At 36.5% G+C, this 132,475-nt stretch overlaps 2 protein-coding genes across 2 annotated transcripts; one reads left to right on the plus strand and one right to left on the minus strand.

The window, feature by feature from the left end:
• The first annotated feature begins 29,647 nt into the window (after positions 1-29,647).
• EIF4A-III (eukaryotic initiation factor 4A-III) lies at positions 29,648-34,820 on the plus strand. The gene is made up of 8 exons (XM_039049099.2): positions 29,648-30,362; positions 30,709-30,949; positions 31,065-31,145; positions 31,740-31,847; positions 31,929-32,048; positions 32,810-32,977; positions 34,087-34,173; positions 34,428-34,820. Exons 1-8 carry the CDS (start codon positions 30,049-30,051, stop codon positions 34,539-34,541), a joined length of 1,233 nt encoding a protein of 410 aa, XP_038905027.1. The 5' UTR covers positions 29,648-30,048; the 3' UTR covers positions 34,542-34,820.
• A 953-nt stretch (positions 34,821-35,773) lies between these two features.
• LOC120090135 (MAP3K epsilon protein kinase 1-like) lies at positions 35,774-69,347 on the minus strand. Its single transcript, XM_039047654.2, has 24 exons — positions 68,925-69,347; positions 68,274-68,408; positions 66,813-66,833; positions 66,449-66,522; positions 66,254-66,344; positions 66,080-66,163; positions 57,775-57,876; positions 57,384-57,515; positions 47,968-48,039; positions 46,020-46,123; positions 45,352-45,466; positions 44,859-45,236; positions 44,225-44,557; positions 44,087-44,131; positions 43,701-43,880; positions 43,530-43,613; positions 42,795-42,886; positions 42,628-42,711; positions 41,157-42,016; positions 40,345-40,733; positions 40,105-40,239; positions 36,799-37,205; positions 36,347-36,461; positions 35,774-36,217 (listed from the first exon to the last, which is right to left on the minus strand). The coding sequence occupies exons 1-24, from the start codon at positions 68,982-68,984 to the stop codon at positions 36,041-36,043; spliced, it is 4,269 nt and encodes a 1,422-aa protein (XP_038903582.1). The 5' UTR covers positions 68,985-69,347; the 3' UTR covers positions 35,774-36,040.
• Positions 69,348-132,475: the final 63,128 nt, after the last annotated feature.

The following is a 132,475-nucleotide window of genomic DNA, read 5'->3' on the forward strand; positions in this document are numbered from 1 at the left end:
TTCAGCTGCAATTTCCTTGATTTCTACTCGTAAACCACCACTAAGACTTCCCTATTATCCTCTTGGTGCCTTGGATTGAGTTGTGGGACTCAAAATAAGCTTGGATTAAGGGAAAAATGAGAGAAGGTTTCTGATATTTCACAGTGTGAAGAACACTTCTTCAGCACAAAATCTCTTTAGCAACGATTGTACACCTCTTCTTCCACTCATAATTCAAGCTTTATATCGCATGACTTTCATGCAGCTAACAACCTTGTATGAATCACTGCTCATGCTTGAATAATTGAGCTCAAGAAAAAGGGAATTGTGAGTGAGCTGCTGAAATTTGAAAGTGGAAAAATCCCACTTTTGGAATTTTTCCCATTTTCAAATTTACTTTGTAAATTATTTTTAAAATTGATTTAAAAAAAATTTTAATTTATAAATTGAAATTTTATTTATTTTAGAAAATTAATTCATAATTAATTTTCTAATAAAATTACTAAATTAATTAAATAATTTAATTTTATTAATTTAATATCAAATATCAAATTAATTTGTCACCAATTCCATTACTACGATCTTTATTCATGAATTTAATACTTAAATCATATTTAAATATTAATCGATTCTCCAATTCTATTTAATTCCAATATTAAACGTGTAATTATATCACATATAATTACTAATTTCCTTAATTCTAATTTGAACGTTTTAAATTAACTTATCACGCTACTCTAAAGCTAATCCATTTATGAGCTAGTAGGGGACCTGGTAGACCTACAGATCATGATCTCCAATGATCCAAGATTAATTGGCTAAACTCTTTACACCGAATTAACTCCAATTCGTTAATTACTGGGTCACTCCACTAAAGCCCGTAGTTGCACTCCCCTCACTGTAGATATATCGTGTCCACTCGATATAACCATGATTAGTAAGTTAACCCTTCACAGGTTGTTCGTAATAACGGCTGGGTCAAAAAGCTGTTTTACCCCCAAAATTACCTCTTGTTCCTTAAGTCCCACTGATCCTCTAATGAACAATTGATTTGTGATCCGATCATCAAATTGAGTCCTCTCGGGCTAATGAGAGGGTGGGGCCCCTTTTTCAAGACCTAGAGTCAGTACTTAAGGAAATAACCTCTTTACTATCCCTGAAAGCAAGTAGGAGTGAATTCCACCTTGCACCCTATGTCCCCAGCTATCTACCCGGTTGTACCCCTGAAATGGAAGGCTTATTGAGCTGGCGCTATTGAGCCAACCCTCACCTTTGAAAATCTAAGGATAATCTCGAATAAACAGGAGTTCATAGTTAGCTCAAGATTCAGGTCAAGTTACCTAGGTCAGCGTTGTGAAACAGTCAGTCTTAAATAGAAAACAACGTTATAAGGTAAGAGTGACTTATTTTGTGGTCCGATCTTGTGCAAACTCATTGCATAGGACGCCCTCACTCATCATGTCATCACATATATGAATTAGGATCACTTCGTTTGTAGCATTTTACAACTCTTTGTAACAATTATAGAGTGGGCCACATCCAATAGTGTTACCAGAATAAGGCACCCAACCTTATTCATATACTATAGATCATTTTGACTATTTACTCAAACCTGATCCACTTTTATGTCTCCACATAAATTTTAAATACTCATGTAATAGTCATGGATCTTTTAGTTTATTGGATATATTTCTAAAACTAAATAAGCAATTTATATATTCAATAACAACTTACTGAATTTTCAAAATAAGTTTAATGTTTACAAACCATGAGTTTTAGGACATAAAACCCAACAAACTCCCACTTGGACCAAAACTCTAGTGGTAACATATATATATATGAATATATAATACTTAATTTTTGAGTTTTACGGAGAAACACAATAAACTAGGGCATCGCATACCATGGTTTGCCTTTAGATATCATATACTAATGGGGTTTTCTCCCACTTGCCCTAAGCTATATACCTTGTAGTCCTAGTCTTACTAGAAGATTCTCAAACACTTTAGCCGGGAGAATCACTATAAACACGTTAGTATACAATGGACTTCTTTTTAAATTATATAGGGAATGCATCTTATTTTCACAACTTTTGATTCTCAATAATGGCTAGGAAGTCATACATTCCTCCCACTATATTGAGGTACCCTCAACATCTTTGAGTAAGATGAGTTTGATCTGCTCAAACAACTTTTGTTACAGTATCAGTTAGTTTTGATCAATAACTCTTTATTGATATATGTTTGCTTTTACGAAACATTTTTCAAAATATTTAAGGCAACTAGGTGTTGAAAGTTTTCACTTTATTTCATGTTCTATCAGAATAGCCCTAGAAATCTCAAACTTTCTATATTTCTTACTTTGATCCAATCGAAGTATTCTAGAATTATTTTACCTAAAAAAATTATACACTTTGAACCTTTCAAGTGTTTCTAAACTTATAATTTAGGTTAAATAACTATTTGCCTTTATTGTTTGCTAGTCGTTTTTAAATATCTAAATATTTGCAAATGGATTTTCACTAGGTTGGTTCTAACAGAAGTTGTTTTACAATAGAACAAACATAACTTTTGCTAATGAACATTTCATTTATAACAAAATGTTTATACAATTTGTTCTTTATAACAAGATAAAATAACTTTCATCACAATAACAAAAAGTAGATAAATTTATCTTCTGACAGCAACTGCAACATCTTCTACTAGTCATTTGGAGATATGCTCCTATATTCATAATTTGGAGTAATATCTCACAGCAAGCAATCCTCAAGAACTAGTTTCCCTATTTTGCTTTCTCTGCTCTTTTCTCCACAAAGTATTGTGGGCAGTTTGTCTTCCAATGCCCTTTTTCATTGCAATGGAAATATTTTCCTTTATCTGCAACATTTTCCTTGCCTTTTCTACCAGTAGGTTTCTTTTTTCCTTTCCCTTTGTTCTTCTTTACTGGAATACTTTTATTCTGTGAAGAAGAAGCAATATCAGGCTTCCTTGAGGACGATCCTCTTTTCTCAGCAGTAGTAACATTTACTTCTGGTTCCAGTCCTTTAGCCCTCATCACGGTTTGGTAAGTTTGTGAAGGAAATCCGAAACGAGATTTCCGTGAGCAACGGAAGCAAGACCATTCCAAATTACAATCATGAATCAACAAATCATTTACAGTCAACTTCAAAACAAGCTGTTATATAATGTACAGAGAAATTACAACATGCACATCAAATGTACAGAAGGAAAAACTGTACTAACAACGGCAGAAGTGTCTCCACGCTCCGATGCACACTCTGATCGAACAACAGCAACCACGAACACTCGATCTACATGACCGCAAAACTGCACGAACACTTCGCGCTCGTCCTCAAACGATTTTCTCGGTCACGATCTCCTCCGCAATAGCGAATGGCCTCCAGAAAACCTCGAGGGTGTCGAGTTGAGTCTGACACCTCTAACAAAGCGACCTTGGTATTCTCGGTGTGAGAATCCAGAAGGTGGGATTTGTTCGGACTTGGTGTCAGGCAGACGAGCAGAGGAAACAACGATCGCGTACACGACTGTTTAGATGGTAGTGGGAGAAGTCGGAGACCTATCATATAGGTCGATTCTCAATCGTTTAGATAAAACTATACGATCATCTAGCAAAAGCTAGGCGATCGTTTAGCTCGGTCGATTCTACACGATCGTCTAGCAAAGCTATGCGATCGTTTAGTAAACACTGCAGGATCGTTTACCTAGTCCAGCCGTCATTTAGTAAATCTATATTTACTTGACGACTTCCGTGAGTTTCTTTTCATCGGAGAGAAAACTCAAATTCTTTTCAAACTTTTGTGAAAACTTCTGTAAAAACTCTTTTTCAAAATAGGAAATCGATTTCCTTTTAAACTCACGGTTACCATGATCAATAACCACCCACTACTTTGGTTATTTAAAAGAAAAAGTATTAATTATCTAATAATTAATATTATTATAAACATAAATGATAACCAACTTATCATACTATATTTATAACCTATAATTTTAATATTTCATCTCATGAAACATATAAACCATAGTTCTTTTCCTATTCCATGGTACTTAATGTAAATCTCATTTACATCAATCCTCCACTAGATGTATCTCATACATTATACCGATTATATCACATATAATCAAAATACCTCTTATCAATTTGAAAATTTCAAATCAACACCAAGAACTGATCCTTCAACATGAATCCAAGCTACCAAGGGGACCTCATGGACCTGTAGATCCGAAGCTCCAACGATACGTGAATAACTGACTAAACTCTTTAGTCACAAGATCCACCATCCATTAACTGCCAGGCACTCCACTAAAGACCGAAAGCTGAACTCTCCTCACTACAGATATATTATGTGTCCAACTTAACCAATCAATAGTGCGACAACCCTTCACAGATCGCTCGTAAGTACGGTTGGGCCAATAACCGCTATGCCCTTGTAGTTACATCTATCTCCTTAAGTACCACTGTTCCTTTTAATGAACATAAATCGTAGTCCTACTATGACTGAGTCTTCTCTTCCAAAGAGAAGCTGTGGCCACTATGTTCAAGCCCCGGAATTAGCTCTTAAGGGAGTAATCTCTCTACTTATCCCTGCTTCGGGAAAGAAGTGAATTTCATATTGTGGATTGAGTTCCCAACTCCCAGATCTGACAAGTCCCCAAAAAGGTAGGTATGTTGAGTTGAAAATCTGGCCACTCTCACCCATACTAATCAAAGGACATCCCTCAAAGGCAGAGTTCACAAAACACTCAGGATTGAGGTCGTGTCACCTATGGTCGTTTAGGTGAGATGTAAGTCTCTAGTATCAATGATGTTATATATAGAGTCTAGTCATCTCGTGGTTCAGGTTTTATACAAACTCTTTGTATAGGACACCCCTGCTCCACGTCTCCACATGAATGGTTAGGATCTACCATCTGTAGTAGTTTACAACATTTGTAAAGCTCTACAAAGTGGGTTGTATTCGTAGTGTCACCACGATCAGGTATCCCACCTTAATCCTTATACTACAGACCAATTTAGGTTATCACTTAAGGCATGATCCACTTGTATATCACATATACATGCTTAAGTTCACATAAGATAACCAAGGAGCTTTGTTTATTGGATATGAGTAAATGCTAGAATTAAATAACACTTATTTTATTCATTGAATAATGTGTATCTTACAAAACAACAAGACTCCGGGAGAATTAGGACACCAATCCCAACAGCCTGTAGCTCATTGAGAAGTGTAGTAAAATTATATTCATTTTTTATTCATGAGCGCATTCATGAAGAACTGTAAGAAACTTTTCGGAAGAGATTCAAGAATAAAACCAACTTGACTCTTCTCATCAATGATAGCAACGATTACTTCTGCCACGTTGAAATGGACCGTTATGTCTATGACATGTTCTCTAACAGAGACCACTTCTTTCGTACGATAGTTGTAAACGTATTTGATCGCATCATGCCTCAGGGAGAAGGACAGTTGTTCAAACATCCCATGCAGAGATTCCATAATCTGCCCGGCAGTACTCATGCTCTTATGTTTCTTAGCCAATACATCAGATATGCTGGCAAGAATATAAGCACGGACTTTCTTGTTAGCCTTGATCCATCTGTCGTATGCATCCCGAACATTTTGGTTTGCATTTGAGCTAGGAATAGGAGGACACTCCTCTTTAAAATGAACCGTAGGTCATCTATCACAAGTATAATGTTTAGGTTTGTTTTCCATGTGGCATAGCTGTTGATGATCTTCTTGTAAACACAAGGCTCATCAACGTTCTGGTCAAAGCCAAATGACTTGACAGCAGTGTCAAATCTGATGTTCCAAGATCGAGATTCTTGTTTTAGTCCATAAATGGATCTATTAAGCTTGCAAACTCTTTGCTCTTGATTTGGAACTACGAATCCCTCTGGTTAAGTAATATAGATGGTCTTCTCAAGATTACCATTCAGAAAGGCAGTCTTGACATCCATTTGCCATATTTCATAATTATAAAATGTAGCTATGGATAGGAGAATCCGGATAAACTTAAGCATGACAACAGGTGAGAAAGTTCCTTCATAGTCAACTCTCTAAACCTGGGTATAACCCTTTGCCATGAGTTTAGCCTTAAAGGTTTGCACCTTTCCATCTACACCTTTCTTTCGCTTATAGATCCACTTGCACCCAATAGGTTTTACCCCATCAGGTGGATCAACAAACTCCCAGACTTTGTTGAAGTACATAGACTCCATTTCCTGGTCCATGACCTTAACCCATTCATCTTTGTCAACATCCTCCATTGCTTTCTTAAAAGACAACGGATCCTCAACCCCATCATTCGTAATGATGTTTTGGGCTTCAGCCAAACCTATGTAATGATCTGATGGGTTCAAAACCCTCTCACTACGTCGAGGTAGTCTCAACTCTTGAGCTAGTTGACTAGACGTCCCGACCTCAACAACTCTTGTTGAACCCTCAGCCGTCTCAGTCTCACTTGAGATCTCACGTAAAACGAGCTTAGTTCGTGGCTTATGATCCCTCATGTGATCTTCTTTCAAGAAGATAGCATTAGTGGAAACAATCACTTTGTTCTCACTTGGATCATAGAAGTATCCTCCTCTCGTTTCCTTGGGGTAGCCCTGAACACGGTTCCAACTTCTTTGGGTTAGTCACTAGCCCATGTGTCGGATAGCTTGAAATCCTGAAGTAGCATAAACTACCTTTACGGCATCTCCTGTAACGACCCAGATTTGTACGCATATAGGAAATTAAATATCAAATAATAAGCAGGACAAAATTTTATTAAATTTAGAAGGAAAAAAAAATAATAATAAATAAATAAATTTGAAATTGGAAATTTATTCATCATCCTAGATAATGAATAAGGGAGCGAGCGGGAGCGAGAAAGTGGGAGAGAGCGAGAGCCACACCAGCGAGAAAACTGGAGAAAACGAGATTCTGAGAAGAGAGCTGCGCGATCGAAGGAAGAATTGGAGAGCGAGAAACCCAGCGAGCGATGCTAGCGAGATTGAGGCTGGCGAGAGTAGAGAGAGCGAGATCCCTGGAAAGAGCGAGATTGAAGGAAAATTGGAAAGAGCGAGAATTGTAGAAAGGAAGTTGGAGAGAGCGAGAGTAAAGAGAGCTATTCTTAGCAAGACAGTAGGAAAGAGCGGGAGCGAGAGCGAGAGCGGGAGCGAGAGCGAGAAAGCTGGAGAGAGCGAGACGGAAGAGAAAAATTGAGAGCGAGAGTGGAGAGAGCAGGATTTCCAGCAAGAAAGCTGAACAGAGTAAATTCCTAGCAAGAAAATGGGAGAGAGCAAGATTTTTTAAGAGTAGAGTGAGCGAGATTTGGACAGAAGCGCGAATTATGCGTTGAATTTGGCCACGATCTTATAGATTATACATGGAAAAACCCTAAAATTGAATACAAACAAAGAATGATGACGTAAGGGCAAACATTAGCCAAAATTAGGTGTCTTATTGAGAGAAATTCATAAACCATAAGTAATTTTAAAGAAGCCACCCGTACGATGATTTGTCACACTGAGAAGAGCTGAAAACTACTATAAATAGGACCCTTTGCCGAAGATTTAACCCATTCTAAAAAAAATCTCAGTAACAAAGAATCGTGTGAAAAAGTAAGTGTGAATGAGGAAGTTCTGTGAAATTAAAAGAGAAAAGCTCGGGTAAAGTGCTGCCCAAATTTCTTCTTTTGATTTAAAAGGGGAAAACTCTGCTGATAAAATCATAAAGAATAATAAGGAATAAATAGATCACAGTCAAGGTAAGTAGTTTATCTCACCCTCTCTTTAAATGTTCTATGGTAGTGTACCTTTATTATGTTGCATGATTATGTTAATTGTTATATTGCATTACATGTTTAGAACACGTTTCTCTACAAGAGACCCCATGCATTATGTTTGTTCATGATTATGTTAAAACCAAGTTTTAATTAGGGTAAGTTATGCTTCCAGTCTAATCTTATGGTTATGCTAATGGTTGATGTTGGATGCGACTCTAACCCTACTGACTGCATGACCCGCTAATCATCAGATGGGTTAGTTTCCGCTTAAGTCCTCATCTTCCTATCAAGGCAAAAAGATTTATGTTGGAAGCATAACGTTTATGCTAATGGTTGATGTTGGATGCGACTCTGGCCCTACTGACTGCATGACTCACTAATCATCAGATGGGTTAGTTTCCGCTTAAGTCCTCATCTTCCTATCAGGGCGGAAAGATTTATGTTGGAAGCATAACGTTTATGCTAATGGTTGATGTTGGATGTGACTCTGGTCCTACTGACTACATGACCCGCTAATCATCAGATGGGTTAGTTTCCGCTTAAGTCCTCATCTTCCTATCAGGGCGGAGAGATTTATGTTGGAAGCATAACGTTTATGCTAATGGTTGATGTTGGATGTGACTCTGGCCCTACTGACTGCATGACCCGCTAATCATCAGATGGGTTAGTTTCGCTTAGGTCCTCATCTTCCTATCAGGGCGGAGAGATTTATGTTGGAAGCATAACTGACCACCACATGTTATTATACGTTTTCGATCCCAATCATATGTTTTCATGACATGTTGCTTGTGATTGTACATTTGGTCACTACCCTACGTGAGAACTACTTACTGGGTATATTATGTACTCATCCTATATTTTTACAGACTTTGTAGGTAAGAACACAGCGTAGAGGGCAGAGTTGGACATCGCTCAAATGGCCAACCATCAAACTCACTATTATAGACACATGCATTTTGTACCACCACGCTAATGTTTTATGGATCCTGGTGTTTTGATAAATAAATTTCTATATAGTTTTTCTATCTAATTAATAAAATTTAGATATGCTCTTTGAAATTTCAACCAAAACTCATCTCATGATAGAAAAGTCTAAGTATGCATGTCGTAGCGGTCAGATCATAAGGTGTAAGGATCCGGGCGTTACAGTTTTGGTATCAGAGCGTTTGGGCCAAATAGACTCTATTGCATTAGAAGAGTCGTGGTGTTTGATGGTTCGGCCTGTTAAGTGATGCCAATAGCCATGCCAAATACGCTGGTAAGTGGAATTTTCAAACGAGTAATTTAGTAAATAATTTAGTAAACATAAGGTATGAGTTAAAAAAAATGATTTGAGAATACATGACGTTCCATCCTTCAATATTTGACGAATCATCCATACATCCAACTATAACATTGAATTGGATAGAAATAGAACTATTTTCCGCCATATGAACATCCCAGAAGAACAGAAAGTAAATTGTGCCACCTTCATGTTAAAAGGCGATGCAAAGTTCTGGTGGGACTCCACACAAAGAACAATCAAAGGTACAGTCTCATGGCAGCAGTTCAATCAGGCTTTTTACAACAAATATTTCCCTTTGACAGTGAGATATCAAAAGGAAGTGGAATTTCTTAATCTTCGTCAAGAGAATATGTCAGTGGCAGAGTATGAACGAAAATTTGATCGCTTATTTCACTTTGTTCCTCGACTAGTGGACACAGAAGAGAAGAAGGTGGAAAGGTTTATATGGGGATTAAGAGAAGGCATTTGAGGCATTGTTACTGCTTTCCGACACAAAGAGTATGCTCTTGCCCTCGAGTCGGCCTTACTCATGGAAGTAGATCTTGTTGCCAAAACCTCAACTTCAGAACGAGGATTCATGCCAAATCAAAAGAGAAAATTCACCCAACAAGGCTTCCAACGTTCACAACGGTAAGCAAAAATTTCCCAAAACACTCAGGGCATACAGTCACAACAAGAGAGCCGAACATTCACATATTCTAAGTGTAGAAATTGTGAAAAACACCATCAGGGGCAATGTTTTCAGAACATAAGGGTGTGTTTCAACTGCGGCCAGACGGGTCACTATGCAAGGGCTTGCCCAAAGTTCATCAACCAAGTATCAACTGCCCAGACCACCCAGCCTACTAGTAACAAGGTTACCCAACAACAGAAAGGACGGGTGTTTGCTGTTACACGTCAAGAGGCCGAAAATCAAGATGCAGTGGTTACAGGTACATTACCCATCCTCGAGTATTATGCCTTCACTTTATTTGATTCGGGCTCTAGTCATTCATTCATCTCTACAACATCTGCACAACATGCTCAGTTAACACCAAAGCCCTTAGGCTACATTCTATCCGTAGCTACTCCTACCGGAGTATCTATGTTGGCCCACTCAGTAGTAGAAAACTGTGAATTTTCAGTATCAGGACATAAACTAGGGGTGACCCTTATCATCCTAGACATAAGTGATTTCGACATAATACTAGGTATGGACTGGTTAGCAGCAAACTATGCAAGCATAGATTGCCATAATAAAGAGGTCATATTCACCTTTCCAGCAGGAACCAAGTTTAAGTTTAAAAGTTTTAATACACAATCAGTCCCAAGAATAATTTCAGCCTTAAAAACTAAGCATTTGCTCAACCATGGAGCTTGGGCATATTTAACAAACGTAGTAGATTTGCGAAACCAAAAGGATGAAATTAAGGCCATCCCTGTAATAAGAGAATTTGAAGATGTATTCCCAGAAGAGCTACCGGGTTTACCACCGAATCGAGAAATAGAATTTTGTATAGATCTAATTCCCAGAGCTGAACCAATATCTAAAGCACCATATAGAATTGCGGAATTAAAAGAACTCAAAATACAATTACAAGAATTGTTAGATAAGGGATTTATATGCCCTAGCGTGTCTCCATGGGGAGCACCTGTTTTATTTGTTAAGAAAAAGGATGGATCAATGCGTTTATGTATAGATTATCGGGAGTTGAATAAGTTGACAATAAAGAATAAGTATCCACTCCCACACATTGATGACCTATTTGACCAATTACAAGGAGCCTCAATATTCTTCAAAATAGACTTACGATCTGGATATCATCAACTGCGAATCAAGGAGTCGGATATACCCAAGACTGCTTTCCGAACAAGATATGGGCATTATGAATTCGTTGTGATGCCTTTAGATTAACAAATGCCCCAGCAGCCTTCATGGACTTGATAAATAGAATTTTTAAGGACCATCTTGATAACTTCGTGATCATATTTATAGATGATATTTTGGTCTATTCCAAGTCTGAGGAAGAACATGAAAAACATCTTAGGGACGTTCTTTCCATATTAAGAAATAAAAAGTTGTATGCCAAATTCTCCAAGTGTGAGTTTTGGACACGACAAGTTGCCTACCTAGGGCATATTGTAAAGCAAGAAGGAATCTCAGTAGATCCTGCTAAAACTAAAACAGTTAGCAAGTGGCCTCGCCCAACAACAGTCAGCGAAGTGCGCAGCTTCCTTGGATTAGCAGGATATTATAGACGAATTGTGAAGAATTTCTCAAGTATAGCATTACCCTTAACCAACCTCACCAAGAAGAATAATCCTTTTGTCTGGAACCAAGCATGTGAGCAAAGCTTCCAGGAACTAAAGGAAAGATTGACCACAGCCCCTATTCTCACTATACCTGACGGATCAGGGGGTTTAACTGTGTACAGTGACGCATTGAAGAAGGGGCTTGGTTGTGTATTGATGCAACACGGAAAGGTAATAGCATGTGCTTCAAGACAACTAAAACCTTATGAACAAAATTATTCCGTTCATGACTTGGAATTAGCTGCCGTAGTCTTTGCCTTAAAGATATGGAGACATTATTTATATGGGGAAAAGATCCAAATTTATATAGATCATAAAAGCCTTAAGTACTTCTTTACCCAAAAAGAGTTAAATATGAGGCAACGAAGATGGTTAGAATTAGTCAAAGACTATGACTGTGAGATCCTCTAACATCCAGGAAAAGCTAACATTGTTGCTGATGCTCTTAGCAGAAAGTCAGCACATACAGCAGCTCTAAGTACCATCTCCAAACACATAATAGATGATCTTGAAAGAGCTGATGTCACTAATACCAGAAACCTTCACAACTCAAATAGCACAGTTAATTGCAAGACCTGCATTAAGGCAAAGGATAATTGATGCACAACAAATAGACAAATACCTAAACAAACAACGACAATCAGAGAATGGAGAAACCAATCAATTCTCTACAGCCCCAGACTCTGCACTCCTCTATCATGGACGACTATGTGTACCAGATAATGAAGAAATCAAGAAAGAACTATTGAAGGAAGCTCATGAGTCATGCTTTTCAATACATCTTGGGAGTACCAAAATGTATCGAGACTTGAAAGCACATTACTGGTGGGGTAACATGAAAAAGGATATAGCCGACTATGTAAGTAAATGTTTGGTTTATCAACAGGTGAAAGCTCTACGGCAATGACCACAAGGACTCCTCCAACCTCTAAATGTTCCAGAATGGAAATGGGAACATATTTCTATGGACTTCATCTCAGGACTCCCGAGAACTGTTAAAGGCCACAACATGACTTGGGTGATTGTAGATCGACTCACCAAATCGGCCCACTTCCTACCATGCAAAACTACTCACACTACGGAAGCACTAGCTCAAATGTACTTAAAAGAGGTCATCCGGTTACATGGAATCCCAGTATCAATTGTTTCAGATCGAGACCCTCGTTTCGTCTCCAAGTTCTAGAAAAGTTTACAGAAAGTAATGGGCACACAGCTAAATTTCAGTACAACATTCCACCCACAAACTGATAGCCTTGTTCAACGAGACAAGAAACCAAGATTAAGTTCCTCTTAATATGAGGAACTATAAAAACTTTATCCAGTAACAAATAACATTTCTTGTCAACAAATAACTTCAGTCTGCCTATAGCAACAACTGAAACAACCTCACCATTACCGACTCGAAGAGTCATCTCTCTCTGTGGCAACGTTTGCCAGGAATTAAATCCTTGGTAAGAGGAACTGATATGATTTGGTAGTGCCTGAATCTAGGATCCAGGCATAATCATCATTCTTTACCAGACATGTCTCCAAGACCAATAAATCATATTTACTGTCTTGTCTCCTATTTTGGAGAGTAGTGGGATGGAGGTCGTTTGCCACGAAATTCGTTTCACACGATTCTTTTCACTGTAATAAATCGATCATTTTTAAAAGCTTTAAGCGGAAATACTAACGAGTTACTGAAAAGAAAAACACATTGACCTACATTAGGTTTTAAGCAAATACCCATTGTAAAACTAAACAACATCCAATAAGGTTTTAGCAAAACTAACATGAACCTCATGTGACATTTAGTTTCGCAATGACGCTTCAAAGTTTTAAGACAAAAGCTGCCGAAGGGAGTTAGTTATCCCTTCTCTGAATTGAGAAGATCTCAACCAGTCATTAATACCAGAACAAATCTTGCTTCTATAACGACTAGCCATCATTGATTTGGCCAAGAGATCATTAACTTACTTAACAATCTCCCGTAAGTGTGACCCGCCATTTTAAGCCCTAGAGGTCCACCCTAAAAGGCCAATCCGAAGAGAAAAAATTCGATTGGGGCAAAACCTAAAGCGACCCATTTTTGGAGTTCACCTTGATATTGACCAACTGCACAAAACCCATCCGAAGGGGGCCACATCGAAGCCGACACAAGGGTGTACAAAATGATCTCACAACGTGAAAAAATGACAGAGACCATAGGACGTGTTGGCACACACCTTTCACCCACTTACTATAAATACTCTCTCCGTCCACTTTGATACTGACTCATGCAAACACCATCTGAAGGGGGATGCATCCTGGGGCATCTCGAGGCCAAGCATAAATCTCACGGTGTGAACATACAGGGAGAAACGTGAATCATAGACATATCTGATACGCCTCCTCCTTCTACTGAGTATTTTATAACCTAGGGTTTAGTTTACTTAGAAAAAACACGACTAAGGATTTTTACTAAGTGACTTTTAGGTTTGCCTAAGAGTAACATTTACCTTGGATAGTTGAACAACTTTTGATCATCATCTATTAAACTCTTTAATGGAGTCTTTGACCAAAACGTCGCATGCTTGTTGAAAATCTATCTAATTCACCTTTCTAGGTAGGTTCCCAGGTAGGGGTGTTACGTTTCCGTCAACTTAACAACCCAAGCCTAGCAAGAACCCACCTTAGACAAAAGGTCCCTTATAGATAGATTTACAACAAATTTAATCTTTTATTCCAACCAATTTAATCCTATTAAACCAATTTTAAAAGATTAATCTAGGTTACTAAATTCTTTAGAACCACTTGAACTTAGGTCTATCTCAATTCAATTTTAAAACCCTTTTAAAAAAACTTGAGTCCATCCTAAGTTCGCATGCAACTCGGAATTATTGATTTTAGGTCTAATTTCCTTTATAACACTTATAAATGGAAACAACCACAACGCGAAGCTAACACATGCAAGGCATTCATAACACTTATAAACGGCCTAAGTGTCATGCTCAATGCAGTGTCCATTCATTGCTACTTCTTTTATATAATACTTATACAAAAATCGCAATGAAACAAGCAAGACATGCTTCCATTCACCCTTAGACTATAAAATTTATAATAAAGGGATGATGCATGATAATGGTCAATGCATGCAAAATATAACTCTTATATTTCATGATGCATGTGCATGCTTTTAAGTAATTTCTTCATGCAATATTATAACATTCATAATAAATGATGCATGAGTAATTGCACAACCTAAGGTGGTTTTTTAACTATATGAAAAACACTTGACATATAAGAACCATACATCACATGTATAAGCAATAAAAGTTGATAAACCGGATAAAATTGCCTTAAAACACAAAAGGGAAAGCTACTATTACAAAGACAAGGAGTCTCCGGTTCAAATAGGCAAACCGAGTCTTGAACTGCTCGACAAAGCATCGCTTCTTCAACCATCCATCGTGTACAAAGCACCCCACGATCATCTACACGATAAAACATACCCTTTGTTCTATCGCTTACTAGCGCCCCCAGAGTTAAACGATCGTTTAACATTACTATACGATTGTCTAGAAAAATCCAAACAATCGTTTAGCCATTACAACACGATCGTGTACCTTCACTAAGCGATGAAGCCTGAAGTACACGATAGCTTAGTGCGCTCTGCACGATGCCCGCCTTCCACGATCGTCTAAGCGACTACGATGCCGCGAAGCACCGTCGCCTAAGCGATCGCTTAGCTATCATCTCCGTATGGCATACGTGCGATCGCATAGGTAGTAACTAAGTGATGAAGCTTGCTAACTACACAATCGTCTAGCACGCACCTTCAACTAAACGACGAGCATCGCATGCTCCCACTACGATCGCCTACCTCCAACGCCTACGCGATCGTGCAACCAACACCACGCGATATGGTAAACGATTTACCCCATCGCTTAGCATTAGCTAAATGATCGATTAGAAAATACTACATGATCGTCTAAAAAAACACAAAACGATCACTTAGTAAAATCCCTACAATCGTTTACCTGAGGCTACACGATCCGATCAACGCTTGATCTTCTTCTTCGTTGAGAACTGCATCGCCATGCGCCGAATCTTCCTCATTAATGACTCGACGAACTTGAACTTTTCGAATTACAAACTTGATTGCAAAGTTAATTTTGCCTAAATCTGCAGGGGCCTTTACAATTAACACTTTGTAATACCGAAAGCTTTAACAAAAAGGCAATTTAAACCCAAAACATTCATCAAATCATCCACAAATGCAGAAAACGGTTAACTACAAATGTAGAAACCCACCGCGACTGTAAAAATCGTTCGATTCAGATCTGTAATTTGGAATATCAGAGAACCTGGCTCTGATACAATTGAAGAAAATCGAAAACAAGATTTTTGTGAGCAGCGGAAGTAAGACCATTCCAAATTACAATCATGAATCAATAAATCATTTACAGTCGACTTCAAAACAAGTGGTTATACAATGTACAAAAAAATTACAGCATGAACATTAAATGTACAAAAGGAAAAACTATACTAACAATGGCAGAAGTGTCTCCACATTTCGATGCGCACTCTGATCGAACAATAGCAACCACAAACACTCGATCTATACGACCGCAACACCGCACGAACACAACATGAACAATTCGTGCTCGTCCTCAACGATCTCCTTCACAACAGTGAATGCCTAGTGCAGCACCACGAACGGCCTCCAAAAAACCTCGACGGTGTTGAGTTGAGTCTGAAACCACCAACAAGGAAACCTTGGTATTCTTGGTGTGAGAATCCAGAGGGTGGCCTCTGTTCGGACTTGATGTGAGGTAGACGAGCGGAGGAAACAACGATCGCGTACACGACTGGGCAAGTGGGAGAAGTTGGAGACCTATCGTATAGGTCGATGCCTAATTGTTTAGATAAAACTATGTGATTGTCTAGCAAAAGCTATGCAATCGTTTAGCTCGGTCGATTCTACACGATCATTTACCTTAGGCCAACGATCGTCTAGTAAAGCTATGCGATCGTTTAGTAAACACTGCATGATCGTTTAGCTAGCACCTGCACGATCGTTTACCTAGACCAATCGTCCTTTAGTAAATTTGTATTTACTTGACGACTTTCGTGAGTTTCTTTTCACTGGAGAGAAAACTCAAATTCTTTTCAAAATTTTGTGAAAACTTCTGTAAAAACTCTTTTTCAAAATAGGAAATCGATTTCCTTTTAAACTCACGGTTACCATGATCAATAACCACCCACTACTTTGGTTATTTAAAAGAAAAAGTATTAATTATCTAATAATTAATATTATTATAAACATAAATGATAACCAACTTATCATACTATATTTATAACCTACAGTTTTAATATTTCATCTCATGAAACATATAAACCATAGTTCTTTTCCTATTCCATGGTACTTAATGTAAATCTCATTTACATCAATCCTCCACTAGATGTATCTCATACATTATACCGATTATATCACATATAATCAAAATACCTCTTATCAATTTGAACATTTCAAATCAACACCAAGAACTGATCCTTCAACATGAATCCAAGCTACCAAGGGGACCTCATGGACCTGTAGATCCGAAGCTCCAACGATACGTGAATAACTGACTAAACTCTTTAGTCACAAGATCCACCATCCATTAACTGCCAGGCACTCCACTAAAGACCGAATGCTGAACTCTCCTCACTACAGATATATTATGTGTCCAACTTAACCAATCAGTAGTGCGACAACCTTTCACAGATCGCTCGTAAGTACAGTTGGACCAATAACCGTTATGCCCTTGTAGTTACATCTGTCTCCTTAAGTACCACTGATTCTTTTAATGAACATAAATCGTAGTTCTACTATGATTGAGTCTTCTCTTCCAAAAAGAAGCTGTGACCACTATGTTCAAGCCCTAGAATCAACTCTTAAGGGAGTAATCTCTCTACTTATCTCTACTTCGGGAAATGAGTGAATTTCATATTATGGATTGAGTTCCCAGCTCTTAGATCAGACAAGTCCCCAAAAAGGTAGGCATGTTGAGTTGGCAATCTGGCCACTCTCACCCATACTAATCAAAGGACATCCCTCAAAGGCAAGAGTTCACAAAACACTCAGGATTGAGGTCGTGTCACCTATGGTTGTTTAGGTGAGATGCAAGTCTCTAGTATCAGTGATGTTATATACAGAGTCTAGTCATCTCGTCGCTAAAATGACTAGCGAGGCCAAATTAAAGACGACAAATAGGCGCAACATAGAAATTTCACGGTCCAAACAAATGAAAGAGACCGTAGGATACATTGACACATATCCTTGTGAAACCTGGATTTCCAGTTTCCTTACTTAAGCAAGTGATTAAGAGAATTAACTAAGTGGAAGTTAAATTCTATGTTGAAGAGAAGGAAATTTCTAAGTGTTGTATAGATTTTCCTTGAGTAGTTTTGAGTTAAGCTTTAATTGATGAAATTTGGCTAAGTATAACCTATGCGTTGGAAGCAAAAAAATTGACCAAGTGTTGTCCATGCGTTGGTCTTGATCATTTAGAGGTTAATTGGGGCGTTGAAGGAAGCCAAAGTGTGGCCAAGAACAACGCATGCGGCAACCAAGTGTATTGAGAGGTTAGAACAGCGCATGCGGCAGCCTCAAGTTGCACATCCAAGGGCACTGAACGTTGGATGCGATGGATAGAGGCATGCGGCAATGAAGGCAGGCGCGATGGATGCATTAGAAGCGAGAGTGTGCGACCGATGGTTTGAGGTCGAAGGGATACGTTGGTAGCATGTGGTGATGGAGGTATGCGTCGATGGTATACGGCAGCACTATGCGTTGGCATCATACGACGGTGCTATGCGTTGTGCGGTCGAAGGTATGCATTGGTGGCATGCGACGGCCTTGCTACACGAGAGTGTACGGTTTAGGGCATGCGATGATGTGGCCGATGTTATGCACATATGCAGCCGAAGGAAATGCGTTGATAGTTTGCGGGGCATGCGATGCAAGGGCATGCGGTGATGCGAGCGCATGCGGTACAAGGGCATGCGGTGATGTGAGGCTATGCAATGCAAGGGCATGCAGTGAGGCGAGGGTATGCGATGATGCAGTGCGAGGTATGCGTCGATAGATGGCATGCAGCGAGGGAGGCATGTGGTGTTGGACGCGGTAGTGCTACGCGATGGACGCGCCAGTGCTATACGATAGTATGCTGCGATGGATACGATGGACGCGATGGATGTGGCAGTGCTACACTATGAGTTGGTGATGTGCTATGTGTTGGACATCCGAGGGCATGTGGGCATATAGGACAAGCTAGTAGTATACGCTGAAAGAGTGTTGGTCATAATCCTAGTTGAGTGCATAAGGAAAAGGTAAGCCATGCGGTAGAAGGCATGCGGCCAAGGAAGAGCCTTTCAAACATCTAGTATATGCGACCAAGTTGCGTTGATAGGATGCGCAAGGTAAGGATTGCGTTAATTGGGAATGGCATAATTGAGGTTAGTGAGTCGCATATGGGGAAAGGTGCTAGGTGGCAATAGCTTGAAAGGTGACATCGCAAGGGCATAAACATAGGATGAACGCATATGAAGGATGGACGCATTCAAGGAGTCATCTGAACATTTGGCTTATTAGGAAGAAACCTTGGGCCTTAAGAAAATGAGGTGGGTGCATAAGAAGACATGCAAAGTTGAGGGCTATATGTTGGTAAAAGGGGAGCAAGACACCTTGGGTTACGCTGATACAAGATTGCGTTAATAGTGTAAGGAAAAGACACTTGGACATGCGGTCAAGTAGAAGGTGTCAGCCTTAGAGCAATCTTGGACACCTATAAATAGGGCCAAGGACTTCAGATGGGAATTCAAAATCTTTTCAAAGGACATAAAGAAGAGTGTATTGGGAAAAGACTGTGTGTTGATAGTAAGACCATGCGTTGGTCAAGAGGTTCCAAGAGAAGGAGATGCTGTCGGATAGGAAGGTCTGGAAGTGGCATCAACTTGGGACGAGGAGTTCTCCCAGAATACTCGTGCGTTTGATGTGATTTCAAAGCCACTTGAAATATAGGAGAGTCTAGTTTTTAGGGTAGGGCTTCCGATAAGAAGATCCAAAGAAACGGGCTGGAAAGTGAGGACAAGATAGAGGGGTCGAGCTGTCGGGCAAGCTGGGCTAGTCTTGATGTTTTGATGTTTCCGGCCAAATCACGAGACATTATGAGCTAATATTTTGAGGTAATATTCTGAGACATTTTGGAGAATATTTGTAGAAGGAATTTTCTCGAGATAAAGCCTAGAACTATGAGTAATCTGAGCTTCAAATTGAATCTGGAATTTAGGGTTCAAAAGAGGAGCCTGGGAAGATCAAAGAATTTCTAGAGAGAAAGGTTCCTAAATGATCAAGATGAGTGGTACTTTCCTTTAAGTCTTGAAGCATATCTTTTAGATTTATTTGTATATGCTGTAACTAGCATGAGAATGAGATTATGTGATTGGGATGGTCAGGGGGTCAATAGACCTAGTGCCTAAGCCCGTAAGCAAAACCTCACGGGATGGTCAGGGGACCGAGAGGTCTAGTTTCTGAGCCTATGGGAGGATCCTCGTATGGAATGGTCAGAGGGCAGCCTAGCTTCTGAGCCCATGAGCGGGGAGCTATGTGCATATAGGAGACAAAGGAAACGTAAAGAGTAAGTGTTGTATTTAGTAACAGTTATCTATCTACCGTGTGTGTAGGTAGATAACATACTAGAATTTTAAAATCGAAAGAATTTGAAGAGTTCAAATTATTGTAAAGGGAATTGATTGATATGATAGAAAAAATATATAATGTTAATTGCATATGATATAATTAATATACATTATACTATAAAGTTAATTTTGAATTAGATTCAAAATTAAACTATATAATATGAGAGTATTAATATTTAATAGGATTCAAAATTAAACTATATAATATGAGAGTATTAATATTTGGATAAGATTCAAATATTAATATAAATTATATTAAAACTATAAGTTATAATTAATATGAATAAGATTCATATTAAAATTATAGGTTATGTGAGAGATGCACATTTTGAATATGAATAAAATTAATTAAATTATATATCGGATATTAAATTAATTAATTAATTTTATTAAATTAAATTAAATATTGGATATTAAATTAAATTAATATATTATTAAATTATATTATATCATATTCTCTTGCGTTGTGGGGAATGGGAGAGTGGGAGAGTGGAGAGAGGGTAGTTACCCTCTCCTAAATCTACATAATAGTTTGCAATTGTAGAGGTTGCTTGAATGAGATTCACGTAAAAATGTTTATATTCTCCCCTCTAGCTCGCAATCTGACCATCTCTCACACTCTGAAAGAAAAGAGTTCTTTGTGTTGTTCCCTTCCTTTCCACAAGGTTTTCACAAACTCTTCCTTGTCCAAGAGAATAGTAGAGAAGTCTCTTTTGATGGTGTTTTACACATGGAATCGGTTTGTGTAGTGATGTGAGGATTCAATTCTTTAAGGGTGAAGGATGTTCTTCAAAGGTAACATCCATTTCCTAGATAATCGAGGCAAAAAATGATCATACACTTCCACATAAGGAATTTGATTCCTTCATACTGAATATAATATTAAATTCAATAAAGCGACCGAATATCACTCTTCTGAACATATCCAATTGCACAAGACTCAGCCTCCTCTTGATAGAAATGTTGGCATGCTTGATATGAAATAAGCTGGTGTATTGAGCAGAAAATCACTCAGACATAGGAATATTGTACCGAATTTTTGCCACGTCGATTCCACAAGAAGTTCATGTTAGAAATGTCAAAGGCAGTAGTAGAATTATCAGACTATATCATTAACGTTTCACTTACCGTTATCATTTCAATTATCATTTCTGTTACCATTTAGGTCCAGGTTTAAGTTACTGCTACCGTTGACCACAACTCTATCAAAAACGATAATGCAATGTAGGATGCAAACAATACTAGTCCATCGATACACCAATCGATAACTTCAGAATAAGTCAATAAATTAATACTATATAACATGCAATTTCATACATCTAAATGATAGTATGGTGTCAAGGGTAAAACAAATTTTGTTTTCTCTAACTCGGACTACAAATTCAAGAAAAAAAAACTATGATGTTTTATGGCTCTAGACGAATAGGTCTTGAGAGAAAAAGTAAAGGACGATTGAAGTGTAAAATGGAGGACTTATGGGGCATAATAACCAAAAATGGTGTACTTACTGATGATTAAGCGCCCAGATGCTAAACCCTAAAATGTTAGTCGAATGTAGACCAAAAAGAAGTTGAAGAAGAAAATCAAACGGTCCAGAGATTTTCAAAATATTTGTGGAAATAGGGGTTTCGTCAATTGGTCAAACATTGATTAAACATGGAGAGTATTTTCGTAATCTTACTTTGTCCATATAACTACAACTCCAAAGTAAATAACCTCAATAATGATTATATTACCTTTATAAAATGTATAAGCAAACGTGATTAATAGCAACCAAATAAAGATTACATTTGATGATCGTTACCATTGATCCATTAATTCAATCCAATTGCAAATGCACCAAAATTCATTAAGAATTAGTAAACGTGGCCTAAATTCAATCATTGAGATTCTAAGTTTCTTCTACCTAAACAAACTTTATTAAATAATGAACCCAACCATGAAAACATTTGGATTTGATTGGTCAGAGTTATTAGGGTTATTATTAAAAATAAGTAAAATATTAATTTGTAAAAGAATTTTCACATATTAAATTAAGATTAGCAAATCAATTTTAATTCATATTAAGAAAATTTTCTTTCATAGTGTTAAAATTATTTTTAATATTTGTAAGAAAATAAATATTCTAAAAAATCACAAAATTAAGTAAAACAGACAAAAAATGTGTATATATAATCGTACCGGAAGTAAAAAAAAATAACTTTTAAAATTAATAAGAGGAATTGGAATATGTAGGCACGATTTAGGTTATATTTGGAAAAATGACAAAATTGAAAAGTAATAAGATTTTTGGCAAATCACGTGTAGGATATTTTCTAAATTCCTATTTTGCCCCTAATGGGGTTGCTAGTTTTGTAGTTCGTGTTCTTAAAACTACACTGTAATTATTGAAGTCAAAGTAAGGATGTAGTTATGGATAAATGTGATTGTTGAGGCTTCTATTATCGAATTGCAGTCTAATTGATTTAATAAAATAACAATTAATGGTCCATTCCTATCTTTCATCGGATTTGAATTTGAATCTATTTTATATTAGAAAATTAAATTCTATATACGTACTTTATGAATTAATAATGATTAACGAAAACTTACTAATTTTTCTCCAAAATATAAATTTAAATTCTAATATCGTGTTTGATTTGTTCAAACTAATTTTCAATTCACTTTTTCAAAAACATTTTTTATATTTTTAAATGTTTGTTACCGGATTTGATTCTATCTAAATATTTTTTTCATTGTTTTCTACATGTTCTTGTCAAATTAATTTCATCTTTTCATATTTCCGAAATGTGAATTATGTCATTACTAATTTTAAATTTATGTCTATTCTTATCGAATTTAAATCAATCTATATCCTTTTAATCAATATTTTTAAAAAGTGATTGTTATCGACACATAAGTTTAAAAGTCATTTTTGGTTTGTCATGCTTTCTTCTCTAGTTACTGTTTTTACTATGGTTTTACAACGAATTAGGCTCTGTTTGATGGTACATGGGATGAAAATTCTTATTATCATGATTTTTGGATTGTTGAGGTGTATATTTTGTCAAACTGATCCTTTCAATAATTTATGGAACATATCCAATGTAAGCTTCTTCCCTCTAGCAATCTAACTATATCTCGGTTGACAATAAATTGGGACGGTTCCAACAATTCTAATCTTATTAGGATTGTTGAGGATAAGGATATTTTGTGGTTAATGTCGTCGGACTGCCCCCAAATGATATATGTGTAATCGTTGAGTATGTCTTTGTTATTGGTTCGAGTTCTGGAAATACATTGCATTTGAATAAGGAGTTAGCAGGAACAGATCCTCAATGTCTTGAGCACAGTATACTGTATTTGAATAATGAGTTAATAGGAATAAAGTGATGGTCATATGCTTGCTTGTTTGTTCCCTAGTCATTCCAACAACTTTCAATCTTTTACTAACCCTTGTTCTTCCTTCAATTTTCTCTTTTTTCATAGCTTTAATCATTCTTCGAATACATTTGACTGGTTGATTAATGTCACACCCCCTCTTAGATTATCCTCTTAACCTGGAAGAAGGTGTGACAGTAGTAGTTATTGACCCCATCACTAGCACTTACCACCTTTACCTTCTTACTTTACTCCTGAAATGCCAACCTGATAAACATTATTAACTTATGCAATTAGCTCACATCTGGAAAGCTCTACATAATTCTATATGATCACATGTTTAAACCATGACACAATATCTACAGATAAAATATTTACAGTTGGGTCCAAACTTTACTAACAAAACCCTGATTCCCCTCAAAGCATGTGTACATCGATATAGATCATTAACCTAAATTCTTTAAACTAGTCGGGCCTTTCAGTGGCAAGCAGCAACAGGATCAACCTTGAGGAATCTGACCGCTACCTGGGAAAGGAAAACATAGGAAAACTATGAGTTAGTTGCACAGTGAGTGACTATAGAAATCATATTATTTCATGCTTCACATTATTATAAAACATGTAAACATACTGGGAAACATTTCAAGCAACTTCCTTTAAAACATAAACATGGTTATAACATCAAGCTTTGAGAAGAATACTCATTAAACATCAATAAATATCATTAAACCTTAGTTGAGAACGAGCATACTTCGCTTTAGCTCTCAACGTTTGTATCCGGTCAAGAGACCCATACTTCGGCCTCTCTTTGTTGATATATGGCCTAAGAAACCCATACTTTGGCCTCTCATTCAGAATTGCCTATGTGCATGTGGAGTTTACTAGTACCGTCAACACCTTAGGTACTATTATCCAGGTACCTTCTCCGAGTCCTTCAGTACTGGGCTCTTCTCGAGAATCAAATCAAGCCTTAAAAGTAAAACATTTACATTATAATCATGCAATCATAGCCTTTATTTGAAAAACGCATGCTTCATCATAGCAACTTAGCTTTTGTAATGAATTAACATAACCTTGGCATGCGATACAACATATACATGCTGGAGAAGAAATGCTATGCAATTCATAAAAACTTGGTTGCTTGAAAATGTATAAACTTATCATTAAACATTATTGAATTCACATGGTCTTTACGCATAAACATTGAAGACATTAAGTTATTTTAGTCACTCACTACTCGTCTAGGCTCTTAACGGTTATAGGTTTCTCCTTGATCCTCTTGGCCTGAAGCAACATAATTCTTTGTTAGATTCCTTAGAATTCTCATAAAGAAGCTTCAAATAGTTTGCTTACTAGCAAGATCAACACTAGCGAGATCTTTACCAACGAGGTCATCACTAGCGAGATCATCTTATGAGCGAGACTTAGCATGAAAATCAGCGAGACTAGGCACAAATCTAGCGAGATTTTTCATTCTTAGCAAGACTTAGTATAATTTCTAGCGAGACTAGGCAGAATATTAACAAGATTTGAGTGGCCAACGAGATTTACACCAAAAATTCAGCGAGATTCTTCTCCTGAGCGAGATCTCCACAATTCTTGTCTCGCTCTCGCTCCCTCGGTGAGCTGCTTAGCTGCCTGTTTACGCAGCGAATTTCTATTTCAACTTCAAAAATTCATAACTCAAAATCCAGAACTCTTTTAAAGAAACTTCATTCTACAAACTCATTTAGAATTGAGTTAGATATCTTACTTTAAAATTTCAGCTCTAGAATCGATCTCTACAGCCTGTTATCCTTCAAAAATCATACCCTATCCAGATTACTCGAATTCCAGACCAACTTCAGTTCTTCTTCGAATTTCACATGTTTCCCTTCACATTTAGCTTAGGAATCCTTTGTAAAATTTGTTAAGAAATGAGCTAACTTACAAACCTCAAATATTCAGCTCCAAAATCCGTCTCTACAGCTTGTTATCCTTCGAACATCGTAACCTGTCCAGTTTACTCGATTTTCAGATCAGCTCCAATTCTTCTTCGAATTTTCCCCAAGTTTTCTTCACATTCTACCCCACTCAACCCTAAACCTTCTTCTTCTTCTCCAATTCGATGCCTAGCTGAAGTACCTCACTTGTTTCGGTTTGGAGGAGGAGGTATGTCGGCCGTAAAAATGGGGAAAGAGTGATCCCTCATCCCATCGACTTGCACCTTTTCCTCTTTTCCTTTCTTTTCTTTTTTCAAATAATCACAAAATTAATTAATTCCATACTTCCATTCAGCCTTTAGTATCGATAATAATAATAATAATCAAATTATGCTCCTAGTATTCTTCAAATTTTCCTACAATGTAACATTCCTCATAAGTAAACCTACTTAACATTGTAATCACATAGTTAACATATTTAGGTAGAAAAAGTAGGGTTCGAGTTTACAATTAATTTTTAAATTTATGAGTTAAAAGTTGACTATAGACAGATATATAACTTGTTTCTGTTTTGGAATCTTAAAAAGTAGAGGATAATATTTTATATATAAAATATTTATTTAATTTCCATAGTGATTACAATTAGTTTAAAAACACAATCTTATTCCTACATTTAAAATAATTAGATAAATCTTTATTTTTATTTGGAAAAAATAATAAAAATCTCTATATATCATATCTAAAAAAATTGGTTCATCACTTCGTTCATAGAGCGGGGGAAGGGGAATATGTGCAAAACAAATTACGGTGAATGTACAAAAAGAAAGATTAGGGAAGGTTTTTAGTTTATTTACTTATGGAAAAGGTTGTGAGTATTGTGATCTGGCTATAGAGATATGTTAGATTTGTCCTCCACTTGGAAACGAATCAATAAAGAAGTGCCTTGAAAGAAAAAACGAGTTTTGGAGATGATTATAGTTGAGAATGCAAAAGATTGAGGTTAGATTACCTATCGACAATGCATTTCTCTACTATTTTCTGGTGGATTTTGGAGGCTCAGAATGGAAGAAAGTCTTCTAACTTTGATTTTGTGTTGTAATTGTCGAAAAGATGGATTTTTTTTATCACGTTGATGGTCGATTGGGTTGCTGGATGAGAAGGATGTGGAGCACCGTTTATCTTTTGATTTGGGAAGAAATGGGATTAGAATTTGGAATTTTGTTTTTATTTTTATTGTTTTAAATTCATTTCTTGTTTAGTGTGATAATGATTCATTGTAGGTGTAGATTTGACATTTGTCAATTCATTATTTAACGTGGTAATTGTTTACATACAATGTATTTATTATTTTTTAAATGTTTCTAAAACCTACTTCCTTCAAATTCCTAAAGATTATGGGTTTGGGATTAGTTAGCGGCAGTATTGACGATTTCTAATTATTATTTTTAAATATTTAATTATGTTTTACTATTTTCACAATTTTGAAAACAATTTGCTATTTTTTTCCAAAATAATCCTTGAAATTTTCTATTTGTTTTGATAGCCCAATTATAATAAATTCAGGTTGATCTGTGTTATTTTAAGTGATCCCATGAACCAATCAAACCCAAAACATGTTAGTTGATCATGCAAATAAAACCATGGTAACCTCTTTAATTAACAATTAAAAGATTGGATAATTAATTATATATACGTTAAAAAATGAATATCTAAAAAAAATAATCAGATATATAGCAGTAATTATACTATCATTTGGAAAAATAGCAAAAGATGGGATCCTTTTGAATTATAGCAAAATGCATGAATGTTACGTGAGTCTAATTTTCTGAAATCCTAAAATGCCCTCATCGTCCATTTTAATTGCAGTGTAATTAATTTGATATCTTTATTAATGAGACTGTAATTAATTGCTCAACTATATATCCCAACAGATTCTCAATGTCAACTAAGATCATCATTTCAAGTGGATAATTTGCCATAAATTTTGCGATTTAATAGTTGTTTTGAATTTTCGAATCAAATTTAATAGTTGTTTTGAATTTTTGAATCTTGTACATCAACTAATTTTCAAATCTTATTATACTTTCAATTGATCTCAGTCAAGATTCACGGGTTTTAAATTATTTTGAACGTTACATTTATTATCCTTTTGTTTCAAACATAAAATATTAGAATACAACACATAGACCTAGTTTTCTTCATCCTCTGTTTTCTTATTATGGTCGTTCAATAATAAAAAGCTTTGTTCAATAGTAAGTGGGATGAAAATAACCACTATCACGGCTTTCGATTTATTGAAATTTCTATTGCTTTGAACATATCTTTTTGAATTTTCATCTTTTTTTTTTTACTAATTTTATTTTTTTGTTCTCAATCAATGAAAAATCTACTTTGGAGGTTTGATTTAATCGATCAAATCCACTGGTGCATAGATGAAAGGCTCGACTTAATCGACCATCGACCAAGAGTTCAAGTCGTAAAGTGTCTTCTTTCCAAAGTGATTCCTAGCCATTGTGAAAAAGTAGGTCAAGTATAAGGAATCAGTTTGTCTTGGGGGTCATAACTCACCTTGACAGATTCGATCAAAGAAGGAGGTACCATCATCGAATATTGTTTGTTTCTCTTTCATTCATGAGATCTACATGATTGACGCCAATACCATATCATAATTGGTTAGTAATTTCAATTGACGATTTTTAATAGGGATTTTCATACTCCATTCTAAATTGGATTCTCTTCATGAATGCAATTATTTAGATAAAGTTTTTATCGATCTAGCCCTCACTTTCTAAACTGATATTTTGGATCTATAACAAAAAAAATAAAGTATTGTTATAGAATTTTTTAGTAAGCTCCAAAGCCATGTATTTGTAGGTCACATTGCTAAAAACTTTCAAGAGACCTTTTAGGACTACAAACCCCTTATCTAAATTATAGTGTAACTAATTTTTTTCTTTCCACGTTTCTTCTATTATACATCTTTATTTTCTCCAAAAGTATGTCATTGCTTAAATCATCAAATCATATTGTTATTCTTTTTTCAAATATCAAAACTAAACCAACTTTTTTCAAATATCATTTTATTTATTTGTTTTGATTTTTTAAATCTTTTTTCAACTTATTTTATGTTTTTGCATTTTGATTTTTTAATTAGTTTGAAAAACTTAAACAATCAAATATCAGACTTTTTTTAATGAGTTTGAAAAGTTCAGAGCAAAGAGTGAAGACAAACTAATCACATTTAAAGTAATAAGATGGAGGAAATTATGGTTGCGACGATAGATTCAAACACACTGATTCTATTCACGATAACACCATTGTTAGGAGATGAGGTCAACGACGGAGCCTGTGTTGGAGGAGTTGAGATAGAAGAAGATGGATTTGGAGTGATCATTAGTAGCTCGGGGGAGCGAAGGAGCAATAAGTGAAGCTGGTGGAGAAAGAGTCAAAGTCGAAGCTGATGGTGAAATACTTATGGAAAGAGAGGGAGCCATGCCATATGGAGCCGGAGATGAAGACAAAATTCAAGTCGAATGTGTTGCGCACTATTTGTGGAGGAGTCGATTTCAGAGAGGAAAATGGCGGCAACTTGGTTGGAGAAGAGGTCGGTGTGGTGCTCAGAGTATGACCAATCAATAGTCTTTAGATGTTTTAATTACAGTGTAATTACGAATATTTCTTAATAAGTCAATTGCAATCTCGTTTGTATAAAATTCATTTTTTTTTAATTCGTTTTGTCATTTTTACAAATAAAATGTTGATTTGCTATTTTTACAAATGAAAAGTTAAAATCTATCATTCTTCTTGTTAGCTCATACTAAAATTAACTAATTAGTATTTTTTTTTTAAAAATATCTTTATTTACTGTTTAGTATATTTTTTATTATTAAAAATGAATTATATTAGTATATGATTATTTATTCACTAAAATCAATTATTTAATTGTAGTTAGGGAGAGTTCAATATTATTAATTACAATTTTTATTTGAATCAATTAATTTTAATTAAACAACATAAAGAAATATATTGTTAATAAAAAAAATATACAAAAATTAGTAAGAAGAATCGAACAAAATATGTTAAAAATGAAAATTAATAAGAAATATTAGATAAAAATTTTAAAATTATAGATGTTAATAATGAATGATTTTATTAAAATTAATATGGATAAATAATTGTTTGATTATAAAAAAAATAAGTAATCAATTATAATTAATCTAAATAAGTAATTCTTCATTCAAGTAAAATATTTTAATTTTGTGAAAATTAAATACCAAAATAAGATTTAAACTGCACACTTGTTTTTTTTTCCCAAGACATTTGTGATGTATTAGGATTTTCTTAAGCTGCAAGTTATGAACGTGCCAGTTAAGCTATACGCTCATGTTGGCAAAAAGATATCATGTCAATTACAGCCCACTTTCCTTAAAGGACTGAGACCAACGGCAGGTTCGAGCCGTAGATTCTAGGGTTTATATGGACGGTTAGGATTCGATTCTCACTATGGAGAATTGGATAGGATTTTAGCCTCTTACGTAATGCATTAACTTTTTTCCCTTTTCTTCCTCGTTTCGCTGTCGATCAAATCATTTATCAGCCCTAATCTGCGGTTTTGTCTCCATCTCCATCTCTTCCTCTCGCCGTCTGTTACTCATCGGGAATTATCCGGTTGGTCGAATCCTCAGTCGCGATCTCGGCAACTACGTCAACGGACATGGCGGCTGCAGCTACAACGAGCGTTGTGCCGCCGAATCGTCGGCGGACGGTTAACGCGCCGGAAGACAAGTTGGAATTCGAGACGACGGAGGGGGTTGAGCCGATCTTGACTTTCGATCAGATGGGCATTAAGGATGACCTTCTCCGTGGAATATATGCATACGGTTTTGAAAAGCCCTCGGCCATTCAGCAGAGAGCCGTGAGGCCGATTATTGAGGGTCGAGATGTTATTGCTCAGGCCCAATCTGGAACTGGCAAGACCTCCATGATTGCCCTTACCGTTTGCCAGATGGTTGATACCTCCAGCAGAGAGTGAGTCCCGTTTACCCTATCGAATATTCGATCTTTCATATCTCTTTTCCTCTTATTATCTTTCTATTTTGTGTATTTTGTGCAAACTATATGGAAGTTTTGTAGTAACCTAGCTCAGAAAATCAATTGGAAAGGAAAAAATTGGTTAGATGTCAGTCGGTTCTTTCCGCAAGAAGTTGTTATAACCTCTTGTTATCGTTTGGAAATTTCGCTAGGAAGCCAAGGTTTTGAATATGCATTCAGCTCATGGCTCAGGAGATTTTCCAATGTCCATCTGATCTCTTTTGTAATACGATCTCTTAAACTTCAAACTCTTAAGATCATTATGCATCTTAAATCTAATCAGGGTGCAGGCCTTGATCTTGTCCCCTACGAGAGAATTGGCAACTCAGACAGCGAAGGTTATATTGGCAATTGGCGACTACATTAATATACAAGCACACGCATGTATTGGAGGCAAAAGTGTTGGTGAAGATATCAGAAAGCTCGAGTTTGGAGTTCAGGTTGTGTCGGGAACTCCTGGAAGAGTCTGTGACATGATCAAGAGAAGGACATTGCGTACCAGAGCCATTAAGTTATTAGTTCTGGTAAGTTTGGGTGCCCTTCAATTATCTCTCCTGTTAGCAGAACGATTATTGTAGTTAAGTTTTTATGCAATTTTCCATACGTTATCATTTCATTTTCTAATATTTACTGCTTCAGGACGAGTCTGATGAAATGCTGAGCAGAGGGTTTAAAGACCAAATTTATGATGTATATCGATACCTCCCACCAGAACTTCAGGTTCTCCCTTTCTCTCTCCCTTTCGCCCCAATGAGTAAATGATTGTGCCCATAAGAGGCAGAAGATGATAAATAAATGAAATGCACTGTCTCATTGAATTGGTTGCTAAACATGCCTTCTTTAACATGTTTAACAGGAAAAATAATATTTAGTATACATGCTTTTCGTAAATATGATGATAAATTTGTATGTTCAATAATTTTCTTTTTTCTGCTATAATACATGATGGATTTATTAGTCTTTCATAAAGGAAGAATTGGGACTTCTCAGATTGCTGAGTGACAACAGGACTGTTTTCCTGATTTTTTTATTATTTTTTTTATTATTTATTTTTTTCTTTTGTGGTTTCTATGAAATCTTCGAAGTGGGAGACATATAATCTCGTCCAACTTCATTTTAATTAAGATTTTTGCTTGCATTTGTTTCCTTGATGTGCCATTTTGTAACAGATATGATATTAATGGTATATGTAATTTTTTCACCGTTTACCTGTTTGGTTATGGGAAACTAGTGACTTATCTGTTCCTATGAAGTTTTCTATTTTTACCTGTTTTCAAATAATCTAATGAGCTCTCACCTCAATTTTAATTTTAGGTTGTCTTGATTTCTGCTACCCTTCCACATGAAATCCTGGAGATGACGAACAAATTTATGACAGATCCTGTGAGGATTCTTGTCAAGCGTGATGAGTTGACTTTAGAGGTTTGTAACATTTTAGTTGCATGTGACTAAATGCCCTCTGGAAATATATCAGTGCCCTGATGCATGCTTTTATATTGACAGGGTATTAAGCAATTCTTCGTTGCGGTTGAAAGGGAAGAGTGGAAATTTGATACCTTGTGTGATCTTTATGACACCTTGACCATCACTCAAGCTGTAATTTTCTGTAACACTAAGCGGAAGGTAATAGTGTTGAAAAATTGTTTTTCAGGTCTCCTTAAAAAAGATCTTAAAATCTTATCAGACTCATCCTGAAACAGCAAATAGTGTAATGTTGGCCCTTTTATACGTGTTTGCCTTTTTACATGATTTTGGTATATTCCAAAATCTAAATGTTTGGAATGTTATTTTATTATTGCTTAACCTTTGTCCCCACTCTTATTTATTGTTTTAGTACAATTTTGTCTGTTAACAGTATGATTATTGATTAGAAAAGTCTATTTGAGGAAAGGATAGAGTAGAACTATCTTTTTGCGTTTCATTGCTTAAGGTCTAAGGATAATCCCAGAGATCCTCTACTCTCATTACCCTTGGTCATTGTAAATCATAGTGCCCATGTTCTACCAGACGACCTAAATACTTGCTGAGGATCACACCGAAGCTAACTATTAGTTACAATGGGTCCAACACTCACTATCACAACAAATTATTAGACCTATCCCTTGCCCTTTTTCTACTGTGCTTCTAACAACTGGAGGCATATTTCAGGCGTAGAGATTTCATTGCACTGATTCTTGGATTCCAATATTTGCTGTAAAAATGAAAATATATGCTTATTCATGGGTATAACCCTCCTTTTCTTTTTCCATACTATCAATGTTCTGTTTTTTTTTTCTAAAAAAAGCTTAACTATGCGTACAAAAACAATAATTTTGAACATTTTATGTGATCTAGGAGCTGCTTGAAATCATGCATTTTGAACATTTTATGTGATCTGCTTCCAGGTTGAATGGTTGACTGAGAAGATGCGAAGTAATAACTTCACAGTTTCACATATGCATGGGGACATGCCTCAAAGGGAAAGAGATGCGATCATGGGGGAGTTTCGATCAGGAACTACCCGTGTCCTAATTACTACTGATGTTTGGGCACGAGGGCTTGATGTTCAGCAGGCAAGTTTCTGGTTCCTTTTTTTGCCTAGAAATTTTATTCTGGGTCTTTTATTTTGTTGATCTTTGTTGATGTGCCCCTTACAAATTCAAGCAGCTCCTAGTTGTAGTTGTCTCAGTCAATTTCAACTTGGCACTGGATGAGTTAAAGTGAATAAATGACAAGATGTTCTGATCTTGTGGTCCCTTTTCTCTATGTTTTTGTCCGTGACTCTTTAGTGTCTCTCTATAATGTCAGTAAAATTATTGTTACCAGAATCACAAGCATCCATTCAATGGTCTTCTAGTTCTCTCTCGCAATGGAGATTGTTCATTGTGATTTTTTCATTCAAGAGGTCCTTTTTGTTCCGGCTCCTTTGAGATAAAGGGCAGTTTATATGGAGGGCGTTTCCACCACCCCCTCTCAGTTCTTTGGGGGCATTTGGATCGAGCAAAATTATAGGACTTTTAGAGGTGGAGATATCTACTGAGGAGGACTTTTAATGTGTCTTTATTCTTTTAGGTTGGGGCCATTTTTTGCATAGCTTGTCTCTGTTTTTTTCTTGGGTGGTCCTTTCTGTTTTGTTTTCTTTCATATTTTTCCATGAAAGCGGTGTTTCTCATAGAAAAAGGTCTTCTACTTTTGAGCATACCGTTAGTTTTAGTTGATTGCTAGTGTACTTTGTGGATCGTACGCATGAGTAAGTTATAGGTTACGAGGGTAGGGTTATCAAATGATTTTGATGAGAAGAATTATTAGATAATTAGGATATTCAAGTTAGTATTTGTATAGGCATTAATTTAGATTAATTAGTTAATCGTCGTATTTTTTTTTGTAAGGCTATAAATAGCCATTCTTTGGTTGTAATAGCAATGCTTTTTGAAAATTGTTTTGAAATATAACTTTTGTTCTTTTGAGTGTTATCTCATCTAAGATGAGCTTCCCTGATTTTGGTCTAATCCCTTCGCGTGCTACATCAGATTGGAAGTTGTATAAAATGACCCTGGCGATTTCTTTTATGTTTGGGGAATCATCTCCCACACATCGTTAAAATCTGTGTTTATTTTCCATTCATTACTTATCGCGGCAAAACAAAACAACTTATGTTATTTTGCATTAACCTTTGTCTCAGGTATCACTAGTGATCAATTATGACCTTCCAAACAATCGAGAACTTTACATCCACAGGATAGGAAGGTCGGGTCGGTTTGGGCGCAAGGTATGACACTCTATTCTGTATTTCAGTTTGATTTCCTAGTATTTCTCTTAAAGTAAACATTATGGATAACTTGTAGCATGAGTAAACTCATATAGAGAACTGGCTCTGATTCTGAATCGTATATCTATGTTTCGTTGGACGAAGGCCATGATGATTCATACATGGACGCTATGTTAACTTAAAACATCAATTGTCCTTGTAGAAAGTGATGAAAGAATGTGTTTTTTAATTCAAATTTCAACGTATTAACGCAGGGTGTTGCTATTAACTTTGTGAAAAGTGATGACATCAAGATCCTGAGAGATATTGAGCAATACTACAGTACCCAGATTGATGAAATGCCCATGAACGTTGCTGATTTGATTTAAACACTGCTTGATGATGCCTACTGTTGTATGCTGTGTGGAAGATTTGTGTTAATATTTGATGCTCGCACTGGAGGTTGTCTTTATAAGTGCCTTTTTTTAATGGGTGATATGATGTAGCGTAGGAAGAGATTAACACAGCAACCTTTTTCTGAGTGGCTTGGATGTGTCCATAAATTGTATAATACTTGCGATTGTTTTTCCATTTTTTCAATGGGGAAGGGACTCGAGATTATATTTTTGATTGACTTGAAATACATTTTTCTGATATTAGTTGTGTTATGCCTCCCATATTTTTCTACAAATGTTTACATTTCTAAGTTGTGGGGATTTGGGCATAATTTCTAATGAAGATTCAATGGTTATTTGGTTAAATTACAGAAATTACCATGAATGTTTTAGTGTTTCAAACTTAATTTTCAAGAGGGGCAAGCAAAAATAATCTTTTAAACTCTTTTTAAAGGTGAGATCCATTAAGAGGTTTTTATGGTAGGTTATAGGAAAAAAGGTCGGTCAGACAAGCATAGCTTAACCATGAGGTCTGCGGTTTAAGGTTTAAAGTTTTCTACTTCCAATGGTAGTAAAGAAAAAAAAAAGTATGAAGAAAAAAGAAAAGGCAATAACCAAGACTTTGGGACCTTTTTTGTCTTTGGCCCTATAACTGAAGACTTCTATACAATTGACTTTTTTTATGAGTGAAATTTCATGTTTACCCTCAATTTTTAATGAAGACTCTCTCTTATACTTCTTTAAGCTAATGTCAATCGAAAATCCACTTCCATTCAATGCAACTTAGATTCATTTCCTATCAAAACATTTATTCTCCATCAAACAAACCAATGATACTGATAATAATCATGAGAGCAACTCCACTTCTCAAATTTCGATCATTCCCGATTTCTCTCTCTTCCTTCCTATCAACATGTTTCGTTTTGTTTTCTTTCCTTTTTCTAAAGCATCTGCACGTTACTATATGTGCGAATTTTCAGAGCTATTTTAGTTAGATGACAAAGTAAGAAACAAAGTAAGAAATTTAGAGATAGAAAGTATATTTATAAGCATAATTTTTAATTAATTATCAATTGAGACTTCAATAACGGGGCTTTAACCACGAAGACCTAAATATTTTGACTAACACATTGATGACTCTGAATGAAGATACAACTTAGAACTTAAAACTCGTATTGAAAACTATAAAAGCATCTATGAAACACATTCAAAGAGTACGCTTCATATGTGTAAACAACACATTACATCGATATATATTTTTATATCATAATCATCATCATTAAAAATGACACACTATAGAGACAAACAAACAAAGCACTCATACATTGCCCATCATTCTGGAATCAGGATTCTGAACAAGCCAAATGGACGTAATCGCCTCGGGAAGAAGGGACATTTGACAATGAGGCCAAAATTTAATGAAAATAGAAAATAAAAAGTGATACATTTTGACAACATACATACAAGGGGACGGGATCCTAAAAACTATGCGCTTACAAAACGGTATTTATATGAAGAGCTTTAAGCAGAGATGTGGCCATTTGTTTCACCAACACTTGCCCACCAGACCGTTGTCCATCCCTGCGTTCCTCAATCAAATTCTGAAGTTTATGAGGTAAATCATTCTCCACAATCAACTGCTTGGGTCGTGGATGATGCTCATACACCGCCTGCCACACAACCGACATTGTACATTCAAATTTCAAATCAAACAACAAAAATATCGTCGACACTAAGTCACTATGGAATCCATTAGAAGCTACGTGAAACAGAAGACTGCACACATAAAGATCTCTTACCTTTATCAGTTTAAGTAGATTAAGCCGAGCAATCGCATCCTGGTGGTCCAGCCTCGCTATAAGCAATGGGGTCAATCCATTGACTGCCAATGTCGTATTGATTCGGGAAGATTTCCTGCAATGGGAAGTACATGTCCAGTTAATATTAATAAGAGCTCAAATATCAAAGGTAGTACTGAACCTGGTGTACTGTACGTCTTTATTTTCAGTTATCAGGTATTATGTTTGTAACCTTTGCGTTTTCTCTCTGGTATAGAAAGTGGCAGGAAGGGGTTGGAGTAATATACATGGTGTTTTTATATCATTGGATATAGAGAGAAGTTACGGATTTGCTAATCAGTAGTAACTTAAAGGCTACAGCGGTCACATTGAATAATTTTCTGAGAAAATACAGTCTACTATTAGGACATTTGACTGTAGGGCAATTAACCAGACAGATAAAAGGTACATACGTGATGATTTTCAAGAAAGGCTCCAATATATGTACAAAATGTTGTTCTGGACAGCACTGGAAAAACTTCACCAATTTCTGAACTGCATCCTTTTTCAGCAAAGCTTGTTCAACTTTTCGGTTGTCATTATCATGAGCCAAGCAAACAGCAATAGAATCCAATGCCGTGACAGACCAAAGCTCATCCTCAAGTAGGCTCAAATACACATCTAATCCACCGTGGGCTCTTAACTGCTCCCTAGAATTACGAGATGCATGGGCCATATCACACAGTAGAGGCAATGCATATTGTTTCAGAGGAGAGTCTGATATAATAAAATGCATCAAGTGTGGAATAATTCCATTTTCAGCTGCATATTCTTGTCTCCTCTTATTTATTTTGCACAAATTGAATAGTGCACTGAGGACCTACGGAGAATATAGCAAGGTAATGAAACTATTAATAAAGAACACTGTCAGTAAGAGTAAACACAGCACGAAACTTTGACAAGCAAAGAATTTTAAGCTAAAACAAGACAAGTATTATATACGTTCTAGTGGAAAATGTAATCACAGACTTGTAGAGAAAACAATCTAATAAGGTTTTAGGTCAACTTTTATAGAACTAGGGCAGAACCACACTAATGCAAGGAGAGACATCAGGTCCCCAAATGCCAGCTCTAAGAGATATACCCTTCTTTCATGAAAGATCAATTGAAATAAAAGGTTTTCATTTATTATTAAACTTTTACATCTAGCAGTTCAGACCAACGATCTTAGGAAACGTCACCTCAAATATTTTGTAATTGAGAGAAGACAGGCATCTGGCTAGAGCTGCTATACTACAGGCATTTCTAAGCAAAATACTGTGGGGAACTGGGAAACCTGAAGACCTAGACAACTAATAAACAAAATTATGACAAAACATAAAGCAAGGCCCTGACTTTCATGGTTTACAAATATTTGAGAAAGGACTTCATGAGAATCCATGACACACCTAAAGGCTATGAAGGATGGAAAGCGAGGCCCTGACTGTCATGGTTTCTCTGTCCCACAGAGGCCAATGAAAGCCAACGAAAATGAAGAAGGGGGATCAGAGAAGGCAAAACAGAAGCCAAAGAATGAATCTTCTTATCAGAAAAGACACGAAGAAATAAAGCATAGAAAGAAAATTCCCCAATCCACCAATCCTCCCAAGGGTGAACCTTTATGCTTTTCCAACCGAACATCCCAAAAATCAAGAGAGGGAAAAATTATAGCCCAACAAAAATCTGGAGATTTCTATTCGACCAATAAAACCACACTCTGCACCTCACACATAACGAATGGAAGCCATACCTTACAATAATCCTATGCCACACAGCATTAGACTCCAAGAAGAATTGCCACAACCGTTTTGCTAATAAAACCTTTAGGAAGTCCTAGACTTCCTACACCTAACCCTATTGTGGTAAAAAAATTTGAAAACACATCTCACCTTACGAGGAGGGATCCCCCACCTCAACCCCTTCCCACAAAAGTCCCTCATCACGTTCTCATTACCCTTCCTCATGGAAATCTACCTTCTAAATAACAATAAAAAATAACTAGGGAAGCCACTCAAGACTAGTTGGATAAGAACAACTGTTAATCTACCTTCTTGGAGAAGAAAGCCCTTCTCCAAGGACCCAAAACCATTCAAACCTTCTCCACCTCACGAATTTAGAAAGTACGACACCTCAAGTTAGCACCCAAGGAGGCCCTGAATAAGAGGAAAGGAAGTTGATTCACCTTAAACCCACAGTTTCCCAACCCCACAAACAGAAAAATCTTGGGGATGGGAAGACTTGACCGTTATCTTCTTCCCCTAACGTCACTAGCTTACTCAAGGCATCCACCATGGGGAGAAAGAGAAACGGTGAGAGGAAGTCTCCTTGCGTGAAGCCTCTATAAGCGAAAATCCTACTGGTCTCCTGTTGAGGAAAATGGAGAATTAACCAACCTAAAGTTCCAAATCCAAGATCTCCATTCTCACCAAAATCTTTTTCTCAAGGACTTTATCCACAAAGTCACAATCATGATCGTAGGCTCAATCTCATAAATAGCCTTTCCTCCTTTCTTGATACCCATCTTTCTTCCCAATCAGCTTGAAGCAAATATCTTCCTCCCATTTATCCCACATAATAATACTGGTTGTGCCCTTCGTTTACACTCTCCACATACAAGTGCTAATTTATGAATCATCCCAAGTGGGGGGAACATCTGACACTTTAACCCACAAATTCTTGAAGACTTGGCTTCTACCCTCGGCCATCATCATAGAATTCCAAGGCTTCAAACTTCACCACACAGGCAAGAATGGAGCCTCTTCCCAAGTCTAAAAAAGACTTCACACTTCCATTACCACATATAATAACAGCCATGTTTGCAAAAAATAAATAAATAAATAAATAAAAGAAAAGAAAAGAAAAGAAAAAAAAAAAAGAAAAGAAAAAAAGGGAAAAAGAAAAAAAAGCTCTCAGCTGTCTCTTCCCTAAAGCCTCCTCATCCATTGTTTCAACTCTACCCAATGATCTACCGCTTTCTCCAACATTCCGACTCTTCACATAAAGGTCAAATGAGAATCAAAAGCTCCCCTGTTTCTCCCCCTCAGCATCACCTCTCCATTCCCCCCTTTAACCAATTTTGCAAAAGGAGGTTTGTAATGTGCACTATAATGTGTGGGAAGATTTCCTGCCCTGTGAGAAGATCTTTTGCCATTAGTCGACTCTAGTGCAATGACACCCCCCCTCGAGTTTGAGATGGCTTGAAACCAAAACAAAGCCTATGAAAGTCATCTTTTCCTAAACATAGTCCCTACTCCCCACCACTAAGCAGCGAGCTCCACATAATCTATAACCCACGCAACTGCCCCTCACTGCAGTCTAATCCTAAAAACTTCTCCCCTAGCACCCCCAATCACCACCTTTTTACCCATCTCCCTCCAACTCTCATGAGGAGTGTAATTGAGAGAATCAGAATTAATGTATTCCATTCACTAAGATGATTTATATACAAGTGTACAAGGTAACTTAGTAAAAGTAGAAAGGCCATAAAGGATAACATGATTAACATATTGTCTAGCGCATAGGTTTCATAGCTATAAAGAGTGATCCTGAGGTCGAGAGTTCAAGCATCACTCACCGATAACATGACTAATATATTTACAATAATATAACCATACTAAAATAATATAAGCACTATAGAAGCACTATAACAAGGAGAGAAACTTTGTGACGTATGATTCATATATTTCCAAAGCCACACAATTCATTTTTTGAGATTTTTTTCTTATTAAAAGTAAGCACACCTCAGTGTGTATTTGTGACACCAGTGACCCTTCTTTGAGTTCAAGGTTTGGAATCAAATATTTAATTGCATCTGCTCGCTGAAGATTTTCTAAGCAATTTGGATCTGTTGATAGATGATTTATACACTTCAGTATCTACAAAATGAAAAACAAATGGAAGTACGGTTAGCAGAAAGTAGAAACCAGCTAGTTCAGAGTAACCCAACCAATGAATGGATGAAAACCTTCACGCTCACATACCTTCAAGAGAATTGGGGGCTCTACCCTATTGAACATCTGGAAAAGGCGATTAAGCAAACTTTGGCTGCACATATATGACTTCACAGTTGTATCTGCTTGAGCAAACTCAAGCAACAGATCAGCCACCTTCGCCAGGTATTCCCTTGCAACATCAGCATTCAGGGTTGAAACCATGTGCGAAAGAAGTCCAGAGGATGTTGCACTCCCTGGTCTAGCATTTAATACGCCCGAACCTGAAAGTACCCCGGATGCTGTCTGTGAAGCAATTCCAGATGTGGATGCAGCTCCTTCATTGGAAATCAGGGGCCCTAGCTTCTTTGCCGCCGTTTTAAGAGAAACCTTAGAAGTGGGGTCAAAATTTCCATTGTCTTTTCCACGTTGAGAAACCTCTGGAATGAAAAGAATCACAATAAGGTTCTTTGAAAGATACTCTCAAGCTACCAAAAATATTCTCATGAGAATGGAATATGTGCACACAAAGATTTATCAAAGCAAAATTCCCATACTTGATAGTTATGTCTAGGAAGCTTTAAAACTATTTATTAAGCACTAGCACCATAAATGTTTTGGTCCTTATGAACGTTTAACTTACAAAATGACATACAGGAAAAAGCTCTCAAAAAACTGTTAAGGTGCCCATATATGGCTTGCCCCCCAATATTTCTAACGCACCGAAGTTTAATCTCTATTTCTATGAGAAATAGAAAATCCAGTAATTAGGCAATTTGGTAATATCACTTCAATACACACACAATCAATCTATCTTGTAAGAAGGAAGAAAGAAACATGTTCACAAAAACAGAGATACTCACCAGCGAATTCTGCCATTAAAAAATCAGGCTCCCCATTTATCTTCTTTTCATTTGATGCATGCAATAGAGGCATTATAGTTTCATGTCTCTCCAGTCCAGAAAGTTGGCGCATGTACTCAAGCTGACCAGAAAAATGTCGAGACGGGGGTTCTTTGTCCAACAGACTTAGAAGGGGCCGAACTTGCTCTTGCTGAGTTGCCACCAATGTTGTAGGAAATCCATTAGATGCAGGTTCTACCAATTTCGGAGGCCTGTCTGTGGAAGTCCTATTAGAGTTGGCCATTCGCTCACTTCTCCATCTATCTGCATTTTCATGTTCTTTGGAAGCCAAGCCAGATGGTTCCTTGCTTGCTAAATGCAAAACTTTATCCAAAGATGCAAGCTCTGACGGTTTAGATCCCAAGGCTTCATTTGTGGCGTTGCTAGATTGGGGCCTATCAAAATCTGTGGAAAAGTGCCGGTGATCAGATTGATTGGTATCCGATCTTTGAGAATGTGAAGTTGAAGCCCTAGAAGGTTCTGGTGGTCCAGAAGACGGGTGATGATCAACTATTCCATGCCTGACCTTCAAAAGATCAGGTTGATCAGGCATAGGAAATGAGGCCTCATACTGGCTGAAGATAGGATGGCTAGGATCTAGTTGACCTGATCGTGGCCGTTGAGTTAAACCATCAACTGGATATCCCGCCCCAACTGTTATGGAAGCTAAGCGAGTTGCCTCGTTTAAGCTGTAGAGGGTGTTAATAAGCCTAAGCAGAATTCCACTTTTTGCTGCTATACGACAGAAACCATTTCTAAGAGTGGAACGCTGGAGCTTAAAAATCTGCCACATTCCATCAATAGCTAGGTGAACCATGTCCCTAGAAATACAATATTTACAAGTATGTGTAAGAAAAGAATAACAATAAAATTCAATGGAAAACCAAATAAATGAACCACAAACACATCAGATGAAAATAAATTTAATTTGTAAACAACCAACAAAACTAAATACTAAATGAGCAACTGAGGAAACATAGGTTAAAAATGCAAATGCATGATAGACCACAATCGCTTTAATTTTAACTCCATCAGAAGTGGAAACAAATCATAGAAATTTATGAGTAGTAACAGTGTTAATAAGTTCGATTTTCATAAACTAAAAACCAAAAACCAAATGGTGATCGAACAGGGCCTTAATTATTAAGACTTTACAGTGGAAACACATCAGCTCCAAATAAGCATTTTTATTTCATGTTATAGTTTGACTTCTTGATCCTAAGTTCGATCTTCATCTCATGGAAGTACTTCCTATCAAAACAAAGAAGGTTCAACATTATTATATATATAATACATAGAATTCTGCTCCATTTCTAATGGTTTATAGTTCTCAAATACGTCCCAATACTGCAAGAAAAGACTTACTACTCGTTAAACCCTATGCCTTTTTATACTATAAATGCTCAACTGTCGAAAAATGATATTTACGTACCTGTACTTTGCATAGTCTGCCTCTAAAAAGCTTACTAATACAGGTATTCCACGACATGCGACAAACATTTGCAATGTCAAGGAGCTGAAAATTTTTCAAACAAATCCTTGTTAAGAGAACAAATCCATATGCGGTCATAATAATAGAACAAAATTAAAACTTCAAACCTTGATTGACAAAGCTGCTGAAAGAAATAAGCTGCTTCCATACGAACTTCTCGGGGGCGATCAGGAACTGCAAAGCCCATTACCAGAGGAATCTGATAGTTACATAAGAAAATGACCAATATTGAGGTTCATTCACTAGTTCACCAAAAGGAGAAGAGTAAAATCATTAACAACTCGGGAGGATAAAAGATACATTCGATTATAATTGATTATAATAGACCGTGATACATTTTAGAAAGAAAAAAAAATGAAAATTTTATTTTCTTACTTACTGTTGTTTCTAATAAAAAAAAATGGATGTAGCACTCAGCTAATTACAAGAAAACCCTATCAACAGTTAGTTCGCTAGAAACTTCCATTTCTTGTTCAAAGAACAATAAAAAGATGACCCCTCAACAGCTAATTAGTTTTACGTATGATAGAATAGTGAGTACAATAAATAAGACGTAACCTCCATCAGATAACCAGCCACATATTCCTGGTCCAAAAATAGAGCTTCATTCTTCACTGGATATTCAAGCACACACAGATTGAAATGCTTACTCCAGTACTCAAGCTATATTAAGTATTCAAGTTCAAAATGGTACTGTGTAGAGTTGCATAAATGAACATAAATGCCAAAAGAAATTTAAACCAATTGAATAAATTAGTTTAGCTGATGATGTACCGAAGGAAAAGTTTAAACATTATTTGATGAACTGTGCCAGATGGAAATATTATTTGATTGTTACTTACTAGACCGACAAGACAGGCATTTTCTTGGAAGTCAACATTATCCTTAACTATCTGATTTATAAGCTGGAGCACTGAACATATAATCTGCAATAATGAAAGGCAAGTTCTATAAAGTGATTAAGCAAACTAAAAAATCATTGGAAAAAAATGAGATAAATACAAAAACCATACACGAGTTTTAGGAACTTCAAGCAACTCCGTTAATGGGAGAAGACCATGTTGTGTAACATATACAATTTTCTGCTCAGGTCTTTGATGAAAGATAGCAATTAGTTTTTGACAGGCAGATACAATTACATCTTCGGGTTCATCAGGTCTCAATGACCCAACTAATCTGCCAAATTCAACAGCCTACCAACAGAGAAAGGGAAGATAAGAAATGGAAAATAACAACCCTATTCATGTTCAAGTAAAATAAACTAAACACATTATACACTTAGTTTTCATTAGGAAATAAACATAATCGAAGAAAAAAAGATAACTGAAAAGTAATTTCTAATGCTACACTCTTAAGTATCAGAATGAATGGACTTCCTAGAGTCGAAAGAACAGAGTACCTGCAAAGGAAAAAGGGTTTCTCCGGGCAACTTCTCATCAAAAACCTAATTAAATGAATCACAAGGCTATCAGTTGTGGAGGCAATTAAAGAATATTAGAATTCTACCCATACTATTATTATACTGTAACATACATACCAAACCATCGATATCAATATCGTCGTCCTTTAAAACACCCATCACTAGTCGAAGCAGGTCACCCCCACCACTTGCCTGTCCCATTTCATTTTCCATTTGTTTTTGAGCAATTGTAGCCCTCAACTTTGTGGCCAGGTCATTTTTCCCACCATCATTTACTGGCACATTACCCATGTTTGATTGTAGAGTAGATAGAGATGTTGATGCTCCAGCAGCTTGATCCCCGGGTTGCTTATCTAGAGGTTGGAATAAATCATCTAAGGAAGCATCTCCAGGAGTGTCACTAAATTTACTCAGTTCATCTCCTCCCAAAGCAGTCGACATCTTCGATGCCTTCAAACATAACAATTGCACCAATCCATAAGTTTTGTTTTAATATATGATAAAAGACATTGCAGTCAAATATCTGATATATTTCGTAATTTTTTTTGTAAGAAACAAAAGTGAGATGCACTAGAAAAGAGGGGGAAATAGCCTAGCGGCCATCGACAAATTTACCAGCAAAGAGTCTTGGAATTTTTAGTAAACATGAGGAAAATAAAGTTTAAACAATAGATCATAATGAGAAGTTTAAGTAACATATATGTCAACTTATCTTTTTATAACTAGCAAACCTAAGGAATTAACACTGTACCTTTTGAAAACTATTGTCCTGACTGTCAGGTTCAAAACCAAATGATCTCCTTCCAGATGTTGTAGAAGTTTCTCTCTCTCCATGTTTTCTAGAAGCATCTTTCCTTAATTCTGCCAATGGCACTTCACCATTCATTATCACTTCATCATGGGCTCTACCATGAGATTCATGAAACTCAGTCGGCTCAGAGGTGGTAAGTCTGCCAGAACCAGTTAGAAGAGATGAATTTTCATGAATGGATAAGGTAGGAACTTGATCCAATAGGGTATCTTCTTCTAGACTTTCTCCTTCCTCAACAAAATGAGGGCCTGAAGCAAAATGCTTTTGGGACTTGCTTGCATCATTGGCAACATTTGATGACAACTCCTTCCCTGAATCCTGGAATAATGACTATCCAACTTACCAAAGAGATGCAAAAATTCAATAGAAACTTTGAAGAAGAAACTATTGTTGAATTCAGAAATAAAGTCACTTAATAATATAAAACTCTCACATCTTTAAAATCAGAATCAGTGACTTCATTTTTCTCTGCCGAAGGGCTTTCACAAGAGTTTTGATTGTCTCCATTAGAAATTTCTGCTTCAATTGATCCATCTTGTTGAGTGTTTCTGCCATAAGGAAAAGGGTTCAAATGATTAGGGTCATATACTACTCTTCCTACAATGCTCATACATGAAGTGCTTCATTTCAGACCAATTCTATTATTAACCGAAGTTTTGGATAAACCCAGATAGAAAATGGCACATATCTTTTCCTGCATAAATTTCATGCAAATTCTCTATATCTGAAGTTAATTCTAGTGTCAAACTGTTATTCCCAGATCTGGTCCTACTACACAAATCAGATTAGGGACATTGTCATAGGGTACCAGACATGCTCCAGTGTAGCATTGACAGGGCTCAAAAGTGGAGATGAAAAAAGAGTATCTAAGGCCCCATTTGGTATGTTTTGGTTATCTATTTTTAAAAATTATACTTGTTTTCTTACTTTTTTTGGTAAGCTTCTCACCTTTAAAACACACTTGAATTTAAAGTCAAATTTAAGAACAAAACAGAGTATTTAAAAACTACTTTTTCTTTTAGTTATCAAATTTTGGCTTGGTTTCAAAATTGTCTTTCATATTGACTTGAATTTCAATTATATAAAAAGGCTAATGACTACCTTAATGTGCCACTATGACGAAGAGAAGAATGCAAAGCCCGCCGACAGTTCTGTATCCAAGGATGAGAGAGCAAAGTTTTTGCATCAGGTCTTTGCCTAGCATCCTGCACAAAGAGGACATCAATCTATTCATCCACTCCAAAATACACTAACAAAGAGATGTAATTCCATCCCATTTCAAATAAGATACAACCAGCCAGAAGAATTCCAAACCACTTTAAAATTAAAGTTAAAAAGTACACCAAATCACAAATGAACACAGACCATTAATACCCAAACAAAATAGACTTTGGAAACTACTTTATAAGATCCACGATTACAGAGTCTGATATAATTGGTAAATTATTTTAATAAGAGTGTTTTTTGTATCGACTTTTTTCATCAAATTCCAGTTTTATTGTCCTAAAAAAGATGCTTATCCATGTTTTTCTCTGAAGGATTCTACATGCACTGATGATCTATTCTCCAAATTTACTAGTAGTAGTTTTAGCACATTTGAGTATCCCAATCCCCTCAGAATCATCTCTCCAGGGTGTTTTAAAGCTGGATAAAGAGATGCCAAATTTGTTTTACATTCTAGACAAGACTATAGTTCATAGACATATGCATTCATCAGGTTAAGGAGTTATGCATTCATCAGGCTAAGGAGTTATCACTATTCAGAAAAATATGAACTCATTTGCGAGCTTCATATGTGTTCTATGCCAGCAGAACCAGAATTATCATTCAGTGTGTACAATGTTCGAGTTAAACTGTATTCCAAGGAAGTGCTTTTTCTTGGGGATGAAAGCTTCACTACATCCCTTGACCTCGTTTGATGAGAAATTATTTGAAAAGTGGAAAGGGGTGCTCGTGGGTTGGGTTGGGTCGGGTCTGGTCTAAGAAGTACTTCAACCCAACCCAATTGTTCAAATTGTAAATTTCTTCGACCCAAATAACCCTTATTAAAATATGAACCCAACCCAACTCAACCATAAAATATTTGGGTTGGGTTGGTTCAGGTTACTCGGGTCATTTAAATTTTTGTTCTAAAAATAAGTAAAATGAGTAGAAATTTGATTTAATTATTTTTATATATTGAATTAAGATTAACAACTCAATTTCAATTTATATAATGCAAATTTTCTTTCCAAAGTGCTAAAAAACTTTTTTTATGAGTTGTTAGAGAATAAATTATCTAAAAAGTAATGAAATTAAATAAAACAAAAATAAATATAAGTACATATAATTGAATCCTAAGTAAAAATATATATATATATACATTTTAAAATAAATAATAAGTTCGGGTTAGTTCGGGTTGGTTTGAGTTACTTTAGGTGAACCCTTGAACCAACACAACCCAAAAAAAATTCATTTATTTGAACCCAACCCAACCCAAACAACACGAGTTGGATTGGGTTGATCGATTTTTTCGGGTCATCGAGTTTTTTTCCCCTAATAGAATGCTACCAGCTTGTGGCATATCTAGGATGTAACTTCAACTCATTTATTTATTTGTTCCTTTTCTGTAAAGAATAATTCTTTCATCATGAAAGATGAAAGTATAAGATAAACATCCAAAAGCACGTACTTTGGTCAATTAAAATGTGGTTTATAACAGTTGATGTTTCACAGAGTTTAATCACCTTCGGTCTTAAATACGTTCTTTTAGTTTTGTTTCTTGATGGTAATTGGTATAGGACACTGTGTATGGTTCTATCCTGCTTGAAACGCCGTCTGTCATACCTAACAGACACTAGGAAGTTAGAAGACCTACAATGCATTTTTTGGCCTTCTCACGCACCTTATAGAATTTCCAAAAGCCATAAATAAAATTTTAAGAGTTGTATACAAGAAAAGAACAGCCCTATTTTTTTGTTTGGAGACGGAAAAAATAATAAAGAAGCCCTAGAAAGCAGATGTTCAAACATATAATTTAATTCATTTAATTATAGAAATCCTGGCAAACCTTCTTAAAGCACTGGCGTAAAAAATCAGTGATATCTGGTGATAGGCTATCCGGAATTGGAGGATGCTTGTCCTGGAGATTGGTGAATAGTACAATGACAACATAAGGAAAAGATTTATCATCAAGGTCAATGTCCAAATAAAAAACCAATAATGTATACATCATGAACAAAAAAAAAATCATAATTATTACAATTATATATATATATATATATATAAAGACATGGGCTTCTCACTTACAAACAACTTCCCACCTAAAGTCTGATCTAGTTTATTTTATAAACATGAAACAAAATTTTCATTGCTAACTGAAAAGTTACAAACAAGTCAACTGCAAAAATATAACGTAATAATGAAAAACTAGAAAAGTCAGACAAGAAAGCTAAACCGCAAAGATTCAAGAACCCTCCCTAATTGTGTCGCACAACAAGTGTTGCAGATATAGTTTCAAATTACAATGAACATCAAATTAAAAAGTACTCAGTAAGTTGTTGCTTATCCCCAGTCGGCTAGGAAACAAAGCATTTTATCAATACAATGAAATTACAAACAAAGCAAATTCCTATTGGTAAGATTACAAGAAACTACTTCATTGCGCTACGAGGGAGGACAAATTATAATTACAAAAAGGGGCTCCATTTACACCAAGACATAGTAGAGCTTTGTAGTTTCTTTAAAAGATAAGAGCTAGGAAGCATAGATACTTCTAATTGTGCAAAGAATCGGTATCAAATATGTATTTGATACAGATACGTCCAAATACGTGTCTAATACGTGATTTGAAGTATTTGAATTTTTACTCTTTTTTTTTTTTTAATTTTCAGATACGGATAACCTCTTCCGGATACGTGATGGGGATACACTGGGTCATTTTTTTTTTCAAATTTAAGCCCAACCATTTAAAAAACCCAACGAACAACCTATTTTAATCAAAAGTCTACTTAGATCTAGCAATTCAAAAGAAAATAAATTAAAAATGAAATAATAAAAATAGAAAAGGTAAAAGAAAAAAACCCTAATAGTGATTAGAACTTCATTCTCTTCTCTCTCACTAACTAAATCATTATTCAGACCACCTCCCCCTTCATATTCCCAACTTCATTCTTCAATTTTCATCTCCTACTTCTTCCCTGTTGTCTACTCTAGTCGCTCAACCACCACTTCATGCTGCTGGATTTTTTTTCCACTCTTTTCTCAAATCTACTTTAGTCTAACTTAAAATGAGTATTATAATAATTAGCAGGTCATATATATATATATATATGAAATAACGTATCCCTATCTTAGTATTTTAGAAATTGGCGTATCATCTTATCTTATTGTATCTGTTGAAATTATATTTTAGCCCTAAGGGCGTTTGTCTTTTATCAGTCTAGGGGTTCTCATTGTTTGGTTATTTATACCTGTTCCTGTATTGTGTACTGTGTATCTGAATTAAAAATAAAAACTCTTATCGTGGTTTTTTCTCCCTGGTCTAGGGTTTTCCACGTAACTCTGGTGTTTTCATTTCTTCCCTAATTTTTCAAGATGGTATCAGAGCATGGTGATGAGAACGTCGCTGGAATAGAAGAGATTCAGTCATCGACTCTAGTAGGGGATGGAACTCCAAGAGAAAATTCTAACAGTACTGAAATTAGGGCTACCGTCGACCAATATCTACGGTCATTACTTGGACCGATTCAAATCCAACCAGCCCTAATAGATCCAGTCATCACTGCCGTCGGAGGACCCCTGCCACTGTCGTCGAGACTCGACCATCCACTACTAGTCCAACCCAGATCTGCCGAGCGTATGCCTTCGACGACCTCTGTGTTCCAGCCGCCGGTTTTTTCAGATCGCTGCCCCGATTCCGCTCCAGATCCCGCCGGCGGAAACTTTCCAAGTCAGTCGTCTTCCCTTCCTCCGGTTTTTTCCCTTTCGGCGTTACCCAGCTCTTCCTACCCTCCGAACACACCCGATCTCATTGGTCTCCACCTGGTCCAGAACCCATGTGTCTTCCAAACCTTCCGAATACGCTTGATATGTCAGGCTACCAGAACCCACAACACCACTTGAACCAGGCGGTCCAGCCAAACCTGGTCCAACTGAACCCCTAACAACAAATTCTTGTCTCCCGCTATTTGCCCTCTGGTCAACCAGCTCCTCCCATTGGTTTTCCCACACTAACAGAAACGATATCTTCAGGGGTCTATGGGCAGAAACAACCTACAATGATTCATGGTAGGACTGTTAGTGTTCAACAGCAACTGGCCAACCTTCAGCAGCAAATTTCTGCACTTGGGCAGCCGTTAGATCTTCGGCCAATCCATCAACAGATTTTCTACCAGATACATACCCGGGGGTTCCGTTATGTTCAAAAACTCCGGTAACTACTTACCCTACTCTACCTTTCACAAACATTATGTCTGGGTCTGTAGGCAATTCTGCAGGAATTTCTATTAGCGAAAAACTTAATGGACAGAATTACTTTTCTTAGTCACAATCTGTGAGGATGGTTCTCGAGGGGCAGCACAAGTTCGGGTACCTAACAGGGGAAATACCCAGACCAAACCCTGGGAATCCTCAGGAACGGATATGGAAGGGGGAGGATTCTCTCCTTCGCTCAATTTTAATAAATAGTATGGAGCCTCAGATCGGGAAACCTCTTCTTTACTCAGCTTCTGCTTGGGATATCTAGGAAGCTGTCCAGAAACTTTATTCGAAGAGGCAGAATGCTTCACGTCTTTATACCTTGAGAAAACAGGTGCATGAAAGCAGGGGACACTCGACGTAACATCCTATTTCAATAAATTATCACTGTTGCGGCAAGAGATGGATCTATGTCGAGAAATAGTTTGGAATTGTCCAGTTGACAGGGTTCAGTATTCGAAGATTGAGGAAGTTGACCGTATTTATGATTTTCTGGTTGGCTTAAACTCGAAGTTTGATGGTGTTCGGAGCCGAATTTTGGGACAAAGACCAATGTCGTCCCTGATGGAAGTTTGCTCAAAGGTCAGATTGGAAGAAGATCGAACCAGTGCTATGAATGGTACCATGCCTAATACCCTGGACTCTGCTACGTTTGGAGTCAAGTCATCGGGTTCAGAAAATGACAAACAGAATGGAAAGAACTCTCCAATTTGTGAGCATTGCAAGAAACCATAGCATACGAAAGATCAATACTGGAAATTACATGGCCGACCTCCAAATGGCAAGCAGTGTCCTCCGAACGACAAATATAAGTCCGATCGAGCCTTCGTTAGTGAAGCAGTTGATGGTGCCCCTCTAGGGACAAGCTAGGTGGATCCAGGTACGGTCGGAATCGGCAATATTGCACATTCAGGTACTCCCCATTCCTTTAGTTTCTTTGTTGAGGGAGATGAATCCTGGATCCTTGATTCCGAAGCAACGAACCATCTAATTGGATCATCTGACCAATTCCTCTCCTATTATCCAAGTGCTGGAAATGAGAGAATAAGAATTGCAGATGGGTCATTTGCCCCCGTTGCAGGAAAGGGTCACTTATCCCCAATTCAAGGACTGATTTTGCATAATGTCTTACATGTGCCAAAAATATCGTATAATTTGCTATCAATTAGTAAGTTAACCAGAGATTTGAACTGCAAAGTTGTGTTCTCACCAGATAATGTTTCGTTTCAAGACCTGAGCTCGAGAAGATGATTGGCACTGCCCGGCACAATAGGGGGCTCTATTTTCTTTCCGAAGATGCTTCTTTTAGGAGTTTATCTAGCACTTGTTTACTGTCTTCTCTTACTGTTTCTGAAACTGATTTCTTATTATGGCATTTTCGTCATGGACATCCAAACTTTCATTATATGAAATATCTATTTCCCCATTTATTTCGTAATGTGAATGTGTCATCTTTGTGATGTTTGTATCCGTGCTAAGCAGCCTAGGGCGTCTTTTACCTCACAACTCTACAACCTTCCCGGCCCTTCCACCTGATATATAGTGACGTTTGGGGCCCTTCGAATGTCACAACGGTATCAGGTAAACGGCGGTTCGTTACCTTCATCGATGATCACACTCGTCTTACATGGGTGTTTCTCCTTATAGACAAGTCTGAAGTGACGACGGTCTTTCAACAGTTTTACACCACCGTCGAAACCCAGTTCAATACCAAAATCGCCATTCTTCGAAGTGACAATGGGCGTGAATTTGTTAATCAGACCCTTCGTGAGTTCTTAAACTCTAAAGGAATTGTCCACCAAAATTCCTGTGCCTATACACCTCAGCAGAATGGGGTGGCCGAACGGAAAAATCGCCACCTCATTGAAGTAGCCCGATCCCTCATGATACCTGCATCCTTACCCTCGTATCTATGGGGAGATGTTGTTCTTACTGCAGCTCATCTCATAAATCAGATACCCACCCGTGTGCTCAAATTCCAAACCCCCTTAGAACAATTTTAAAGAATCCATCTCGTCCACTCGCCTTTTCCCTGATGTTCCTCTTAAAGTTTTTGGGTGCACCGTGTTCGTCCATAATCATGGTCCTCACCAAAGTAAATTTGCTCCTAGGGCCCAAAAATGTGTCTTTGTTGGGTATCCGCTCCATCAACAGAGCTACAAGTGCTTTCAGCCTTCCTCTCAAAAGTATTTTGTCACCATGGATGTCACATTTCTGGAGGACAAGCCCTTCTTTCTCGTTAGTCCTCTTCAGGGGGAGACTTTAAGTGAAGAGGCTAACACTTCCACCTACTCTGTTCCCTTAGACTTGTTTCCCGAACCTATCCCTGAAACAGAAACAAATGAACCTATCCTCCATACAAAACAAGTGCCTTGGATAACCTACTATAGGAAGCATCTCTGAAAGAAAATAGTTCCCGAAATTGTTTCCCTGTTGCTCCGTCGGAAGGTATTCAAGAGTCAGAACCGGAACCAGCTCAGGTTCAAGGTACCCCTAGTCATAATGACAATGAGCATGTTGAAGGTGATATATGGGACTCAGGCGAAGTCAGGGATGATGAAAGTGAAGTCAGGGATGATGGTAGTAATGAAGCGCCCAATGGTGCTCAGGGGACTGAAAATGAACAACAATTGGGTACAGATCAACAGGTTGACAAGACCAATGAGATTGAGGTTGATGCTACATTAGATTTGCCGATAGCTCTGCGAAAAGGTACTAGGTCGTGCACCAAACACTCTATGACAAGCTTCTTGTCTTATAGTAACCTGTCTACGAGATTTAGAGTTTTCACCACCAGCCTGGATAATGTGATAATTCCAGGCAATGTGCACAAGGCTCTAGAAATTCCTGAATGGCGAGGTGCAATTATGGAGGAAATGCGGGCCCTTAAGACTAACAAAACGTGGAATCTGGTTAGTCTTCCGAGAGGTCACAAAACCATAGGGTGCAAGTGGGTTTTTACTGTCAGATGGAACTCTCGACAGATATAAGGCCAGATTGGTTGCAAAAGGATTCACTCAGACGTATGGAATGGATTACTCAGAAAGCTTCTCACCTGTGGCAAAACTTAACACTATTCGTGTCCTCCTTTCTGTGGCTGTTAATCAAGACTGGCCTTTCCATCCGTTGGATGTGAAAAATGCGTTCCTGAATGGTGAATTGGAAGAAAAGGTTTATATGAACCCATCTCCAGGTTTTGACGCACAGTTTGGCAATCAGGTGTGCAAATTTAAAAAATCCTTGTATGGACTGAAGCAGTCCCCTAGAGCTTGGTTCGATCGATTCACCACCTTTGTTAAATCTCAGGGGTTTGTTTAAGGGCATTCAGATCACACCTTGTTCACTAAGAAGTCAGCACCAGGAAAAATGGCAGTATTGATTGTCTATGTTGATAATATTATACTATCAGGAGATGATTCAGCAGAGATTGACAGGTTGAAACGACGAATGGCAGATGAGTTTGAGATAAAAGATCGCAACACCAGGATAAAAGATCAGTAGAAGGGATCTCAGTGTCTCAGAGGAAATACACACTCGATTTGTTGAAAGAGACTGGAATGATAGGGTGTAAACCTGCAGATACACCTGTAGAAGCCAACCTCAATCTGATAGAGTCAGCAGATGATGTTCCTGTAAACAAAGAGAGATATCAACGGCTTGTGGGGAAACTGATATATCTGTCACATACCAGACCTGATATATCATATGCAGTTAGCTTGATCAGTCAGTTCATGCAGGCTCCGTATGAAAGACACATGGAGGCAGTCACACGGATCTTGAGGTATCTGAAGTCTTCTCCTGGAAATGGCTTTCAGAAAGCATGATAAAAGGTGTATCGAGGCCTACACAGATTTTGACTGGGCCAGTTCTGTTACAGATAGGAAATCTACCTCGGGATACTGTACCTTTGTGTGGGGAAACTTAGTTACCTGGAGAAGTAAGAAGCAAGGCGTTGTGGCTAGAAGCAGTGCCAAAGCCGAATACAGGGCTATGAGCTTGGGTATACGTGAAGAGATTTGGTTGAAGAAGGTTATGGTAGATCTACATCAAGAAAGTCATGACCCGATGAGACTTTACTGCGATAACAAGGCTGCCATTAACATTGCACACAATCCAGTTCAACATGACAGAACCAAACACGTTGAGATTGACCGATACTTCATCAAAGAAAAACTGGATAACGGTAGCATTAGCATTCCTTATGTTCCGTCCAGCCAACAAGTTGCTGATGTTCTCACCAAAGGGTTACCCAGACAGACTTTTGACACCTGTGTTAGCAAGTTGGGTTTCATTGACATCTACGCCCCAACTTGGGAAGTGTTGAAATTATATTTGAGCCCTAAGGGCGTTTTTGTCTTTTATCAGTCTAGGGTTTCTCATTGTTTGGTTATTTATACATGTTCCTGTATTGTGTACTGTGTATCTGAATTAAAAATAAAAACTCTTATCGTGGTTTTTTCTCCCTGGTCTAGGGTTTACCACGTAACTCTGGTGTTTTCTTTTCTTCCCTAACTTTTCAAGAGTATCTGTATCCGTGTCTGTACTTCTTAGGATAAGAGTGGAGCTTTGTAATTTTGTTCTTTATAATTGAAAATACGAGAATTCCACTTCATCCAATAAGAAACCAAGAGGGGTATCTTGAATTAGCTCCCTTGATCCCGACATAATCCATAGAAGGAATTTGACAAGTGACGAAATCCACGAATGGACCACATTGCAATTTGAAATTATTTCCCTTGTTCTCAACAATAGGAAGGATCTTCGGCAGCGGAGTGTTAATAGCAATGGGGGGATTAACATTAACTCTTTTATACTTTTAATTGCAAAACAGAGAGCACACATCCCTCAGGTGCTAATCATGAAAATTTAGAAGGCAAAATTTCCTTAAAAGGTCAACACTTCCTCAATCATAATTTCATTGATGGTATGAAATTACAAAAGGGGCAACATATGAAGTGAGAAATTACATAACGATATTCCATTGAGATATAAGGGAGGTAAGATTGTAACCACAAAAAAAGGAAGTGAATTTACACCACGATTTGAGATGGATACAAAAGGTGATAAAAAATTGAGTGGATTTCGTTTCTCTATCTTCAAAAATAGGATGGTTCCATTTATTCCAGGTAAGCCAAAAGTAGTCTTTGATGATGTAGGTCCACACAATCGCTTTCTCATTCTTAAACAGATGGTCAATAAGAAGCATATTCAAGAGGATGAGTGGTTCATTAAGAAAAATAACATCATAGTTGAAGCAGGATAAAATCCTCACCCAAAAAGATTAGGCCAAGTCACAAAATACCAAAATGTGCATAATGGTTTTACCACATTGGTGACAGGGAACCCACCAGCTCGGGGCATACACTATCCAAGGAGCATTTTTTATAAGAACATGAGTCATATTAATGCTTCCATAACTGATCTCCAAAGAAAGAACCAAATTTATTTTTGGGATGGGACCTTTCTATATATTCTTATATAGATCAGAATTCTGATCATTACCACATGAGGCAAGGTGTTGGGTGAGTGCTAGTAAATTGACGACTTGTCAAGGATCTTCCATTTGTCATCCACTGAAGGTCTATTAGAGGGCTGAAGCAATGTTGATAAAATAGACCATTCAACTATTCAAGAATCTCAGATTCATCAGTTATGGAAAAGAATTATTAAGGGGAGCAGGTCCACCCAAGTATCATTTCAGAAGGATGTGGTTGCACCATTGCCAATAACATGGGCAAGATTTTCATGAATGAGATCGATCTGTTCAGCGATGTATATCCATGGGCCTTTAGAATGCTTAAAGAATCTACCTTGTGGTTGTAGGGGGAAGCTATATTTCACATCAATAAGGCATCTCCAAAGGGCATCATTCTCAGATTGATGTCTCCAAATCCACCTTGCCAAAAGAGTTTTGTTCTTTAAATCAGTCAAACCGACACCCCCTTCAAAAATAGGGAGTTGTGCTTTTTACCATTTTACGAAGTGAATACCTCTTTTATCATTATGATCGTTCCAAAGGAAATTTCTGAAAGCTTCTCAATCCAATCAGCAGCATTGGAGGACATCTTAAACAGAGAGAGGAAATGAATTTCCATAATCATTTCTTCAAAAGGGGCATCGTTCCTCTGTCTGAAGAATGCGTGCCCAAGGCCTCCCAAAATGGAGGGTGGTAAAGAGACCTATTTCCAAGTAACCTTGTCCATACCACCATTCCTTAAGTCCCTAATCAACTTCTCCAAAATGTTAATGGCTTTGACAGGGCAAGAAAAAGAGAGATAGCAAATGGGCAAACTGTTTAAAACCAATTGAGCCAATGCCAATCTCTACCTATTGAAATTTGCAAGCTCCATATATCTGGTTTCTCTCTAGGTCTATCCACCATCGGCTCTTCCAACTTTTTTTATTTTTTTATTTATTCTATTTATTTATTATTATTATTCTTTTTATAAGAACGACTTTCATTGAGAAAAAAAAATGAAAGAATACAAGGACAACAAAAAACACCCCACCCATAAAAGCAACTCACTACATGAAGGGAGTCCAACTTTGCAAAATAACTCCTGTAAAATAATTACAAAAGGTCTTTGAAACCAAAGCCCACAAAGAAACATGAAAGCGAACCAGAGACGAGACCTCACTAGGGTCTTTATCCACTCCCCTAAAAGTCCTACTACTTCGCTCCCCCACAAAACCCACACAATCGCACACACCATTGGCTCTTCCAATTGTAATCCCAAGGGGAACACCAAGGTACAAAAAGGTATAACTTCCATCTTACACCCTATGTGGGAAGTCTTGGATAGATTCAGACAATCCCAAGCCCAACTAAGATGGTATGAGAACTTGAGCACATGAAGCACGCACATAGATGTGATTGAGAAAAAAAATTAAGAAATGGCACGCTGTTAAAAGGAACAACTAAGATTGTATGAAGCATTCCTACGCTAAGAGAGAAGACAGTACAGAACATGAATAATCCTAAAGTGGCAAGAATAGAAGTCACTATACCTGTACAATCCGAAAGAGAGCAGGCATAGGTTGTAGATCATAATATGGAGGTACGCATGTAAGTAGTTCAATCACAGTACATCCAACACTCCATATGTCAGAAGCGGCACAAACTCCTGACATTTCAATTACCTGAAACGAAAGTAACATCAAAAGACCATCAAGTAAAACTTTTTAGATGTACTAAAAAAAAAAAAAGGTAAAAGTAAAATCTTTAGAAGAACCAAAGGAAAGTTAAAACGAACTATCTCAAGCTTAGTCTACCAAGGTAAAGTTTCAAGTCATTTAGTAACTTGTCACTACTCTGTTGGTCCTTCAAATGAAAATCTTCGAGCAGTGTAAGAAATCTAAAAACTTTATACACAAAAATGAATAGAAAATTAATTCATACCTCAGGTGCCATCCAGTAAGGTGTTCCAACAACTGAATGAGTATTAACATCGGCCTCTGTTAATTTTGTTGCAACACCAAAATCAGCAAGTTTCACAAGGCCCTGTATATAACCAATCACCTTTAAAATTTAATACACCATAAAAGAGGAAAGAATCATGGATGCAAACATGGGACAGGGCACACAACATTGTTGACAATAAGAACTGTAATCTGACTTCATAATAACTGAAAATGCAACAACATAGAGGCTTTGCATATGGGAAAATCACTTGATAGGAGTGCAACTGCATCGCTTAACACATGAAAACGCTCAAGACAAATGGTGTTCAATTTCTGTTCAACTACATGGGCGTGAATGTGAAACATTACCTAAGCAGCAAAAATACTTGGTTTGGAAACAGAAAAGTGGTTCTGTCTTAGCTCAAATGTTGCTGGGATACATGAATACTCTAACCTTGTCCCTATGGACTTTGGTGAGACTTGAGCTTCACTCTAATGAAAGGCACACAAACGGCACAACATAAACATTATGAAGTCTAATTTTTTAGAACTCAATGACACAGATGTATAATTGAGAATTCTAATTGATCAATGGGGAAGTGGTGAATTTAGTAGTTAAGATATACAAGTTAGAACTCAAGGACACAGTTGTACAACCTAGACTCCTTCAAACGAGTTTACAATTTTTAGTTTTGAGTTACGCAATAATATCAAAAAGTATTTGATACAAGGGAGGTCTACCTTTGTTGCTCTTCAAATACAAATGAAAAGGTGTTCCTTTATCAAAAGCCAACTTAGACAAAGGAACATAGATTTCTATATAGAATTAACTATAATGGTATTCTTCTTCTTCTGATTATCTTTTTAATAGGAAACAAAACTTCATTAAGGAGAAAACAACCTAGGGCCAGGGAAAAACATAAACAAGGGAAAGAAAAGGGGAAAACAAAATATGAAAGAAGTGACAAGAGAAACCCCTAGAAGGATTAGGAGGCAACCTAATATCCCTTCTCTAGAAAGAAAACCCATCACATACATCACCTCTCCATTAGTCGAAGGTCTTAGGAAATCCAAAGAGATCGAAAGAAGGGATTTGAGGAAAGCAACACAAAGGTCACGGGATGCAACCTCTTGTTCGAGAAGCGACATAACAGGGAAATAAGGCATAAAGAGGCTCCTCCCGACCCAAAGGCCCTTCCAAAAATAATCTTTCAAGCCTTCCCCAACAGAACAACTGAACAAATGATAAACTTAGAGAAAAGAAGGGGAGGGGAGAGATACGTATTTCTGGGAAGATCATTGGGTGGGGAAGAGACCTCTTTGTGGTTTGTTTCCTCGTTTGTATCACTTGTCTTTCCTAAAAAATCATTTCTCCTCTTTCTGATAAGGAGCGATAGATGTGGCCGCCCTTCTTTTTTTACTTAGGGGTCACTCTTTCAGAAGAGGGAGAAATAATGTCAAATTTTGGAGCCATAATCCTTTGGACGGGCGCTTGTGTAATTTCTTTCATTGCTTGGTTGATCCTTCTCCTATTGGTGTGTCGGTCTTCTCGATTATTTGGAGGATTAAGATTCCAAGGAAGGTAAGATTTGTTACTTGGCAGGTTCTTCATGGTCGTGCTAACACGTTGGATAGGCTTGTGAGGAAGATTCCTTTGCTGATTGGCCCTTTTTGTTGTATTTTGTGTTGGAAGGCAGAAAAAGTGGCACTGTGATTTTGTGAGTTGTGTTTGGGATTCTTTTTTCCAGACGTTTGGGATGATGTATGCTCGTCACAGAAATGTTAGTGATATGATCGAGGAGTTCCTCCTCAATCCGCCTTTTGGGAGAAAGGTCGTTTTTTATGGTGAGCGAGGGTGTGTGCCATTTTATGGGTTTTATGGGGTGAGCGAAAGAGTACGTGTTTAGGGGGGTGGATACAGACCCTTTGGATGTTTGGTTTTTTGCTCATTTTCACATTTCTTTGTGGGCTTTGATCTTGAAAATTTTTTATGATTATTCTATAGGCATAATTTCGCATAGTTGGGGTCCCTTTTTGTAAAGGGAGCTCCCCCTTTACTGTGAGATTGTTTTCTATATGCCCGTCTATTCTTTCATTTTTTTTCCTAAATGGAAGTTGTTCTTTTCATATTATATATATATAGCTTCCCGAGGCTTTTACAAGAACTTATCAACCTACCATCAACATCCCACTCTAAAGGATAATGGCCATACCTACTCACCATTCACTCCACACCACGTGTTGGGCTCCATGAAAACATACCACAACCATTTTACCAAGAATGCCTCATTATGTATTCTTAGACTCTTGGATGCCTACACCTCCAAATTCAACAAGCTCCAACACCAAACTCACTTAACCAAGTGGAACCCTTTCCCTTCATTCGTCCCTTCCCATGAGAAATTCCTCACCATACACTTAATTTTCTTGCACACTCCAACCAAACTTCTGAAGAGAGATATGAAGAAACTTGGAATCCCACTCAAGACTTGACTAAATAAGAGTAAGTCTCCCTTCTTTAGAGAAAAAGACTTTTTCTCAAAGAGTAGACAACTGTTTTTTAACCTTGTCCACCGTTGAATCCCATATGCCAAGCTCTTGGAATTACCACCCAAAGGTGGCCCAAGATAACAGGAAAGGAACTGCCACACCTCACAACCCACCATATAGGCCCACAAACTTAACTTAGCATGAACAATTTAAACCTATAAAAGAACTCTTACTCCTCTTAATCTTAGGCCTAAAAATTACTTTTAAAAAAATTGATTAAAGACTAAAGGACTTTTCTTGACCCGAACAAAAAAAGAATATCACCTGCAAACTGAAGAAGAAAAAGATAAATTAACTCTTTATCCACCTTAAAGCCCTTGATCTCCCCTTCCTCCACTCTGGTTAACTCTAACAACCACTAGAGAAAGAGAAAAGGGGATAAAGATCCCCTTGTCTAAGGCTCCTTGTAGAAGAGATCTTTACCTCTAGTCTTCTTGTTAACAAAAATGGAAATGTTAACAAATCTAATATAGTTCAACATCCAAGCTCGCCATTTGAATCCAAAACATTTCTTTGCAAAACTTTATCCTAAAGTTTCAATAAACATGGTCATAAGCTTTCTCAAAGTCAATCTTAAATACCATCCCCTCTTGTTTCCTCTCTTTGTAGTTCTCAATGGCTTCGCTTGCAATAATACTCTGTCTATAATTTGCCAGTTTTTAAGTCACTTATCAACAAATTCCTAGTATTAAATAATTGGGAAGAGGCTTTTGAGAATTCAAGAGTGGCTAGACAAGAGAGAACCATGTCTAATCACTTTCCCCTTTTGTTTGAAGCCGGAGCTTTTGAATGGGGCCAACTCCTTTTCGTTTTTGTAATAGTTGGTTGAATATCAAGGAATGTTGTAGACTGATTGAAAGATCCCTAGATATGGCTGAGCAGCTAGATTGGGTCCACTACTTAATTTCCTCAAAACTAAGAAGGATCAAAACAGCCTTAAAGAAAATGGCTAGCTGATTATGTGAAAAGTAGAGAAGAATTTCTATTAAAAGATATTGAAAAGAGAGACCAATTAGCCGATGATGAAGAAAATCCTTCTTGGGAAGAAGATATAAGGGTAGCATTGAAAGTAGAATTAGTGGCAATTTAGCAAATGGATGAAAGAAATCTTATTCAGAAAAGTAAACTAAATTGGCTAAAATTGGGCGATGAAAACACGGTTTTTTCCATCACTTCCTAGCTGCAAAAAAGAGGAAGAATTTGATAGCAGAACTGTCCAATGATCAAGGAATCCCAACTAGATCCTACCGTGAAATTGAAGAGCTCATATTGGGGTTTTATTCCTCTCTTTACTCCAAATGTGACGGGGTTAGATCAATTCCATGTAACCTTGAATGGGACAAGAAACCAGAACATTCAACTTGTGGCAAGATTCACCCAACAGAAATTAGAAGGGCAATTAAAGAGTTAGGAAAGAACAAGGCCCCCGGTCCGGATGGCTACACCCCCGAATTCACTCTCAAATTTTGGTACCAACTAAAGGATAATTTCTCAAAGTTTGATGAATTCTACAGTAATGGGAAGTTAAACTATTGCGTTAAAGAGAATTTCATATGCCTAAAAGAAGGAGGATTAGGATGCAGTGTTGGTAAAAGACTTTAGACCTATTAGCCTAACCACCCTTGTGTATAAAATTGTAGCAAAAGTGCTCGTCAAGACTCAAAGGTATCATGCGAAACATTATAGCCCCAACTCAAAGTGCATTCATTGAGGGAGACAAATCCTTGACCCCATCCTCATAGCCAATGAAGTCGTGGAAGACTATAGATCTAAGAAGAAAAAATGGTGGATCCTAAAGCTTGACTTAGAAAAGGCGTTTGATAGAGTGGATTGGGGAAATTTTTTTAACTTAAATGGATCTCTTGGATAATGGGATGCATCTCCAATCCAAAGTTCTCCATTTTCATCAATGGAAGACCAAGAGGAAGAATTTTAGCTACTAGAGGAATTAGGTAAGGGGATCCTCTTTCTCCTTTCTTATTCCTTTTGGTAAGTGAAGTGCTTGGTGCTTTAATTACGAGACTGCATGAAAAGAGGAGATACGAGGGCTTTATGGTTGGAAAAGAAAAAGTCCATGTCTCTATCCTACAATTTGTGGATGACACTTTAATTTTTTGCAAATATGATGATGAAATGTTAGATAATTTGCATAACACTCTTGAACTTTTTGAATGGTGCTCGGGACAGAAAATCAATTGGGGGGAATCTGCCCTTTGTGGCATTAATGTTGAAAATGACGAGCTGTTTTCAGTGGCGGCTAGATTAAACTGTAAAGTTGAACATCTCCCTATTATGTACCTTGGCCTACCCTTGGGAGGTTACCCAAAAAAATGAATTTTTGGCAGCCGCTTATTGATAAAATACAAGGCAAGCTGGACAAATGGAGAAGATACAACCTTTCTCATGGAGGAAGAGCAACCCTTTGTAAGTTAGTACTTTCAAATCTTCCTACTAACCATATGTCTTCCTTTTTTATGCCAAGAAAAGTGCCCTTAAAATTGGGGAAAATTATGAAGAACTTCTTTTGGGAAGGTCATAAAGGAGGGAAGATTAATCACTTAGCCAAATAGGAGTTGGTTTCTAAAGCCCAAGAGGATGGAAAGCTTGGTTTGGGAGGTTTAAAAGAAAGAAATTTGACTCTTCTAGCATGGGGCTGGCACTATATAAATGAGAATTCCTCTCTTTGAAGTAAAGTTGTCAAGAGCATGCACGGTCGAAGTATGTATAGTTGGCACACAGCCTTCGAGGCCCATGGATCAGCATCTCAAGGTCATGGCCGAAAGTGGAAGCTTTGGCAGTGTTCAAACTTGGTAATGGCAGCCGGATAGCTTTTTGGCTAGATTCTTGGGTAGACAACATCCCTCTAAAAACCAGATTCCCAAGCTTATTTCAAACAACACATAGCCCCAATGGTTCGGTCTTGGACCATTGGGATTGTGCAACCTCCTCTTGGTCCATCTCCTTTAGAATACTCTTAAAAGATGATGAGATTATAGAATTTCAAAGCTTGTTAAGCATCGTAGCCATGGAAAAAGTGAAGGATTTCAATGATAAACGTTCATGGTCCCTAGAAGCAAACGGCACCTTCACCATCAAATCACTAGTCACCTATCTTTCCACGGCTTCACCAATTGATCAACCTTTAAAGAAGGCATAATGGAAGTCCAAAAGCCCCCAGCGTATCAATATTGTCATATGGATAATGTTATTTGGAACCCTCAACAACTCCAATGTCTTGCAAAAGAAACTGCCCTCCCATTATTTATCTCCAACAGTTGTGCAATGTGTAAAGAATATTGGGAAGACCTTCAGCACCTTCTTTTTTACTGCTGCCATGGTCAAAATTGCTAGCATTCGCTATTCAAACTGTTCAATATCAGCTGGGTTTTTGGAGGAATATTCAAAGACAACGTTTTGCAGGTTTTGGTGGGACCAAAACTCAAGAAAAACCAGCAAATCCTGTTGAATAATGCAGTAAAGGCAGTGCTGGCAGATTTATGGTTTGAAAGAAACCAAAGAGCTTTCCATGACAAGGAAACTCCTTGGTTTTCCAGATTTGAGACAGCTCATTTGAATGCATCCATGTGGAACTCACTCTCCAAGGCTTTTACGGACTACTCCAGCCAAGATATTAGCTTGAATTGGCGCACTAATGTTGCTGCCTCAGATGGCTGTTTCTAGGAATCAGGGCTGGTTGCAATTTTCCTAGATGGCAGTAGCGTCTTCTTTTAGTATTTTATTTTGAAATACCTGTTTATTTGATTTAAAGTTATCTTAAGTCTTAAGTTTCTTGTATTTGTATTGCTTTATGATCATATACGTCTGGGCTGTATTGTATTGATTAAGTCCACAATTTTATCGATCTCCAAGGAGATGATGGTGGTGCTAAGGGGGTGTCAACCTAGTTGAGATACCCAGATGCACCTTCTGATCCTAAGTCTTTCGTTTTATCGTATCTCTTGTACATTGAGCATTTGTCTCATTTAATTATCTTAATGAATGAAGAGACTCGTTTCCTTTTCAAAAAAAAAAAAACAAAAAAATGCCTAACTACAGTAGAGGCTCCCTGGGCACGGGAAATAGTATTCAGAAGGAATCTTCTTAACCTGTTAGTTAATACCTTAGCAATAATCTTACATAAGCACGTGATTAGTTTAATGGGTCTAAAGTATTTTACCTTATTGAATTTCTCTTTCATAGGAATAAGACACACATAAGTTTCATTCATCTCTGCATCAATTATAACTCTTTCTTGAAACTCACACAACACCTTTCAAAGGACCTTTACACAATCCCATCTTCTTTTTTTTTTTGAAAAAAGTTATGGTGAAACCATCAGGCCAGGGGGACTTGCTCCTATCACACCCAAAAAACAACCTTTCCAACTTCCTAAAGAGTGAACCAGGCCTCCCGTTCATCTCTCCTTGGAATAGAAATCGATTTCGAATTTAAACCTCCACAAAAGGTTGAAGGAAAGGAGGAAAAGCATAAAGATTTTAAAGAAAGAAATAATTGCTTCCTTGATCTCTCTATCCATAATCACGTTACCATTGTCCTTTTCCAAGAATTCAATCATGCTCTTATTTATCCACCCATAACCCTATTGTGAAAGAAGAGTTATCATTAGCCCACTTGGTCTTAATTTTTTGCCTCAAGCTAGTGTCATCTCTCTGGACGAGGGGCTTCAAATTCCTACTTCAAAGGGACCCTCCCTCCGTCAAATCCCTAAAAGATTTCCTTCTACCTCCAAATCATCAAGAAGCCAAATTTGCTCCACAATTTCTGCTTTCCCCCTCTTTATACATCCAAAAAGTGAAAGATTCCACACTTCAAAACACCTTTCAAAGTCCTCAATTTCCTTAAAAAGCAAAAAATTTCCCATTTTCCAATAAACTTAGCACTCCATAACAACGGCAGAGAAGACTTCAAAGAAGGCTGACCCAACCACATATTCTCAAATCTAAACGAGTTTGGCCCCCATGAAATCATACTAGAGCTAAGACCAATTGGCTAGTGATTAGAAGTAAAACTATGCCCAATACCCTGTTTTCGGGTTGGTAAGACCTCAGACCAAACCTTAGAGAACAGGAATCTATCCAATTGAGTAAGCACTGCCCTTTCTCTATTGCTAGACCAAGTAAACTTACCATTCACCAAAGGGGAATATACAAGATCACAATCTTCTACAAATTCATCAAAGCTCCTCATCATTTGGGGTGACACTCCCTCCAACCGAAATCTAACCGCAATGAAGTCTCTAGCCAAATACCAAAGCCCCTCATAAAGGGCGAAAAGATCTCCCAAATCCTCTCAAAAAGCCTTTTTGGCACTCAACCATTTCAACCAAGTGGAACATAGAGTGCATAACCAACCTTAAACTAGCAGACCTAATGTGTCCAAAAGTACATATCCAACTTAGCTCTATTGATAGCAAAGACTGGTTTATCTTCATAGATATTTCTTTTTTTTTTTTATTGGAACAACTGCTTTCATTGAGAAAAAAATAAAAGAATACTGGGGCATACAAAAAAACAAGCCCACCAAAACACCCCATCTTCATAGGTATTTCTTGGATCAAAGTCTTTGCAATAACCAACCGTTAAGAAACAATTTACAACTAATCTATAGCTTTTGTACACAACAAGGCAATCAGAAGGCATTTATTAAAAAAACAAAAAACAAAAAACAAAAACAGAGGCTAGATAATATATCCGTTAAAATAAATGACTTAAAAGTGTAAGAATTAAACTTGCCTCTTTGGTTGTCAGTATGTTCGCACCCTTTATGTCCCGATGAATTACACCCTGCTCATGTAGATATACTAAGCCTTCCAAAACCTGTTTTATGACAGTATAATAATTATATAATTCATGCCCCTGAAATTGTAAGGGAAAAAAAAAGGGAACAGTGATGGGAAACTTCCAAACCTGAGAAATATAAACAGCAACCAACGATTCAGGAAAAGGACCAAATTTATTTGGCTTGATAATGTTGGCAAGTGATCCATTCTCCACATACCTGTAAAACCCCTCAAAAGAAAAAGAAAAAAAAAAGTGTGAAAATTGAAATACGCAATTGCCTTGACCTAGTTTATAAAAAAGAAAAATTCAAGTTTCACTCACTCAAGTATTATGTGAAGGTGAGTCTTTGTTTTTAGAGATCCAAGATACTTCACAATATTTTTGTGGTTCAAGTTCTACAAAAGTGAAACGGTTTCAGATAGAAAAGGACAGACGCCAAATGGAAATAATAACTTTGGTGCCATGAAATCAAGTAAATCCATGGAACAGTCCAACTTCAGCACAAATGCAAATTGCCTTAAAGCAATAAAAATACCAGGTGGAAAAGGAAAAAGATGAATGCAGAAAGAATTAATAAAAATAAACACAATAAATTTTAATTTAAGCAAAAGAAACACAATGTATTTTAATTTAAACAAAAGGAATGCAAGAAATGTAAATGGAAATCCGATGAAGAGGAGGATACCTTCAGTAAGTCAATCTCTTGCTGAAAATCATCATTACATCCCACCCACAATTGAATAGCAGAGAAGGAAAAAAAATCTCCAGTAAGAGCACTTGAATATGATCGGGGAAAATATCCAAACAATAAAATGAAGCCAAGTACCGAATTTACATAGAATTTCAACTGATATGATACTCGAGCTAAAAACTATGAAACAAATGAAATACTACAAAGTAAAGAGTTTCACAATAACTTCTAACAGGTCTAGACTTGACAGATTTGATTCGTCTGAGATGAAAAAAATATATATTTATTTATAGAATGTCCTGGTGCAGTGAATGTATGTAATATAAAAAATCATGAATCAAAGGATTCAACACCAATTATGTGAGGACAAAACTTTTTCAAAATGACAGAGAATATTAGTAAAAGGTAAAAAGCACTAAGATATAGGCAAAAGAAAGGAAAATATCATACTAAAAAATGGTATGAAGATAAGGCATCCCTGTCAAAAAGGGTAGTGAATATGTGGCCTTGTATCTCAGAGTCCTCCTTATACATAATGCACCAAATCTAATGAAAAATCGTTTCATGTGAAGCCTATTGGAGAGGAATTGAGCAATAATTATAGAACCAAAGGTATGATATAGTTGGGTCTATAGTCATGAAGCGATTTTCCATTAGATTTCTTGAAAATGAGGCATAATGTTTCATCAAGGCTAGCATTTTTATTATTATTATTATTTGAACGTGAAACGATCGTCAAGGTTAGCATTAATGACACCATTCATAAAGTTGTGGTATATTTCCATAATGTCTATCTCGATGGTATTCCTGACTTTTTCTTTTTCCTTTTATTTTTTTTTTTTTTTTAAGAATTTGTCCATAAAACCATCCAGTCTACAGGCTTCATTACTTCTCAGGGAATTAACAACCTCCAGAACTTCTGATTCTTTTATATATAGACATTATGAACTTAAAAGTACCTCACATAAAAGTCATCGGAATATATAAAAATTTACAAATGCACTAAAAAATATATATTTTAATGAATGTGTCACAGTCATATCCATATCCAAAGGTCTTTTTTTTAGTTAAAATGAATTTCAGAATAAATGAAAGAAAACATAAGGGGGAAACAAAAAAAGGTAAATCCCGGATGAAACGAGCAGATCCTAAGTTCTATGAAAAATGAAGTGTTTCTAAGTCCATTCGTGTATGTGCATCCACTGCTTCAAGTGGAAGTTTCAGAACCATTTATCTCATGAAGTAAAAGTTTACAAAGATAGTTTTCCAATTCGTTAATTCAAAAGAAAGAAGATATTTCAAAGTTAAAGAAAGTCTGAAACCAACTCAATGGCTCATTATCTTCAATGAAACAGATGAATCCTCATAGACATTGCTTAAGTTTCTACGTTTAGCAACAAAAGATTTTCTTATTCAGCCAGATAATAAGCCTTGATCAAAGAAACATGATCGAACCATGATAATGTTAAGGTCCTCTTGAGCAATATTCTCCAAGGAAACTTGTTTAATAGCAACGAAGTCTCCATTCTCCAAATCCAGACCCTTGTAGACTCGCCCATATGCTCCTTTTCCGATCTCATCTCCCAGCATCTGCACCAATAATTCATATTAACTTCTAACCACTGACGATGTAATGAATTTCAGATACTCTCCGCGTGAATAAAATAACTTCAACTCTTGATTATATATTCCGGTAAATAAAAGAAAAAAGAAAACCATGGTCGAATATTCTATTTGAATTAACGAAGCATGACTCTGCAAGGAGTTAAGACAAGAAATAAAGTGAACAAAGTGTATCATTAAAACATTCTCGCCGATTGAATCCTGAAACAGGTAATAAAATTCAGAATTTTTCTTGCTTCCAAGTGCTTCCTTTTCTTGATGATCTCCAGTAGCCACCAGACGGCAACATACACACAAAGATACCAACAAACAATTCAATTCTAAGCTATATGCCAACCAACAATACGAACTCTTCATCCATCCAACTTCAAGAAAACATTCCGCATACACACCAAACAAAATTCAAAATTGCACAAGAAAGAAGAACCCCATTGTAAGCAAAACCCCATCAATTCAGAAACCAGTCATCCACTGCCAACATACATATTTGTTATCAAGCGTCTTGGACTTGTGGAACGCAGTGGTTGGAACTTGGCGAGACATGGCTGCCGAATCGGCCTCAGCCGGAGAAGAAACAGGCTACAAATGGTCCATTGGGAGTAACTGGAGTTGAGAAATTCGACGGAGGAGGTGAAGGTAAAGATTTCCGATCGGAAAACGGTGGTTGCGCGGAGAAATGAAGAAAGAGAAAGGGGAAAAGGAGAGAGAAAGGAAGGAGAATTGGACGGGAAAAACTTTCCCCGACTGGCGGAAAAATCGCAACGAAGATGGTGAAGTGACAATATAAATAAATTATCTATAAAATATCAAGACTCTTTTCAAACATAACAAATGTGTTACATGATATGGTAAAATTTTAGGGGTGGAACGCTGAGATGGGGAGAATTTTCATGTCTAAGGAATTCTGATTATGTATGTTCAAATATTAAGATTATATACGATACATAAAAGAAAAATGATGATAAGATACAAGACATGTTATGAAAATGGATCCACAAACAATTAAAATCGATGAAATAGGATAATGGGCCTCCAAATACTAGGATGTGCGGATATATCATCTCATGTTAGGTCCTCAAACAGTCTCTTAGTGTTTATCTACTATAAATCACACTATACTATTATATATGTCTATATGTGATATGATATATACTAATAGTTGTTTATTGCAAAGATAGTGATATTTTGTCATATTTATAAATGTTTTCAATAGTTTTATCGTTTAAAATAATTTCTCAAATATCAATTTACATCTTTAAACTTAAAACGTTTGGTCATTGAAATTTTTTAAAACTAATACTAGTTTCTAAACTTTAAGGTGTGACAAATTTTTTAGATTAGTTTGTAATGATTTTTTAAAAAAGATTAATTTGTAATGATTTAATTCCTATACTATCAAATTTATAATAATTTAATCCATAAAATTTATAAATAATAATTTAGCTTATGTACTTCACAATTTATAACGATTTAGATCTTGAGATTTTTCATTAAAAATGTCTATTAATTTTTATTATGCAATAGCTTATCTTTATAATATAAATAAAATTGATTTACAATTAATTTATCAAATTACAAGTGTAAAAAATTCTATTAAATAGGAACGAAATTGTAATGGTAAGGTACATAAACTAAATCATTACTTATTAAAGTTTAGAGACTGGATTATTACAAATTTGAAAGCAAACAAACTTAATCGTTTACAATTAAATTCCAAAAATGAATGGTTACTTTAAAGTTTGGAGACAAAACATGGTTTAAACATTTACCCCTGTACATTATATTTCAATGAACAGATGACATAAATTAGTAATCTTTTCAATTATGAAATTGAACCTCCAACTTCATTGAAACGGAACACATGTGAATACCACTTAGTTAAACCCTAATATATTGAGAAATTTAGAGTTTAAAAAAATTAAAATGATACCGTCATTAATATGGAAGAATTCTTAGGGGGCATTCGAGGCAATGAGTTAGTTATTATAGTCATAGGTTATGATAGTTTACATTTGGGTGTAGATTATTTTAATTTGGACTATATGTATTTGAAGTGTAAACTATTTTAGTTTGAAAATGAAATAGTAAATACAGTAATAAATAATAAAAAAATAATGAAGATAAAATAGTAAAAACTAAAATAATTTTTATTGTAACCTCTTAAATCTTAGGATAATGAATTTATATTTTCGATAAATTAGAATAACCGACTAAGAGCACTCCAACTCAGAGCCTAGTGGGCGCTTCTGATTCTCTTACTTTAGTGTATTATTAATATTAGATATAATATAATTATTGTTATTGAAAAATAATTGTTTTCTTTAAACAAAAAGCGGATCGTTAGGGAATGGAAATCATTAGACGTGATATCTACAATATGATTGATGGTGGAAAAAAAATTACTTGCTTCGTAAGGTTTTTTTTTTTTTTTTTTTTATAATTTTTAATTTCATTTTTTGTTTAATTTTTAAATTTGTCCGTTTGATAAAGGTTACAAACTTACAAGCCCACGCTACCAAGCTCGCCAAGTTAATAGTTTTGACTATAATATTAAATTTCTATCAATATGTCGATATTTTTATTGATATTTCTATGTTTTCATGGATTCGACATCAATATAAGGGATGAATCTGTATTTCTTTTATGTCAGGAAAAAATTCACGAAACACAAAATAAACATAAAAATGTCATTAATATAAACATAATATCAATAGTAGACATGTTAGCTTGTTTGAAAATCATAAAATATTTATTTACTAATTTAAATTTATTTTTTAAATATATTTTTATAATTTTTCCAAAAATATTATCAAAATTGACATTTTATTGATATTTTCATTGAAATTTGTATAAAATTGAGACCTGAATATTTTAGTTATTATCGACATTTTAAATCTTGATTTTGATCTTACAAATCTTGAGAGAAATGATTACTTCATTACTGTTGGAGGAAAAATTTCGGACCAATCACGGATCGCCACGTCATTTACTAAGTTAATGACGAAATTCTAAAATCGTCAAATTTGGAACCAATTAAGAGTTGACATGTGTCCCAAATTGAAGTCGAAGACAAATTCTCATGACATCACGTGTTTTTGTCACAGTGAGTAAAATTAATTTCGCCCGATTTGACATTATAATTTGGGTTTTGGTTCATTACGCCCAAAAAAGGGCTTAATTTGGGTCTAAATGCCAAAATAGGCCCAAATTTAATTAATTGGACCTAGACTCAAATCCAATTAATTTAGCCCAAAGACCAAGCACAAGTCCAACTAAACCTAAACTCATGGACTAATCAGGCCCAAGCCTATGAAGTCTATCAGAAAGTCTTATAAATAGAGAGACTCTCCTCATTTCAAGGGTCAGCAATTCCGACATTCAGAGAGCCCGGAGAGAATTTACCAACAAGCAGAAGACTTTTAAGACTCCTGAAGACCCTTGAAGACACAAGGACTTTTCCAAGAATTCTACTTCAAGAACGTTCGGTGTTTTTCTTCTTGAAGTCAAGCACATTCATTCAACCAAGAAAGAATCAGAAGATCAAGTCACTAGTCGCTGGGACCTTCGAACCTGTGGTTGCATGATTCCAGTAGGAGATCCAAGTCACAGATCTGCAAAACAAGGGAGAATATGTTGATAGGAACGATGATGAAGGCTGGACCCTCGTGACACGCCGAAAGAAGAAAAAGTTGAGCCTTACCCAAAAAGAGTCACATTTCTATCGAAGTTATAGAAGAGGGAGCAATACCCAAAAGAGGAAGGGAAGAAAAAAGGCTCGAAAGCCCAAGGCTGTTGAGGAAGGAAATGAGGACATTCCTCATCCCAGCGACAAGTGACTTTGGCGGATTTCCTCTCAGAGAACTTTCGCAACTAGGGTTCAGAAGAAATGCTAGAGGGCGCTACATGTCATGCTGTCAGCACCATCGAAGAAGAAGATACCCTCCCAAGCTCATTAAAATCGATAGAAGAACCAAATGGCTTATCATCATTCAATATAGATAACCTGTTCTCACTCCCGCAAAAAGATAAGACAACCCCCATTGAGGCGTTGTTAGAATCCAATGTATCCGGTGCACCGACCTCTACAACACGTGCATATGCCTCGTGTTGTACATCCATAGGCTTCTCAGACAAAGATCTGCTGCTAGGATCCAAGTTGCACAATAGGCCTTTGTATGTCTCCAGACACATTCGAGAACAAAAATTCGGTTGGATTCTCATCGATAATGGATTTGTCGTCAATATAATTCCCAGACGACTATGAAACAGTTAGGCATCCTCATGGAAAAGTTATCAAACAACAAGTTAGTGATTTAGGGTTTCAATTAAGGCAGCCAAAGGGCGATAGGTATGATACGCTCAGAACTCCTCATTGGCGACCTGAAGGCTGATGCGTTGTTTCATGTTATAGACTCAATGACCACCTATAAGCTGCTATTAGGGCACCCTTGGATTCATAAGAATGGTGTGATTACGTAAACGTTACATCAATGCTTCAAGTTTTACCAGGATGGGATTAAGAAGGTTGAAGTAGACTCTCATCTATTTTCAGAGGCTGAATCTTACTTCGTGAATGTGAAGTTTTACTTGAAGAGTGAGAATTTTGGTGAAGTAATGCTCGTAGAGTCCTCACTAGTAAAGAAAGCAGGTAAACCCCGATAAAGGTCACCAATTGATACAAGGAAAGAAACAGGTAGCAAGCCTTCAGCCAAAAAGGGAGTGAGACATCCACCAGCGTCGGAGAGACACCTGTGGTGAAGGATGGAAAGGCCTTAAAACCTCTGATTCTACGCTACGTCCCTTTGTCGAGATGGAAGAAGGGTGAGTCACCTTTTATAGAATGCTCAAAAGTTTTGTAAGTCGACAATATTGAAATCCTAAATGAGGGTTTCGTCACACCTTTCACACTAATAACGAAGTTAGAAGTCCACAAGCTGGAGCCGAAATTGACGAAGTTAAATATGCCCGAGAAGCGAACTAAATACGGATTCGATCCCAAGGCTTACAAGTTGTTGGCGAAGGCGAGTTATGACTTCACAACTCACACTGAGTTTAAGAGCTTGAAGATTTATGAGCAACTCATACTCTTGTCAACCTAAAAAAAGCTTTTGCAAGAGGGACATGTTATACCTACGTCGAGGATGGGACTCGAATATAAATCGTTGGAACCAGTTTGCATAACCAGAAAGGCGAAGGAAAATGTGGCCAACAACAATCATATCATCACAGAAGTTGAATGATGCAGGGGAAAATGAGAGCAAAGATAAAAGAACCTCAGCCTTCGACCAAATTAGGTCGTCTGCTGCACGCGCTTTGGCCTTCGAGAGATTGAGCATGATGGAAACAGAAAGGGAAATTCCACATATGATTCTCAGAGTTACTCGGCACTTAGCACTTTGAAGGTTGACTCTGCCTAGCGAAAGAGAGGAGGAGATCATCTGTCAATTGTCGGTAGTGGCGCAACCATCAACCTTCGAGAGATTAGGCATAGTTCTGAAGAAAAGTGAAGGAAAACCCCGCACCCTTATTTTTTATCACCTAAAGCGCAAGAGGGTTGAAGATCACTCCGACAAACATGTCTTCAGTGAGATAAAAGGGAAGGGAAAAGATTGCAGTGACACTACCAATATGGCTATAAGAAAGAGGGGGCCAATACCCCAAGAGTCAATCTGGCGATGCCTTAACCTTAAAGACGCTGAAAGGTCGTCAAACAAGAAAGTAAGAAGTGACAGAGAAATTCGTAGTATCGTCCCCTCACAAATGAAGAGAAAGACCTTCATTACTCTATGCACAAGCGAAGGCTCGCTCAAGATAAAAAGGTGCGATTTTTTCTTCATCAACCCTCAGAATGGAGGCTTAGAGCAGAAGGAAGACGAAACTTCATGCCACCACATTACCGTCACAGAAGACTCCAAGAGTGATGCGACCGAAAAGGAGGTGGAAGATGCTCCATTAGGCCTGGAGAACAGTGGTCAATCTATGGTGGACGAGCTCAAAGAGGTGAATCTGGGCACAGCAGAGGAACCGCATCCGACTTTCATCAGTGCATATCTCTCTGAAGAGGAAAAGGGTGAATATATGAGTCAGCTCGCCGAATATAGGGATGTTTTTGTCTGGTCATAAAAAGAAATGTCAGGGTTGGATTTAAAGATAGCAGTCCACTACCTTGCGATGAAACAAGGATGTCGACCCGTCAAGTAGGCTCAGTGACGTTTTCAGTCGAAACTTATTCCCCAAATTGAAGTTGAAGTCAATAAGTTTATTGAAGCAAGATTTATTCGGGAAGTCAAATACTCAACGTGGATAGCCAACATTATCCTAGTTAGAAAACAGAATGGACAGCTTCGTGTTTGCATGGACTTTTATGACCTAAACAGCATGTGTTCGAAAGAGGATTTTCCATTTCCTATCACGGAGATCATGGTTGATGCGACAACGGGACATGAAGCCATATCCTTTATGGATGGATTGTCTGGGTATAACCAAATACGAATGGCTCTTGAGGATGAGAAAATGATGGCATTTCGAATCCCAAAAGGGATATATTGCTACAAGGTAATACCCTTCGGATTGAAGAATGCTGGCGCTACTTATCAACATGCCATGCAGAAGGTGTTTGACGATATGTTGCACAAACACGTAGAATACTATGTGGATGACCTTGTGGTTAAGATCAAGTAGTGACAAGACCATTTAAATGATTTGAGAACTATGTTTGATCGCTTGCAAAGGTACTAGTTGAAGATGAACCCTCTCAAGTGCGTGTTTGGCGTAACCTTAAGGAAGTTCTGGGCTTCGTTGTGAGATATCGAGGGATAAAGATAGATCAATTCAAGATCAATGCCATCCAAAATATGCCAAGACCAAGGAATCTACATGAGTTGAGAAGTCTGCAAGGGCGTCTGGCCTACATCCAAAGGTTTATTTCCAACCTGGCAGGGCAATGTCAGCTCTTTCAAAGACTGATGAGAAAGGGAGAAAAATTCGAATAAGATGAGGCCTGTCAAAATGCTTTTGATAGCATAGAGAGGTACTTGCTTAGTCCTCATCTCTTAGGAGCCCCAATAGCAGGCAAGCCATTAATATTGTACATCACAACGCAAGAAATATCGTTGGGGGCGTTGTTGGCACAAGAAGGCGAGAAGGGAAAAGAGCGTGCTCTCTACTACCTAAGCAGGACCTTAAACGGAGCTGAAGTCAATTACTCCCTTATTGAGAAAATGTGCCTCGCATTCTTCTTCACTATTAATAAGTTAAGACACTATATGCATGTTAGGGTTGATGCCCTAAAGTTTCGTGTCCTGTAGTTTGTAAATAGTTTGTACGAACGCTTGTGATGTACAATATATGATATTTTACTTCACATCTTGATTTTGCTCGGTTGTTTGTTTTATTTGCTTTACCACAAACCAATAAATGTAAAATCCTTGGTTATCTATATGTAACTTAAGCATGCATGTGGTGACATACAAGTGGATCATGTCTTAAGTGATAACCAAAATGGTCTGTAGTATATGGATAAATGAGGGAAACCCTATTCTGGTAACGCTACGGATGCGGCTCGCTTTGTGGAATGGTAACAAGTGTTGTGACTTGTCATAGATGGTCTGATCCTAATCATTCGTGTAGGGGACATACGAGTAGGAGTGTTCTATACAAAGAGTTTGTATAAGACCTGACCACGAAGTGTTAACGTCTCATTATATAACACCGTTCATGACAGATACTTCCTTTCACTAGGATGACCATAGGTAACATGACTTCAATCCTGAGTGAGTTGGGAACCCTTGCCGTTGAGGGCAGTCCTTTTATTTGTATGGGTGCGAATGGCCAGGTCGTCGACTCAAACCTACCATTTTGGGGATTCGTCTAATTTGGGAGCTGGGAACTCAACTTCACAAGATGAAATTCACTCCTTCCCAGAAGTAGGGGCAAGTAGATAGATAGCTCTCTTAAAGGCTGATTCCAGGGCTTGAACGATGTGGCACCACTCACTTTCTCTTGGCCCGAGAGGTGTTCACAAATAGTTGGACTATGTTGTATTGTTCATTAGAGGAATCAGTGGTACTTAAGAAGTGAGATGTAACTACAAGGGCAAAACGGTAAATTGATCCAACTGTACTTACAAGTATCTGTGAAGGGTCATCGTACTCATGATTGGTTATATCCGATGGACACAGAAATATATTTGTGGTAAGAAGAGTTCAACTGTTGGTCTTTAGTGGAATGTCTGGTCGTTAACGGATGGTGGATCTCGTGGCTAAAGAGTTTAGTCAGCTATTCACGTACCATTGGAGCTTCGAGCCACAGGTCCATAAGGTCCCCTAGGTAGCTTAGATAAAGTCCATAATCAATTTTTGCGTTAGTTTGAAATGTTCAAATTGACAAGAGGGAGTTCAATTGTATATGATATAATTAAACTGGTTAATTATATATGATATAATGATATAATTGACTAAATATATGTGATGCATTATTTTGAAGGAAATTATATATAAATATGATTTATATCAAGTAGAGGAGAAATTACTATAGTGGATATATGATATCAAACTATAGATTAAGAATATAATATGATTATATTCATTTATTAATTAATTGGTTAATTATGTGATAAGTGGCCAGAAACTTCTCCTGAATCGTGCATTAGTGGAAAAATCAAATTCGGTTATTGTAACTGAAGAATAAAATGAAAATTGGTTTCATTTTGCAAAGAGTTCGAAAAAATCGCTCAAGGTGTGAAAACATAACGATCGTTTAGTTGAAAGCCTATACGATAGTGCCTTATCGCCTAAACGATCGCACACATCACGTACTAAACGATCACACACATTTTCTAAACGATCACTCAGCTTTTCTATACAATCACTTAGCGTGTCGAGTTTTCTAAACGATCGCTTACTAATTACTAGACGATCGTTTAGTAAAACTTACATGATCGTGTAGCTTTCTTTAAATGATAAGCATCCGCTATACGATAGCTCTCTCCCACTTGCTTATCGTTCTACACGATCATCCCTTTCCTCCTTCCTCTACCAATTCCATCAAAGACCACTCTTTGGATTCTCACTCTAAGAATACTAAGGGCTCTAAGTGGTGGTGTCGTCCCTGGTTCTGCTTGTTCGTGCGCTGCCATTCGTGTAGACGATCGTGCTGCTGGTAGCCGACTATTTGCTTGGCGATAAAGAACGTAGAGGGTTACTTTCGCTGGGTTGAGTTTGAGGTGAAAACAATCTTCAACTGGTATGTTAACTTAATCTATTGTTATTTTTTTGTTAAAGCATATCGTTAATTAGTGTTAAATTGCATACCTTTTTGTTAGAATGCGTACCCCTTTTAAGAAAGTCCTCTGTTTAAAGAAAGAAACTCATGAGATATTTCAAGTATCTCTGACATCTGTGAGGCCAACCTCCCTTCTCTCAGAAGACTCATAGATGAGTATTTTCGAAACATAGAAAAGTATAATCAGTTTCGGCTATCCTTTTTCTCTCAATTGACTCAGACAAGTAAGGAACAACGTTTGGAGGAGGCCAAGATTAATCTTGAGAAGATATTGTATACGAGAGTAGTGCTTTTGCTAAACGAAAAGTGCTATTCGAACGTGACTCTCGAGCCTTGCAAGAAGAGGAGGAATTGTTAGCCAAGTTGGAAGCCATCAGGGTCAAACAATCTGAAATATCCAAACTGATTTCTGAGAGTTAAGACTTTTTGACTCGACACAAGCTTGACGCCTTAAAAATGCGAGGGACAATAAACGAGATTGAGACCACCCCAACCCTTTCTAATAAAGACGTCAAGACTTTAGATGTGCTACGTCAGATGTTATAAGTCATGCAGCAGGAGCTAGGGAACTACAACTGGGTACCTTGACTTGACGTCGTTCGTCTTACTTACTTAGGCATACACCAGTAGTTAGTGGTTCGTCAAGGCTTAAATTGTATACCTTTTTGTTAGAATATGTGTGTGGTAATTCAGTCACGATGAAATAGGAAAGATCCGAACACGTTCATGGATACTCTTGCTTAAGAGTTCCTTCAATGCAGGCCTTCACAATCCATCTAATTGTAAAAGTCGATCCCATCAAATACATTTTGTCTAGGCCAATCATCGCGGGGAATTTGGTCAAGTGGGCAGTCATGCTTTAGCAATACGACATCGTTTATGTGCCATAGAAGGTGATTAAAGGGAAAGTGTTGGCCGAATTTTTGGTAGATCACCTAATTCCATCAAATTGGAAGTTAAGTGAAGACTTGCCTGATGATGAAGTTCTCTTCACATAAATCACAGGGCCTTGGGTCATATTCTTCAATGGTGCGGCCCAGAGAAGTGGTGTCAAGGCAGGCATCGTCCTCATTTTGCCAGAAAAGCACATGCTGCCTTATAGCTTCACGTTTGCTGAATCATGCTTGAATAATGTCGCTGAATACCAAGCCTTGATAATCGGCCTCCAAATGGCTTTGAAGATTGGGGTATCTTACACATATATTTTCAGTGACTCGAAGTTGATAATCAATCAGCTCTTACGCTAGTACGATGTAAAGCTTGATGACTTGAAGCCTTACTTCATTTATGCTCGACAGTTGATGGAAAAATTCAAAAGCGTGACATTGGATCATGTCCCAAGGATGAAAAATAAGAAGGCGGACACTTTGGCCAACTTAGCTACCGTCTTGACGGTTCTGGACAATGTATCTCTTAGTATATCACTTTTTTGAAGGTGAGTTGTACCTTCGGTCGAGCCCGCATATGAGGAAATGAATGTGATATTAGTCTACTTAACTGACGAGGAAGATTGGCGGCAACCCATTGTAGATTACCTTGAGCATGGAAGGCTTCTGGACAACCCTCGCCATAAAACTGAGATTCGGAGGAGAGCTGCACATTTCATTTATTACAAAGGGGTTTTATACCATCGATCCCTTGAAGGACTCTTTCTTTAATGCCTTGGAAAAGAGGAATCAACAAAGGCTTTGGAAGAAGTACATTCAGGCATTTGTGATGCAAATCAATTTAGACCAAAGCTTCAATTCCAACTGAAAATGATGGGTTACCACTGGTCGAGGATGATCCAAGATTCGATGGAATACGCAAAGAAGTGTGAAGCTTGTCAATATCATGCGAGTTTCATTCATCTAGTGCTCGAGTCTCTGCATTTGACTATAGCTTCATGGCCTTTTGAAGCGTGGGGGCTTGATCTTGTTGGCCTTATAACACCTAAGTTATCGGCAGGGCATTCTTACATCCTCGTAGCCACTGACTACTTTTCAAGATGGGCTAATGTTATCAATTTAAGGGAAGCTAAGAAAGAAAATGTGGTAGACTTTATCCGCATTCACATCATCTATCAGTACGGCATCCCCCATCGAATAATGATAGATAATGGGAAGCAGTTCTCCAATACTTTGATGGACAGGTTGTGTGAGAAATTCAAATTGAAACAGTACAAGTCGTCCATGTGTAACGCCATCGCAAATGGGTTGGCAGAGGCATTCAACAAGTTGTTATGTAACCCGTTGAAGAAAATTGTCTTTAAGTTGAAAAAAGATTGGTAGGAAAATATCGGTGAAACATTGTGGGCTTATTGCACCACTCATCGTACCCCCTACAGAAGTCACTTCGTATTCTCTCGTTTAAGGGGGTTGTCCTTCCCTTGGAAAGAGAAATTTCATCGCTAAGAATGGCGATACAAGAAGGATGGACTACAGAAGACAATGCCAAGCTACGTCTATAAGAATTGGAAGCACTAAATGAAAAACGACTAGAAGCTCAACAAGCATTGGAGTGTTACCAAGCGCGAATGTCTAAAGCTTTTGATAAGCACGTAAAACCTCAATCTTTTCAAGTTGGAGATTTAGTGCTTGTTGTAAGAAGACCTATTATCACGATAAGACATACGGGAAATAAGTTCACACCTAAATGGGATGGGCTCTACGTCGTCAAAGAAGTCTACACGGGAGCATACAAAATTGTTGATCAAGACGGACTAAGAATCGACCCAATCAATGGCAAGTTTTTTAAGAAGTTTTATGCTTAACAAATATTTAAAAAAAAATATTCGTATAAACTACGTTACTAAAGGAACTCTTATCCTAGAGAACCCATGAGCGGAAGCAAGATCTTTTCAAACCCATTGTGAAAGAATTAAATGCATTCACAAACATACAGAACAGTTATGCATCTTATAACAAATTATGGCATGCTTTAGTAATTAATAACAAAAGGAACGAGAGACATTCCTTTTAAGAACATTTTTTCTACAAAACTCTTGCTCTTGTGAAGACTTGGACAACAACCTCTCGTTCAAATCGCCTAGCCAATCACCTAATAATCACGAACAAGCACCCTTAGACACCACCACTCGGAAACCTTGATATTCTCAAAGTGAGAATCCAGAAGGTGTGGGCTCTATTATGAATTTGGTAGAGAGATGGAGGAAGGCAACGATCGAAGTATACGATCAATCAAGTGGGAGAAGATATTGTTTATCGCATAGACTGAAATGCTTGATCTTTTAGTAAAACTCGATTGGTATGCGATCATTTAGTAAAACACTCTTGATTGTTTAGTAAAAGGCGCTTAGCATGCAATGGTTTAGTAAATCGCTTTGCGCGATCGTTTAGTAAATCGCTAGTACACGATCATTTAGAAACTCGCTTGAAGGCTGATGTGTAGTCTCTCATGAGCTAAACGATTAGTAATGCCCACAATGAAGCGATGTCTTGACAAAATGAAAACTCTTTTCATTTTATCGTTCAGTTATGAAAACTAAACATAACCTCCTACTTTCACGGTTAATGGAGAAAATAACCAACCATAATTATCTCATAATTGTTTTAATTATAAATAAATATAATAACTAACTTATCATATTATATTTATAACCTATAGTTTTAATATCGCATCATATGTAATATTTAAACCATATTTCTTTTCTCCTTTACTTACTATAAATCACATTTATGTCAATTCCTCCAATTAATGTATCTCATACATCATATCAATTATATCATATATAACTGAATCAATTTAATTATATCATATGTAATCAAACCCCCTATTGTTAATTTGAACACTTCAAACTAACCCAAAAACTGATTCTCAACTTGAATCCATTGAGCTACCAAGGGGATCTTATGGACCGGTAGCTTGAAGCTCCAACGGTATGTGAATAGCTGATTAAACTCTTTAATTACAAGATCCACCATACGTTAACTGTAGGGAACTCCACTAAAGACCGATAGCCGCACTCTTTTCACTACAGATATATTTCTGTGTCCATTTGATATAACCAATCAACAGTACGATAACCCTTCACAGATTGCTCGTAAGTACAGCTGGGCTAATTTACCATTTTGCCTCTGTAGTTACATCTAACTCCTTAAATACCACTGATTCTCTAATGAACAATACATCATAGTCCTACTATGAGTGAACACCTCTCGAGCCATGAGAAAGTGTGTGGCGCCACATCGTTCAAGCCTTGGAATCATCCCTTAAGGGAGCAATCTATCTACTTACTCCTGCTTTGGGGAAGAAGTGAATTCCATCTTGTGTAGCTGAGTTCCCAGCTCCCCCATCAGACGAATCCCTAAAGTGGTAGGTTTGAGTCAGAAATCTAGCCACTCGCACCCATGCAAATCAAAGAACTGCCCTCATAAGTGATAACGGGCAGAAATGCACGTTATTACAGCGCAAAGTTATAAAACAATGCAGGATTACGATGGTAAAAATATACAATATTGCGTCCAAAAGCATTAAGTTCACAACATTGCAATTGCATGCGTCCATCGCATTAAAACAACTAACTTATGTATTTTGTGTAGAAAATGCGTTGACGCAAGGTGGAAATGCGATCCGAAGAAATTAACGTCCGAGTGCATTAAGAGATTATGACCGCAGGGCTATGCGATCATATGCGCTCGTGAAAATCTACTTAAGAAGGTGGCCGCATAAAGCCGACGCATCAAGGTGAAAGCTTAATAAATCACGATGGGACAGAAAGCTAATGACAGTCGACTCTGAATAAAGTTGACAAGCCGTTAACGACACTGTAGCAAATACACTCAACTTTTCGGTGACAAATATTCGGCGCATCAGACAGAGAATTAATGTCATCCCATCAGTGCAATCATATGAGAGAAAAAACTCTTCACCCTGAAGCTTTATAAATACCAAAGGCCACCTTTATTGAGGAGTTTGTCGAGTTCACCCAGTTTAGAGAGTTCACCATATAGACGATAGTTAACCTTGTTCTTACTTTTCATATACTTAAAAGGCAGAAGCGAGAAAAGGGAGAAGACGCCGGAAGATCGTCCTGGTTAGCTCGAGAGAGTGCCAAGGATCGTGGAAAACAGAGAGAGGGTCGACTCTTGTGAGAGCAAGAATATCTTTTGAGCAAAGTAGAGAAGAACAGTGTAAAAGCCTTGGGAAGCAAGAAATTGCTACCAGGCTCTTTATCTTTATTTCACATTGTCGTGCTGTACTTCGATTTCATATATAGAATGGAACTTGCATTTCTACAGCTGCTCACTCTCTTTAAAATACGCATGAATAGCTAAAACTGTCGAATGAGTTGAGAAGTACTTAGCTAACATGACCTAGGATATTCATTGCATGCGATCATCTTGTCTTATGTTGCGCCCATCATCCTTTAGAGCTACTCGAGAGAGAGTCTAAAGAAAGAACCTAAGACTTGAGAGAGCTAGGTTAGAATCTAGACTCGAGAGAGCAAGATTAAATCTGCATAAGCAAGAAATAGAGACTTAGAGATAAGCTCTATTTGCCTACATGCATCGCATGTACCCAAGAGATAGGTTATGCTAGTATGCGGTCGCCTTGTGTATGTGTGTGTCATTCGTCATCGCATAGACAAAAATAGAGGCTTAGATGTAAGTTCTATAGACATCATCGCATACATCGCATGTGTTCTAAAATTAGAAGCTACAACATTTGCATTGAGAGATAACACGTTGTATGTATGTAGCATGACCGCATAATATGAACGCAATCCTAGTAAGTGTTAGCTAAACCCCTTCTCAACCCGTTCCCCCGCATACTCATCGCATCTTTCGTATTATTAACTCTTTTCTCAACTTCGCCGCATACACTTTATACTATAAACAACAAACCAACCAACCCCTTGATTTATTTGTTATCGCAAAGTGATATAAAATTACCATCGCATACTATTTTCCTTAGTCCCTATGTTCGACCCTGAGCTTACTAGGCAACTCAGTAGGATTTATACTTGGATCTTGCTGAGAAAACTTGCATGCCGATACATTTTCCACCAGCGCATTCTTTACCATTATTTCATTGCATAACAACACGCATCAATAGGCACGAATTCCTAACTCACTCAGGATTAAGGTCATATTACCTATGGTCATTCTAGTGAACTGAAAGTCTCTGTCATGAACGACGTTATATAATGAGATTAAACACTTTGTGGTCTGGTCTTATACAAAATCCTCTATATAGGACACCCCCGCTCGCATGTCTCCACATGAATGATCAGGATCATACCATCTATAGCACTTTACAACACTTGTAAAATCTACCAAGAGGGCCGTATCCGTAGTATCACCAGGATAAGGTTTTCCTTCTTTATCCATATACTACAGACCATTTTGGTTATCACTTAAGGCATGATCCACTTGTATGTCTCCACATACATGTTTAAGTTACAACAACAACCAGGTATCTTATTTTATTGGTTTGTGGTAAATGCAAATAAAATATCTTATATTTCATAGACAATAGTGAAGAAAATCTCTCATATTATTACATCACAAGCATTTGTTCATACAGGTGTTTACAAATTACAGGATCCTAAGAGATTTAGGGCATCAACCCCAACATTTACGACTTGATCATGTTCATTATAAAGGGTACGTAGGTAACTTAAAGAAATTTAGGTTCAGTTGCAAAAGAAAAAAAAAACCTTCTTTTGAACTACGTTATGACTTGATCCCTGTCATTATAAAGGGTGCGTTAGCAACTTAAGGAAATTTAAGTTCAATCATGTGATTGAAAAGTATATATATACATGAGCCCAATCGCATAAAAAAAAAAAGAAAAAAAAAAGAAGCTGAAATTTAAAGAAGGCTTCAAAGCGTAGGAGAACGTCATAAAGAAAATGAAGAAAAAAGTAGCATCCATATAAAAGATTTTGGTACTACAATAAACAAGTCTGGCAACTAAAAAGAGAATTACAAAAAAATTCTTAGGCCACTAACTACTGGTGTATGCCTAAGTAAGTAAGACGAACGACGTCAAGTCAAGGTACCCAGTTGTAGTTCCCTAGCTCCTGCTGCATGACTTATAACATCTAACGTAGCACATCTAAAGCCTTGACGTCTTTATCGGAAAGGGTTGGGGTGGTCTCAATCTCGTTTATTGTCCTTCGCATTTTTAAGGCGTCAAGCTTGTGTCGAGTCAAAAGGTCTTGACTCTCATAAATCAGTTTGGATATTTCAGATTGTTTGACCCTGATGGCTTCCAACTTGGCTAACAATTCCTCCTCTTCTTGCAAGGCTTGAGAGTCACGTTCGAGTAGCACTTTTCGTTTAGCAAAAGCACTACTCTCATCATACAATATCTTCTCAAGATTAATCTTGGTCTCCTCTAAACATTGTTCCTTACTTGTCTGAGTCAATTGAGAGGAAAAGGATAGCCGAAACTGATTATACTTTTCTACATTTCGAAAATACTCATCTATGAGTCTTTTGAGAGGAGGGAGGTTGGCATCACAGATGTCGGAGATAGCTTGAAATATCTCATGAGTTTCTTTCTCTAAACAGAGGACTTTCTCAAAAGGGTTACAGGATCTGAAGCTTCGAAATAACTGTCGTCTCTTTGGCCTGAGGAATATCACTAGGGATAGCATGCATTTGACAGAATTGTTGCATGGGATTCACTGGCAACACTTTAGAAGTACCAATTCTCTTGACGACTGAGTCAACGACTAAAGAGGCCACTAGATATTCTTCGCTTCATGACGTCACAAGTCTTTGAAGAGAGTGGCTCAAGGGTGACTACAAAAAGAAAAAAGAAACAAGCAAAAACTATACAGTCAAAGAAATAAGATGCGAATACTTTATAAAAAAATCAGCATACCAATAGGTTGAGAGCGTTAGGGACCACTGCATCATCCTAAACCCTTTCAAGAAAGTCGGTATCCGACGCCTTATGTTTTTTAGAGGGTTGTTTCCAATGTTGGTAGTTGGTGCTACTATGACTATCCTATTCGATTGGGTTTGAAACATCTTTTTGCGCCATCGCTATCGTCTCTTCGATTAGGCAAATCTGTTTACCTCGATGGTTGGTCCCTTTACCTTTGGGTAGCTTGGGTGGTGCGGGAGAAGGGATGGCACTAGTCACTAAAAGATGATGGTTTTCTTCAAAGTAGTTCCCATGCTTTGTCAGCCACCAATCCCTAAACTGTGGAGTAACATGGGTGTGTGGATCCAATGTACAAGTCGATAGAAATACTTGAAACGAGGTCTTACATCTCGTGCACACTTTCTAGTGATATAAAACATTCTTTGGATAGGGGAGGGCGATATTCCCCCTATATCATTTGGAATGTCCTGATAAAGGCCAAGTCATCAGTTGAAATGAAAGGGACTATATGACTCTATAGTCCAGACATTCTCACACTGGGAGGATAAATAACCTGATCGCATGCCAAAGAAATAACTAGACTTAAGAAATGATAGGTCTCTACCATCAATCAGGCGCTCGTGCCTACTTCTGTTTTGAATGCTCACATGCCACTGAATGTTTGCGCCACTATGGATTAGCTCTTGTGCCTCTTACTCATCAAAGTAAATCGAGCCAAATTCGCCAAAAAAGTTGGCCATCTTTGGACCCCAAACAGCTACAAGGATGAGGTAATACGTATTGAAGTAATGAGCCAGCTAGCCGTGGACGTAGTGCATAGGGAAGTGAAAGTCCATACGTCCAATGGGGTTTGAAGCTTTTGTTATCAGCCCTAGACCGTGGTAGATATTGGCTAAGACTAGAACAACAAGACTATAGACAGTCCCGTTAGCCATCAAGCTAGCCATTTTGAAGACCCCAGGGCGAAGGTAATGATAGCTTGCAGAAATAGAAGCTATTGCAGCCTTTTACTTAGAATAATGAGGGTTGATGAGCATAACATGCGTTGATATTGCTAAGGCTTCATATGAAATAATGAACTTGTGTTGATATGTACTAAAAATCCCCGCTAACCCCATATCATGCGTTATCTTGCGTCAAAATATCTATTTCGTAGTTATCGCAGAAGTTGATCGTATGTGTTGATCTCAATGAAGCAAAGTTGGTCGCATGCACTGCTGCAACTACAGAGTGATAATCATGATAGAAGTATGATCGCAAGGAATTGGTGGAATGTATTGATCCTGTAGAAGATGTAAGAGTAAATTAGCATGCAATAGAAGTAACAAGGATCAATAAGCATTCTAATTCATTAATTTTGGCAGAAACTAAAGCATGCTCATCTAAAATAAGAGGGTTTTAAGTAATACCTTTGTAGAACTCTCAAGATCTTGATTCTCAGCTGTAGTCTTCTCCAAAACTTGTCGTGAACCATCTCAAGATCTTCCCACTATCCTCTTGGAGCTTTAGAATGAGTTGTGGGACTCAAGAACAGCTTGAACGAAAGAAAAACTTGGGAGAAGCTCACTGCATCAACCCGTTTGAAGAACTCTTCCTTCAACATGAATTTTTCTCAAAAACCTCTTTAAGTCCATGCCTCAATTCCACTCCAATCTTATTTATTTATTGCAGGTGAACATGCAAAGAAGATGGTTGCATGAGATGCAATTCATGCTTGGAATTAATGAAGCAAATATAAATGGTTTTTATGTGAGCTAGTTGAAGAAGATAATGGAAAAACCCATTAGTATAAGTTTTTGTAATTTTTCAATTTTCCAAAAATGATTTCAAAATCAATTTGATTTTAAAATTGAAAAAAATATTAATTTTATAAAATTAATTTCATAAATTAATTTTCTAATAAAATTAATAAATAATCATTTAAATAATTCTAATTAATTTAATATTTAATATCAAATATTAAATTAATTCTTACACAAATCCACCTTCATATATTTAAATCATATTTAAATATAAATAATCCTATTCCGTTTAATTCCAATTTTAACGTTTCAAATTAACTTATCATGCTACTCTAAAGCTTATCCATTTATGAGCTAGTAGGGGGACCTTGCGGACCTACAGATCATGGGCTCCAACGATCCGAGATTAATTGGCTAAACTCATTATATCGAACTAACCTCCATTCGTTAACTAATGGGTCACTCCACTATAGCCCATAGTTGAACTCCCCTCACTGTAGATAGATTATGTCTAATTGATATAACCATAATTAGTAAGTCGATCCTTTATAGGTTGTTCATAATTACAGCTGGGTCAAGATCACCGTTTTACCCTTGTGAATACATCTTGTTCCTTAAGTTCCTACTGACCCTCTAATGAAAAATTTTGATTCATAATACCTATGAATCAAGTCCTTTTCTTATCAATAGAATGCGGGGCCCCGATTGTTCAAGACTTGGAATCAGTACTTAAGAGAACAACCTATTTGCTAACCCTAAATCGGGTAGGAGTGAATTCCATCTTACAGGGCTATATCACTTATGTAGATCAAAGGGTAATCTCGAACAAATCGGAGTTCATAGCTAGCTTAGGATTAAGATCGAGTTAACCTAGGTTACTTAATAATGAAATAGTCAGTTTTAACAGTAAACGGTCGTTATAAAGAAAAGTGACTATTTTCGTGGTCCAGTCTATGTGCAAACTCATTGCATAGGATGCCACAACTTACATGTTTCTACATGAACGATTTGTGGATCACATCGTTGTAGCATTTTAAAACTCATTGTAACAACTACAGAGTAAGCCACATCCATGTTACCAGGATGAGATACCGAATTTCATCCATATACTTATTAGACAATTTAGGCCATATACTATTAACTTGATCCTGTTTATGTCACCACATAAAGTTAAAGTATTCAGACTATAGAATGTTTAACACGAACTGCGAGTTCTAGGACATTCCCAACAGAAGAAACGGATATGAATGCATACCTCGGGATGTCTGAGCTACTCAGTAGACCTTCTGAAAAGTAGTTAGACCATGATGTAGTGTTGACATTCTCACCTACCGTGTCAGTAATGATGGTGATTAAGAGTGGGATTAGCAAAGTTGTCAGCATTTGGCTCTATAAATAGAGCCTTGGGGCCCAGGTTCAAGCATCCGAGAACTTCTGCCTTGGGATTCCTATGATCACAGATGAGAGCACGAGCAAGATTTTCTCTGAGAGTTCTTCGTTTCCATAACCCTTTGTGATTGACGACCGTTGGACATAGAGCTCGAGAGGGCCTACTCCACCGCCCATCCATTGCACCACCAGTAGCCTTGACATACATCTGATGGAAGAAAGAGATTGCCTATATCTAGCCTTCCATCTCGCTCATCTTACCTTTGTATTGTATTACATTTTGGCTTAAGACATTAATACACTTTGTAATCAATGAATCTCTTTAGTTCCTTCATTATCATTTCCATTAACCTCTTCTATTTTATCATATTCTCTTTCACTGCCATGAGCTAAGTGCGGATTACAAGAGTTATCACATACTTAATCATGCATTATACAGATATGACGCATGTAGCGAACCACCAAGAGGTGTGCGTCGCGCGAGTATAGTGAGTTGATTCCGTTTGCTTAGTGCGAGGCTATCGTAATGCTTGTCTATGACCACTTATAGAAACAAGTAGCTATAACCAGCTGCTCAAGAGGTTAAATAGTTGTGGAACTCACTAATCAAAGTAAGAAGTGTTCCTAGAGATAGGAATAACCTTATACTTAACGCAAGATCAATAGTGCATTATAGAGGTATAACGCATGTGGCCAACCACCAAGAGGTGTGCAATGTGTAAGTGTGGCGAGTTGGGATTACCTTTTGCGACCAAACTTAGGGACTTGGTGATGTCTCCTCCCCAACCCTGCTTCTTCATGCATTTTATTACGCGTTAATAGTTGTCGCATCTCTAGTGACTCTCATAGTTAAACTTCAATTGTTTAGTCTGTTTAGCTAGAAGTAGGAGTAACGCATGTTAATTAGCTTCTTTCTTTTTATTTTTATTCTTCGCCTCAAACACATCGTTTTACATTCATCTTTTAGTTGCGAGTCCCCGTGTTCGACCTCAGATCATCTCAAGAAACTTGTGATCTTGTTATACTTGGCAAGAGAGTGAGAAAACTTGTGACAGGAATGTTTGATCATCACATATACATTTGACGCATAATGCATACTCTTTAGACCATTGCATAACTATTAAGCATATCAACAAAATCAATTTATCCCCAATAGGTAACCTCCCTTCTAAGGGAACACAAAGAGAGATAGCTAACAAGATAGAAAGGCGGCCAAATATGTTTTGTCCTTCAACTCATCTTCTATCTCCAGTTATGCAAATAACATGTTTTCCCTACTCGACCAATCTCGAAACACGATCTGCGTACCGTCAGGATTCTATGTAGATCGGGAACAAGAGGCTTTCTTTTGCTTCCGAGTGGTAGGTTTGTCATATCTCCGAATCCCTAGAAACCAAAAAGAAATCTAGGTGCTAATAGACACTGAGGAGTCATTCTTCGAGAGCATCGTGCGATTTTCTCTCTGTGAGCACACTATCGAAAAGTATGTCTGAAAATGGTGTTCGTTTTAGCATGTACCTTTAGGGGTGTTCAAAAAATTCAGTAACCCGATCAACCCGGACTACCCAACCCAAACTGCAAGGGTTGGGTTAAAAATGTTAAAAAATATTAAATTCGGGTTACCCCATTTCATGGGCGGGTCAACCCGACCCGACCCGTATATATATATAAAAGTTAAAAAAAATAGTCAAATTAAAAAAAAAAAAAAAAAAACAGAACCGGTGACCCAACCCAGCCCAACCCGAAATTTTTGGGTTGGGTTGGGTGGGGTTGGGTTGACCCTCCAAAAAAGAACTAATAGGATTCATTATTAGCCAACACGAATTTTTGGGTTGGTCCACAAAAATCTTCTAACCCGGCCTAACCTGGACTATGTACACCCCTAGGTACCTCTCTTTGTCACGGTAACCGGTTAACTCTTTGAGGGAAGGAGCCACCTCCTCGTAAAAGCTTCCCTTGATTGGAAGGCCACCAAACGACCAGAGGTCCCATAAAGAAATTGCTACTTCGCCCGCCGCGGTATGAAGAGTGTTGGTTGAAGGGCACCAAGCTTCACAGAGGGCTCGAACCATGTCACCGTTGCAATCATATGTGTATAGGGAGGCTATCACTGCGCCAAATAAACTAACATCGCGAAGAAATCGCTCATTTCGACCAACTATAAATTCGAGCCACTCCCAATAACCGTCAACAAAGTTGAATTCTCCAGGAACTTTCATTATGGCGTTCCAGCGAACTTGGCCCTCAATTATACGACGTTTGAGAGTTAGCACTTGGTCAGGGTTAAGGGCCTCCTCATGAATAGAATATCATAAAATCCATGTGCATTCGCCCCGAGTCAAAGGCAATTCCATCGATAATTTGGAAAGGATCATGTTGTTGTCTACACTTGGCTAGTGATCAGCGAAAAGGCCAACTAATGAAAACTAATATCCTCAATAAAACAGGGACACAAAATGGGGTATTGATGATCCAAAATGAAATTTGGAACCCAAACACTTTCACGCTATTCAATATCCACCGTCACATTCATTTTAGATTCCAATTTTCGTCCAAAATTCTAATGAATTTTAACATGTGTTTTAGTCAAGTGTAATATTGCGATTTTGAAAGTAATAGATACATTTTTAAAATAAATGACAAAGTTCAATATTACACTTTTTGTAATTTAGTCTATTTTTGTTTGGCATGTCTTTAAATGACCTTACTTAAATGATTATATGATCTTTGTTCAATAGATAAATTTTAATTAAATTGAAACAATTTTGCAAACAGATGGTAACAATAAAAATATGTTTCTTTAATTTCCAACAATATATATGATATGTCAAAAATTAGTATTTATACTTTCAACTTTTAAGTTAGAGATTCAATCCTCATTCCATATATTATCTATAAGAAAAAAAAAAAAAAAAAAACAAGAGAGAGGCAGAAGTATGTACCTCAACACAAAGTGGTCATACACAATGTTAAGTAAGGTGTTTTGTTACTATCAAATCTCTATGTTAACGGGACTTCTTATTAGACTATAAGTTACTGAGAAATTCAGTCAAATATGTGACAAGTTAAATATGCAAATCTAAATAAAGGAAAATTGAGTAAAGTTAAATTTCATTAAGTTGATTTGCTTCAATGAACTAGACATAATTTAATTAAACAAATACATTTTTTTTTTTTTTTTGTTCATCAAGTTTAACGATAGTGGAGTGGAGAATCGACTTGCATTAATATTAATAGAAGATTAGATTGGCTGCTAAATTGGACAAGTCTTTGAACCATGGTAAGGGCTGAGAATGGGTGTTTTTGCTTTTAAAAGCTAAAGAGAAACAAAAGTCTAAGGTTGAGTCACTTAAAAAAAAATATTTTATTTAAATACTTTCGTTAAAAGCTTATTAAAATATATTTGAAAAGTAATTTTCAACGATGGTAAAATACTTCAATTTTTTTATAAAATAATTTATTTTTAAATTAAACATTTAAAAATATATTTCGAACCGCCTAAACTAATATAATTGATTTATAGCAATTTAAACCTCTTCTTTTGCGTTCATTTTAAATGTGACATTTTACTTTGGATAAAAGCATCAACCATGCCAAATTCAATTTTAGATTATTGAACACAAAAAATTATTCCTAAAATTATTTGGGACAATTTAAGAAATGACCAAACATATGCACACCTTTTAATGTATTGTAACGGCTTTCTTTTGTAGTTTTTTCCCTAACAAACAAAATTAAAATTTAAAAACTTATTATTCACAAACTAAAGTTTGAGAACTTATTGTTTGTTATGAACTGGAGGAACACAACAAGAATACGAATACGAATACGAAAAAAAATATGATATTAAAATAAATAAATAAAATAAAATAATAAAATAAAACAATTTTCTTGGAATTTGCCAAATGTATGGTATTCCAAAACCCACCAAATGCCACTATTTATAGGCATTTTGGCAAGTAAGAGGTGGATTACATGAAAACTAATAATGTGTAATGTTAAGACACATGGACAACACTTTGGGAAATGAGAATATGGCACATGGTCAATGGACACTAAGCATGAGCATCTAATAGGTATTTATTATCATAATATTTATAATATTCCCTTTAGATACCTATTATATGTATGAAATATGTCTCGTTAAAACTTTACTAGAAAAAACTCAATGGGAAAAAAAAATCTAGTGAAGGAAAAATAATACATATTTCATATAATTTATACTCCTAAAAAGTATATTTACTCTCCCTCATGGAAACATCACTTGAGATCTCTGAGTTGTCGTATTCCAATGTTGTGCATCAGTTTTTTAATGGGTCAAGCCTTTGTAAATAAGTTGTTAGGTTATCTTCGAACAAATTTGTTGTATAATGATATCACCATTTTCTTCAAGATCGTAAGTGTAGAAAAGATTTGGTGAAATATGTTTTGTTTTATCTCCTTAACCTCCTTTGATTTGGGATATGTTGGGATTGATGCTCTAAATCTCGTAGAGTCCTATAGTTTGTAAATGTATTATACAAACTAATTGTTTATTTAATAAAATATATGATATTTTATTCCTAATTTTGTTGCATTAATCACAAACAAATAAATTAAGTTCCAAGGTTATCTCGTAGCTCAAACATGTATGTAGAGATATATGGATGGATCATGTTTTGAGTGATAACCTAAATGGTCTGTAGTAGATGGATAAGGTTGGATACCTTATCCTGGTGACACTACGAGTATGACATGCTTTGTGGATGTTACAATTGTTGTAAAGTGTTACAAATGATATGGTCCTGACCATTCATGTGGAGACATGTGAGCGGGGTATTCTATACAAAGAAGTTTGTATAAGACCGGACCACGAAATATGTAGTTTCACTATATAACACCGTTATTAATAGAGACATACGTTTCATCAAAATGACCATAGTTAACACGACCTGAATCCTAAGTGAGTTGTGAACTTCTACCTATAAAGGCGGTCCTTTGATTTGCATGGATGAGAGTGACTAGATCGCCGACTCAACAAGCCTACCATTTTGGGAATTCGTCTTATTGGGGAGTTGGGAGTTGTGAGATTTGTCTTGCTTTATATCTTGTGACTTCACTCTATTTGTTTTACAAATACTCCACTTGTATCCTACATGTTTGACATTCTCTGATGTCTAGACTACTAGTCTTCAAGATTTGAAAAATGAGTTTATTTATATTGGATTTTTTCTTTCCACATAAGTCAATCCTTTCTATGTCGATATTTTTCATACTCACTTTCGTAAACAATATCGTGATTAACATTATATGCAAAAATGTTGTCAACTTATATGATTCCATAATTTATTGAGATCTCATTATTATCCTCATTCACTTTAATATCTTTATGAGTACTCATATCTAGGATTTCTTCTAGAACATCCATATTCTTAATTGAGTCATTTATTGACTATTTCTTTTTCGAAGATTTTCACTTTTGGCATGTCCCAGACTCATTAGTGACAACTTACTGCATTTAATAAAGCATTTGTAGCTGGTACATGTGACTTGGTCATTTTCTTAGCATTTATAAATGCATCTGGTAATTGATTTGCTATGTTTACAAATGAATTATTTTCTGAACTTCATGTTCACATTAATCTGTACAGGGATCTAAATGAGACAAAAACAATGCATTTTATGTAATTTCTTTTTTCAACTTTTTAATTTCTCCCCCCCAATGTTGAAAAATTTGGCTCATTAAAATGACAATTAGCAAATCGTGCAGTAAATACATCACCTGTCAGGGGTTCAAGGTATTTAATAATTGATGGGGAACCATATCCAATATATATTCTCAACCTCCTTTGAGGATCCATCTTAGTACGTTGAGGCGGAGCAATTGGAACATATATTGCACATCCAAAGATTCTCATATGGGAAATATCTAGCTTATGGCCATAAGGTAATTGTAATGACAAGTACTTATGATAAGCTACTGGCCTAATGCGTACAAGTGACACTGCATGCAAAATAGTATGTCCCCATACAGATGTGGGAAGCTTAGTTCTCATAAGCAACGGTCTCGCAATTAACTACAAACATTTTATGAATAATTTTGCTAAACCATTTTGTATGAACATGAGCTACAAAATGTTGAACACTTATCCCAATTGACATACAATAATTCTCAAAAGCTTGGGAGTAAATTCACCAGCATTATCAAGACAAATGGTCTTAATTGTATAATCAGGAAATTATGCTATTAACTTAATTGTTTGAGCAAATAATCTTATAAATGAAAGATTTCGACTTGATAATAAGCACACATGTGACCATCTGCTGATGCATCTATTAATACCATTAAATATCTAAATGATCCACTCGGTGGGTTAATAGGTCCACATATATCACTATGAATTATTTCTAAAAATGCAGTCCTCACTTTAAATGGTGATGGTATAATGATTAATTTGCCTTGAGCAAACATCACATGATAATTCATTAGACTGAAGAATCTTCTGGCTCTTCAATGGATGTCCATTTGATTTCTCAATAATTTTTCTCATCATTATAAATCTTGGATGACCCAATCAGTCATGACAAATTGTAAATATGTCTGGATTCATGAACTTCAGGTTCATTGTTGCATATGTTTCAATTACTCGTATACGAGTATAATATAAACCATAAGATAAAGCAGGTAACTCTTCCAGTTTACGTTTGTCATATGAGATAGTAGATTTGATATAAAAATACTCCATATTATTCTTTCTATCAGTCTCAATTGATAACCGTTGTAATGTATATTTTTAAAACTAAATAGATTTCTCTTTGATTGACTAGAGAACAATGCATTATCAATTGTAAATTTTGTTCCTCTAGACAAAATAATATTTGCTTTTCTAAATCCTTCAATCAGGTTTGTAGAACCTGATATTGTATTGATTTTTTTCTTCCAGTATTGTTAGTTTTGAAAAATATTTTCTACTTGTAAGTATTGTAGGTGTAGTTGCACTATATGCCAAACATAGTTCTTCTTTACTCATTTTTTAGTCACCCAACATATGAAAATGATCTAGATTTATTCATTAAAAGAAAATAACTACAATAAGAAAAACAACATTTGGAATATATAACATTTTAAAATTAACCAAGGAAACAAACATGAAAAAAATAATGGACTACATTAATACTAAATATTCTAAAAAATCAAAAGAAACGATTATTATGCCATCAATTGTGCCAATTTTTTCTTTAAGAGATTTGAAAAATGTGTCACATCTAAATCTGTTATATTGGATGGATAAAATATCTCATTATTTTGAACCAGTATGACAACCCTAAAGGAGGGTGAATAAAGTTTAATTAAAATTTTCCTAAATATGCTCAATTTAAATTAATTAGATAATTTTTAAATTAAATCAACAACCCTAATTGATAGTAAGTAACAATATTGATAAAAAAAATATATGTGGATAATCTATTCAATCAATATCAACCAACAAGAGCAAGCAATTAAAATTAAATGAAAAAATAACTAAGAAAGAGTTAGAGAAGAAGACACCGTGGTTTTTATAGTGGTTCGGTCAAACACGATCTACACCCACTTTCCCAAGCGCCTCTTAGAACTTTGATTGAACAATATTTTTTTTATTCTTTCCACAATGAGAACCGAACCTGGGTTTAGGAGCAAACCTGATCCTTTCCATGGGTTAGGATCCAACTGTTACAATGTTTTTTTAAGCTTTAAATCACACAATAAAACTCTCTAAAAAGAGTAAGTATATAAGTTTGAACTCACACAGTTTAATCCTCACAATACAATAGAAATTTCTCTCAACAATAAGATGATAAGAAAGAAAATTGGAAGCTTGTAGGGAAAGTAACAATGATTGCTTTTTTTTCCAATTTTAAAGATTGAAAAAAATATGAAAAGTTGAAATAATTTTGGAGAAGATGAAGTATACAAAGAGAAGGAAGTAGAATAAAAAGTGGACTTTAATTTGGCTCATTGGATTGTTCACAAAGTTAATTTGAATAGTGGAGATTTAAACTCAACTAACGGTTAGACACAAACATAAAATAATATTAAATTCATTATTTTATTTAACAAAATCAATTTTTTTTACAACAAAAACTAAAATCCACCAATTGAAAATCTAAAGCCTCATGTGTCACTAACCTATAGCTCCAAGTGGCAATCTTTAATTGGTCAAATTTGATGATCAATTCGTCATGTCATCTCACATATTTTTCCGTTATGCTTCTTTTTGCTATATCTTTTTCATCCGAGCTCCGATTTGGGTGGTTCAATATGCGTCGGAATCGTTGTTACGAGCTCTACGCTGTGGACTATTCAAAATAATAAAGTTATTTGTAAACAAAATCAAGTTTATTATTATCAAAATATTAATTAATTATAATTAATTAATTTGAGATTAATGGTAAAAAAGCCAACAATCTCCCTTTTTTTTTATGATGATAACCCATAGAAGAAAAATAACTTGAAATGCACATAAGCATAGCAACACATGTGATTAGTAAATAATTTCAATATCAAGTATACATATCACTACGAAGATCATGCTTAAATTCTTTCAAAAGAATTAACTTCTTCCCTTTAACTAATTCTCCACCTAAATAATAGGTTCAATAGAAACAATCATCCAACACAATCATAACACAATTTTCTTATACTTCTCTCCCTCTGGAATCATAAAAAAAAAAAAAAAAAAAAAAAGTAAGAAACATATAAGTGCTCCCCTAAAAATATGACATATACAAAGATTCTAATTCTTCCCCTATCAATATACATTATATAATAATATCAAGATACATCACAATGAATAATTCCAAGCTCAAGCCTATTTTTGCAATTCGATTTTCTACTTCTTCTCTTTCTCTTTCTTTTTCTTTTTTTAATTTTTCTTTCATTTCTCTAGTTTTTTTTTTTTCCTTTCTATTTCATCTTCTTTCCTTTCTTCAATTTTTGCTTCTTCTCTTTCACTTATTTTTAAAAAATTTCTAATTTTTTCTTCTTCCCTTTTTTTCACAAGAATTATGAGGTTGAGTTTCGTACCCAAGACTTGAAAGTACTCCATTCATAAGTGACTTAACACCAACACGCCAATCATCAAGTTTGATTATTATATCAAATAATAAATATAAATAGGAAATGAAAGTCTATCAGTGATAACCGGTAATATTTTCTATCACTGATAGCTTAATCTTTGATTATATTTTCATAATTAATAGCCACTTATAGAAATCTATCATTGATAGCCAACTTAGTGTAATTAATAAAGTTTAATCTCGAATTAAAATGTAAGTGGAATGCTTAGAAGTTATCACGAATAGCATGTATATCAGTGATAGAAGCTATCATCGAAAAGAAAAGGGACTTATAAATGTTTAGGAAGGACAAGAAAGGGGCAAAAAGGTGTTCAGTGGCTATGATTGATAGAAACTACTACTGATAGCATGTTACTAGTGATAGAAGCTAATACTGATAGCATGTTATCGATGATAGAAGCTACCCCATAGCACGTTATCGGTGATAGAAGCTACCTGATAACACGTCATCGATGATAGAAACTACCCGATAGCACGTTATCGGTAATAGATAACTATCACTGATAGCATGATATCAGTGAGATCATTGATAGTATCTTAACAATGATGTTATAGTGAAAGAAGTTATTGCTGATAACTACAATATGAGTAATATTAGTGATATCGGTGATAAAACTTAGGTGATATTTATATATCGAGTTTCTTTCAAAGATGATAACCAGTTATAAAAGTCTATCATTGACAACCTTTAGTGTTAATATTTCAAGGTTGATTCTGATTGATGAAATTCTATTAGTGATAGTGACTGATAGCTGCTATCAGTGATAGCCATGATAAAAGATTATTAGTGGTAGCTACTGTAGTAATCAAAGTTGTTGGTTTTCTTTCAAAGTTGATCACTATTTATAAATCTATCATTGATAGCCATTGATAGCCTTAAGTATTGATATTTCAAGGTTGCTTCCAATTGATGAAAGTGAATTAATGATAGTGGTTAAAATAAAGAATAGGGAAGAGAAGAACAACAAGATTACGTGGAAACCCTAGTATAGGGAGAAAAACCACGATCTAAAGACTTTTCTTATTCTTTTTTAATTTGATACACTGAATACACAGGGACGCACTGTATAAATAGACAGTAGAAAACCCTAGGGGTCTACACAATTACATAAATACCCCTAGGTTAATAACCCTATTTTTAACACTCCCCCCTCAAGTTGGAGCATAGATATCGACAAGGCCCAACTTGCTTACACAATAATTAAAATTTTGTCTCAGTAACCCTTTTGTAAGTACATCAACAACTTGTTTGTTTGAAGGAATATAGAAGATGCATATGTTTCCATTGTCCAACCTTTCCTTAATGTAGTGTTTGTCTATCTCTACGTGTTTAGTTCTGTCATGTTGAACTGAGTTGTTTGCAATACTGATGGCAACTTTATTATCACAAAACAATTTCATCGGAAGCTCGGTATCTTACTAGAGATATGATAATACTTTCTTCAACCAGATTTCTTCACAAAATCCCTAGACTCATGGCCCGATACTCAGGCTCAGCACTACTTCTAGCAACAATTCCTTATTTCTTACTTCTCCAGGTGACTAGATTCCACAGACAAATGTACAATACCCAGACATCGATTTTCTATCAACAACAGACCCTGCCCAGTCAAAGTCAGTGTAGGCTTCAACAAATCGTTTATCGGTTTTCATGAACATTAGGCCTTTACCAGGAGTTCCTTTCAGATACCGAAGAATACGTTCAATTGCTGTCATATGATCCTCACAAGGAGCTTGCATAAACTGACTCACAACACTTACTGCATAAGAAATATCAGGTCTTGTGTGAGACAAGTATATCAACTTCCCAACTAATCGCTGATACCTTTCTTTATTAATAGGAATTATATCATTCTTATCACCGAGTTTCGCATTATATTCTACTGGTGTGTCAACAGGTTTATACCCAGTCATACATGTCTCTTTTAACAAATCCAGAGTATATTTTCTTTGAGAAACTGATATACCTTCTTTTTAAGCGAGCCACTTCCATTCCCAAAAAGTATCTTAGCTTCTCGAGGTCTTTAATTTCAAACTCTCTGGCCATCTTTGTTTTTAGCCTCATGAACTTTACATCATCATCCCCAGATAAAACAATGTCATCAACGTAGACAATAAGAACAATTATCTTTCCTGACGTTGATCTTTTTATAAAAAGAGTATGATCAGAATGCCCCTGAACATATCCCTATGCTTTCACAAAAGTTGTGAACCTGTCAAACCAGGCTCTTGGAGACTGTTTCAACCTATATAGTGACTTCCTCAATCTACACACCTTGTTTTCGAATTGACTCTCGAACCCGGGAAGGGGAATCATATAGACTTTCTCCTCAAGTTCCCCATTCAAAAAGGCATTTTTAACATCAAGTTGGTGTAGAGGCCAATCTTTATTCACAGCGACTGACAAGAGCACTCGGATAGTGTTAAGTTTAGCCACAGGTGAAAAAGTTTCAGAATAATCTACTCCATAGGTTTGAGTAAAACCTCTTGCAACGAGTCTAGCCTTGTACCGGTCAATCGTCCCATCTGACTTGTACTTTATAGTAAACACCCATTTACATCCAACCGTCTTGTGCCCTTAAGGCAAAGTCACCGGTTCCCAGGTTCTATTTTTTTCTAGAGCTCTTATTTCTTCTATAACAGCAAACTGCCATTCTGGTTTTTTCATTACAACACTTATGTTATCTAGAACCACCTTAGTGTCCAAACTCGTAGTGAATGCTTTGAACTCGGATGCCAGATTACTATACGTCATGTAACTATGCATAGAGTATTTAATACATGAACGAGTACCTTTCCTCAAAGCTATAGGAAGATCAAGTGAAGCATTATGTTCTTGCACCTTTCCAGGCTCCTCACCATGATCAGAAACTTCAGTAGTATCTTCCACATCGTCATTAGCAAGAATCATTTCATTCTCTGCAATTTCAATCATTTCATCTTCTGCAGTTTCCCCTTCTGTCACTCTTTTAGTACTACTGCTACCTTCTCCCTTGTCTTGCCTACCTTCATCATTCTCCATACATATATCAACATCATTAGGAATATACGTACCTGGACCTGATGACGGGTTTGACTCCTGCACTAGAGCCGACAGTTCTGGTTCAACAGGTGACACTGCTTCCTTCCTAAGATTCTTCATGTAGTAAGTTTTCCAAGGAACTTGATTGGTAGGAAGGACCAGACTATCATGTTCAGAACTAGGGTTAGACAAGGTTGAATAGACGTTGAATCTAAAGAAATAGCATAAAATGACCAGTTAGTCTCTTCATTTATGTTCTCCCCCTGAAGATGACTAACAGGGAAAAACGACTGATCCTCGAGAAAGGTGACATCCATGGAGACTTAGTATTATCGAAAGGATGGATGATAGCACTTATATCCACGTTGATGGAGTGGATATCCAACAAAGACACACATTTGAGCACGAGGACTAAATTTAGTGCAGTTTGGACCATGAGAGTGAACAAAAGAAACACAACCAAAAACCCGAAGAGAAACATCAGAGATCAGTCGAGTAGTTGGAAAGGACTCTTTAAACAACTCTAAAGAAGTATGAAGATTAAGGATACGAGAGAGCATCCGATTAATGAAGTGGGCAGTAGTGAGAACTACATCTCCCCAAAGGTACGACGGAAGAGTAGCGGATAACATAAGAGACCGGGCTACTTCAACCAGATGCCGATTTTTACGCTCAGCTACCCTATTTTGTTGCGGAGTGTAAGCACACGAGCTCTGGTAGACAATACCTTTAGAAACAAGGAAATCCCTGAAGGAGGCATTAAAAAATTCTCGCCCATTATCACTTCTTAAAATCCCAATCTTTGTTTTAAATTGTGTTTCGACAGTTGTATAAAACTGTTAGAAAACAGAGGATACTTCAGATTTATCAGTAAGACGAAAAATCCAGGTGAGACGAGTGTGATCATCTATAAATGTGACAAACCACCGTTTTTCAGCGGAAGTAGTAACCGGTGAGGGATCCCATACTTCACTATGAACGAGGAAAAATGGACTCGAGGGTTTGTAAGGCTGAGAATGGAAAGAAACACAATGTTGTTTGGCACGAATACACACATCACAATTAAAGGAAGAAGTACTAACATTACGAAATAAATGAGGAAATAAATACTTCATATATTGAAAATTCGGATGTCCTAAGCGGAAATGCCATAACATAACATCATCTTCAGAAACAGAGAAATTTAAAGACATAAATCCAGTTTGGTGATCATTCCTAGAGGAAGCTTCGTCAGAAAGGAAGTATAGTCCCGTATCGTGTCGGGCAGTGCCAATCGTCATCCCCGATTTTAGATCCTGAAATAAAACGGAATATGGTGAGAAAATCGCCTTACACTCCAAATCTCTTGTTATTTTACTGACAAATAAAAAATTATACGATATTTTAGGCACATGTAAGGTATCATGTAGAATTAAACCATTAAACGGAGAGATATTACCTTTTCCCGCAATAGGGACAAAAGAACCTTTGCAATTCGAATACGTTCATTACCAGCACGTGGGTTGTATGACATAAATAACTCTGAGGAACTCGTAAGATGATCAGTGGCCCCTGAATCCACAATCCATGGTTTTTTTTTTATCATTTATATTAATCAGGCCAAAAGAAGGGAAATTACCTGATTGTGCAATTGCACTCACCCCAACCATACTCGAGTTGTGCTTACTGTCACCAGCCGACTGCTTCTGAGTCTATTCATCTACTGAGTCACTTACCAGAGCACGACTAGTATTAGATTTATCATGAGACTATCGTCGCCTGCTGTTTGGGGGCTTCCCGTGTAATTTCCAACACTAATCCTTTATATGCCAAAACTTCTTAAGTGTTCACAAATTGGTGGTGGTTTGTTATCACCATCAGCACTGGATGGCTTGGCGACGAAGGCAGCTGCATCAGTAGTAGGAATGGGATTATTCATGGCACACGACCAATCCTCTTCCAACCGTATTTTAGAACAGACTTCTCTAAGTGAAGGAGTCGGGCGCTGGCCCAATATTCGACTACAGACACCATCAAATTTAGGGTTTAATCTAGGCAAGAACATATAAACACGCTCTGCCTCCTCAATCTTCAAGTATTTGGCCCCATCCTGTGGACAGTTCCAGACAATCTCTCTATACAAGTCCATCTCTTACCACAACATTAATATTTTGTTAAAGTAAGAAGTAACATTCATGGACCCTTGATTGCATTCATGGACCTTTTATGGAGTGTATATAGCCGAGAGGCATTCTGTCTTTTAGAGTATAGATCTTGCGCTGCTTTTCAAATATCCTTGGCAGTTACAACATATAGCAGTGGTCTTTCTATCTGGGGTTCCATACTATTTACCAAAACCGAACGTAATAACGAATCTTCTCCTTTCCAAATTCGTTCTTGTGGGTCACCTGAAGCCGGCTTTGGAATTTTTCCTGTCAAATATCCAAATTTGTGACGCCCTTCCAAGACCATCCGGATTGATTGGGACCAGGAAAAATAGTTCTGGCCATTCAATTTTTCCCCTACGATAAATCCTGCAGAATTACCCATCGAACCAGATAAGTAGGAAACATTAGGTACAATAGGTAACGAGTTTACCAATTTTCTGAATAAACCGGTTGAGGTTTGCACCGAACATTGTATCCAAATCAGAAATCTGTTGTTGTAGGTATGCCAACCATTGTCTCACACCGTCTGGGTAACAGGTTGAACTACACGTGGCTGGAAATGGTGCTGGTCGGCTGGGCTGTTCAAGGCTTTGGGCATTAAACATGGAAGGGTTGGCCGGCGCATACCCCACCGGATCAGAAGGCTGTTCGAGACGTCGGACAGTGAACGTGGAAGAACCGGCAGTGAAAAAACCCTCAGGTCAGAACGAAATTCGAAGGAACGGTGTTGCTCATCGCGGGTCTGCCCTTGCTCGACCCGGAAAGACCCAACGTGTTGCTGCTCAACCCAGAACGGCTTGGTTTGCTCCAAACCAGGTCCGACTCTGCTCAGATCGGACCGAGAAGCTTGTTCTTCGCGTCCAAGGCTACCGCTTCTACCCAGATCGTGATCGATTCTCCCACTGTAGGATGTCTGTTCTTCGCGGCCAGCTCTGATCGTGACCAGACACTTCACTTGCTGATGACCCTTCCTAGAACGTTGTTAGTTTGCTCTTCTCGACCAGCTCCAATCACGACCAAACTTCGGCTTGTTTCTGTGTGGAGAAGCCTAATCGGCGCGATTTGATATGATGGCTCCCACTGATGGCGACTCTCTGATGATTGCAATTGGACGGCAGAAAGTAACTCCAGTAGGGCAGCATGAAAACACTCTTTTACAGCTGCTCGGATAGCCGTGTTCATGTCAAAACTCGAAGACCCATCGACAGAAGAAGGTTGGGGTCGATTCTCTTCTATAACGGCTAGGGTTTTGTCACCTAGCTCTGATACCATGTTAAAATAAAGAATAGGGAAGAGAAGAACAACAAGATTACGTGGAAACCCTAGTACAGGGAGAAAAACCACGATCTAAAGACTTCTCTTATTCTTTTTAATTTGATACACTGAATACACAGGGACACACTGTATAAATAGACAGTAGAAAACCCTAGGGTCTACATAATTACATAAATACTCCTAGGTTAATAACCTTATTTTCAACAATAGCTACTAATAATTGATAGCAAATTAAGAGCTAATAGTTCAAGATTGTATTAATTTTTCTCAAATTGAAAGCTATCGTTGATAGCAACTATCATCGATAGTAATTGATAAAAGCTATCAGCGATAGCAACTATCAGTGATAGCTTTTACCAATTTTTATACTACATATTCTATTATTTTATGCTTGAATTATTTTAATAAAAAGATTGGTACAAGAGCCCACAGTTGGTATCAGAGCCTACCATTTTTCAAAAACTAGTCATTAGATACAATCATAAAATAATAGTAAATTTATTTTTTTATTTAACAAAATTAATTTCTTTTAATTATCTTTTTTTTCAATAAAAATTAAAATCCGCCAATTACAAATCCAAAGTCTCATGTGTCACTAACCCTATAACTCCAAGTGGCAATCTCTAATTGATCCAATTTGACGATTAATTCACCATCTCTTATATTTTTTTCGTTACACTTCTTTTTGCTATATCTTTTTCATCTAAACTTCGATTTGGGTGATTCAAGATGCATCGGAATTGTTGTTCCGAGCTCTACGCTATGGACTATTCAAAATAATAATATTAATTGTAAAAAAAATCAGGTTTGTTATCATCAAAATATTAATTAATTCATTAAAATTCATTAATTTTAGATTAAGGGTAAAAAAACCAATACTGGTATGCAAAATTTGCTTTCACATTTTTTCCCTTTTCCTTTGGGAGGCTTGATAGAGATCAACTAAATGTTTTGACATATGACAGGTACGTGACCAATGCCGAGTCATTCCGCATCGAAAGTATTTATTTTCAACATTTTTTGAACTCTTATCTTGTGGAGTTTTTTCTTTGTGATCATCATTTTGTGTGGTTCTTTTGAAATTTGAATTATTAAAACGACCATCACGAAGATAATAATTATTTTTTCCTCTGCCACGGTCACGACCTTGACCATGACTACAATCTCGACCATGATTATTAAAATTCACAGTATTCACTTTAAGAATGCTGTTGTTCCGATTGGTCAAGATTCATGATTTTTCATCCGCGTTTATTAAAATTTACAACATTCACTTCAAGGAATGTTGTTGCTCTAGTTGGTTGAAATTCATATTATTTTTTTTAATCAATAACTTTTATTTCACTCCGCCATGAGAAGACATCATATGATTTTTCATCCAATATATAGAAGAATGTCTTATCTAACATATTGATTTAAAATTTTGGAGCCTCAAGTGCATCCAGTTACGACGAGCTTTAGGAAGAAAAATTATTTTCTGATGATCACATTTTTATGGCATTCAGGTTTATTTTGGCATCAAGCACGAATGAAAAATAATTATTACTATTAATATTAAATGCTACAAATTCTTTTTTTTTTATTTTTTATAATATTTGTCATATCACTATTATTACAAAATATTATATTTATATTAGAAATTTAATAAATATCAAATATGTAAAACAACATTTACTTTATTAATTATAACAAAGAGAGAAAAGTCAACATACTTTTAGGATTTATCTTTAGCGGGAGAAATGAAAGAAGTGTATTGATAACATGTTGTGAACTTGAGGAGCACAACAGAAACACGAATACCAATAAAATATGATATTAGAATAAATATAATATAATATAATATTAAAATGAATTAAACAAAATATATAAATAAATAAATTAAAATAAATTAGCAAAATATAAAATAAGAAAATTTTCTAAATTTTCCACTTTTTCCAATTTTCATGGAATTTGGCCAATGTGTGTATATTCCAAAACCCACCAAATGTTGTTAATTTGACAAGTAGGAGGTGGATTACATGGATGCAAATAAGGTTAATGTTGAGACACACGAACAAAATTAAGGTTGGCAATGAGGCCGAGACCGAGCGGAGAGGGGGAGGTGGGGGAATTTACCCCATCCTCGCCATTTGAAGGCGGGGATTCCCTATCGGGGAAACAGGTTCCCATAAGGACCCATTCCCCATTTTCTTTTTTGTTTCTCCATGGGGACCTTTTTCTAAAAAACTCCCTAAAATTCCTTTGGTTTAGGCTTGGACACTTTAGTTGGACTTAGATTGGGCTAAATGTAATCTAATATATATATATATATATATATATAAACTAATCGGGGGTTACACTCCCCATCTTCGGTTCTAAGATTTTCAATTTGACCCATCCCCGGTCAAATCGAGGATTTCGGGGCGAGACCCGCGGGGAATTTTGCCAACCTTAAACAATACTTTGGAAAATAAGAGCATGACACATGGTTAATGGATACTAAGTAATCTAATGAGCATCTATTATCATAATATTTATAATACTATTGAAATGTTATACTATTTATTCAATCCATTGGAAAAATATATATGGGCACACTCAAGGTCGAACATAGGACTAAAAATTTACAAACCATTTAAAAGATGCAAACTTGTATCGTTTACTAATGTTTGTCTCTTGTCTCGATTGAGTAAGAATTATGATACTTTAATAATTTTAATTAATCATAAAATTTAAAAAATGAAATTTTCACTAATAGAAAAATATCAAATTATTTACAAAAATAACAAAAAAGAAAATTAAAAAAATTGATAGACACTGATCAGTTTATATATCAGTCTCTATAAAAAAAGAATTAAAATTTTACTATTTTATGTAAATAGTTTTTTTTTTTCATTTTTAAAAATTACAATATAAAAAAGAAAGTCAAATTTTCTTTCTGGTTTTCATTGAATAATGTCAACAATTATTGAACTTTACAACCGTGATATTATTGAAATAGTAATATATATGAAATAATTCACGTCTTAGATTACTACTCAATTTTGTCAATGGGAGAAAAATTTACTTTTTTAAAACCGTATAATCATTAGCACACTAAATATTTTAGTCTCCGTATTTTCAATAAATCTTAAACTTAGTAATTCAAAGTTAATCTTTACTGAAATTGATTAAATAATAATAATAATAATAATTTTCATACAAGAAAATAAAATATGTGGATATATTTCAAAATTTATGGTAAAAATGCTACGGATAAAAAAAATTATTAAAAAAGCAACAATAAATTAATATTAAAACTAAATTTAAGATTTATTAAAAATACAATGACTAAAATTAGACAATTGAAGATATATATACTAAAATTGAACAAACTTCAAATTACATGAACTAAAATGACATTTTAACCGCAAATATTTTAATGAAGTTTAGTGATGATTAAAACATTGTTGAGAAAAAATGTCTTTAGAAGTCTTGGTCATCTTCATGAAACTTTTGATAAGTCAAATGAAAACAAGTGCTGTCTCCAAGGTTGCCAGGCTAGCATCGTATTTTTATACATATGTTTAGAAAGTAAGTAAGATTGAGGAAATTTCTCAAAATAGACTGCCCACCTAGCATGCATTTTAATTTTTTGAAGAATTAATTTGTCTTCAAGGCTTAAATATACATAAGTTGAATTTCCATGGTCGACATTTCTTCTTCTGGTCATAATAATATATCGGATAAATATCAATTTATATGTTTAAACTTTGAGTGTTATATCAATCAAAATCTCAAGCTAATAATTACTTTAATTTAAACTCTAAACTTTTGTAAGTATATCGATTTACAACTTTTTTTCGATTTCATTTGACCAATATTTTTTGAAACTTATAATTTGAATAAAATAAACTTCTAATTTTTATAAGCCTATCAATTTAGAATATTCATTACAATTATCTTTGAAAATCTTCTTTAACGTGGGTAGACTTCTTCAAATGTCAGTTTTATAAAATAGATAATTAGATTAATTGTATGTATAGTTTTCAAAGAAAATTTTGTTCAATAATCTAAATTTACTCATTTATAAAAGTTTAATAGCTTATTTGATACAATTACAAGATTCTCCCCAAGTTCTTCAAAATGAAATAGATGGTGTAAGTGGGGAAGTGTGTTTGTGGAGTGCGTTGATGTTTGATTGAGCGAGTTTGGATTAAGAGAGACAGAGGACTTGGGTTTTCTCATGGGCTAAGAATGGCCAACTTGGTCAATAATTGATCTAGTAGTTCATTTTAACGGTTCTAGTAAGAAATATAACGAAAATTAATATTTTGCTTACATTACAATTCATTGACCAACATTAAGTTATTCATTGGCGATCAAAGTTTTTATCCATCACAAATTGATGACCCCAAATTTTAACTATGAGAGGAATTTTTTTATTTTTATAAAAATTATGACGTGTCTTGAAATCGCATTCGAGATCTCATCAATTTATGATGAGTACTTGTGACTGCAATGTGCGATAAAAAGTTAAGTTAGATGATGTTTTGTGACGTAAACAAAATGGTTAGTTTCATTGTTCCTCAAAATCTTGATCATTTGACATTAATACAACCAAATTTGAGTCAACAATACCAAAAGAAAAAAAAATCATTCGAGTAAGGTGGCCATCTTTGATGTCTCTTTTTCCCCTTGAACAACTTGGGATTGTTTTTCAACATCGGTTAAGTGTCCAAACCATGATTTAATTCAATTCTCTATAAATTACAATTGGTAGGTTTTCTCTCTACTTGAGAGTTCTCTCTTTATTTGAGAGTTGGCTATTGGGGCTATTGGGTTTATCGCAGGATGGAAGTGATCTTGGAGGCGTTAACAGAGATGTGGAAGAAACTCTGAGTGTGAAGATAATGTTTTTAGGAATAAGGATGACAAGGTGTGTTAGATACCAATGTTGAAAAGTTGTTATGCCGTAGAAGAACCACTACCCTGAAAGTAATTAGGAACGACCTCAGTGCTAATCGTTGTTTTGGTTGCTCCCAAGGTTAATACAGCTTCCAATTTCAAGTGTGCACTTACCGGAAAATGGATTGGAATCAATAAAATTATGCATAGAAAATATTAGATCGAGAGGAAAAACATATGAACAGGAAAGACAAAAATTGCTCTATATCTTTTTTTTTTTTTTTTTTTTAAAAAAAAAAGAGCTATTTAAAGGAAATGTAAGGTTGGTTTCTAAAAATAAAAAACGGTTTTGAAATTAATTCTAAAACAGTTTTAGAATTAATTGAAATTAATCACCAACGATTAATTCATGTCTTTTTTTTTTAGTCATTCCCAACAAGGTGATGTTCAATGAAGAAAACGTGCAAATGTGTTGTGTGGCTAAGGTGCCGACGAACAAAAAGGTGAATGGAGAAGCTTTTCGATCAGTGATGAGGACGGTGGGGAAAAAAATAGGGAGAAGAAAATTGAGGCAGCAGGTGACAATATATTTTATATTCAATTCTCGCCCAGAATGGAAAAAGCTCGGGCAATGAATTCAGGGCCATAGACTTTTGATAAAGCTCTGATTATTCTTGTTTCTCCATAAGCGAATGATCAACAAGGGGATTTAGTGAGAATGAGGCTTTTTGGATTCAAATTCATAACATCCCCCTCAATTGTATGTCTAAAGACATGGCCATACTAGTTGGGGAGTCAATGGGGTTAGTTGAAGAGGTTGACTGTGATGAATTTAGTAGATGGATTGGCCCGTTTATGCGAATAAGACTGCGACTGGATCTCACCAAACCACTGAGAAGGGTTTGTAAAATGCAAAAGAAGGAAGGTAAGGTGGTTTAGTGTCCCATTTTTTATGAGAAAATGTCGGATGTATGTTTTAGATGTGAGTGGATAGTGTTAGAACCAAATATCAATCGTTGTGTCATAGATAAACCCACTGTCTTGAAAGCAAGATCGGTGCGACCTTAGTGCTAAATCGTCAAAGGCGATTGCTCCCAAAGGTTAACACAACTCTTGATCTTTGACGTGTGCTCGTCGGAGAATGGGTTGGAATCAATGAAAAATTGTTCAAAAAACAGTAGATCTAGATAGGAAAACATGATGAAGAAGAAAAGACAAAATCTTCATCTCTTTTTTCAAAAACTAAGAATCATTGTTGATGGAGAAATTTTGGACCAATCACAAATTGCCACGTCATGTGTCCCAAATTGAAGTTGAAGACAAATTCCAATGACACCACGTGGTTTCATCATGATGGTTGAATCAGATAAAATTAATTTGGCTCAATTTGATATTATTATTTGGGTTTAAAGTCCAACTAAACCCAAAAATCGGTTGAAATTGACCCAAATGTCAAATCAAGCCCAAAACCAACTAATCGGGCCCAATGGCCAAGCCCATGGATCAACCAAGCCCAAGTCAAACTAATTGGGCTCAAGGGCCAGGCCCATGAATTAACCAAGTCCAAGCCCACGAAGCTCACCTGAGAACTCTATAAATAGAGAAGCTCTCTTCATTTGTGGGGTCAGCAATTCTACATTCCAAAGAGTCCAAATATAATTCTCCCAACAATGACTCCTAGACTCTTGAAGCTGACCACAATTGAAGACTCCAAGAACATCACACGCTTCGTTTCCTTAAATCAAGTGTACGCATTCAAATGAGAGAGAATCAGAGAATTAAGTACTAGAGATCGAACCACATCGCATCAACACCAATTCAAATTCAATTCCACAAAACAAGTTTCTCTGGAAGCCTCGTGCAAACACTAATCATCCAAGAAGATCAACAAGCCCAAAGGTCGATCATCCAAGAAGATCGACAAGCCCAAAAGCCGAACATCCAAGAAGATCAACAAGCCCAAAAGCCGAACATCCAAGAAAATCAACAAACCCAAAGGCCGATCGTCCAAGGATATCAACAAACCCAAAGGCCGATCATCCAAGGAGATCAACAAGCCCGAAGGTCGATCATCCAAGAAGATAAACCAACTTAAAGATTAAAGTTTATTTTAAACACATCAAAGAATTATATATTAGAGATTGTACTTGCTATACTGAAATCAATACAAATACAAAGTTCAAATTCCATGAAACAAGTTTTTCAAGAAACCTCGTGCGAACAAATTGGCATGTCCAATGGGACATCTCTACCTCTCATCTTTCTCTTGTCATCCAAATCAACAAATCAATAAATGGCACCAAAGAAAGTTGCATCCAAAGCAACTACTATAAGCGGCTTCTATACGAGACCAGTCACTCGGAGTCACTCAAAGAGGATCTTGCACGAGCAAGAACAAGGCTCTGTCATTGCAGAGAAAATCTAGAAACAGCTGATGGTATATTCTAAAGGTGGGATCATCATCAGAGAAAATCCTTTGTTTGACAAATATGCTTCTACTTTTGGTCCATCAGAGAAAAAATCGCACTTTGATGTATTGTCTGTCATGATGACTGATGTAACGGCTGAGTCGGTCATGAAAGAGATGGAAAAGAAAATATATCTCCTAATGAAAGTTATTGAGGAGTGAGATTAAGAAATCCGGCCTTAAGAGATCAAATGCAGGCTCGAGAAATTGTAGAGACAAGTCAAACTCTTACTGTCAATGCCAATAATAAAGGAAATACTGCCTTACAAGAAAGTCAACCGCCACAATCCACCTCTGTCGCCTCCCTGTCAATTCAACAGCTATAGGATATGATCACAAACTCCATTAGAGCTCAGTATGAAGAACCGTTGCAAACTTCTTTTTTGTACTCAAAGTCGTACACCAAAATAATTGATAACTTGAGAATGCCAGCTGGGTACCAACCATCTAAGTTCCAGCAGTTCGATGGAAAAGGCAATCCAAAACAACATGTTGCTCATTTCATTGAAACCTGTAAAAATGCAAGAACTAAAGAAGACCTACTAGTCAAGAAATTTGTCAAAACCTTAAAAGGGAACACTTTTGACTGATACACTGATTTGGAGCCAGTAGCGATTGACAGTTGGGAATAGCTAGAAAGAGAGTTTCTGAACCGCTTCTACAGCACAAGGCGCACTGTTAGCATGATGGAACTGACGAACACCAAACCGTGGAAGGGAGATCCAGTCATCGATTATATCAACCGATAGAGAGCTTTGAGTCTGGATTGCAAAGATATACTCACTGAATTATTTGTAGTGGAGATGTGCACCCAAGGCATACACTGGGAACTTCTCCACATTCTGCAAGGGATAAAGTCCCATACATTTGAGGAGTTGGCAACATGCGCTCATGATATGGAGTTGAGCATCGTCAATAGGGAAGATTTCCTATTCCCGGAAGAGAGAAAATATAAGAAAGAAATCAAAGGCACTAAAAATATTGTGAATAGTGTCATAACAGAATCTATAGCCATAAATACAACCCCGCTGAAATTTTCCTCCAAAGGAAAAGAAACAAAGTTTGAAATAAATCATGATGGCAACCAGAAGTGTCGCCCAACTTTAAAAGAGAGACAGGAAAAGGTTTATCCATTCTTTGACTCTGATGTTGTCGACATGTTGGAGCAATTATTAGAGAAACAACTTATTCAACTACCGGAATGCAAGCGACCGAAACAAGTAGGGAAAGTAGATGATCCTAACTACTGTAAGTATCACCGAGTCATTAGCCACCCAATGAAAAGTGCTTCGTGCGAAAGAGCGAATTTTGAAGATGGCTCGTGAAAAAAAGATTGAGCTAGATTTTTATGAAGTATCTTAGAAAAATCACGCTACAGTAGCGGTGACTTCTAGTGTTCCAACGTCGACTACGTTTTATGATCAGAGAGAAATCTTAATCTAGTTTAGGACCTTCGAACCTATAGTTGTTCAGTTCCAATAAGAGGTTCAAACGACAGACTCTCAGAAGAAAGATAAGCTTGTTGAAGATAACAACAAAAAGTGGATCCTCGTGACTCGTGAAAGAAAAGACAACTAAATTCCACCCAAAAAGAGTTGCATTCCTATCAAAGCTATAAAAAAAGGAACAAGGCTCATAAAAAGAAAGGCAAAAAGATGGCATGAAAGCCTAAGCCTGCTAAAGAAGAACATAAGGACTTCTCTAAACTTTGACGACCAGCAACTTTGGTCGAATTTCTCCCAAGAAGCTTCCTCGATAATCATCCAAATGAAGCATCAGAAGTTACTGCGTTGTCAGCATAGGGAAGTCGACAACAATTATATAACTATTGAAAATGCCGATGATTCAAAAGAAATTGAGCAAAGAATTTATGTCTTTGATCGTATCAAACCTTCAACTACTCGATCTTCAGTCTTCCAAAGGTTGAGTATGGCCATGATAGAAGAAGAAAGTCAATGTCCAATGTCTATGAACTTTAACTTTCAAGAGGCTAATTATTTTGACATCAAAGAAAGATCAATCTTTAACATCTGATTTTGATCGTCTTAAGATGACAAGCGATAAACATAAAGAAAGATGAATACCTTGAAGATAAGAGCATTTCATGAAAAAACAACGACGAAAAGATTCACAATCGTGTCCTTTCACGCATGAAGAGGAGATTATCTGTTGACATAAATACAGAAGATTCTTTGAAAGTGAAGCCAAAACTCATCATATTGATGAATCCTACAAATGAAGAGGATGATCAAAGTCATGATGAAATAAGAGCTTCTAAAATTTAAATGAAGAAGCTCATCATCGCAAGAGCCTAAACTAGAGATGTCCAATTTCCCCACGGGGACAGGGCTCCGCCTCGAACGGGGCGGGGGGATTCTCCGATTAGGCAAGGAATGAGGGAGGGAGTAGGAGAAAAATTCCATGTGAGCTAAACGGGGACGGGGACGGGGAATGCATTCTCTGTCCCCGTCCCCGCCCCGAATAGCTTTTACGTAAATATTTATTAGAGTTATCTAATGTTATGTTATTATTATTATTATTACATAAATATTACATTTAAATTTCAAATTTGATTATTTATTGGAAAGATAATGAACATGTTTTAAATTGAATGTTTAAATTTAGATTATGTATGTGAATAATTTGATTTATATTTCTTTCTTTCTACTAAAAAAAATAATTAGCTTTTTTAGGCCAAAATTTGAGTAATTTATCTTTAAATTCAAATTTTCATATAAAACTAACCATAATAAAAAATTTAGTGATAAAGTTAACTATTTAATTAAAATTTCCTCACATTAGTGATTTAAATTAATTGGTTTTTTACAAAAAAAAAAAAAGGTAATGGGGAAAAATTCCCCACGGGGAATCCCCACCCCGATCCATTTCACGGGGATGGAGAATGAAATAGGGAGCGAGGACAGAGATGGAGAATGGCATCCCCAGCCCTGCCCCGCCCCGTGGACATCTCTAGCCTAAACTGCATGCTGCTCTTGGTCCGCATGAGCTTAAAAGGTGAACGGTCCAAAAAAAAAGTATGAACTATGTTATGACTTAATCCTTGTCATTATAAAGGGTACACAAGCAACTTAAAGAAATTTAAGTTCAATCACATGAAAAAAAACATTCTGTTGAACTGCGTCATGACTTGACCCCTGTCATTGTAAAGGGTACGTAGGCAACTTAAAGAAATTTAAGTTCAGTCCAATAAAAAAAACTTGAACTATGTCACGATTTGATCCCTTTACTTTAAGGATATGTAAACAACTTAAAGAAATTTAAGTTTAGTCCATAAGAAATGATACCACATACACACTGAGGGCAACACAACAAATTAAAGATGTTCATCCCTCGTGAGGAAGCAATACAATAGATTAAAGACACACACTTGAAATGGTGTTTCACTTCCCCTTCAAATTTAAGTTTGGAGGCTTCGTTAGTGCTTCTCCATCTTCAAGCTCAAAGGTTTCATCGATGCCCCTCCATATTCAAATTTAGAGGATTCGTCGATTTCCCTCCATCTTCAAGTTTAGAGGCTCCATCAATGCTTTTCCATCTTCAAGTTCAGAGACTTCATTAATGCTTCTCCATCTTCAAGTTCAGAGGTTTCATCGATGCTCCATCTTCATGCTCAAGTTTGGAGGCTTTGCAATGTCATCTTCACGCTCAAAGTCACGAAGTCAAGCTTAATGTCGAAGATTCATTAATGCTTTGTCAAACTCAAGTGTAGAGAATTCGCTGATACTTCAAGCTCAAGCATAGAAGATTCACCAATGCTTTGTCAAGTTCAGATGCCGAAAATTCATCGATGCTTCATTGAACTCAAATGCGGAGCATTTGTTGATACTTTGTCAAACTCAAATGTGAAGGATTCACCGATGCTTTGTCAAGCTTAGATGCCAAAAATTCATCGATGTTTCATCGAACTCAAATGGGAGCATTCACCGATGCTTCGTCAAACTAACATGCGAAGGATTTGTTGATGCTTTGTCAAACTCAAGTGCGAAGGTCTCGTTGATGCTTCTCCATCTTTAAGTTCAGATGCTCCGTCAATGCTCCTCCATCTTCAAGTTTGGATATTTTGTCAATGCTCCTCCATCTTCAAGTTCAGAGGCCTCGTCGATGCTCATTCGTCTTCAAGTTTAGATGTTTTGTCAATGCTCCTCCATCTTCAAGTTCGGAGGCTTCACCACTTCCATCTTCAAGTTCAAGATCGGTGTGCATGGTTCCACTTCCATCTTCAAGTTTAAGATCAGTGTGCATGGCTCTGCTTCCATCTTCAAGTTCAAGATTGGTGTGCATGGCTCCAGTCCATATTCAAGTTCATGGTCGATGTGCATGGCTCGGCTCCATTTTCAATGTCTCTATCTACAAAGTCATGGTGCAGCTTTGCTTCATCTCTAAATTCATGGCGCCTTCGTTTCATCTCCAAAGTCGTGGCGCGACTTCGCTTTATCTCCAAAATGATGGTGCAGTTTTGCTTCATCCTCAAAATGATGGCACGGCTTCGCTTACTCTTCAAAATATTGGTGCAACTTCAATCCCTCTCCAAAATGTTGGTGCAACTTCACTCCCTCTCCAAAAATGTTGGTATAGCCCCGCCTCATACACGAAATCAAGTTTGGTCTGCCTGACTCCACCTCATATATGAGATCAACTTCGATCCGCCTTGCTTCACCTCATATGCAAAATTAAGTCTGGTCCCTATGGCTCCGCCCTATATGCAAGATCAAGTTCAAGTTGTTTGGATCTGCCCCAACTGCACAATCAAACCCAGTCTGCCTTACTTCGCTTCACCTGCGCGATCAAGTCCAATCTACCAGGTTTCACGTCTGATCTGTTAAGCTTTGCCTTATATGCAAGATCAGGGTGCACACTAAGATTGAAGCCAATAGATGGTGGAGATCAAGCCATTATCACACTGAGTTGGAAACGACGGAATGCTCAAGTCAAAGACTGAGGCTGGGGTTGACGTAATCCTCAGGCCGCATACTAAGATCGAAGCTAATAAGGGGTGGAGATCAGAGTCGTAAAACCACTGAGTTGGAAACCGACGGAATGCTCAAGTAAAAAACTGAGGCTGGGACTGATGGAATCCTCAGGCCACATACTAAGATCGAAGCCAATAAGGGGCAAAGATCAAATTTGTTAGAGCAATGAGTTGGAAACCAGCGGAATGCTCAAGTCAAAGACTGAGGCTGTGACCGATGGAATCCTCAGGCCGCAAAGATCGAAGCCAATAAAGGGTGGTGATCAGAGTCGTTAGAGAATTAAGTTGGAAACCGACGAAATGCTTAAATCAAAGACTGAGGCTGGGGCCGAAGGAATCCTCACGCCATGTACTAAGATCAAAGCCAATAAGGGGCAGAGATCAGAGCCGTTAGAGCACTAAGTTGAAAATCGACGGAATGCTTAAGTCAAAGACTGAGGCTAGGACCGATGGAATCCTTAGGTCATGTATTAAGATTGAAGCCAATAAGGGGCGGAGATCAGAGTTGTTAGAACACTGAGTTGGAAACCAGCGGAATGCACAATCAAAGATTGGAGCTGGGACCGATGGAGTCCTCAGGCCATATACTAAGATCGAAGCCAGTAAGGGGCAGAGATCAGAGTCGCTAGAGTACTGAGTTGAAAACCAACTGAATGCTCAAGTCAAAGACTGGGGTTGGGGTTGATGGAATTCTTAGGCCGCGTACTAAGATCGAAGCCATTAGGGGCGAAGATTAAAGCCGTTAGAGCACTGAGTTGGAAACTGATGGAATGCTCAAGTAAAAAATTGAGGCTAGGGCTGACGGAATCCTTAGGCCGCATACTAAGATCGAAGCCAATAAGGGACAAAGATCAAAGCCATTAGAGCACTGAGTTGGAAACCAATGGAATGCTCAAGTCAAAGACTAAGGCTGGAATCGATGAAATCCTCAGGCCGCGTACTAAGATCGAAGCTAATAGAGGGTAGAGATCAGAGGCATTAAGCACTAAGCTAGAAATCAACGAAATGCTCAAGTCAAAGAATGAGGTTGGGATCGACGAAATCCTCAGGTCGCATACTAAAATCGAAGCCAATAGGGACGGAGATCAAAGTCGTTAGAGCACTGAGTTAGAAACTGATGGAATGCTCAAGTCAAAGACTGAGGCTAGGACCGATGAAATCTCAAGCCGCATACTAAGATTAAAGCCAATAAGGGACAGAGATCAGAGCCATTAGAGTATTGAGTTGGAAACTGATGGAATGCTCAAGTTAAAGACTGAGGCTGGGATTGATGGAATCATCAGGCCGCATACTAGATCGAAACCAATAGAGTGTTAAAGTCCTCAAGGACTTAAGGCGGAATCTTCAAGTCACATACTAAGCTCGAGCTTGCAAAAACCAAAACTAACTCCGTTCTGTTCGCGCTGCAAAAAAAAAAAAAAAAAAAAAAAAAAAACAAGGGCAAGTTAGTAAACTTGAAAAAGAAATCCTCCAAGATTAAAAGAAGAAAGAAGGAGTGAGAAGTAAATAATAAAAAATGGGGTTTAAGTGTAAAAAAGAAAGGAAAAAAAAAAGAAAGATAGAAAATAAAAGAAAAGAAAGAAAAAAATGGAAAAGGAAAAAAAAAAAAAAAAAAAAAAAAAAGAAGAGAAAGAAAAGAGAGAAAAATTTAGAAGAAGATGAGGGGATGAGGATATTGCAGGGGTTTGGTCCTATTTACAGAGGTCCTACCAAATTCTGTGACAAATTAGGAAATCCGAATTAAATAAAGATTTGATTTTAGATATTAGATTTTATTAGATTTTCTAATTTAATTTTATCCTAATTTGAAATTAATTTTAAAAAAAAAATCAAATTAAGGTCCAATTTAATTTGATTTTATTAGATTTCGTCCCCAATTTTATCTTCAAGAAAGATTTGAACATATTCCAAATTTTATTCAAAAAAATTAAATTAAATATTTTAATTTAAGATTTTATCCACAATTTAAATTTGACCATATTCCAAATTTTATCTCATATTCAAATCAAATTTAGCTTTTATCTTTCATCCAAATCAAATTGAGTGTAAAATCTCAAATTTATTTCAAATTAAAAATTGGTCATATTCCAAATTTTATCTCATATCCAACTCTAATTTAGCTTTTATCCTCAATCCAAATCAAATTGAGGGTAAAATCTCAAATTTATTTCAAATTAAAATTTGGTCATATTCCAAAATTTATCCAAACTCAAATTGTTCAACTTTGAGACTAAATTGTGAATAAGAAGTCAAGTTAAAATTTGGTCATATTCCAAATTTTATGCCAAGCTCAAATCATTCAAATGTAACCTTTTATCCTCGAAGCAAAATTAAATTAGGGATAAAGTTTCAAATTTATCTCAAAATAAAATTTAGTCATATTCCAAATTTTATCACAAATTCAAATCAAATTTAGCTTTTATCCTATTTTCAAATTAAATTGTAATAAAATCTCATATTAAAATTTGGCCATATTCCAAATTTTATTAAAAAAAATCAAATTATTCAACTTGAGATTAAATTGTATATAAAATCTCAAATTAAAATTTTGACATATTCCAAAATTTATCCCAAATCTAGATCATCCAAATTTGAACTTTTATCTTCAAGTCAAATTAAATTGAGGATAAAATCTCAAATTAATGTAAAATTCAAATTTGGGCATCAAATTGGGGTAAAATCTCAAATTAAAATTTGACCATATTTCAAATTTTATCCCAAATTTAAGTTAAAGTTATATACTTAATTTATAGTTTGACTGACACATCAATTGAGATCAAATTCAACAAAAAAATATATTTGAGTTTCTATTCTAACTTTATTTTTTTGCGATTCATCTACCCATATATGTGCATAAATCTCGAAAATGACATTTGTTGAATGAGAAATTTTAGACCAATTAAAAATTGTCACGTCATTCACTAAATTAATGACGAAATTTCAAATCATCAAACTTGAGACCAGTTAGGAGTTGACACCTAAATTGAAGTTGAAGATAAGTTCCCATGACACCATGTGGTTTCATCATAACGGTTGAATTGGATAAAATTAATTCAGCCCAATTTGACATTATTATTTGGGTTTAAAGTTCAATTAAGCCCAAAAACAGGCCGAATTGAATCTAAATGTCAAATCTGGTCCAAAATCAACTAATCAGGCCAAAGGACCAGACCCATGGATCAACCAAGCCCAAGTCCAACTAATTGGGCCCAAGGGCTAGACCCATGGACCAACCAAGCCCAAGTCTACGAAGCCCACCTGAGAACTTTATAAATAGAGAAGTTATCTTTGTGGGGGTCAGCAGTTCTACATTCCATAGAGTCCAAAAAGAATTCTCCCAACAATCAGAAGACTCTTAGACTCTTGAAGCTGACCACAATTGAAGACTGAAGTCCTTCGAAGATACAAGCATATTCCTTTAACTCCAAGAATATCACGTGCTTTGTTTCCTTAAATCAAGAGTACATATTCAAATGAGAGAGAATTAAATGATCAAGTACTAGCGATCGAACCATATTGCATCAAATCAACCTCAACATCAACATCAACATCAACACCAATAACAATACCAACTCAAGTTCAACTCCACGAAACAAGTTTATTCGGAAGCCTCGTGCAAACACTAATCTTCCTAGAAGATCAACAAACCTAAAGGCCGATTGTCCAAGAAGATCAACAAGCCCAAAGGTTGATCGTCCAAGAAGACCAACAAACCCAAAGACTGAACATCCAAGAAGACCAACAAGCCCAAAGACCGATTGTCCAAGAAGACCAACAAGTCAAAGGCCGATCGTCCAAGAAGATCAACAAGCCCAAAAACCAATCATCCAAGAAGATAAACCAACTTAAAGATTAAAGTTTATCTTAAATACATCAAAGAATTATATATTAGAGATTGTACTTGCTATACTATTTTTTTTTAAACGGAAACAAAACTTTTCATTGATATAATGAAAAGAGCAATAGCTCAATTACAATGAGACAAAATATCAAACCAAAGCAAACAAGAACTGAAAATTGAAAACTGAAGATCAGCAGGTGTCTGGACATTTTAACTATGTTGACACCCCCATAGCAGCCCTCATCATTTCCAATACGTGGTACAATAATTCAGAGATTAAGAACAAACGAAACACTCACTACAAGAAATATGACTTCTTTTGACGTCACAATTCGTCGGAAAAGTGTGGAAAACATGTCTGGAGAGCCTCTCCTGACAAATAAAGGGTCGTCGGGAGTTTGGTCGGGAGAAACCCATCGGGAGATCGGAGTTAGTCGGGGAACTCCTGATGCACATATAGGGCGTCGGGAGTTCCAATAACTACCGATGCCTGATATACAACGTCGGTAGTTCTAGAACTCCCAATACTCTATATGTGTGTCAGGGGTTCCCCGACTAAATCTCGATGCCGTTTAACATGCATCGGGAGTTCCCAAACTCTCGACGGTTGTTCCATGTGTCCGAAGTTCCTGAACTCCCGAAGGTTGTTCCATGTGTTTGGAGTTCCGGAACTCCCGAGTTACAAGAACTCTCGACGTAGTAATATATGCGTGGGGAGTTCATTCATTAGTTGAAAATTGTCTATCGAATATTTTTAATTTATCGTTTGTAATTTTTTAAAATTTGATCTGAATAACCTATAAAACATAATAAACCAAATAAAGATTCACATAATTAAACAACGAAAATGAAGTCCATATTATAACAAGTAAATAAAAAATTACAATATCCAAACAAAGTCGATACTAGAAGTTCATAAACATTCATATCAAAAATACATAGAAGAAATAAAATGAAAACAATGTCTAGAACATGTCTGGAACATATCATCTTCAACAATTACCCCAGCTCATCTCCGTACAGCATTCTACAATAAAACAAAAACATTCAAATGTCATATCGGTAAACATCCACAACACGTTCAAACTTCAATACGGGTGTAATGAAACTTTACCCACCCCTTGACAAACATGGAACCTCCCGAACATCAAAAACACATAAAACGAGTAAACAATGACCAACACACATAAAACTCAAATTTTGCCCCAAAATGGTTTAAGTCAATCTCAACCCACCCCCCAACAACACATTAGAACTTCGTAAACATTCATAAACACACAAGAACTCCAAGTTCAAGGATAAGACGGGTATAATGAAACTCTACCAACCCCCCACGACAAACATGGAACCTCCTGAACATCGAAAATACACAAAACGAGTAAACAATGACCAACACACATAAAACTCAAACTTTGTCCCCAAAATATTTTAAGCCAATCTCAACCCACCCCCAAACAACACATTAGAACTTCGTAAACATTCATAAATACACAAGAACTCTAAGTTCAAAGACAAGACAGGTGTAATAAAACTCTACCCACCCCCATGACAAACATAGAACCTCACGTACATAAAAAACACACAAAACGAGTAAACAAGAACCAACACACATGAAACTCAAACTTTGTCCCCAAAATGGTTTAACCAAATCTCAACCCCCCCCCCCCTCCAATCCCCCTACAACACATTAAACTTCGTAAACATTCATAAACACACAAGAACTTCAAGTTCAACGACAAGACGAGTGTAATGAAACTCTACCCACCCCCCACGACAAACATAGAACCTTCCGAACATAAAAAACACACAAAATGAGTAAACAATGACCAATACACATAAAACTCAACCAGAAATGCACGTCATTATAGGCCTTTTATTTAGAATTATGAGGGCTATTAAGTAGAATATGCAGCGATTATGTTAGGAATTCATGAGAAAACGAGTTTGTGTCGATCGGCATTAAGAATCTCGACTAACCCACTATTATACGTTCAATTAACTATCTTTGTAGCTAATGCAGGAAGTGAACGCATATGCGGAAGTCAGGCTATTGCAAAGATGACCGCATGCGGGGAATCTCTCCATCATAGAGGCGAACGCATACATTCGACGCATGGATGTTGCGGCCATCAACTGAATGTGGTCATTGCAGAGAAGTTGCAGCCGTCAAGCGAATTCGGTCATCGCATAGAGATTGTGGCTACATAATGATAACCATAATAGAGGGATGAATGCAAAGTTGGTGGAATGCAAGCATGAACGCATACCTCGAGAGAATCAAAAGATGTGTTAACATTACACCTACCACATCGCTAATAGCAGAGATTCAGAAAATGACCATCACACCACGAGTGTCAGATCCAGAGCAGGTCCATTAATGTTGTCGACGATCAAGCTCTATAAATAGAAGTCGTTGAGCAGAATTTAAAAGGATCCAAGGTTTTCTGCCTTAGGGCAGATCCTTGTGATCCAGACCAATGCGTGAGAAGACAGCTTGGGAGTTCTTCATCCCCTTCATCCATTTTGAGTGACGACTGGAGCCTTTGCTGGAGTTAGAGCTCGAGAGAGTCTGCCCCACCACCCATCCATGGCATCATCGGTAGCCTTGACACATATCTGCTGGAAGCAAGACATTGCTTCCAACTGGCCCTCCATTTCTCTTCTTTCCTTGTATGTATTACATTTTGGCTTAAGGAATTAATACATTTTGTGATCAATGCATTTCTATATTTTCCTTCGATTCCATCTCCATCTTCATTTACTTAGTATCCTTTACTTTCATTGCATCACTAAGAGAGATTGCTAGAGTATCGCATACTTAATCATGCGAATTAGAGATATGAAGCATGTAGCAAACCACCGGGAGGTCTGCGTTGCGCGAGTGTTGTGAGAAAACCTTATTTGCTTAGTGTGAAGTTGTAGCAATGCTTGTCTATAAGTGGATGCAATGCTTGTCTATGAGTAGAATCAATAGCAACTAACTGCCCGGGAGGGTAAGTGATTGGTCGCATTAAGCAATGTAAGCAAGTGTTCACTAGGGATAGGAATAATCTTACGTCAGCCAGGTTTATGCGATTACCTTGTCTTATGAACGCATCATTCATCATTTAGGCATACTTAGGAGAGTAGTCTAAAAAACCAAATCTAAGTCTCGGGAGAGAAAATTGGATTGCATAAGCAAGAATGGGAAACTTAGAGATAAGCTCTATTTGCTACTACACAGCGTATGCACTCTTTAAGTAGGATATTGTGGTATGCGGTCATATAGAGGCTTAGAAATAGGCTTCTCGACACTAGTGCATATACATCGCATACGTCTACGACAAGTGTGTATAGCATGATCGCATAACTTGCATTGACTGGGGTTGCCCTTGCGGTCAAGCTTAGTGTTGCAGTGAAGTCATCCTCGCCTTTTCATCTATTTTTCCATGCATTTTACTACGCGTTAACAGTTTTCGTGTCTCTACCTCTCCGTCACACTTCCACAGCTTAATCTGTTAATTAGGAGTAGGAGTAGTGTATAGCTTATCACCCTCATCATTCTTTTATCTTATTCGCCACATACACATTACGACATAACATTTAGCTATAAGTCCCTGAGTTTGACCTCGGATCACCCGAGAAACTTGCGTTCTCGTTATACTTGGCGAGAGCGCAAGAAAACTTGTGGTAGGAATGCATGGTCATTGCATATGAGATCAACGCATATTTCCATTCTAACGCATGACCACCGATGCATGAGAACCAACGCATAACCTAAGATATGCATCGTATATATTGCGTTCACTAATTTACGTCATCAGACATTGAGGGTGAAATAAGTTTGTTCTGTAGCTTGTGTTGCAATGTGGATGAGCAATTGAAGAAACCATATAGAAGAATCCACACCAAAATATTAATTCTTTTAGGACTCTTTGATTTTCAAAGAGCTTTATAACATGCTTTATCAATTGGAGAAGAAGCAAACAACTATTTTGACAAAGATTAAACCGTGTACCTTCCTGAAGCATCCAAAAACCACAATCTAGAATCCTGTAAATGTGAAATTTTGCTACCTTCAATCTTGCTTAGAAATTGTTAAACTTCAATGATCTCGTCTTCCTTTAGTTGCCTTCAATGTGAGAGGTTCCAAGAACCAATACTGGGTCCCAATGATCATTGACACTGCCTTTTGGAGCAGAAGCTAATCGGAAAAGCTTAGGAAAACAGTCTTTAAAAGGTATTTCTATACACCATGAATCTATCCAGAAAAAAAATATTCTTTCCATTGCCTAGTTTAAACTTAGCGAAGGATCCTAATTCATTCCATGTTCTTGAGATGTTGATCCAAGGACTTCTTAAGCTTAAACCTTGTTTGCCTCATGTGTGCCAAAGATGTAGGTCAACTCCATGAATACTTTTAACAACTTTGCACCATAGAGAGTCTTGTTTCTTTAGAAACCTCTAATTCCATTTAAACAACAAAACTATATTTCTGTATTTTAAATTATCAATCCCAAAGCCTCCATCAGTTAGAGATTTGGAAGCTAACTCCTATTTTACCAAATGATTCAACTTGCTGCTTTTATAGCCTTCCCAGAAAAAAATATGTAAAATTCTCTCTAATTCAGAAATCACCGAGCAAGACATTAGAAATAAGGACATGTAATAAGCGGGAAGATTGGCCAAATCCGCATTACATAGAGTTAAATGACCTCCTCTGCACAAGTTATATATTTTCCATCTATCGAGTTTACAGTGGATCTTATCAATAATAGGCTGCCAAAAAGAGTGTTGTTTTGGGTATCCACTAAGAGGTAGGCCGAGATAAGTGAAAGGCAACTTGTCGGCTTTACAATTTAGCCTATTAGAAGTAGAGATCATAGAATCCTCATCAATATTAACTCCATAAAGTGTTGACTTCTCTCAATTAATTTGTTATCCGGAACACCATTCAAATAAACCTATTGTTTGAACAAGAATATCTAACATGGCTTCTTCATACTTGCAAAAGAGAAGAGTATCATCCGCGAATTGCAAAATTGACAAGTGCACCTTGTCTTTGCCAACTAAAAACCCTTTATATAGTCCACTGTCATGGGCTCTTTTAACCAATGCACTTAGCACCTCACTAATAATGAGGAAAAGAAATGGAGATTATGGATCTCTTTGTCTAATTCCCCTTGAAAATACTGAAATTAATACAAATACAAAGTTCAAATTCTACGAAACAAGTTTATCTGGAAACCTCATGTGAACAATCATTTTTTTAAAGAAAAATGATTGAAGAATAAAAACCCTTTATAGAATTAATTGAAGAATTAAATAAAAATCAGTTTATAATTAATTGAAGAATTAATTTTTCACTAATTAATTCTTAAATAAACGGTTACAAAATTATTAAAAGCTTCTTTTTCTTATGCAATGGGCTAAAAGCCCAAAGTCATTTCCTACAGTTGAGATATTCTTTCCAAGAGTGTTTGTTGACGGTGGAGAAAGCTAATGAGTTCCATAGGTATGGGGAGGGGACAGGGTACCATTATGAAAAGGGAGGGAGGGAGTGATGGGGAGTTGAAGAATTGGAGACACCATGACAGGGGAGATTGGACTGGGGAGCTAGGAGGAGAGGAAGACGGCAGAGCGATGTTGAAAATTGGAGAAAGAGGGGATTGGAGATAGGACAGGGGTCGTCGGGGATGGAGGCGATGACTGTTACGAAAACCATGAGAAAGGAAAGAGCAGTTGGATCTGGTAGCTTTATAAAGGAGGGAGGGCCAACTGTTACAAAAAGGAAAGCAAAATATGGAAATGTTTGTTGATGAAAGAAATTTACGGGGTGAATTAAGTCGAGGAGAGAGAGGACCCATCTGAGTCAACACAATCATTTAATAAAGGAAAAATATTTTGGAAAGTTCAACCCAACTGGATGAGGTAAGTGATATGCAAATTGAAGTGGCCCCAAAAAGACATCAGAAAATTTAAATTGGCCTGTAGGCGGGAGGAGGAGGATTTGGTGAGCAAACAAAATATGGGGACACAGACATAGAGAAGCAAAAAACGAAAGGCTGACGAAGGAGTAAATGCAGAGTGGGTCGTTAAGAAGCATCATTATGAAGAAGAGATGGAAATTGAAGTTTTATCGATGGAGGATACAGAGTAGCCTAGTCGACAGCAATTAAATCTTCTACTAGAACGTCCGGGGTGCGAGGAGCCCGAGGACGTTCAGAGAAATAAAAAATGTTATTTATCAACATCATCCCCAATTGGTTTTCTTTTCTGAAACTAGATGCGGATATGGGAGGATGCAGGTTCAAATCATCTCTCGCAACATGGAAATATTTAGGGAAGTTATGGATGAGTTACAGCTTAAAGACTTGGGTTATTGTAGTGGCAATATTTTTACTTGGACAAACAGGTGGAAAGCTGGAAATGTATATTCAACAGGCTGGACCAGTTTTTGGGAAATGGGAAATTATGTGACCTTTTCCCAAATGCTAGGGTGTCCCATTTTGAGTGGTACAGATCGAATCATCAACCCATTTATGTTGATTTGAGTACTAAACAGAGAGATGTTCTTCAATCTAATGTGCAACCATGTTCTTGGTTTGAAGATCGGGGATGCCATTCCCCATCACCATCTCTGCTCCCCATTTCATTCCCCATCCCCATGAAATTCTCCACGGGGATCGGGGCGGGGATTCCCTGCGGGAAATTTTTCTCCGTTACTTTTTTTTTTTTGTAAAAAGTCAATTAATTTAAATCACTAATATGAGAAAATTGTAATTAAATAATTAACTTTATCACTAAATTGGTTATTATGGTTAGTTTTACATGAATATTTGAATTTAAAGATAAATTACTCAAATTTTGGCCTAAAAAAGCTAATTAAATTTTTTATTAAAAAGAAATAAATATAAATCAAATTATTCACATATATAATATAAATTTAAATATTCAATTTAAACATATTCATTATCTTTTGTAATAAATAATTAAATTTGAAATCTAAATGTAATATTTATAAAATAATAATAATATAACATTAGATAACTATACTAAATAAATATGTAGAAGCTAATCGGGGCGGGGACTAGGAACGGGATGGGGATGGGGGCGGGGGCGGAGACGGGGAATTCATTCCCTGTCCTCGTCCCCGTTTAGCTTACGGGAAATTTTTTCCCAATTTCCCGCCTAATCAGGGAATCCCCGCCCTCGTGCGGAAATTGGACATCTCTAAGCAAGACCGTGTTGATATTGTTAATCAAAGTTGGAGCACTGCTGACCATGGGGATGCCTTAAACTCTTTAAACCTAAAGCTTCAATGGTGTGTGCACAAAATTTAAAAGTGTGGGGAAGGGAGAAAAGGAGAGTTCATAAGTGAAATTACATAGCAAAAATATCTACTCCAAGAGGCACACGGAAGAGATGGAGGCCCCAATTTCAATGAAGTTCAGTTAATTAAAAACAGCCTCAACAAAGTGCTGAGGCTGAAGAAATGTATTGGAAGCAAAGAGCAAAAGAAAAATCGCTAAAATGGGGAGATCGAAATTCATAATGGTTCCACGAGAAGGCTTGCTCCGAGGAAGAAAACTTCATTGAACAAATCAAGAAAGAAGATGGGTAGTGGATAACTAATGATTTGGAGTTGGAACAAAGGTTAATTTCCTATTCTAACTTTTTGTTTCAATCTTATAACCCGATGGAAGAGTAGTTAGTTGTTGTTTTACAGTGTCTCTTGTAAGGTCTCGCCCATAATGAATGAAACTAAGTTGGAAACTGACAGAATACTCAAGTCAAAAACTGAGGCTAGGGCCGATGGAATCCTCGGGCCGCATACTAAGATCGAAGCCAATAAGGGACGAAGATCAGAGCCGTTAGAGCACTGAGTTGGAAACTAACGGAAAGCTCAAGTCAAAGACTGAGGCTGGGATCGACGGAATCCTTAGACCGCGCACTAAGATCGAAGCTAAAGGGCAGAGATTAGAGCCGTTAGAGCACTGAGTTGGAAACCAACAGAATGCTAAGTCAAAGATTGAGGTTGAGGACGTCGGAATCCTCAGACCGCATACTAAGATTGAAGCCAATAGGGGACAAAGATCAGAGTCTTAGAGCACTGAGTTAGAAACCGACGGAATGCTCAAGTCAAAGACTGAAGTTGTGATCGATGGAATCCTCAGGCCGCATACTAAGATCAAAGCCAATAGAGTGCCAAAGTCCTCAAAGACTTAAGGCGGAATCTTCAAGTCACAGACTAAGATCGGGCTTGCAAAACCCAAAACTACATCCCATTCTATTCGTGCTACGAAAAAAAGAAGCAATAAGGGCAAGTTAGTAAACTTGAAAAAGAAATCTTCCCAGATTAAAAGAAGAAATGAGTGAGAAGTAAATAATAAAAAAATGGATTTTAAATGTAAAAAAGAAAAAAGAAAGAACAAAAAAGAAATAAAGAAAATAAAAGAAAAGAAAGAAAAAACAATGGAAAAGGGAAAAAAAAAAGAAAGAAGAGAAAGAAAGGGGAGAAAAGTTTAGTAGAAGAGGAGGGGATGAGGATACTACAGGGGTTTGGATCTGATTTACAGAGGTCCTACCAAATTCCGAGACAAATTAGAAAATCCAAATTAAATAAAAATTTGATTTAAGATATTAGATTTTATTAGATTTCCTAATTTTATTTTATCCTATTTTTTTAAAAAAAAAATCAAATCAAGGTCGTATTTAATTTGAGTATTTAATTTGATTTTATTAGATTTCGTCCCCAATTTTATCTCCAAGCAAGATTTGAACATATATTCAAAAAATCAAATTAAATATTTTAATTTAAGATTTTATCCCCAATTTAAATTGACTATATTCCAAATTTTATCTCATATTCAAATCAAATTTAGATTTTATCTTCCATCCAAATCAAATTGAGTGTAAAATCTCAAATTTATTTCAAATTAAAAATTGGTCATATTCCAAATTTTATCTCATATTCAAATCTAATTTAGCTTTTATCCTCAATCCAAATCAAATTGAGGTAAAATCTCAAATTTATTTCAAATAAAATTTGGTCATATTCCAAAATTTATCCAAACTCAAATTGTTCAACTTTGAGATTAAATTGTGAATAAAATGTCAAGTTAAAATTTGGTCATATTCAAATTTTACCCTAAGTTCAAATCATTCAAATCCAATCTTTTATCCTCGGAGCAAAATTAAATTAAGGATAAAGTTTCAAATTTATCTCAAAATAAAATTTGGCCATATTCCAAATTTTATCGCAAATTCAAATCAAATTGTGATAAAATCTCAAATTAAAATTTAATCATTTCCAAATTTTATTAAAAAAAATCAAATTGTCAACTTTGAGATTAAATTGTATATAAAATCTCAAATTAAAATTTGGATATATTCCAAAATTTATCCCAAATCTAAATCATTCAAATTTAAACTTTTATTCTCAAGTCAAATTAAATTGAGAAAAAAATTTCAAATTGATGTAAAATTCAAATTTAGGCATCAAATTGGGGTAAAATCTCAAATTAAAATTTGGCTATATTCCAAATTTTATCCCAAATTTAAGTTAAAGTTATGTACTAAATTTATAGTTCGACTGTCAGTTAAGATCATATTCAATAACAGATATATTTGAGTTTCGATTCCGACTTTATATTTTTCGAGATTCATCACCCATATATGTGCATAAATCTCGAAAGGGGCATTTGTTGAATGAGAAATTTTCAACCAATCACAAATTGTTATGTCATTTACTAAATTAATGACGAAATTTCAAATCATCAAACTTAGATCAGTTAGGAGTTGACATGTATCCCAAATTGAAGTTGAAAACAAATTTCGATGACACCACGTGGTTTCATCATAATTGTTGAATTGGATAAAATTAACTCGGTCCAATTTGATATTATTATTTGGGTTTAAATGTCAATTAAGCCCAAAAATAGGCCGAATTGAACCCATATATTAAATCAGGTCCAAAATCAACTAATCGGGTCCAAAGACTAGACCCATGGATCAACCAAGCTCAAGTCCAACTAATTGGGTCCAAGAGCCATATCCATGGACCAACCAAGCCCAAGCTTACGAAGCCCACCTGAGAATTCTATAAATAGAGAAGCCTGTGGGGGTCAGCAGTTCTGAGTCCAAAGAGAATTCTCCCAACAATCAAAAGACTCTCAGACTCTGATGCACTTCCTCAAATCAAGCGTACACATTCGAATCAGAGGATCAAGTACTAGCATCACATCAAATCAACACCAACACCAGTTCAACTCCACGAAACAAGTTTCTCCGAAAGCCTCATGCAAACACTAATTGTCCAAGAAGATCAACAAGTCTAAAGGCCGATTGTCCAAGAAGATCAACAAGTCTAAAGGCCGATTGTCCAAGAAGATCAACAAGCACAAAGGTCGGTCGTCCAAGAAGACTAACAAGTCCAAAGGTCGATCATCCAAGAAGACCAACAAACCCAAAGTCGATCATCCAAGAAAACCAACAAGCCCAAAGGTCGATCGAAGGTCCGTCCAAGAAGATCAACAAGCCCAAAGGCCAATCATCCAAAAAGATCAACAAGCCCAAAGGTCGATCATCCAAGAAGATCAATAAGCTCAAAGACCGATCATCCATGATAAACCAACCTAAAGATTAAAGTTTATTTTAAACACATCAAAGAATTATATATTAGAGATTATACTTGCTATACTAAAATCTCTTTTTTTTTTTAAATGAAAACATAACTTTTCATTGATATAATGAAAAGAGTAATGTCTCAATTACAATGAGACAAAATATCAAACCAAAGCAAACAAGAATTGAAAATTGAAAGTTGAAGATCAACAATTGCATCCGAACATCTCAACTATGTTGATACCCCATAGCACCCTCATCATTTCCAATACGATGTACAATAATTCAGAGATTACGAACAAACTAAACACTTGTCTTGATTACATAGAGAATAAAAATGCATTCAAATTAAGACAAATATCCTGGATAGAATAATCTTCGAAATGCTTGGATTGTGAACTAAAAGTAGAAACTAGTAGTTGGGCTGACCCCCATCTGTCAGGCCAATCTATAAATTTATAATGGAAATCTCTTTGGTTACGTTCAAACCAAATCTCATAAACCAAAGCTTTAACATTTGCCCATAATATCTTAGCTCTATAGGCAAGAGAAGGGCCAACCAACAAATGAAGAATATTGTCCTTAACTAAATTCCCAAAAATCCATTGCACACCGAATCAAGAAAATAATTTCCACCAACAATTACTTGAGAAGGAACAATAAAAAAACAAATGTTGCATTTCTTCCCCGTTAGCTAGGCAAAGAGGACATATTGAGGGTTAAATAAGTTTGTTTTGTAGCTTGTGTTGCAATGTGGATGAACAATTGAGGGAACCATATAGAAGAATCTACACCAAAATATTAATTCTTTTAGGACTCTTTGATTTTCAAAGGGCTTTATAACATGCTTTATCAATTGGAGAAGAAACAATCAAATATTTTGACAAAGATTTAACCGTGTACCTTCCTGAAGAATCCAAAGACCACAATCTGGAATCTTGTAAATGTGAAATTATGCTACCCTCAATCTTGCTTAGCAGTTGTTGAACTTCAATGATCTCTTCTTCCTTTAGTTGCCTTCGAAGTGAGAGGTTCCAAGAACCAATAATCAGGTCCCAATGATCATTGACATTGCCTTTTGGAGCAGAAGCTAATCGGAAAAGCTTAGGAAAACAGTCTTTAAAAGGTATTTCTGTCCACCATGGATCTACCCAAAAGAAAATATTCCCTCCATTGCCTAGTCTAAACTTTGCGAGAGATCCTAATTCACTCCATGTTCTTGGGATGCTGATTTAAGAACTTCTCAAGCTTAAACCTTGTTTGCCATATGTGTGCCAAAGATGTGAGTCAATTCTGTGAATACATTTAACAACTTTGCACCATAGGGATTCTTGTTTCTTTAGAAACCTCCAATTTTATTTAAACAACAAAGTTATATTTCTGTTTTTCAGATTACCAATCCCAAGGCCTCCATCAATTAGAGATTTGGAAGCTAACTCCCATTTTACCAAATGATTCAACTTACTGCCT

Source organism: Benincasa hispida, chromosome 11 (assembly GCF_027475165.1).
Source record: "Benincasa hispida cultivar pf3 chromosome 11, pf3_genome.v1.1, whole genome shotgun sequence".
In the NCBI taxonomy this organism is placed as follows: Eukaryota; Viridiplantae; Streptophyta; class Magnoliopsida; order Cucurbitales; family Cucurbitaceae; genus Benincasa; species Benincasa hispida.

Coding starts and splice junctions, on each gene's coding strand:
- EIF4A-III (XM_039049099.2), top strand. CDS start 30,049: ATGGCGGCTGCAGCTACAACGAGCGTTGTGCCGCCGAATCGTCGGCGG. Junction 30,363..30,708: donor GTTGATACCTCCAGCAGAGA/GTGAGTCCCGTT, acceptor AAATCTAATCAG/GGTGCAGGCCTTGATCTTGT. Junction 32,049..32,809: donor TCTGTAACACTAAGCGGAAG/GTAATAGTGTTG, acceptor ATCTGCTTCCAG/GTTGAATGGTTGACTGAGAA.
- LOC120090135 (XM_039047654.2), bottom strand. CDS start 68,984: ATGTCTCGCCAAGTTCCAACCACTGCGTTCCACAAGTCCAAGACGCTT. Junction 37,206..40,104: donor TGTCACAAATACACACTGAG/GTGTGCTTACTT, acceptor TATTCTCCGTAG/GTCCTCAGTGCACTATTCAA. Junction 36,462..36,798: donor CCTTTCTTGAAAATCATCAC/GTATGTACCTTT, acceptor TTCCCATTGCAG/GAAATCTTCCCGAATCAATA.